The following is a 135,549-nucleotide window of genomic DNA, read 5'->3' as shown; positions in this document are numbered from 1 at the left end:
TATTACTTTCCAAACAAAAAGCTGTCAATACTTTTAAAGAATGAAAAAAAAAAACACTTAATTAATTATATAAAAATTAACAAATTTGCTTTAAATTTTCATTCACTCTCAAATCTGCTTCCAAAATACACTTTTGAAGCAAACAACCAGAAATCAAAAGAATAAAGGAAACTTAGCGTTTGAAGAAGGTAACGGAGGAGTTTCTTTGTCTTGCCAATGAGAAGTGAGAGATTTTGGTTGAATTCAAATGATATTTGGAGTGTTTAGGATTGTTGGATGAGTTGATTTTTCAACTGGAGTTGGAGGTGAAAGAAACACAAGAGGAGGAATCAGGTGAAGAGAAGCAGTGAGGAAGAGGAGGTTGGCTGCATCGTATATAATTTTTTTTTTTTTTTTTTAAATTGCTAATGGGTGGGTCAGGTTAGTTAGTTTTCGGTGCAACCTAACACTTAACCTGCCAAATTTTAATGCCAACCCGACCAATTTATGTCAAGATCCGACTCAGTCAGATTTTTAGTCGAGTCACCCGATGCCCACCCTAGGTGTGTAGAGGTGGCAGCAGTAGGGGCCCCCACCCTACCCCCTAGGCAAAGCCTAACTCTTCCTTTCTCCATCGCGCCACAAGAATGCTCATACATGGTGCCTCGCCTAAAGCAGATTTCACCCTTTACAACCACCATTTTCATTTTCCATTCCTTCTCATTTATTTATTTTATAAAATTTGTGTTGTATATTTGAGGTTGCAGGTTTATGTTTGGGGCAGTTTATTAAAAAGACATTTGGAGTTAAAATTTAATTAAAAGACTATATAGTTTATAAATGTTAACTAAATAGCTTTATTTTTTATTAAACTTAATTATATTATGATTAATGAATAATTGTGTAATCTTTTAAAAATTATAATATGTCTCCAAAGAGTCAAAATTCTTACAAAGAAACCCAAAAACCTTCTTCTTCTTCCTCCCACCGCGTTAACGCATTCCTCCGCCATTAACATGTTGTCCAACACCGATTCTCCTCCTCCTCCTGAAATTTCGTCCAGGTATGTGTATCTCCCTTTCGATTTCATGTTTCGATTTACAAAGATCTGGGTTATGGTTTTGATTTAGCATGGATTAGGTTTGGGTTATGATTTTGATTTAGTTGTTTAGGTTGTTGGGCTGTGTTTGATGTAATGTAGGTTGAAAGGAGTGAAATTTGTTGAAAATTTGTTCTGGGTATTTATTCTGGGTATGATGGATCGATTGTAGGTGGAGATGACTAAAAATGTGTTTTGGGTATGATAGATCGCTTAGGCGATCTGACGTATCGTTTAAGCGATGTGGTAGGTCTAGTAATGCAGCAGATAGATCGCTTAAGCGATCAGGTATGTGGCATAAGATCGCTTAAGCGATCTGCTGAAAGTCTAGTGTAGGAGCAGATTATTTAAGTAATCAGTCAATGGCATAAGATCGCTTAAGCGATCATGGTTATTTATACTGGATTGCTTAAGCGATATACTTGATCGCTTAAGCGATCGAGTATAAATAATCATGATCGCTTAAGCGATACACCAGACCATATAAGTGACTGTGCAGATTCTTTTTAAAATATTTTAACCCTTAGTACAACATTTAAGAATATTTGTTTCTTGCATTACAAGTAGTTGGCTATTATTACACATGGGACAAGTTGTTTTGGGTGTTGAATATTTTGGTGAGTGGGTGGAGGAAGAAAGTAGGTGGAAGTGGATTGGGAAGAGCAAAGAAGTTATACCAATTGCTGTGAGCACAGAGGTTAGTTTTGATGAGTTGATTGATGAAATAATTAGAAGAGGTGATTTGAGTTGCTCGCGTAATGATATAGTTGTGAAGTATGTTTTAAGCAGAGTTCCTGAACATTATAAGNAAGTAATTAGGTTCGATTCGAAGAAGGATGAAATTATTGATGTTTTAAATTTTATTGTTACCTTTAATAAATTATCCTTTATATTGTGTATTCTTATTACATGGTCTAAATATTTGTTGGTGATTTTAGTTTGGAATTAGGCTGTCAACTTGAGGAACAAGTATGGAATTAATACGTGTTGGTAATTTTAATTTGTCAAAATTCAGGAGAAAAGGTGCAAATGTATATATTGCCCACGATCGCTTAAGCGACTAAGTATATCGCTTAAGTGACAAAGTGTTTTCGTAGAAAGATCGCTTAAGCGATACAGACATTGCTTAAGCGATGCACGATCGCTTAATCGACCATGGGAAAAAAGGCAATATTCACTTCAGCGATATCACGGATCGCTTAAGCGATCATGCATCTGGGCAGATTTGCTTCTGCCAATCACATGATCGCTTAAGCGATTTTTGTGCAAATGGTTTTTAAATTTAACAGATACACCCCACCTACCCACGGTGCCAGATTCTTGCCACCGGAGCTGGAATCTGATCGGGAAAGGGCGTTATGATGCACAGTGGTCGGATCGGCTGATTGGGCCTCTATATGGCCTTTTCCGGCCAGATCGACCATTGATGTGGCCGGAAAAGGCCAGACGATCCGCCAGAACTGGCCGTAGACGAACGAAAAATTCCAGAGCTTGCCGTCTACGATGGCCAAATATATGGCCGTCGTTGTCGGTCAACGATGGCCAACATTTGGCCGTCAAAGTCGGACATTTCATTGAAAGTCCATGACGGGAAGATGTGGCCTTTTCCGGCCACATCCACGGTGGATCTGGCCGGAAAAGGTCACAACTGGCCATTACCGGCCATTTTCGGTCGTTCGTTGCTGTCGGCGGTAGCCAGAATCTGGGAAGTTGGGTGGGTGGAGGTGTTTTTGTTAATTTTTAAACTTTTTCTTGGTATTAATGAAATTAATTCACTTAATGGGTCGAAAATTAATTAAAAATATGTTGATGATTCGAGGAGCATTTCCAGAAATCCGAATCAAGATGTTAAGTTGCTAGTATCTTGAGCATGATGTTGGTTTCGAGAGATGGAGTAGAGCTTACTTTCCTGGAAGAAGTTTGATGTCATGACCACGAACATAGCTGAGTCCATAATTCGAAGTTGTTAATAGAAGAGAGTTTCCAATAGTTGCACTTTTGTGTGCAATCCAAGGACACTGTCGCGGTGGTTCCATGAGCGTCGTACGGTCAGATAATTTTACTACAACCCTTGTTCCGTCAGCTGAAAAATTATTGCGAGAACATATGGAACTGTCAAATGCACTGTTTGCCTATCCTCTTAATGCTCAAGAGTTTACTGTGCGCGGCTATGGTCCGGATGCCCTAGTTAACCTTGTTACAAAACTTGCAGCTGTAAAGTGCTTGACATTCAACGTTTACCTTGTCCTCATGCACTAGCAGCACTGAAACACCAACGGAAGCCGGATTTTGGTTCAAGAATTTACATGGAACTTTGCTCCCCTTTCTATATGACGATCACTACATGCTAGCATATTCAGAAACGATATATCCGGTGCCTCAAGACAGTGGGTAGTGCCGCCAGAGGTGGCTGACATTATCCTCCAGCCGCCATTCAAGAAGACACCAAAGGAGAAAAGGGTTAAGCGTATTCCATCAGCCTTTGAGGTTCCCGGAAGATGAATAAGTGCTCAATTTGCAAGCAACCTGGCCACAAGAGAAGCAGTTGCCAAAGTTTGAATTTAATTAAAAGGCTATCAAGGTTTAAAGTTTTAACTAAATAGTCATATTATTGATTAAGGGTAATTAAACTTGATTAGTGCTTAATTAGAATTAAAGAAGTATTATGTAATCTTTTAAAAATTATACTATATTCCCAAAAACCTGAAATTCTTGCAAACAAACCCAAACACCTTCTTCTTCCTCCCGCCATTAACGCCTCTCCACCTTGGTTGATGTTTCTTCTTAGCTTCGTCTACATCTTCTGCTTCCTCCTTCGTCTACATCTTCTTCTTCCTCTTTCGTCTACATCTTCTTCTTCCTCATTCCTCTGTATCTTCTTGTTCCTCCGCCATTAATACTTTCTTCTTCCTCCACCATTAACATCTTCTCCGCCAAAGATCCCCCTTGTCCTCCTCCTGACATTTCGTGTAAGTATGTGTATCTCCTCTTTACATTTTACATTTAGATTTACAAAGATTTAACAATGGATGGCGTTTGGGTTATGATTTTGATTTAGTTGTTTAGGTTGTTGGGTTTTGTTTGACGTAATGGAAGTTGAAAGGATTGAAATTTGTTAAAAATTTGTTCTGGGTATGATGGATCGATTGTAGGTGGAGAAGACTGAAAATGTGTTCTGGGTATGATGGATCGCTTAAGCGATCTGGTAGGTCTGGTAATGTTGCAGATAAGTCGCTTAAGCGATCATGGTTATTTATACTCGATCGCTTAAGTGATCAAGTGTATCGCTTAAGCGATCCAGTATAAATAACCATGATCGCTTAAGCGATACAGCAGACTATATAAGTGACTGTGAAGATTCTTTTTAAAATATTTGAACCCTTAGTACAGCATTTAAAATTTTTTTTTCTTGCATTACAGGTAGTTGGCTATTATCACACATGGGACAAGTTGTTTTGGGTGTTGAATATTTTGGTGAGTGGGTGAAGGAAGAAAGTAGATGGAAGTGGATTGGGAACAGCAAAGAAGTTATACCAATTGCTGTGAGCACAGAGGTTAGTTTTGATGGGTTGATTGATGAAATAATTAGAAGAGGTAATTTGAGTTGCTCGCGTAGTGATATAGTTGTGGAGTATCTTTTAAGCAGAGTTCCTAAACATTATAAGGTACCTCCTGATATATTAAAGTCAGACGAAAGTGTGAAGTTATATATGATTGATGTGGTTGATAATGGTTTGAGGTCGATTTTAAGGGTTTCTTTTGTAGAAAAGCCGTTGGAAGTTGGTTCAAAGGAAGGGGATAACGAGGAAGTAGGCAGAGATTTGCCTGGTTTTAATTTGAACTACGAGGCAATTAATTTGTTAGTTGAAAAATCAAAAGTAAACGGTGAATGGGGTGGTGAGGAGGACACTATAGAAGAGGTTAGTGATAGGGGGGCAGAATGAAAATGTTGAGGAGGAGGACCCCGTACATGTTCCCACAGATGTAAGGATTCCTTTAAATATAGATTATGCAGAAGGTGTAGATTGTGAGGAAGAGAACACTATGGTCGTTTACGCAAGTTTAGAGGGGGCAATTGGAGGTAGTAGTGAATCAGCTCATGTTTTTACGAATGGATCGAAGTTGCGCATAGCGTATTTATTTGATAACAAAGAGGAAGTGGTGAGGAAGCTAAAACTTGTTGTCGTGAAAGGTAATTTTGAGTTCATCACCAAAAAGTCAAATTCATTGGTTGTGATGGTTGCATGTCGTGACTAAAAGTGCAAGTGGCAGGTTTATTATAGAAAGTTGGCGGAGTCGGAAAAATTTATTCTTAGCACATATACCCGTGAGCACACATGTGGTTTGGGACATATTTCAGGTGAGCATTGACAAGCATCCGCTGATGTTACTGGACAATTTGTCAAAAGTTCGTTCGTTGAAGGGAAAGGTCCATCTCCTAAAGACATTAAGAGACTTGTGCGCACAGAGTTGGGATGTGCTATTAGTTACTGGAAATGCTGGAAAGGGAGACAACATGCACAAGATTTTGTGAGGGGCAAGCCGGAGCACGAGTACACAGTATTAGAAGCGTACCGTTATATGCTTGAGTTGACAAACCAAGGTAGCAAGACGGCTTTGAAGTGGGACAGGAATATGATGTTTAAATATTTTTTTGTTGATTATGGTTCTGCTATAAGGGGTTTTGTAAACATGAGAAAGGTGTTAGCTATTGATGGTTGCTTTCTGACGGGAAAGTATAGAGGTACATTGTTGGTGGCCACTGCACAGGACAACAAGAATCACACATATCATGTTGCATGGTGTGTGGTTGACTCTAAGAATGACGAGTCGTGGACTTGGTTTTTTCAGCAGTTATGTACGATAGTGTCTGACAGTGACGAGTTATGCATAATATCCGATAGGCACAACTCTATAAAGAAGGGGATTGCCACTATTTACCGTCAAGCACATCACGGATTCTGTATGAGGCACCTTAGTGAGAACATAAAACAAAAGTTTAAGTGTGTTGGCCTCTTTCAGACATACTACATAGCAACAAAAGCTTATCGGGTTGATGAGTTCGAGGAGCACTTCCAGCAAATCAGAATCAAGGATGTTAGAGTTGTTAAGTATCTTGAGCATGATGTTGGTTTTGAGAGATAAAGTAGAGCTTACTTTCCTCGAAGAAGGTTTGATGTCATGACCACGAACATAGCTGAGTCCATAAATTCGAAGTTGTTAATAGAAAGAGAGTTTCCAATAATTACACTTTTTGATGCAATCCAGAGGACATTGTCGCGGTGGTTCCATGAGTGTCGTACGGAGTCAGATAATTTTACTATAACCCTTGTTCCGTCAGCTAAAGAATTATTGCGAGAACATATGGAACTATCAAATGCACTGTTTGCCTATCCTCTTAATGCTTAAGAGTTCACTATGCACGGCTATGGTCCGGATGCCCTAGTTAACCTTGTTACAAAAACTTGCAGTTGTAAAGTGCTTGACATTCAACGTTTACCTTGTCATCATGCACTAACAGCACTGAAACACCAACGGAAGCCGGATTTTGGTTTAAGAATTTACATGGAACTTTGCTCCCCTCTCTATATGACAGATCACTACATGCTAGCTTATTCAGAAACGATATATCCGGTGCCTCCAGAAGAGCAGTGGATAGTGCCGCCAGAGGTGGATGACATTATCATCCAGCCGCCATTTAAGAAGACACCAAAGGGGAGAAAAAGAGTTAAGTGTATTCCATCACCCTTTGAGGTTCCCAGGAAGATGAATAAGTGCTCAATTTGCAAGCAAGCTGACCACAAGAGAAGCAGTTGCCAGAAGTAATCACATGCAGATCCAGATAATTAGGTTCAAAGAAGGATGAAATTCAGGGAGTTGCGAAGGGCAACCGTTGATGAGTTATTTTTTTCAATTATTGATGTTTTAAATTTTATTGTTACCTTTAATAAATTATTCTTTATATTGTGTATTCTTATTACATGGTCTAAATATTTGTTGGTGATTTTAGTTTGGAATTAGGTTGTCAAATTGAGGAAAAAATATGGAATTAATACGTGTTGATAATTTTAGTTTGTCAAAATTCAGGAGAAAAGGTGCAAAAGTATATATTGCCCATGATCGCTTAAGAGACTAAGTGTATCGCTTAAGCGACAAAGTGTTTTCATAACCGAATCGCTTAAGCGATATCATGGATCGCTTAAGCGATCGTGCACCTGGACAGATTGATTCTGCCCATCAAATGATCGCTTAAGTGGTCCATGATCGCTTAAGTGGTCTATGATCGCTTAATCGACCATGGGGAAAAGACAAGATTTGCTTAAGCAATATCATGGATCGCTTAAGCGATCATGCACCTAGGCAGATTTGCTTCTGCCCATCACATGATCGCTTAAGCGATCGTAGAATCACTTAAGCGATCGTAGCGATTCTTGTGCAAATTATTTTAAAATTTAATAGATACACCCCCACCTACCCACGGTGCCAGATTCTGGCCACCACCGCCAGAATCTTACCGGGAAAGGGCGTTACGATGCACAGTGGTCGGATCTGGCCAATAGGGCCTCTATATGGCCTTTTCTGGCCAGATCGTGGTCGATCTGGCTGGAAAAGGCCAGACGATACCGCCAGATCTGGCCGTAGACGAACGAAAAAGTCCAGATCTAGCCGTCTGCGATGGCCAAATATATGGCCGTCGTTGTCGGTCAACGATGGCCAACATTTATCTAGCCGTCTACGATGACCAAATATATGGTCGTCGTTGACCGTCAATGTCGGCCATTTCTTTGAAAGTCAATGACGGCCAGATGTGGCCTATTCCGGCCAGATCCACCGTGAATCTGGTCAGAAAAGGTCACAACTGACCATTATTGGCCATTTTCGGTCGTTTGTTACTGTCGACAGTAGCTGAAATCTGGGAAGTTGGGTAGGTGGGGGTGTTTTTGTTAATTATTAAACTTTTTCTTTGGTATTAATGAAATTAATTCACTTAATGGGTCTAAAATTAATTAAAAATATACTAATATTTCCTAGATAATTAAACAAACAAATATAAAAATATACTGAACGAATCGTAAACTCCATATGTTTAGCATAGCCATAAACATTCTACATCTTATATGTTTCATACTGACGTAAAAGAACTATATGTTTAATATAAATATAATAACGGTCAAGGTCCACTGAACGAATCGTAAACCCTATATGTTTCATACTGACGTAAAAGAACTATATGTTTAATATAAATATAATAACGGTCATGGTCCACTGAATGAATCGTAAACTCCATATGTTTAGTATAGCGTGGATCGCTTAACTGATGCTCTGAAATACAATAAATAATATCCGAATACATAGGATCGCTTAAGCGATTCTTTGCTTTTACTCTAGTCGCTTAATCGATCCATCTGTATCGCTTAAGCGATTCTTTGCTTTTACTTCTGGTCGCTTAAGCGATCCATTTGTATTGCTTAAGAGATTTTCGTCAAAAACTCTTGGTCGCTTAAGCGATTTCACTTAAGTGATCCTTTCTGGGGCAGAATGAATCTGCCCAGATCTATGATCGCTTAAGCGATCCATTTATATCGCTTAAGAGATTTTCGTAAAAGACTATTAGTTGCTTAAGCGATTTAAGATCGCTTAAGCGATCTTTTATGAGGTAGAATGACATCTGCCCAGACTATGATCGCTTAAGCTACCTTATGTATCGCTTAAGTGATTCTTTCTAAAAGACTCTTGGTCGCTTAAGCGATTTAAGCGATCTTTTCCGAGGTAGAATGACATCTGCCCAGATGGGTAATCACTTAAGCGATCATATGTATCGCTTAAGCGATGCTTTGTAATAGACTCTTGGTCGCTTAAGTGATTTGAGATCGCTTAGGCGATCGTTTCTGGAAAAGTCTTGGTCGTTTAAGAGATATATGTGGTCAGTCATATACGTAATTGTTTGGTACTATGGCTGTCTTTAAGTTAATTAATTTTGAAATGTCTTTGATTGGGAATCATTTGTACATCACTCATTTCCCTCCCAAATCCGAAAAGAATTTGTATCGCAAAATTAAGTAATTTATATCAATCTAATTCATCACAAATCAAAATATAAGAGACATCAATGTAACCAGTTTATCGAAACACAAAATAAAAAATAGGCTTGGGATGCAGCAAATATCGAAATATTTGGACAAGCTAACCATTACCCCCAGCTGTGGTGAATCAAATAATCACATTAGTACATCACATGTTGTACTGATACACAAAATGGAACAAAACGCTAAAAAACCATTATCCGACTTGGGTGCAGCAAATGATCACACCATACATAGTAAATTGAAACTACTAATGAATTATCTTATATAGACAAACAAAAATATCTCCCAAATGTCAGATCCAATTCTTTACAATGATCACACCATACAAAGTAAATTATTTACAATTTCCTATACACTGCCTTTAATTTACTTTTTAATGCCAAAGAGTTTAATGTCACTAACACCTTTGCACAATCCCTTTATTGTAGATGCCTCCTCTTGCCAACCAGCCTTTGAGAAGTTTTCGAATTCTGTTTGCCAGCAACCTGCCAAGAACCTGCAAAAAATATCTGGCACACACCTGCAGACACGTCAGCTTTTGTAAATTAAAAAAAACACATAAAAAAGTTACAGAGTGGGTAGGTAAAAAGTTCACTCAGTCCGTTTCTTTCTGTAAAGCTCCATATAAGCATGACACCTGCAATATCAGCACCACAACCCAAGTATGAACATCAACATCACATAAAGTACAAAATTTAGCGTCCAACTTTCATACCTTTTAATTGGGTTCTGGTCACTCAAAACGGATCCATCTGCCCATGGAAGCAGTCGACAGCCCAGCGCTCCCGACAGTCTCTCATTTTTTCATCCTTCAAGCTGTCCATCGGGCTGTTGGTCATGTCGAACTGAATAAATTTCAGGGCATATGCCCCATATTCAGCGCTACAATAGGAAGAAGACATTAGCATTATAATAAACTTATAGAACAATTGTATTATGTAAGTTAGTTTTATACAAAATTTACCTTGACTCATTTATTGGGCAGGTAGAGTGCTTAATTGGCCACTTTCCGGTTAGTACCTGATCACTCAAGTGCCCAAACATCCTGTTGTCACGTAACAGTCGCGGGAACAACCTGGACAGTGGCTCTAACTTGACCTCCAACTGCTTGTCTAGACAAATAGTTGGGTTGTAGTCAAGGATCTTCAACAACCCCTCCTCTAGATGCGCAACGACTGCTATCCAGTGCATTTGTTTGACGAGGATGAGGTAGTACACTCTTTTAACAAAGGCCCAACCATGGCCATATTTGGGTCGATCCCCCCTTACGTATCGCATAATCTTGTCATCAAACTGGAAATCATTAGGATGTAGTCCAACTGTTGTGTGGCCAATCATTTTCGCTTCAGTCCTTTTGCTACACCACTAGTAATTGCATTTTTAATTAAAGTGCGATATGCTGAAACAAGCGTTTGCCCAAACGTCATATCGGTGATAGCACAGCCGGGATACAACAGATCACCATCACTAGTCTGTCGTAGCCTCATCAATGCCAATATCTCATGATGTGCTGCATCAAATAAAAACAACAAGATAAGTATGGAAAACACAAGCAAAAATAAGGAAAATTAAGTGAAAATAACTCACCGAGTCCTCAAGCCACATGCCCATCATCAACAACTTCTCAAACCATTCCCGGGGATAATCCCTTGTCTTACACTTTATATGGCCATTACTTCCTGATCCATTGTAATAGGCATAAAAGAGATTTTTTCTTTTCCTCTATTGGCCTATACAAATTGACATTTGAGTCCAATTTCCCTTGCTTACTTCCTCTCCCTTCCTCCATTTTTACATCCCTGCTTCCTTCGCCTCCCACCTCGCCCTCCTCCATTATCACTGCCTTACTTCCACCACCAACCTCCTTAACCTCCTCCATTTCTGGTTCTTCCTCCATTTGTTTCTTCATTTTCTTCTTCTTTACCTATGTCACTACCATGTAAGGCGATTTCACAAACTTGCTCTTTCAGCTCTCTCTTTTCAAGCCAGTTTGCACTTTAACCGCCTTTAATTCTCCACCAACTTCCTCCTCCATTGTACCAACTTCGCCCTCTATTGTACCAACTTTCTCTCCCAGCTTATCCACTTTCTCCTCCACCCTTTTCATGCACTCTTCCATTTTGTCAAACCTTGCGTAAACAACTGTTGTAAAACTCTCAAACAGGTCGTTTATGAGGTCAACAACCTCATTCTCCCCACGCTGATGTCTCGGCAAAGCGGTACTTGTTGTACCGGTTTGCTGAGGCATACGAACCTCTTCCTCCCTCTTCTCCTCCTCATCCTCGGGCCTCCCACCCATTGGAGCTTCGTAATTCTCAGCATCAACGACATTTTCAAGCAATGGCCCTGCAACTGCCGTGCCCTGCAACTGCCGTCACATGCGTGACCCCTTTTAGGTCCCGCATCAGACGGTATATCCATTCATCCCTTTCATCCTCCATTGCTTTGAAAGATGTGACATAGTCCTCTTCCGTTTAGCAGTGAGAAAGGGACGGACGACTTCTTGCAATAAGAAATAAAAATCAATCAGATTGAAGCACAATCAAAAAGCAACTGCATATTTAAAAGCTTAATCCTTCAATCTTACCCCAATCGCTTGAATCTCAATCTCTAATTGGCCATAATCCCAATGGTTACACTTCCCGACATGCCACCGCAACATCTTAGGAAATTCCTGTTGCACATCCAAACTGTTGCTCCTCCCATAGCCTCGTACATCCAAGCCTACATTATAAAAAAATAGTCCATGTCATTATTCAAACACATATATTATAAAAAATATAACAGAGAGCTATTAATATTTACCTGCATTGCCCATGGGAAGCCAAACAAATTATACGTGCTTGGTTTAGCCTTTCCGCCCCATTCGGCATGCTTTAACGCCATGTCTGGTTTTTTCAGGCTCTTGATGGTTCGCTCAAATGATATCCGTCCCCACGGATAAGAATTAAAGAACTCCAAGTCGCTTGCAAACAACAACCAATCTTTCTCAATAGCTTTTGTTGACTCACCAGACAATAAAATAAAATGTAAAAACAATAGCAAGCACACTTTTATCTTCTCTCCTCTAAAACATGTCCTGTAATAGACTTTGCCCCTTGCAAAACCTTATTACGAAACCTTATGACTCCTGAACTCGTCCTTATTGCGTCTGCCTCTGCCTTATTTGGCACTTCCCCGCATCCTAAGCCCGTCACCAATGCATACTCCATCATACCAAACCGTAGTGGCTTTCCGTCCACCACGAACCACATTTCATTTCTTTTGTTGCATTTTACTGAGTGCATCAATATGTAATGCACTCCCTGCCCCCAAAATGACTTTTTCCAATTTGTTCCGATTCTTAAAAGCTGACCGAAATAAGTGCGACCGAAATCTCTTTCACCATGCCTCATTCCAGCAAAAATGACCCTTATTCTGTCAAAAACCTCCCAACTCGACCTCACCGTCACCCTTGCAGGGAAGTAGGGTACCTTCTCACTTATAGGCTCCAACTCATACTCTCTACAGTTTACGGTCTACACAATCTGCACAATCGATATAAATAAAATGTCAGCAACAAAAATAAACCAAAACAACTAATAAACAAGATATCAGCAACAAAAAATTACCATTGTAGTCTGTTAAGCGCTTTCGGATCGCTTAAGAGATCTTGACTCTGCCTCGTGCAAGATCGCTTAAGCGATTTCAAATCGCTTAAGCGACCAAGAGTTAACTGAGAATCTCTTAAGCGATACAAAAGATCGCTTATTATATATGTGATTCTGCCCAGACCTAAGATCGCTTAAGCGACCAAGAGTGTAACCAAGAGTAAACACTCATGATCGCTTAAGCGATCTTAGGTCTGCGCAGAATCATCTGCCCAGATCTCATAATCATCTGCACAGAGTGTGATCATAAGTAAAACAGAATAATCGCTTAAGCGAAAGTACAAGCAATATTCCCAAACAACGTACCCTATCTTCGCTGGCCTCCTCCTCGTCGCCTGAATCCTCGGACGACTCCTCTTGGCCTGAATTCTCGTTGGAATCCTCCTCTTAGCCTGAATTCTCGCCTGACTCCTCGTCTTCAGAACTGTTTGCCTGTTCTTCCCTTTGTTCTTGTGTCGCCGGTGTCTCCTCTACGTGTGGACCACCTTCACTGGTCGGATGATCCACCGGAGCAGCCATTGAACTACTTGCACCATTGGAATCTAGGATTCGAAGTGGCGTTGGGTTTTCCTCCTCATTGGCAGTGTCAGCCATGGTTTTGGATTGAATTTGGTGTCAAAGTTTACAGTTTCGATTGGAAATGTGGACTGTATCGCCGGAAATGGCACAGATTTCATTTACGATTAAGGAAATCGATTTTAGGGTTCAACAAATCGATTGGAAATCGCGACTATATCGCCGGAAATCGCGACTGTATTCGATTTAGGGTTCAAGAAATTGATTTAGGGTACAAATTTGCAAGCGTTCGATCAGAAAAAATCGCATCTCTCTTTGGTTCAAGATATCGCTTTTTGCCGTAATGAATTTCGATTAAGCAAGGTGAATAGTGGGGCTTGTTTTGAGAAATTTCAAATTTTAAAAACTTTCATTATTTCTTATTCGGCCCACATATGTTTTAATATTTTCATTTTAACCTCTTTTTCTTGTTTAATTAATCCTAACTATGCCACGTCATCTTCTCTAAATTAAAAAAAATTTGAAAAACAGTTTCAAAGCCATTTTCTTAAATCGAAACTTGGGATGACCGAACAGCTAAATTTTCTCGAGAGTGGATGCAACAACCAGCAAAAGAACAATAATTGTTAATATGATCCACTATCCATAGTCCTTATTGAAATTCAAACACGCAAAAGCAAAAAAAAAAACTTTCCGATGATAAGAAATAAGAAAAGCAAAATATATCAAGGCAAAAAACAAATCCCACAAGCAAACAAACAACATTATCAGATCGGTTGGCAAAGGAATGCAGGAAAGATTACTCATGGTTTTGGTTGAATTTGTGAAGAAAGCAGAAGTGGATTATGGCAATGGAGCTGTGTGTTGTTTACCTAAAACTCGAGCCCTAGGGTTCCTGAGCGATGTTGACCTCGCACTTGGTGGAGCAGGCGTCGATCTCTTCGACGCAGTGCGAGTCAGGGTCGGAGAATGGCATCGAAGCAGCCGGCGAGAGAGAAGAAGGAGAGGAACAAGAAGAAGAAAAGGAGTGTCGGAGAACGGCGTCGAAGCAGACGACGAGAGAGAAAAAGAAGAAGAAGTAGGTTGAATTCAGTATTTAGGTTAAGGAAAGGCGAGGATCAAACAAGAGGAAGGTTTCTGGAGTCGAGGGAGAGCGATGGGAGAAAAGAAATAGCCCTGACTCGTTTTCTGTTTTTCCAATCCCATTGGATTGAAAACACTTTTGTCTCTTCTTTCACCTCCCTTCTTCAAAACCAAATCTCTCTTCTGCAGTTCTTCTCTCCCATCGCTCTCCCTCCACTCCAAATACCTCCTTTCCCGCTCCTCTGCCACCTCAGCGAAAGTTTCCAAATTCGTCAAGCTCTTCGCCATCGACCTCAACGGCCAGAAATGNGCGACCAAAATCTCTTTCACCATGCCTCATTCTAGCTAAAATGGCCCTTATTCTGTCAAAAACCTCCCAGCTCGACCTCACCATCACCCTTGCAGGGAAGTAGGGTACTTCTCACTTATAGGCTCCAACTCGTACTCTCTACAGTTTACGGTCTGCACAATCTGCACAATCGATATAAATAAAATATCAGCAACAAAAATAAACCAAAACCACTATAGTCGCTTAAGCGATCTCGGATCGTTTAAGAGATCTTTAATCTGCCTCATGCAAGATCGCTTAAGCGACCAAGAGTTAACTGAGAATCTCTTAAGCGATACAACAGATCGCTTATTATATCTGTGATTTTGCCATACCTAAGATCGCTTAAGCGACCAAGAGTAAACACTCATGATCGCTTAAGCGATCTTAGGTCTGGGCAGAATCATCTGCCCAGATCTCAAATCGCTTAAGCGATCCTTTTTATCGCTTAAGCGATCATGACTACGATCACAAGTAAAACAGAATAATCGCTTAAGCGATACAAATGATCGCTTAAGCGAAAGTACAAGCAATATTCCCAAACTACGTACCCTATCTTCGTCGGCCTCCTCCTCGTCGCCTGGATCCTCCGACGACTCCTCCTGGCCTGAATTCTCGTCGGAATCCTCCTCCTGGCCTGAATTCTCGCCTGACTCCTCGTCTTCAGACCCGTTTGCTGGTTCTTCCCTCTGTTCTTGTGCCGCCAGTGTCTCATCTGCGTGTGGACCACCTTCACTAGTCGGATGATCCATCGGAGCAGCCATTGAACTGCTTGCGCCACCAGAATCTAGGATTCGAAGTGGCGTTGGGCTTCCCTCCTCATTGTCAGTGTCACTCATGGTTTTGGATTGAATTTGGTGTGAAAGTTTGCAGTTTCGATCGGAAATGTGGACTGTATCGTCGGAAATGGCACAGATTTCGTTTAGGGTTAAGGAAACCAATTTTAGGGTTCAACAAATCGATCGAAAATCGCGACTATATCGCCGAAAATAGCGACTGTATTCGGTTTAGGGTTCAAGAAATTGATTTAGGGTGCAAATTTGCAGGTGTTTGATCGGGAAAAATCGCGTCTCCCTTTCGTTCAAGAAATTGCTTTTTGAACTAATGAATTTCGATTAAGCGAGGTGAATAGTTAGTGGGGCTTGTTTTGCGAAATTTCAAATTTTAAAAACTTTCATTATTTCTGATTCGGCCCACATATGTTTTAATCTTTTCATTTTAACTCATTTTCTGTGTTTAATTAATCCTAACTATGCCACGTCATCTTCTCTAAATTAAAAAAAAAAATGATGAACAGTTTCAAAGCCATTTTCTTAAATCGAAACTTGGGATGATCGGGCAGCTAAATTTTCTCATTCAGTATATGATTGCTTCAGGAACGGTAAGATATCCATGCAAAAATATAAATTATTTTCTCGTACAAACCTGATCTGGATTTCAGGACGTCAACATGTGAAAACGTTTAAAGATATATCTAATTTATTTATTAAGAATTTTATTGATAGATATATTTAACATTAAAAATTAGATCAATTATATGTTGTTATAATGTTCATATAACACATATAACAATATAAAATTGATCATAATATTAATACTTAATCAAACCCAATTATTCTCTTTTTCTAGCAATCACCCCCAGCAATATTTTTGTACTAACAATGTTCATCTTAAGAAATTATATATAAGTTGATATTATTTAAGAAATAATAATAATTTAGTCTTCCCAAAATAATTAAATTCTTGGTGTTTTTGCCCCTGGTGATATTATTTTGCAATTATTTATTTATTTATTTATTTCTGGTATTAGGATTTTGGCTTTGGACACAACCCTTACCATTTTATAGTTTATACATCAGTGCAAGAGAGAGCAAAATGTATTGCTCATGGCAACACAGCCAAACTTGCCCTGAGACTCAAAGCTAGCTCAGATTTGTGGCACGATTGCTTCCGATGAGAAGCGCCACGAAAGTGCTTATAGCAAGATTGTCGGGAAGCTCTTCGAGCTCGATCCTACCGAAGCAATGGTGGCATTTGCTGACATGTTGAAAATTAGAATGATCATGCCAGGAGATTCAATGTACAACAGTCGGGATGAGCACCTGTTCGATCATGTTTTGAACGTTTTAATGCGAATTGGAGTGTACACAATCACGGATATATCAATGTTTGGAACATTTGTGGGTGTTTGGAATGTCGAGAAACTTGAGGGGCTTGCAAGTGACGGAAAAATTGCTCGGGATTATGTTGTGGATTGCCTGAAAGGTTGAGAAAATAGGAGGAAATAGCCCTAGCTCGTGCTAAACAAACACCTGCAATTCCATTCAGCTGGGTTTTCAATAAAGAAGTGTAGCTAAATTAATAGTTGAGGTTGTTGATTATAATTACTACATTAGGTAAGGTAAAAGAAAATAAGCATTTTACAACACTTCAACTATATCCGGCTTCAGATGAATGTAACTTAGATCCCCTAATAAGGTTACATGTACTGTCTAATAAATTACACACAGAAAGATTGTAATCTTACAATATGAGTTTACAGAAAAATTTATATATATATATATATATATATATATATATATATATATATTAGACAAGAACCCGTTGAATCTGATTAGCTATACCTTACAAGGTTTATTGTATATCAAATTCATCAGTGAGGCTGTCTTGTTCCAAATCCATGGCCCCGGCAGAGGTTGAATTATTTAAATTAATAGAGGGTTGGGCAAGACATAGCATTTGGCCTCTACTAAACTAGTTGAAAAATCATGGCAGCCTGGAGATCTTCTCCCGGATTCGGCGTCGGACGGATTCGTAGAACAAGTTAAAGAATTGAGAGAGAGAGAGAGAGAGAGGAAAGGAAATTCCTGATGATTACTTGGTTGCTATAATTGGAAATATGATCACAGAAGAAGCCCTTCCAAGTTCCAACATATCAGTCAAGAATCAGTAACACAGAAAATTATTGTGATGAAACTTTGAACAATATAATTGAAACATAAAACATAACGACTACAACCTTGAGAAAAATAAATTAAATTGACAAATATCATTAAAATAAAACATCAGTTTCACTCGATAAACTTGAAAAGATAACTATAAAATATTGTTATGCCTAAAAATCAAGACTGACGCAGGTTTACGTTAGTTAGCACCAATCATAGTTCAGGAAGGCATAATGTCGGCCAGGCGCTACCACGTCGTCCAAGGACAGAAGGATTAAGGCTGTCATCAATTTGGCAGGTAAAGCTCTAGCTAGTGAGTGGCTGGGAGTCACCCACCTACCCAAGCCCTGTGCAATTTAAGGGTATCTTCCGTGCAACCAGCCAATGGGAAGCATGGTAGGAGCTATACAACACCTGCCCATTAGCAGACCCATAATCATTACCTAGAAACCTCTTACTATAAATAGAGAGCTCCCTTCTCATTTTTAGGATTCTGATTCTAATAACAAAAACACTCACTCTCCCTCTCTGTATTTCTATTTCTCTTATCACTACTTGCGACCTGATTGTAATCCTTTATTTATAAAAAAGATAGTGGACGTAGGATTTGCTTTGAGCATCCGAACCACTTTAAAAATCATCTCCCATTTATTTATTTCATTTACCATTCACATGTAATTTCTAAGTCCGCTTAGCACTTTGAACGTGCGAATAGTTGATGTCCAAAATCAAGCATCAACAGTTAGTCGCTAGAAGGAGGGCTTGATTTAGTATCCGCTCTTCATCAGAAATCTCTGATCAATCGATTCTGTTCCCTAGCAAATGGCCTGTGGTTTCAAAACCCAGCGAGCTAGCCCCAGCAACAAGGAGGTCCCCCAGGTATAGGATGACACTTCTCTCGAAGTGCCCTTGATTCAGCATAGTACTGTGACAGACATTCCTTCGAGCTCATAGCTCGACCCAACTGTGATGGATTACTTGGAGAGGTTCAATAATACTCTCCAAATAGTTTACTGAAGGTTTGGTAAACCGTTTGGATTAGGTTATACCACCCGAGTTCGACAAGGTGGTGCCACTGTCAAAAACGCTTGTAGGTCGCGCTAAAGTGTCGAAACGGGCGAAGGCCCATGTCGCGTGCACTACAGCGTGTAAAGGTGAGGGAAAGCAAGTGGCAGATAATGGGCCGAAGGGCTCTAAGGGACCAGCAAATACTGATCGTGAAGCAAGTAGAATACTTGTGGATTTGTGACTTAGCAATATGTCGCATCATGAACCGTCCCACGTCATATCGTATGGGCACCCCCACAAGAGTGCAAGGCAGAGAAACTCCCAGCACTCGTGGGTCAGTTCTAACCATCAAGGAGGTCGAAATAACTCCCCGAACCATTCATTGCCTCACACGGCTCTAGTCAACGTGTGTCAAGATATGCCGGAGCCTCCAGCTGAGGCAAGGAAGAGTCCGATCTGTGGCCTTTCCTCAACTATAATCGTGAGGGTCAAACCCACGTTGCGGAAAGTGATCATCAGGTAGCTCCACTGCCTCAGATTAAAGAGTTACAACGAGCTCTGGATCAGCTTAGAGCTCAGCAAAATGAGCGTGGGTAGGTCGCTAAGGCGTCTCCTTTTTCTCTAGCAGTGTTAGCTGCTCCTCTCCTGTCAAGGTTTAGAATGCCTAATATGCGAGCATTCAATGGGAATTCTGATCCGCAGGATCACCTTTTTGAGTTTAATGACCTCATGGAGCTTCACCAAGTTTCCAACTTGGCCAAATGTCGCTGTTTGGTAGTGACCTTGACTGCCTACACCAAGGCTGGTTTAGATCGCTTTCGCCAGGATCTATTAACTCGTGGCAGTAGATGAGCTCGTTATTCTTGAGACACTTCCAAGCGAATAAGAAGTTCTCAATGTCGTTGAGCTATCTTATCAACATACGGTAGGAGAGAATGAATCGCTCTAATCCTACATTGACAGGTTTCACAAGAAGCTACACAAGATGGCTAACACACCTGAAGAATCTGTTCAGACTCTCATTATTGCAAGAGTTTGCCCTCAGATCGACCTGTAGAAAAAGCTGTAATCTGAGGATGACATTTGCCTCACCTGTTTCTACGACCTTACAGAGAAATACCTCCGAATAGAGAATTTTGTGGCCGCTCTTAATCGCCACGACCCTCATCCTTTGACCAGTGCTCTTGACTAAGGGGAGGGTAGTAGAAGAGCTGATCGCAGATGGGCTAATAACGATCATCAAAAGGGGAAAAAGTAGTTGTTTGAGCCCAAGAAATCCTATGCCCAAGTTCCTCATTGTGATCGTGACAAGAATCAGCATACTCCTCTTAACGCATCAGTATCAACTATTCTGGATAAGTCAGAAGAGGCCAGCCTGCTCGGAGAGCCGACGCCCATGAACAATCCCCCTTCTACAAGAAATATTATCGTTATTATCAAGATAATGGGTACCACACTGATGAGTTTCGGGCTCTCAAGTAAGCAATTGAAGACTTTATCGAGCAAGGGTACTTCAAGGAGTATGTTGATGGTCTGACTCCCGTTCGAGAGAATGATCAAAAGGAACAAGGGAAGAAACATCGTGGTTGTAAGGGTTTCTACTTCATGGGGATCATCTTTGGAGGATCGCACCTTGCGGGAAATTCTTGAGGTGCCTAGGAAAGGTATACCCAGGAACCTTGCCATGACCTCGTGAGTGTGATGAGCACGGCATCACGACCTGCTAAGGTTCGCAGAGAAGAAGATATTATCTTCTAAGAGAAAGACGAGTTGTGATTATATCATCCCCATAAGGATGTACTCGTCATTGCATCTAAAATAGGTCGGTACAAAGTCCACAGGATGTTGGTGGACAATGGCAGTGCTGTGAACATCCTATTTCAGTGAGCTTTTGAGGAGATGCAATTGGATGAGGCAGATCTAAAGCTTGCCTCTATCCCTATCTATGGTTTTACAGCGGATCATCTGATTCCCAAGGGAATGATTGCACTTCTCGTCACTTTGGGTGAGACCAATGAAGTGACCAAGATGATGAAATTCTTAGTGGTAGACTGTATGTCCACTTTTAATAGCATTATGGGATGACCTCTACTATGAAGTTTCAAGGCCGTCATCTCCATCTAAAGATGAAGTTTCTCACTCCAACGGGGTGTGGGGAAATGAAAGGGTCTCAAAGTAAATCTCGTGACTACTATGTGAGAGCAGTGCACATGGGATGCAAAAGGAAAGGGAAGCCAGTGGGCATTCCTGAGCAGGCAATGGCGATCAACAAGATCGAACCACAACTAGGTCTAGTGGAAGATTTCATAGATCCTCGTGTTTAGGAGGAGTATTCCCACAGTGGGTCGGTTGAGTCTCTGTCTGAGGTATCTATCGACCAGAATGAGCTGACATGAGTGTTGAGAATCAAAAGTAATCTCAGCCCTCAACTCGCCATAGATTTAACGAGCTTCCTTAGACAGAATATCGATGTTTTTGTATGGATTCATGCTGATATGATCGGGATCAACTCGAGTATAATATGTCATGTGCTCAACATCGATAGCGCGGTCAAGCCAGTTTGCCAAAAGAGAAGAGCCATGGATCCGGAGTGCTATGTTGCTTTTAAGGTTGACGTGGATAAGCTCCTCTCAAACAGGTTTATTCTGGAAGCTTATTACTTGAGTTGGGTCGCCAATCTGGTTTTCGTGAAGAAACTCAATGGCAAGTGGCGAACTTGTGTTGATTTCTCTGATCTCAACAAATCTTGTCCGAATGACAATTTTCCTTTGCCTAGGATTGATCAGCTCGTCGACGCCACCTTTGGGCATGAGTTGTTGAGCTTCATGGATGCCTACTTGGGGTATAATCAGATCCCAATGTATGAGCCTAGCAAGGAGTATAGCTCGTTCATCACAGATCGGGGACTATACTGTTATAAGGTCATACCCTTTGGTCTGAAGAACGCTGGGGCAACCTACCAGCGTTGGTTAACCGTATGTTTTCTAAGCAGATCGAGAAATTGATGTCGATGACATGCTGGTTAAGTCGCAAGCCGCTTCAGATCACATAACACATCTCGCTGAGATGTTTGACGTACTCCAAAGGTACATAATGAAGCTTAATCCTCTAAAGTGTTTGTTTGGAGTATCTTCAATGAAATTCTTGGGGTATATGGTTAACCACTGAGGGATTGAGATCAACCCCGAAAAAATCTGAACTCTCCTAGATATTAGAAATAAAAGTTGGAGGTATGTGTTCTTTATTATTAGAAATAATCGATGCTCTAAATTTGCAAGCAAGACCTACCATCTTGTCGGATTAGACTTGAAATATTGTTTTGAGTGAACAAATTTAATGAAATAATTAATAAAATCATCATCATTATTTTAAATTGTGTTTGTTGTGATTATTTATATCTTATTGGTTAAATCCCAATATATGTATTGTTTGCTTGCTACAGATTTTTATTTTTTATTTTATATTAATTGTTCATTTTAGGAGAGAGTTTCACATAACTATAAAAATTAAAAATAATCACACAATTAAAATATTACTATTCCGTTATGGTATTTTTAGTAATATATTTATAACTAGACATGGGGCCCACACATTACGTGGGTATGTTTATTCAATGTTTTTGAAATGGATTGTAAACAACTTTATTCTGAAAAATTAAACTAATTAGATTAAGACATAATAAGTGTAAAATTATACAAATTTTAAAGTAAATATAAATTGTATATATATACAAAGTTGTGTTAAGATAAAATTAATAATTGTACTTGTATAATTATTAATATATCATCACCTTGTACAATTGATATTACTTTTGCAGACATGTCTTTGATATTTGATGTTAGTATTTTGTAGTGAATCATGTATGATATTTAATGTCATCTGAATATTATCAAAATCAACTATTTAAACTCAAAATTTATATTGATCTTCTGCAATTTCTGTAACTTATATTTATTTTCAAGTTGTGTTGCGCAGGTATGTTTATTATATATTTTTTTATATTATTATTGGTTTTTTTGTGTTTTAAATATATATTTTCTATATTGAAGTTCATTTTATATTGAATTGATAATTAAAAATCAATAAATAAAATATCCACAAATTGAACTCAAAGTTTATATCATCATGATTCTTCTCAAATATGTTACCATTTGACATTTGCTACCAAAGTTTAAAACTTTGTCGAGAAAAGCAAAAAAAATTTGCAGGATAATCCACTGGGTATTATTGATAAGTCTATAAATTAATTAAAAAAAGAGAAACCTTGTTGAAAAATGTGAACTTTTAAGTAAGAGACTTATAGAGCCAAATGAAAAAATTGATTTTGATTGTCGAGAAGAGAAAATGAATTATTATTATTTTAGAAATAAAAAAAATTAAGAATTTTGAGAAGAGAACTCACATAGAAATCAACAACAACTCCAATAATATAATCTGAAGGCAACTTAATTGAAGCATTGAAGAAGTCATGAAGATAAAGGTCTTATGACACAAATCCATTTTCTGCAATTAGAATTGACCACCACCTATAGTAAAAAAAGCATTTGATTATAACATCCTAAAGAAAGATGATAATTGTAAAACCCACAAATCAAACAACAAAATCAATCCAAAAATCAACAAAAAGAGATAGAGCAAATATAATTAAAACTACATATCAATATTTGTTTTCCTTTGTCATCACTAATATTGAATTTGTTTTATGTGTATGATGATAAAATGAATGGTTCGGCAGCAGATCTATAGTTATCCTAATTCATCATATAATATATCAAATTAAATCTTTATCTTTCTAGTTTCCAAAGATTTAAACCGCTCATCAATTGGATTTTTATTGAGTAAGTTATGACTAATTTACTACTAACTATTCAGTGAAAATCAAGAAACAGGGAAAACCGAAATGTGTATGATGATAAAAAGAATGGTTTCACAGTAGAGATACAATTATCAAAATTAAGCATATAATATATCAAATTAATCTCTGTTTGTGTAGTTTCTAAAGGTTCAAACCTCTCATCAATTAAATTTTTATTGAGCAAGTTATGGTCCATTTACTATTGACTATTCAGTAGAAACCGAAATGTGTGTGATGATAAAAGGAATGGTTTGGCATGGGGCTAAAGTTATCCAAAGTAAACATATAATATATCAAATTAAATCTCTATATATCTAGTTTCTAAATATTCAAACCTCTTATCAATTGAATTTTTATTGAGAAAGTTATGGTCAATTTACTACTGACTACTCATTGGAAACTGAAATATGTGTGATGATAAAAGGAATTGTTTGACAGTGGGGCTACAGTTATTCAAATTAAGCATATAATATATTAAATTAGAGCCCTATCTATCTAGTTTCTAAATATTCAAACATCTTATCAATTGGAGTTTTATCGAGCAAGTTATAATCAATTTACTACTAATTATTCAATGGAAACCTAAATGTGTATGATTATAAAATGAATAGTTTACTAAAGCTACATGGTTTAGCATCAAACATCAGTTCATATTTGTTAAATAAATGAAATTAGTTATATTCAGCAACAAACTCTTTTCATGATATATGTATGTAATATAAAAGATATCATCAAAAAGAGATAGAACAATTAAAATTAAAACTACTTATCAATATTTGTTTTCCTTTAAGGATAATAAAAATGGTTCGACATATTATAAATGGTTTACTAAAGCTACATGGTTCGACAACAAATATCAGATGATATTTGTGATACAAATAAAATTTGTTATATTCAGCAACAACCTATTTTCGATATATGTATGTAACATAAAAAAATATCAACAAAAAGAGATAGAACAAATACAATTAAAACTACATATCAATATTTGTTTTACTTTGTCATCACTATAATTTAATTGGTTTTATATTTGTGATGATAAAATGAATGGTTCCTCGCAGGTCTATAGTTATCCAAATTCTTCATTTAATATAGGAAATTAAAGCTCTATCTTTCTAGTTTTCAAATATTCAAACCGCTCATTAATTGAATTTTTAGTGAGTAAGTTATGACCAATTTACTACTGATTGTTCAGTGGAAATCAAGAAACAGGAGAAAACAAAATATGTGTGATGATAAATGGTTTGGAAGTGGGGCTACATTTATCCAAATCAAGTGTATAATATATCAAATTAAAGCCCTATTTGTCTAGTTTCTAAAGATTCAAACCTCTCATCAATTAGAGTTTTATTGAGCAAGTTATGGTCAACTTACTACTGATTGTTTAGTGCAAATTGAAACGTGTGATGATAAAATGAATGGTTCGGCAGTGGGGCTACAATTATCCAAATTAAGCGTGTAATACACCAACTTAAAGGCCTGTATGTCTAGTTTCTAAAGATTTGAACCTTTCATGAAATGAAGTTTTATTGAGCAAGTTATGGTTAATATACTACTAATTGTTTAGTGAAAACTGAAATGTGTATGATGATAAAAGAAATATTCGGAAGTGGGGCTACAGTTATCCAAATTAAGTTTATAATAAATCAAATTAAATCTCTATCTATCTAGTTTTCAATTATTCAAACTGCTCATTAATTGGATTTTTATTGAGAAAGTTATGGTCAAATTCTCAGTGGAAACTGAAATGTGTGTGATGATAAAATAAATTATTTGACAGTTAGGTTACAGTTATCCAAATTAAGCGTATAATTTATCAAATTAAATCTCTGTTTATCTAGTTTCTAAATATTCAAACCTTTTCTCAATTGGATTTTTATTGAGCAAGTTATGGTCAATTTACTACTAACTGTTCAGTGGAAGTCGAAATGTGTATGATGATGAAAATAATGGTTCGGTAGTGGGGCTATAGTTATCCAAATTAAGCGTATGATATATCAAATTAAAGTCCTCTCTATCTAGTTTCTAAAGATTCAATCCTCTCATGAATTGGATTTTTATTGAGCAAGTTATGATAAATTTACTATTGATAGTTTAGTGGAAACCGAAATACGTGTGATGATAAAATGAATGGTTTGCTTACCCAAATTTAAAGGATAATCATATTAGGACTAATAAAAAATATTTCAAATAACACCTATTACTTGGAAAACGGAATCAGCCAAAATTAATTCATTTAACATATATACTCGCACATCAACAGGACATAAACAATAAATCATTCATATAACAAATTAAAATACACGAATGGTTTTACAGAAAACATATTCAACACAATTGAATTGTTCTACTAATATAGTTATGACACATACTCACAGTTCGGCTGAAAATAGGATCATCCTCGATTTGATCTTAGTAAAGTACATAAAATTTCCTTGAAAACAAACATAACAAAATTTAATCAATCTTCATGTTAAAATTTGTTAAGGATTCACTCGTATAATAACTGTTACCTGAAAATGAAATCAACAAAAGTTAATTAATCTTTATATTAAAATTGTTAAGGAATACACTTATCATTCGGCAAGACTAACACAATTAATCATTCAAATAGATTGATCGAACAAAAATAATCATTCAATCAAATAATAACCGTTAAAATAGTTGGGAGATATACTTACAATTTCCTATTAAAATAGTTAGAAGATATACTTATAGTTTAGAAGAAAGAATCAAAATAACAACTCGTTTGACAATGTCAATCGGACATCCTGATTTATTCCATGCCAATTCATGAATCTTTGACCTATAAACGACAACAAAAACATAAATAAATAAAAAATCATCGATAAATAAAATCATGAAGAACAGAGGTATTATTGACACAAACTAACATGACCTTTAAACAATTAACAAAAAACTAGGCATATTGTTGAAACCAACTAACATATTTCGATAATACACAACTGAACATACGCCCCTTTTATAATCTCTTATTTAGACATTTCGAATGCCAACACAATTAAATACGAATTGAATACGAAAAACTGTTTGCAATGTCAATACAATGGACCTATATAATTATTAATAAACATGTATGCTTTTACTACCAATGCAATGCACCTATGTAATAAAATCTTTATGTCTATTTATTTAGACTTTGGAATACCAATGTAGCAATTAATATTGTCTACATTATCACCAATAAAATTCAACCACATGGCAATCACAAATCTAAGGTGTCCTTATGGTTAGACCTTTAGAATGTCAATGCAATGCACCTACATAATTAGTATTATTATTAATTATTAATACAACAATGCAATACACCTATGTAATCCAATCTTTATGCTTATTTATTTAGACTTTGGAATACCAATGTAACAATTAATATTGTCTACATCATCACGAATAAAATTCAACTACATGACAATCACAATTATAAGGTGTCATTATGGTTAGACCTTAAGAATGATAATGCAGTGCACCTATATAATTAGAATTGTTCCAATTTTTTAATTAATTAATAATTATAAATGGAGTAACAAATATCAATTAAATGTGTCAAGATAGAGTAATTTGATTGACTTGTCAATCCAATGTGTCAAAATTGAGCAATTCTAGAGTTTCAAAAAATGTACCACATGACGAACAGCCTGCATGGGTATTCATGGCGAACAACCATATGTGGATTCATGAATCTTAGAGCTAAAAATATGTCATTAAACCACACATCCAACGTGGTAAGAGAGAGCAATTCTAGAGCTCTAAAATTAAAAAAAAAAAAAATTAGAGCTAAAAATCAAATAGGTTTGCTTTTACCTTTGGATTTAGAATACCAATTCAGCAATTAATATATCTCTACAACATCACCAATAAAATTCAATCACATAACAACCACAAATCCTATGTGTCAAAATAGAACAATTCTACGAGTTCCAAAATATGTCACATGGCAAACAACTTGCATGGGTATTCAACTTCATATATATATATCTATATCTTCTTCACCGTATTTCATATTTTAAAAACATTATATTATTTGATAATTTATTTTTACCAATACCAATGAAATCATCGAGTTAAAAAAAAAAAAAAAATTGTTAATATCCGATTCATGAAATCTTTTTTTTTCTTATTTATAAATACTCGATATGAATTTTTTTTTTTTTTTTTAAAACAGAAGCAATTGAACAAATTCAGAATTTTTTTTTTCAAGAGGGCTGTAAAATATTTCAAGTATATATATATATATATATTAAACAATTATCATTGTCGAAGATAAAAAAATGTATTAATAAAAAATTAATTAATTAGTATTACCAGTTTTATCTTTTGAAATGAATATTTCATTTTGAAAAGGAAAAGAATAAAGATATATTACCTGTAAATAAATATAAGTCAGTTTCTCTCTTAGAAACTCTTATCTTGATTTTAAAAAATTCAAGGGCGAAAGTAGAAATTTCGTTTTTTTTTTTTTTTTTGGTGTGTGTGCGCTGACAGGATTTTGGGAACACAGCGAAATTTGCCCTGTGACATGGAGACTCAAAGCTAGCTCATATCTATGGCACCATGAAACCGCTTATAGTAGCGAATCAATGGTGGCGTTTGCGAATGATTATGTCAGAACATTCGATGTATGATCATCAGGACGAGCACTTGTTCAACCATATTTTTGCATGTTTTAATACGAATCGGATTATATAAATGTTTTGGAACATTTTGTGGGTGCTTTGTAATGTTGAGAAACTTTAGGGGCTTAGTGGTGATCGAGAATTACTCAGGACTACGGTGGGGGTTTTTAAATAGAGAAGTGTAGCTAAATTAAGAGTTTATTTTTACCCCCATTCTTTCATGAAATGACAAGTTTCTCCTCTTAACTTTAAAAGCCCACGAATAAAACCCCGAAAGGCCTCGGAATAAAACCGTGAGGTCTCGTAAATCCAAAACAGACAATAGCTATTTACATTAACATAATTGCCTTATTCCTGAATTAGGACATTGGGCTTTCAAATTTGACCAAATTGGGTTCATGAACTTAACCCTATAATTGATTTCTTGAGTGCCCACAAGTTATTTTCCAGCATTAAACAACTCAAAAGTTGGAGAGCCGTAAGATTTTATTTTAGGATTTAAAATAAATTACAATACGGTTTCTCAGTAATCTCAAAAGAAGAAATCTTGAAATTAGGGTTAGTAAAATTCAATTCATTGAAAAGATTATTTAGCCTTCACTTAAATCCACAAACGATTTTTTATTTTCTCAGGAAAACAGACAGATTATGAATCGGAAAAGAAAGATGGGCGAAAAAATAAAATTGTAGCGACTTGTTCGAGGCCATAATCAAAACGAGATATAATTTGATAGGCACGGAGAATCGCTGATTAATATTGCCAACCTTCAATGCAAATCACGCCATTGTTTAATGTGACGCCCTTGCTCTGCAAATTGGCTTTCAATTAGAACACAATTTCGACTACAAAAACATTAAAACCCTAATTATTGTTGAAGAAGGAAGAAGAAGAAGAAGAAGAGAACCTTGAACGATTTGGAGAACTCAGAGTACGGGGGTTTATATAGAAGATGAAGAGGAAACTGGAAACCCTAGTTCTTGTCAAATGACAATAATACCCCTCCGTGTTGGGCTCTGTTTATGCTATGATAAGCCCATGTTTTTTTTTTTTTTTTAAGTTTGTAAATGAAAATTTTCATGTAAATTTTATTTTATTGAGAGTTTTATTTATTTTTAATGATTTTTTTAATATCAAAATATTTTGATTTAGATTAAGTTTTAAAAAAAAAATTATGTAACTTATAAATTTAGGGTTTCTTTGATCGTGATTCAGAAATAATTTTTAAAAACTAAAATATAATGCAAATTTTTGAATTGTTTTTTAATATGTTTGATATAATATTTAAAAATTGTTTTAAGATTGAGAACTATAAAAGACTATAATAACGACTTATAATCGTTTTCTGATTTTACTAATTTTACGCTTGTTTTTTGGATTGTATAATTTGTATCGAAAGAAAATGGCAGCGCGCTCTTAGAAATTTGCAGTTCAAACATAAACATAAACAATAACAAGAACTCAATTTCATATACTCTGAACGATAAGAACTGTCCTTTTGCAATGAAAAACATTTTGTGAACTCGACTTTGAAACTGGGATCCTACTGAAATTGTATAATGTTTGGGAAGCTGGAAAGGCGAACAAGAAACTTAACTACTCGACTAATTACGAACGGTTAATTATAAGCAACTGTATGCAGAATTCAATAGTTCAATAAACAATGTTCATCTGATTATGAACTTTCATCTAAATGTGGCAGTGAACATTAAAATCCTATTCACAGTCCATGTTTTCTGTTCTGGGTAATAAAAACTGCCAGAAACAAACACATGATTATTGAACAGGTGAAATCCGGCGCAACGATTGTTCTACAATACTCAAGCATTCAAAAGTATCGAGACTTACAACTTGCTAGAAACAATTGGTGCACTCGATTTCAACTGTTCAGGATTCACTACACTACGGTACACATTTCACACTCCCAAATAAAAGCATTCTGCTTAAATTCAACAAGAGAAGACTTGTTTGAGCTTTCGATTTTTCAGCAATACAATAACACAATATTCTTGATCTGCACTCGCCCAATCTCATTCATGCGAAAAATCCAAATTTATACAACCATTGACTCCAAATTACCAAATTTCATTCAAACCAAATCTATCAATTACCAGCAAGATTTGTACCGAATCAAACGAGAATGTGAAACAAAAGGTTCAAATCATGAAAATCATACCTCTGTGTCAAACAAAAAGAAAATGGCAACAAAGCGCAATGAATTATGAACACAAACTAGCTATATACTTCACATGCAACTGCTCAAAGAACAAAAGCAACAATACTAAATGCAAAACATAGAATATGCTAGAAGGAAGAAGTGAAGAACTTCATGATGAGTTATCTTCGAATTGTTGTTTTTATTATCATTACTATTGCTAATAGTGAAAGACTCTTAGCAGTATTAGACTATACATAATCCTTCGAAGGGCAACGAAGAAGACCTAATGAAACTACAATTTAACAACAGAAGCTCAATTCAAGAATTCGATACTCAAAAATGCATTCAAGTATCTTTCATCTTTGTATTGATTAAATTAACCTACATCAATGTTTCAGAATTCTAGAGCCCCATCCAATAATTTAGTTCTTGCCAGGCTACAAATGGAAAACAATTATGTTCAAGAGACTGCATAAATAATAACTAAGCCTTCACCTCAACTTGTCTAGGTCCCTGTTCTGGTTTCAGAAAAACAAGCCCCTCCTTCCTATAAGCATCCAAATAATCTTTGTTCTTGTTCTGATACAACGGATTTGATGTCAAGACCCGCAATTCCTTGTTCCCAAAAATCTCCAAAACCTCAGGCAATCCATCACCACATCCCTTGGACATACCCACATCGATCCTTATAGCTTTACCATCACAAATATCATTAATCCCCAAATCCTGAATTGTATGCCCCATAATCATCCTCTTCGCACCAGGAATCGTTGCTAGAGCATGTTCAAGCAACGAACAATCACATTTCTTATAATCATCTGAAAACTTCCTCAACCACACCACAGCATCCCTCCCCTTACAATACCATGGCGCCCGACTCCCACTTAACCCATTAATCCAATCCCTTACTTCTTCATTAATCCTCTCCAATCCATACTCCACATGCTCCTTCAACAACCCGCCATGGACGAAAACTGACTCCCCAACCACCAAAATTGTAACATTCTTGCTCAAAAACCGCTCTGCAATGGGTCCACTCGGCCTCAACGCCGCCATCCTACTCCTAATGCCATTCCAATACTTTGCATCCACACCCTTAAAAAATAAAGGCACCCCATCAAACAAATCCCTAGGCTTATCCAAACCAACACACAAAGACTTCATTTTGTTACCGGCACCATACCAAAACCCCCAATTCTCAAATTCTTTCAAACCCTTTTCAGTCACAAACCTAAAATCAAATTCAACATTCATAATCTCATGATTTCCATGCAAGGTCAAAACTTTACCTCCATTTTTCTCAGCTTCCCTCTTCAGCTTCTCCAGCAAATAAAGAATTTTTATCTCTTCACCCCCTCTGTCAAGCACATCGCCCACTTGAACCACCGTTGTGGACCCACCTGTCCAGCGATCAGAGCCGTCGATCAAACCAGCCAATCTGAAAGCTTGCCTTGATTTTTCCAGGTCTCCGTGGAGATCACCGATGGCAATCAGACGATCCGGAGACGGGTAGTGGGCGGCCATTGGTGGTGGCGTTTCAGGGGCATTTTGAGGAAGTGTGTTTGGGAGAAATAGGCCGTCGGTTACAGTGAAATCAACGAAAGTGTCAACGAATGAAGAGAGAAATGAAGGTAAGTTTTCGCATGTTATGCTGTTTTTGTTTCTGTTTTCTTGGTTTTTCATTTCAATTCTGCTTTTGTTTTTGTTTTTCTGATTGAAACTCAGAGAATACTGTGTGCTTTGTAGAAGAAGTTCTGATTTTTAAGGTCTGGTAATGGTGGTTGGCTGAGTTTGTCCATTGACATCGGCTATGATCCAATGACGATTTTGGTTTTGGGCATGACGTACGAGATGCCGTTCTGAAGTAGGTGATACAAACAAGAAGTCGTTTGTTTTGAATTATCATGTACGACACTCCGGTTGGGTCGTAGGATTTTTTTTTGGGATAAATATCTGATGAATCACTGATATTTGCTATATAAACTCCCACTTTTACAGTTTTGAAAATATTACAGATACACCCTATTCGCTGTGTCAAAGACAATTGCATTGTAGTGGCTGTTGTCGAGGGGATTTGGTTATGGTGTGTGTTGGAGTGGAGTTGTTAATCACGAGGTTGATGTCGAAGAATTGAATGTTTAGTGAGTACTATCATGATATAATTACAATGAGACGATCAGATTCTTATATATAAAATATTATTTGAGTCTAATAAATAAATTTAACAGCATTTAAACATAGTCTTGTATGATTTTCTATATTATAATGACTTACACATATTCATGCTCATCTACCTCCACCATGGCATATGGTACATGAATTAGCCCAATTACTTTCTCATAATTAGAGGGGAAAAACATTTTTGCACCAAACCTCAAGGATGACAATGTAATTAACTCATTTTCAACCTTTCTTCGAGGTTTCAATAAATATCAATTTGACGCTTACAATAATGTCCAGAGACCAATATTACCATTCACTCTGCTCTTCCCTGCAAGTGAAACCAGATATATGCACGAAACAATATATGTACTCTATAAGTCTCGAGCACTTTCTCAGATAAAATCAAAAAGTCATCTACAACGAGGAGAAATAACAAGACTGATGAGCACCTACCATTCTCTTTCAAATTTAGCATCTACTATACATGGATTTATCGGTTCTGCCAACTGCCAAGTACACGATAGAGCAACTTAGACCGGTGACTTCGGAGATACATAAACGATACAGACTCTTTCAAAACTTGAAATACCAGAAGTGAGCATTGATACAATATTCAGGAAGTAAGGGAATGTACAATCACAACTCCGCAGAAGGCTCTGTGAGTTACTGGAACAAAAGATCGCTGCAAGACGATCCTCTATAACGCATCTAGTTTAATCTAGCAGACAATGATATGAGCACCATTAGTATTTACTTAGACAATGCAGGACATAAGAATCCTTCAGATTTTGTCAAAATTGGAACAAAATTTTTAATATTCAAACAAATTTTTTGTCCCATTAATGAATCAGGGAACAAAAAAAAAAAATGTGCTTCACTCACTTAGACGTTTCCCTATAAACCATACAGCTAATTACAAAGGACATTTGGGTCTTCTCATCGTGTACTGCTATAGAGAAGTATTTGACCGCGACGAAAGTCGTAGACCTTAATGACATAACCACAACCTAAAGACAGCTTCTTCAGCCCATGATGTGCATACTTACACTTAATCCACTTCCTTCAACACCAGGACTCGGAAGAGAACACATCTTGAACTAGACATTTATGACAGAGAGTTGAACCCCCATTCAAATGTGTATTATCTGCAACTCTGCAGCCAAATCAGAAAAAAACATGAGCCAGAAGCAAGAACAAAAAAATTTACATACTCAAGTTTTTCTTCTTTTTCTTTCAAAATTTAAGTGTGTTGTTGAAAGAATAGGGAGAGAATAGATCAGCCAACCAGCTGAAAGGAAGAGAGAGAGATTCAACTTATGCTGTACCACTGTTGGACCTTACTGAACTCATTAAGGACAAGGTAAATGTTTTCAAAGGTCGTGTAGGTCTCATCTCTCACCTAATATATCAAAAAAAGAAGATTGTCTTGTCAGTTGGCATATCAACTGGCAAACATGCACATAGGAGAAAGCCAAGAGTGCAAACAAAAACTCAAAAGCACCTTAGCTCCTGTGATAACAATTTTTCCAGACGCAAAAATAAGGAGCACAATTTTTGGTTGTTTCATGCGATCTATAAGACCCAGAAAGAGTTCTGGTTCATACTGCATCACAAAAGACAACATAAGTCCTCACCCTTAAAAACAAGAGCAAGCAACATAGAGCGACAAGTAAACTATCATCAATCATTTTTCAGAACGTAGAAGAGAAACTAGCATGAAACGAGTATTTTCATACCAAAAGAAATCAGACAAACTATATAAAGAAGATAGACGGATACAAATCTAACAGTAGGGGAATCAGGTATCAACCGACAGTTTAAAAGTGAACCTAAAAAAGCTGTACTTAACCAATTGCAGAGAGGTGAATGAAATCTAATGAAAGATATTATATCAAATACACTATAAAAGGCACCATGGGAGTATGCAAGACCTTCCAGTCTGATAGCAAATTTAACATCACAGGAGCCAACAATATTTTGAATCTTGAAGTCTTGCATCACGATAATGAAGAAAAACATATAATAAGCTTCCAAAAGGACACAAAAGCTTAGAAGCCACAAGCATGCACATGTTTGCTTTAAAAGAAAGGAAGTGTACATACCTTGAATTTTGCATGAAATCCAAGCTTCTGAATGATTCGAGCATACTAAAAGTATAAAAATGATGTCATATTAATTTAACTCCACAAGTATGTCTTCACCAATAAGAAAAAAATCAGCCAGGTTTTCATTGTTGATGAATCAATGATCATTTCTAAATTGAAGGAAAGGATTCTTTTTTTTTTTTTTTTTCTATTTTTTTCCTTTGAAAACTCAGTAATTTGTTTTTTAACAAGACTATTACCACACCAAACACTATATTCTAGATTACAGTATCAAGCTATAAGCATTTCACAAGGAAACACAAACCTTTCTTGCTGCTAGTTTTGACTGTTGTTCACTCTTCACTCCAGTGCGAACCTGAAACAAGAGAGGAAACTCTTACAGTGAAAGGGAAAGCAAGTAAAGTACATCATTTCCAGCATAGATGGCCTATTTGACAGCTACTTTTCCTTGCAAAGCAGACATCCCTCAGCGTGTACTGAGTTCAGATATGGTCTACTGACAGACATAATAACAAGGGAATTGAATCTCTAACTTCTTGATTGGAAACAAAGGTCATATCAATCAAACCCACCCCTCAGGAGTTATATTTGATGACTATAATTAATTTGAATGGGAGAATGAAAACACGAGCCAAAGAGATGACGAACGAATCAAGCTACAACTTCTTTCAACAATATCATCCATAACACCAGCAAAGCTAAGCTTATTAGTGGTGTTGTGATGGCGATAACAATAATAATTTATGAGGGAATGAGGGAACTAACCATATTTCCAGAAGCAAAAATCAAAGCTGTAGTTTTTGGTTCTCAGATCCTCATAATGACAACAGCAAAACGCTGTAGTTCCATTTCAAAGAAAGATTAGTGATCAAATAGAACAAGTCTACAAGACTTAGAATTAGGCACAAGGTCGTGATGATTATAAATGATGTTTGAGCAACCAAGACAATCCACAAACACAGATAAAGAGAGAAGAAAGAGAAGTTTGGTCGTAATCTGTAGGCCCCACAGTTGGGAATGTAATCAAACTCCACATTTCACACAATGCGCAACGATTTCTGGAATTACCTTAGGGTTGTATTCTGCATTACGAGCTTGTAGGGCAATTTGCTTAAGATCCAATTTGCAATCCAAGTTGACAGTTGATACAATGTTCCTAAAATACAGAGATCCATGGGAATAATGGTAAGAGTTCCTAATTAGAATGAATAATCAAACTTTTGGCTAATTTATTTCCAAAATAATATACAAAAAAGGTCAAAATCCCATTTTAGTTGAAACTATATTAAATTATAGCAAGAGTTCCGGTCCACATTGCGATAACACCTTCTATAAAAGGGAGACACAATGTTGCATATAGAAGTAATACCAAATTAAGATGCATTGATCTAGAAAATGACAATTATAATCAGCAGTCATAAAATCATCTGCTCATTTTCAAAAAGTTACCACAGTAGTAGGTACTAATACACACATCAATCAATTACATCACAAATAAAGCCAAGTCTTTAAACCTTTTCTTTTTTCTCATAATATGGCCAATACCTTTACATTATTTAATAAGATTTTGATATTAAAATTACTCTATGACAATATAAGCATTTACAAAAATATCTACTCAGCAGAGTGAATGAATTTCCCTCCATTTTGTACTATAAATACACACGGATATCGGATATATAAAGGTTCTAAAAATTTCAACTGTATTTCAATAGAATTGACATGTGAATAACTTGTTTGATATAATATTTAAAAACTGTTTTCCTAGTTAAAATTTGAGGAAACAAACATTTCTTTCCTTTTCAATTTAATTTTGAAAACACTTCAACCAAAAACGTTTTTCAAAAGCAAAAACTTGTATTCAGTGTTGTGTATTCTCTCACTCAAGAACTAAGAGAATCAATCATGGAATTCTGTATTCTAAATTATCCTACATGCCCATCTAAACCATCAACATAAACTCCTTAATCCATTCTCCAAATCACCTGACAAAAAAAAAAAAAAAAAAATACCCACACATACATACTAAAGACATGTAAAATACCTAAATCAATATAAATAAATAAACAAACAATCTACATAAATAAATAAACTTACTGAAGAGTGGTGTAGAATTAACAAACTAACTCGCTGTGAAAACTTTCAGTGTTTTTATATAATTTTTGTGTACAGAGTATAAGACTTTATAATATTGCTATGAGTAATTGACGCCTACTAAAACAATATACAAAATTCAAAAACAAAGTCTGTTACGTAAATTAAGGCATAAAATAGAACCGAAAATAAAGGTCTAGGATTGTTGCTATTTCTTCTCCGCTTGTTGAGGTTTGGCCTGATTTGCAGTTACTGCATTATCTTCTACGTGATCTTCGGATCTCAATTCAATACACCCCCTCAATCGAATGGGCAACTCCTGCACATGAATGTTGGCTCTGAGATGATTAAACCGTGCAGCAGCTAGAGGTTTAGTCAACAAATCTGCGAGCTGATCACGCGTAGACAAGAAAGAAACTTGAAGTTTCTGCTGCACAACTTGATCTCGTACGAAATGGAAGTCAATTTCAATATGTTTCATACGAGCATGAAACATTGGATTGGAAGATAGATAAGTTGCTCCAATATTATCGCACCAAAGAGTTGGACAAAGTTGGAGAGGCATGTTGAGTTCGTTCAAAAGTGATTGAAGCCACTGTAATTCAGCAGCAGTGTTGGCTAGTAACTTATACTCTGATTCAGTGCTGCTGCATGCTACAGTTTGTTGCTGTTTGCAGCTCCAGCTAATTAAATTAGAACCATGAAAAATACAATATGCCCCTACACTTCGTCTATCATCATTGTCACCGGCCCAATCGGTGTCACTAAAGGCTTGTAAAGTATGAGCAAACTGATTTGTAATATGTAAACCATAGTTGACGGTATGTTTGAGATAACGAAGTATTCTTTTCACTGCCTGCCAGTGAACATCTTTGGGCTAATGCATGAACTTGCTCACCATATGAACTACAAACGCAATAATTGGCCTTGTAAAACCAAGATAGTGTAAGGCACCAATAGTACTTCGATATAAGTATGGGTCGTCGAAATCAACTCCCTCAAATTTGGTTAGCTTGCAGCTTGTTGACATTGGCATGCTGCAAGGTTTCACCTTATCTAACTTGAGTCTTTGTAATAAGTCAATAACATATTTCCTCTTAGTCAAAAAAAGAGTACCACCATCACGTAGAGTTTCAACTCTGAGAAAGTAGGATAACGAGCCCAAATCTTTGATAGGAAAGGCACGTCCAAGATAAGAAATTAATTTGGTGACTTCCGTAACGTGAGAGCCTGTGACGCTTATATCGTCAACATAGCTGAGTATGAGCAACTGGAAATTTTCAGTCTGTAGAATGTAAAGAGAAGGATCAGATTTAGAGCCAACAAAACCATATTGAAGCAAGTGGTCTGTCAATCGAGAAAACCAAGAACGGGGAGCTTGACGAAGGCCATACAGACTTTTCTTTAAGTGGCATATATGCGTGGGAAAATCCGGATGAATATACCCTTGAGGTTGGCACATATAGACTTCATCATGTAGCAGCCCATGAAGAAAGGCATTCTGGATATCCAGTTGCCAAATACACCTATTCTTTGAGTGACCTATAGATAATACCAACCGAATGGTTCCTTGTTTGACGATGGGACTAAAGGTTTCGAGGAAATCAACACCATGTTGTTGATGATAACCTTTAGCGACCAGTCGTGCCTTGTACCTCTCTACAGTTCCATCGGCGTGAGTCTTGATAGGTAAACCCATTTATTTCCAACAAGATTGATATCGAAACGAGCTGGCACAAGATCCGAAGTCTTATTTTGTAAGAGAGCATTAAATTCCATGTTCATTGCTTCCCTCCACTTTTGGTTCTTTGAAGCTTCAGTAAAGGAGGTTGGTTCAACCTCGGTGTGGCAGTATTCAACAAAAAGTGCTTGAGGCAGTGGGTATTTGATGAACCAAACATATGGTTGCTTCGGTTTGAGGGAGTTTGTCTGTGATCTGATAGTCATCTTTCTTGTTATGGTGGAAGGAATAGGTGCATCTGTAATAGAGGAATGAGCTGCATGCATTGCTGGAGGTGGCACAGCATTTGACACTTCAGTTGTAGGAGCAGCAGCTGGCATAATATCAGATTCAGGCGGAGAGACAGGATTAGCACTAGTAACATCACCTGCAGGTAGAGTGAGAGAATTTGAGACACTTGGATGTAGATTGGATGGTAAGGTGATAGTGGCTGACTCAGGTACTATGGATGCAGAAGTGTTAGATTTGCAAGGAAAAAAAGCTTCATCAAATATAACATGTCGGGACACAAAGATTTTGCCAGTAGATAAATCGAGACACTTATACCCTTGATGTGAGAGACTGTAGCCAATAAAAATACATGTTTTAGATCTGTACTCAAATTTATGTTTGTTATAAGGGCGTAAATTAGGCCAACAAGCACAACCGAAAACACGCATAAAGTTATAATTTGGCTTTTGATTGTAAGCTTTTTCAAAGGGAGAGCAATTATTCAAAATTTTACTAGGAAGACGATTAATTATATACACATCGGTTAGAAACACATCCTCCCAATATGGTTTTGGCAGATTAGCATAGGCTAATAAGACTAGACCCATTTCAACAATTTGGCGATGTCGTCTTTCAATGGATCCCATTTGCTCATAAGTGTATGAGCAAGCAGACGATGTTGAATACCACATTTGGAAAAATATGTATTTAGTCTACGATATCACCCCCCCCCCCCCCCCCCCCCCAAATTAGTTTGAATAGGCTTAATTTTGGTGTTAAAGTGGCATTCGACATACGTCTGAAAGTTTAAGAAAACACTTTCAACATCAGATTTTTGCTTAAGAGGAAATAACAAAATAAATTTTGTAAAAGCATCCAAACAAAAAAAATAATAACGAGAGTTGTAGCTCGAAATCATGGAACTAGGCCCCCATACATCTTAATAAATCAGTTCTAGGGGCTACATAACATGAGGTACAGAAATTGAAAAAGGTAAGTTATGGCTTTTTGCCATCTCACATTCAGGGCATATTCGGTGCCTTTTAGTGGAAATAAATGAAAGGTGATTAGTGCGGATAACATGATTGACAGTATTGTAGGATGCGTGCCCAAGACGACAATGCCAATCTGAGACTGAGACACGGACACCAACAAGAGCTTTGGGATATAAACGTTAAAGAGGCTGGGAAAAACAGTAGAGACCATCCTTGACGATACCCTTATGCAGGGTGTTCCCTGAGTAATCCTTGATCAAGAAAAAAGAAGCATGAAACTCAAAATAGACAGGATTATCCTTAGTGAATTTCTTGGTAGAAATCAGATTTTTGGTAATTTGAGGAACAACTAATATTTGATCAAGGACAAACGAGTGAGACTGTGTGGATAAGGATGCCTTGCCTAGGTGAGTTATGTGCAAACCTATGCCATCTCCAACTTGAATTTGATTATTTCCAGCATACTCTTCACCACGAACATTAAGATTGTTGTAGTTGTTAGTCAAATGGTGCGTAGCTCCAGTGTCGGCATGCCATTCTTGCTTCGTTGAGTGCTGAGAGAGTTGGTTAGAGGCAATGTTGGCTTGAGGAGTTAGACGAGGAGGTTGTGGAAGAAAGTGACTATCAAATCTCTTGAAGCAGCGAGCCACAGTATGGCCAGGTTTATCATATAGCTGACACCAAAGATTATTGTAGTTGTTATTTGAACGAGAAGCAGTTTGGAAATTACCTTTACCATGGGAAGAGTGTTGGCCACGGCCCCTGCCTCGAAAGATAGAATTGTTGTTGTGGCATGAGATCCAGAAAAAGATTGTTGCTTGGTAGCAACATTGGCCGATGGTATGGCAAACAAGAGAGCTTGTTGATGTTGCTGCACACGTGCATCACAGGTGAGTAGCACAGAGTACACCTCTTCTAGGGTGACATTTTCTTTAATAGAAACTGTTGTAACAAGAGTATCATACTCGGGTCCAAGACCAGCGAGTAGATATGTGATGATTTCATCACATTTAAGGGGTTGTCCTGCCATAGCAAGGTCATCAGACAACGTCTTCACATACATGAAATAGTTTGTAATAGACTAAGTAGTTTTCCGAGCAGTAGCAAGTTACGAACGGACTTGGATGGCCTTGGCTTTTGATTGTGTAGCAAAAGCAGTGTGAAGAGATGTCCAGACTTCATAAGAAGTTGTGCAGTGTGCTACCTGCATGAGTACATCATCAATAAGAGAGGCATTAATACAGCTTAGAATAAGATTATCTTGAGTTTCCCCGATTTCAAAGGATGGGTTGGGTTGCATGTTGCCATCACTGAGAGGAATTTCCTACACAAGCATTTTAATAGTGCCATCAACATAGCCAAACACTTTTTGACCCTTAAGATAGGGAAAGATGGTTGCTTTCCAAGTTGGAAAGTTAGTAAGGGTAAGTTTTGCGATATTAATGCTGGAGGAAGGATTGAAGGTAGGGAGAGTGCTGGGAGTGTTGTCGAAAGTAGAGGAAGAATTGGCGGAAATGGCCATGGTGGCTATGGAGGGGAATGAGAAAGAAAAGAGGAGAGACATGAGCAGAGATGAAGAATTTTAGGAAAGGACGTAAGTCGTTCTGGCTGATACCATGTAGAATTAACAAACCAATTGGCTGTGAAAACTTTCAGTGTTTTTATATAATTTTTGTGTATAGAATAGAAGACTTTATAATATTGCTATGAGTAACTGACGCCTACTAAAACAATATACAAAATTCAAAAACAAAGTCTGTTATGTAAATCAAGGCATAAAACAGAACCGAAAATAAAGGTCCAGGATTGTTGCTATTTCTTCATTGCTTGTTGAGGTTTGGCCTGATTTGCAGTAACTGCATTATCTTCTACGTGATCTTCGGATCTCAATTCAATAAGTGGGAACAATCCCAGATGGGTGCTTGGAAAGATCCACTAGCTGGCTCCCTTCCAATCCATCTTGTTCACCCATCTCTCTCTGCGTTCTTCACTAGAAAATTACATCAAGCCCCCAAAAACACAAACTTCTTCACTTTCATCCAGGTCTCTCCTATTCTATTGATACAAATGGGCTTGAATTTCTTCACCAAAAACTTTGATTCTTAACAAAAATCTGATTTTTCACAGAATGCAGATATCAAAAATTAATTATTTGGAACTGCTTGAGATCATAAAGCATAGGGGCACCAAAGAAGGTAACCGGTAAACCACCCGGGTGAACCCTAGAGCGCTTCTTGATGGATGATCATCAACAGCGTAAACATATGCATCGATGAATATACAATATGTTAAAAACCTTCAATAAAATGTTGTCATTCTATAATTTGAAGAATAAATATTTTTATTTTATCTTCAATTGTCATATTATTAATTATTTATTATGCATTTTTACCATATAATTTGAATTTTAGTATATGATTAAGAGTATCAAAGATGTTTCAAGGAATGAACACTTAAAACACCAAGGACTATTATAACAATATTCAAACTCCTAGGGACTTTAATCTTCAATTTTAATACGACACGTCGTCCGGTTTCTAGTTATAACTACGTCTAGGCGTTCTTCATTCTCTAGTTGGTTCGTACGTCAAGTCGTTTCCTATACCATTTAATTTAAAAACATTACACAGGTTTCAGGTTAAAGCCCTCAACCCTCCTTCCTCTCTTCGGAGTTTTCCAGCGAAACAAAGAAACAATCAATCAAAGAGAACTCAAAAGTTGAGAAGATGAATCACGTGACAGCAATGGAGGAACAAATAGTTTCAGAGAGAATGAGAAAGAAACTTGAAGAAGTAAATGCAGCTGCTCAAAGCCATCTTTTTCCTGTTCAAGACCATATCAATTTTACCCTCCAGGTCTCCTCTCTCTTTTTGAATTTATGCCCTTTTGAGCCTTTTAATTTTTTTTTTCATCTGGGTTTCATGTGATTTTTAGGGGGTATGTAGCAAAATCTGAAATTTGGTTTCTGTAATTTTTGTTCTATATTTATTTGTGTTGGCTTGTGTTCTTTGTATTTGTGAAAATTTCAGCCTTATGATTGGCTTTGTTGTGTTTCTGATGTAGGGTTTATGTGATTTTTTATGGTTATGTAGCAAAATTTGAAATTTATTTCTCCAATTGCTGTTTTCTATATGCTTGTGTTGGCTTGTGTTCTGTATTTGTGAAAATTTTGGCCTTTTGATTTTCTTTTCAATTGGTTGATTGTGTTTTCTGATGTAGGGTTTATGTGATTTAATGGGTATGTAGCAAAATTTGAGATTTATTTATGCAATTGTTGTTCTATATGTGGTTGTGTTGGCCTGTGTGCCCTGTATTTGTTAAATTTTTGTCCATTAGATTGCTTTATGGATTGTTGGTTGTCTTTCTCATGCGGGATTTATATGATCTCTTATGGTTGGGTAGAAAAAATTAAAATTTTGTACTTTTGTATATATGTTTGGCTTTGTTGTGTTCTTTATATTTATAAAAATTTTAGTTTTTTGATTGTTTTATGGATTGTTTGATTACTTGTTTCATGTGGGTTGGTTTTTTTTGTGTTCTTGTTGATCTTTAGAGTTGTCTATGGACAGAGTTTGTCTCTACAGATGAAAAACCAAGCAATATATTTGTACTTTATTTTGTATAAATTTGACAGAAACAGTTTTTTTTTTTTTTTTTTTTGGGTTGAGTGGATGACTAAAGATTACATGCAGTGTAAATATATCTCCTCTTTACAACTTTTGCTGAATCGAGTGGAGAATCCGTGATTTTGTATAAGTTGTGATCTTCAATTGCAACTGTGACCTTTTTTTCTTGCACGTGTGTGTGTGTCTGGAGTGATTTTGCTCAATGTTTGAATGATTATTTTTTTCAGCAAGCATACTTCAAATGTGCATATGATTGCTTTGATAGGAGAAGAAAGCAAGAAGACATTAGCAATTGTGTTGAACATTGCAGTGTTCCAGTTATGAGAGCTCAGCAACACTTTGAGAATGAGATGGCCAGGTTTCAAGTAAGTTTACTTCCTTCCATCGTTTGTTGAGCTGTTGTATAGTTCAAGGTGAAGTTTTCTACCATTTTAATTGTTATGTTTTTCCCCTTTCTCCACTTGGTGTATTCATATGTTTCATAACATTATCAAATTAAATGTTTGGTAGAGAAAACACAGAAATAAGTTGCATCTACTGATAGTTAGTTTCTTGATACACCTCATAGGGGTGAATCAATTTCTTAAGTCGACATTCAAACAGCTAGAATCTGCTTTTATGTAGTCTTTGGGATGATATCTAAAGTGTATCAATTTTGAAATTCTCTTTTCTTTTTTCATCGAATGAACGGTGGAAACTACTAAATAAAACGAGTCTTAGTGAACTCTCTTCAAGTCAACTAATTGTGATCCTTAATACAAGGCATGGGACATTCGATTTGTTGTAAGGGAGAATATTATGACTCTATAGTTCATATCTCAATGTAAATTATTGTTTCGTGAATGAAAACTAAGTTTTCTGGTCTATTGAGGCATGTATGCGTGGGGCTTGCTCACTTAGTCTTTCTCCCTTCTAATTTTGCTATTTCTTGCTGTTCCTAGCCTAAACAACTTGTTTTTCAGTCTTTTTATATAATTTTTTAGTTTTTGAATCCTGATATTTATCTGCTCGTAAGTTCTTTTAACTCTAGCAAACCTTACTTCAAAACACCTCTTTTTATTCCTGACCAACTCAAATACTCAAAAGGCTTATGCTTGCCATTTTTCAAAAAAAAAAAAAATCGTCTTAGATCGACTAACAGCAACTTGGTTTCTTAAATTTTAGCCTTATCAGAAATTCTTGGCCTGTTATGATTCTTAGAACGATATTGAAAAGCCGCTGATATAGTTAAGGTTCAAGGAGCCCATATGGATTCATATACTGTGCTGCACAACTTTATAACCGTTCCAGATTTGTTTGTATGATTTTACTGAAAGGCTTTGGGTTGATGGGATTAATTAGGATTAAAATTTTAACTCACCACAGGGTTGTTGAGTTTATAATAATCAAGTATTTGATCTCCATTCCATCGCATATCATTCAATTTTTAATTTTTTTTTTTAATTAATGAATTTCTGTTATTAATTCTTTTCATACTCGATGCAGGAGCGATTGAATAGGTCTCTAATGGTTTGCCAAGACAAGTTTGAGTCAGCAAAGCTCCAAAAGATTGGTACTGAGGCCGTAAATGATTTAGAGTCGTGCGTTAACCATTCAATAGACGAAAACCTCAAGACGCTGCCGCATCTCGTTGGAAAATTGAAGACTCAATTCTCCATCAAGGATTAAGCCAAATGAGTAACACAACAATGTTATGAATGCTTTTTCTGGTTAATCTCATATTCTTAGTCAAGCAATGACATTTTTTTTTTTTTTTAAAGACGTCCGAATTTTATTATGCAATGCCTTCGGTGAAAGAGATGGAATTATTATTTATATGCTCAAAATTTGTCTTGCCAATTGATGTTAATTGAGAATTTAGGCCTTGAGATTGGCCTCTTGATAATAATCCAAAACGATGCATTTGAAATTTTTCATTTTCATAGATAAAAATAAATATAAGAATAAATAATTTAAAGTTATTTTTATTTGTAAATTTTGCATATAGCTCAAAATTTGTTTGCTTGCGAGCTCTTTTTTTATTTTTTAAATTGGTACCAAATTAAGAAAATTGGTACCAAATTAAGAAATTAATGTCTTATCAGATCTACTTGTTGTGGAATAAAAAGAAAGTTGATTGATAGAGTAAAGTGATAGGGGAAATTTGCAATATATCAAAATTTGTACGGGACTATAGGATGAAAGTTTTTTATAGGGTTAATTACCAATCACCCCTCACGTTTCAGAAAATGACAGTTAGATGCTGAGTTTGGGGTCATGAATTCTAATATCATCCTTGATGTTTTGAAAATTATGCACAAACTACCCTTACGAGTTACGACTCACGATGTTATATTTCTCAATGGTCAAGTAATTGAGATTTTTCCATTTTTTGTTTTCGGAGAAGGCATTGAGTTATATTATGCAAGGCCTTTAAATGTCGAAAAAAGTGGAATTATTATTTATTCATGCTCAAAATTTGTCTTACCAATCGATCACACATAATGGTCCTTATGAAATTTTGCAATTCTTTTTACAGAAATGAAAAGTTGCTAAGTTATTTAAGTCTCTTAAACTACTTTTCCCAAAACTAATTAGAAACTAAGTATAAATTAATGTCTTAAGGGGTATAGTTGTGAGCAGTATTTTAAAACTTGGCCCAACCTGGCTATTGAATCGAGCCTTCACTAGGTTGGGTTATAAATTTTCATATTAATTCAAAACTCTATAATTAGAATATCAATCCGTGAACAATTGAAGGCTGAAATGTTAGAGCTTTTGAAAATGAATGGCCGATGAGTACAATGGTGGTAACGACGGTGATTTCCGATGAGTGAATCGACTGGAAATTACAAAACTATGTCACTAGAAAAAGCCCACTGTTGCCAGCGATTGGGGGGGCGAACGGGGAGGGGTGAGATAAGTTTTGGTCAATGGGCTGAGGGGAGTGTTTTTTTGGTGATGGGGAGTTGTCGTCACAAAAAACAAGCTTTATTTGCTGACACCGATAATGATGTTTGGGGTATTTTTGTAAGATTTTAAACTTTTAGACATCGATTTAGTTTGTCGCTTACAATGGTTAAATTGATCAACCCAGGGCCTGACCACTTTGTCAGGTTTCACCTCGGGTGGGGTTTTAAAACATTAGTTGTGAGATATCCTTCAAATGGGAGGGTCTATGTATATAAGGAAAACATGAAGGACGTATCAAAGGTTTTTATGGGATAGCATAAAATTATCATGTATACATCGGATTTTAATAATAATTTGATGGTCAAATAAAAATACCTTAAAGAATTAAATTTATTTATAAAATTTGAAGTTCTTTGAATATATGCAAATTGAAAGAAGGAAGTTTTAAGGACGAGTTTTTTTATACTACTTGAATGCATAACGTTAATTATTCGTATATCTTTATCTAATCATCGTTGGATCAGAATCTGTCTACAACAGTAATTAATAGGCCGATGTAATGTTACTTTTTCCGGTAATGTAGCAAAAATCTTATATAATAACAAGGGAAATATGAAATATCTCCAAACCTTGGGGGACTAAATGTATTTTACCAAAACAACCCAAACCGGTTTTCTTTCCCCTGAACTAAACCGGTTTTTTCTGTTAAGCTGATTTACACTTTCTCTCTCAAGTCACAACAACACACTCGCAAGATTTGATTTGCTTCACTGATTTTCTTCGTCTTCTGATTCGGTGAGTTCAAGCTTTGATTAATTCAATGCTTTCTTCTGATGGGCCTCGATCAAATAATTTGTTCGATGGTCGAAATTTACTCCAATTTTTGTGCTTTTTCATGATCATTTCTGGTTCTTTTTTGGCTTTGTTTTGTTAGGGATTTGCTAATTTGAATGTTTCTCTGATGAAGATCACTTTTTATATTTCGTTTTAGTTTTACTTAGTAATGTTTTCTGAATCTGGGTATTTTTCTAATTAGTTTTAAGAGGGGGGAAAACGCATGTAAAATGGAAGTTTGATGAGCATGAATGACTCTATTATGAATCAATTTTCTTGTGATTAAATGGAAAAAAAGTTACATTTTGTTTATATGATCATTATTGTGATGTAAAATGAAGTTTGATGAACATGGATTACCCTGTTACATTTTGACTCTTTGTGTTGATTCTCGTTAGCACCGTTAGGATGTTTTGTTGAACGTCATGCGTCTTGATTTTGTTTCTTGTTGTATTGTGGTTGAAATCTGGTTTTATCTTGCATAGGTTTTGTGAGAAAGCGGGGATGGCGACTACAGCTTGTTTTATTATTGTGAGCAGGAATGAAATTCCTATATATGAAGCTGAAGTTGGATCTGCTGTTAAAGTATGACATTCTCCATTACTGTTTTATATTTCTCATGTTTATAATTATTGCTGCATAGGTTTAGTTATTAATAGAGTTGTATTGTTTTAGTTCCTTCTTTTCAAAATCTAGTTTTATGTAAATATGGGTTTGTTTCTGGTTCCATGTAAATGATTTGCTGATTACATCCGAAGAAAGCACCTTGTCCTTTTTCTATTTAAAAATTTTTGTAACTAGGAAATTCCTTGTCGGGTTTGAAACTGTAGACTACTATCGAACCCGACCCTATAACTTTGGTAGTTAGGAAATTGGTGGGATATAATATCTTTGGAAGGTGTCACCAAGGGGAATTTTGAATCTCCTACCTCTTGGTTGGAAATTCAAGGGTTATTCGATTCAATCATCACTTGGGGTTCCATTGAAAACATTGTTTGTTATTGGATTTTATCTTAATATTCATTGGATTTCGATGGGAACATCATAATATTTTGTATTTCTCTAAAAATGAGCATCATAACATGACATTTATTGTCTAAGAGAAAGCCATGGTTTAAGTGATGCTTTTTGGTGCCATAATCGAGTTGTACTCTTCTAAATTTCAGCGCCAAGCTTCTGTCTTTGAGGACAAGGTTTTACATTCTTTCATTAGTGATCTGTAATTATATATACATATCTAGTTGTACATTCATTCCTTGCTTGCAAGTTGTTCCAAAGCCGATATCCTGATCCCATCAACTTCATGACAGAGAGAAGATGCTGCACAGCTTCACCAATTCATATTACATGCAGCTCTGGATATTGTGCAGGACCTTGCATGGACTACTAGTGCCATGTGAGTTCTACTTCTCCAAAAATATCCAAGTATTATCACAAATGTCTTCCTGGACCTGATTGTGTTTTCACTCTCGAATCTCATACATTTTATTTTCACATTTTTCTCTCAGGTTCTTGAAAGCAATTGACAGATTTAATGATTTGGTGGTTTCAGTCTATGTTACGGCTGGTCATATCCTTTCTTATAGTTGGACTAAGTATATAGATAAGATGAGATTTCTATTGTTAAATTATAGTTTTCTTTTACAAATCGTTTGTGGTAACAGCAAATTACTCAAAATTGATTAAAATTTTAAAATGTTTGAGACTGCTTAGTTGGTGAATTTTTTTTTTTTTACTAATATGTAAAGTGAAGTACAGGTTTCAAGTTCTTATTTCTGTCCCAATTGTGCATCTTTGATTCTGAAACAACATTAAAAGTACAACTCTTTCCCTGAAATTTATATAAATTAAGATCTTTTAGACCGTGCAAATGGTTGTGGAAATTGTTGTATTGTTGAAGTATTGCAGGCTTTCGGCAGTAATGTCACGTTACACTCGTAGTTTTCTGTTTGCAAACTAGTTTTGAGTTGATATTTTCTTTGACTTTCCACACATACACGATTGATGCTACTTCACGACTCTCGCAATGATGATGGAATCAAGAGCTTTTTCCAAGAGGTGCATGAGCTTTACATAAAGGTAAAATTATCGATTTCCAGCTTCGCCTCTGAAGTTTCTTCCATTTATATTTTTGAGCATTGTTGTGAATTATATTGGTCATTTAGAGATTACAATGGTTCTAGTTCTATAGTGCTTGAAAATGAACTTCAACAGAATATCGCTCCCTTTCTCTTTCTCGAAAGAGACTGTTTGTTGATTAATGTGGTTTCTAAATCTTGCAGATCCTTCTTAATCCATTATACTTGCCCGGTTCACGGATTACATCATCTCATTTTGATACAAAAGTTCGTGCACTTGCGAGAAAGTATCTGTAATTTGTAGTCACTTCTCTTTGTCTTTGTACTTGATATTTCTTGTTATGGGATGGTGAAAGATATACACGGGGGCTGAGCCCTTCCGGTCAAAACCAGTGTCCGGATTCAGAGTCCGGAAGAGATTCAGACAGTGAAAATTTTTATTTCCTGTGTTATTTGTGTAGATGCATTATTTGGCATTTATTGTAACTAATGGATGTAGGTTTTTTTCTGGGTTGGATTACAATTTGCCATTTTATTAGAAATGTGACAACCAATATTAAAAGTTTAATATATATTTTTTCTCATATTTTCATAATTTCAACACAATCAATAAATTGAATCTTGATTGCATATCATATAAAATTAATTAAAAAAATAATAATGTACAAAATTGTAACACTGTGTACTAAAAATTGGGTGTGTAGAGTTATTTTTGTTGGTGTAAATAACTCAACCCTCCAAACAATTTAAAGTAAGAAAATTCTCTTAATTTTTTTTTCTCCTTAAATTTTCATTTGCCAAGAGTTTGGGGTTTTTAAAGAAACTTGATCTGGGTATTTATCAAACAAGAGAAAAGAATAATTATAATAATATATTTTTATTTAAATTATTGGGTTTTTGTTAAATCATCGATAGTTTAAAATTTTTAATATTTTCAATCTTTTATAAATAATTAAATATATATATAATGTCATTCCCAAACAAGGAAAATGATAGAGTTACCGAAAATTACACACCGAATCTATGCACCGAATGGCGTAACAAAATCCTGACCGTTGATTAATATTAACTTATAATGAATCAACGGTCAAGATTGCGATACGTCATTTGGTGCACGATAGAGTTACCGAAAATTACACACCGAATGACGTAACAAAATCTTGACCGTTGATTAATATTAACTTATAATGAATCAGCGGTCAAGATTGCGACACATCATTCGGTGCACGAATTCGGTGCGCATCCTTCGATAACTGTAGCATTACTCAACAAACAATAAGGGCACAATCGTAGTTTCCAGGCCATAGATAGTCCATGAGCATTGGGGTTGGCAGTGCTAATTTTTTAAACCGAGGGGCTGTCGAGAAATTCTCCAAGAACTGAATTATAAGCTTAATCCTAGTTGAAATCGAAATCAGAATCCTTTAGAACTAGAATTTGGATTCCTACTCGTATAAGAACTTGTAATCAAAATCAAAAGAACCCCACTTTAATTTGAATTAAATTAAGTTTCCTCTTTCCAGAGTGATTTCCATTCCAATTTCGGACTCCTGTAATTTTTATATATAGACACCATAATGTTTCTGACCATTCTATCAAACTTTCAAGTTACTTTCTCCTTCTTCATCATGAAGCCTTCAACTGCTTCTGCTTCTAAACCCTCTTTCTTATGTGCTTCTGCTTCTGATTTTGAACTTTCATACTCAAGTGCGTTTGCTTCAGCTGATAATCTCTCTGATATTTTTTCAAACCTTCAGGTGGACAATACTTCAGGTTTTTCTTTTTCTTCTTCTTCTTTAGCTGCACGTCCATTGTATTCGGATAGCATCTGGGTCGCTGATAGTTTCAATAATGGCGGATGTGGCTGCTATTTTAATCCTGGAGGTTGCTCTTCTTCTTCCTCTTCAATCAACAACTTCCCAGCTGCGAGTTGTTTTTTTCCCCAAACGCCATTGATCCTGACATCCGGCCAGGAGCGTCGAGCAAATCCTTTTCGGAATTCGGGTAATAATGTTATAGATCGTGGAGTTGATGATATTCTTCTGATGGCGAAAGATGAACACGGCTCGAAGTTTCTCTGTCAAGTTTTATTTTTCCAGAAGGATTCCTGGATAGTTTCCAGGGTGTTTGAGATGGTTCTGAAGTTCACTCTAGAGGTGGTGACCAGCCAACATGGACGTTTTGTATTCGGAAAGTTGATTGAATCCTGTAACGACGATCAACTCGGACTGATTACATTCAGGATAGCTTCGGATGATCACTTGTTTATTAATGCATCTAGGGATATAAACGGTTCTTCCAGTATTAAGAAACTGATCCGAGTGCTCGGTAAAAGCAGAACGAATTTCCTGGAAGAAATTATGACCACTTTGGGAAGAAATTTTGAGCTCTTGATGGTTGATAAAACAGGATCTTCTGTAATCTTGCTGAGTCTAGACAACAATTATTTCAAAAAGAATGATATTGTATATCAAGCAGCTTTAGAACATTGTCTCACTGTGGCGAATCATGAAAAAGGATGTATCTCAATGAACAAGTTCATCGATGAGATGAGAAGCCCGCGCAGAAAACAAATCCTTCTTTTGATTTCCATGAATGCAGCATGCGTGGCAAAGAATCCGTTTGGGAACTATGTTTTGCAGCATGTTTTAGACCTCGAGGATCCGGAACTGATTGAAAAAGTTTTCTCGGCGCTTAGAGGCCGGTTCATTGATCTATCCATGAGAAAAGGTGGAAGCCATGTGGTAGAGAGATGCCTCAAGTATGATAACTTTATGCATTATGTAGTTGAAGAGTTTCTGGGGAGCAACCGAATTGTGGAAGTTGCCAATCACAGTTTTGGGAACTATGTGGTACAAACAGCTTTGAGAGAAACAATGAGGGTGAACAGAAGCCTCCATGAGAGACTTGTGATGAAGCTCAAAGAACATCGCGGCGATCTCCTCCAATTTCGACACGGAAAACATGTTTATAATATGATTTTGTAGCTAGAGTGAATGTGTAGAAGTTATATTTTGAAGGAAACTTTATGTATCTTTTATGGAATTCAATATCGAGTTTTTGTTTAATTGTTTGTTAAATATGATCATGAAAATGGATCATAAATCTTATAAAATTCTGAAATTTCCAACTTTAGCAATAGTTATTTATAGCTCGTAAGATTCCGAAGTTAACCACTTCTACGTGATTAAGTGGTGCAATAAAAACTCTTGGATATATTATTCAAAAGGTTTGAGTTCAATTCCCCCTGTTGCTAATAGGAGTGACCACTGAAGTTTACTTAATCGTTAACTACAGGGTATAAGAGAATAGTTACCAAACAAAAGTTTCCGAAGTCAAGAAAAGTTATTCAAAGTCGACTAAAACACGAAGATAAACACTTAAATATGGGATCACAGTTCTATATATATGAATTATTTGGGGAGAACAAATCCCCACAACCTTATAGATTAATACCTAGTTATTTAATAAAATTATGCGAATCAAAATAGGGATTTGGTCCATTTTATAGAGATGTTCAGATAGAACAAGATGTAAACAAGGACATTCATTAACTAAACCTTATATTGTATCCCGCAAGTATCCCGCAATCTTCTACTTGCTACAAAGACCCAAGGGAAGGGGACAAAATGGGATCACCCATATAGCACCATATCATGAGCCATTTTCGGATTCATTGGAAGATAAATTTGCAGCCAAAAGATCAATGACACTGAATTGGGATGGTATGTGAACCCACTTGTATATGGATTATCCAAAATTTATGAAAGAAATAGTGAAGAGAGACTACCAAGCTTCACTGATGAGAAAAAAAATGGTATTACCAATAATCTGGAGCAACCCGTCCATGTTGCTCCAAAAGGATGCATCTCTATGAACAAGTTCATCGATGAGATGGGATGAACAATCCAAATTTGCAAGTTCATCGATATGAAAACAAATCCTAAAACATGTTGCAAAACATAGTTCTCAAATATGAACAATAATCAAAATTTGTAGTAGCGAGGTTAATAAAGACTTGACTATTTATGAACAATCCAGAAAAAGGTACTTGATAAGGGAAAAAGTGTAATTGGTTCTTACATGGTAATTAAACTTTTAAATTGTTCAGCTTATTACATTTACACCAGGGAACGTAAGAACAAGCCTGTAATGGCCTCATTGATTCAAGTCTCTTGCTTGTTTTTCTGAGCTTCAAACTTATCTATAGCAGTCTGAAGTTCATCTGTGCCCCCAACAGCTCTCATGGTGTAGAAATACACCCCAAAGACAAAAGCCGTCAAGCCTCCAGCAACTACCACATTCTTGGTCTTAGGTGCAAGGCTGTTGAATCCTGAAAACCTGGCCATCTCAAAAGAAATAATTTGCTGTAAAGTAGTTACGCCTCAAAGCTGCACACCATCCAATAAAAGTGGTTATACGAAAGTCAATTTTATAAACACTCTATAACAACACGATGGATGTTGCACAAGTTAGAGAAATGTTATATTCCCAAAACACAATTTTTTCAACATATGAAAAACCTTATGATTTCTGGTTGTGGCAGCCATAAAAAATCATAGAGACATTAACCGTTCTGAAACTTTCTCCATATTCATAACATTAATAACAAAGGCAAAAAGATCCATAATCATTCTTTGAGAAAAAAAGGCAAAGAAGGCACTTAATGAATAATTATCAAACCCAGAAATAACTATTTATAACAGCACAATGGGATTCTTCCTCAGGACGGTGGATTAACCAATCAATGAACAATGTAAGAAATAAAGTCCCTTTTGTACAGTTTTCAACTTTTCGTTTCTGATCTTAACTAAACTAAGATGATACTGGCAAACAATTTCAAGGATAGAAATAGCTCCAGATACAACATCATCTACTCCTCAACAAGAGTATATATAGAAAACAGTTTTCTTCAAACCGTTACCAGAAACAATAATCAAAAAGTTCTTGATGAAAACTTATACCAATGTTTTCTATGCTGATTATCCATAGCTAAAAAATTATTAATAACATTATAACCAAATCTTTCCTCATGACACCGGGGTTAACTCCCACCTAAGAAATAAAGCCCCTTTTGTTCTGTTTCCACCTTTTCACCGTTGATCTTAGATTGTACCGTCCAACTATTCAATAATAAAAACAGTTTCAGAGATGACATACATCTACTTCTCCACAAGGGTATTTACAGAAAACGGGATTACCTCCAACCGTTACCGGAAACAATCATCTAAAAGCACATTTTCTCAATCCAAATTATAGATGTCCGCTTAGGTGAGTGTTAATTACTCCTTTAATTTCCTCCCCCATTTTCTATAACAAACATAAACACTGCATATAAATATGAGATTCAACAGGCAAATTCAACAGTCTAAAAGTAAATCTCTGGAATTACTTAATAAGAGACACATTAACATTAATTCTTAACACATAATATATCAACAAAACAAACACAAATTAACCCTTTCCTATCCAAAAAAAACAAATCCCAGATGAAATCTTAACCAAAACAAACAAAATCCTAAAAGAGTACCTAAAAAACATGAAATTGCAGTGAAAAACAAAACCCAAAAAATTGAAATAATGGACCACAAAACTTAACAAAACAAACACAACAAATCATAAAATTAAAAAAAATTACAAAGTATTATGAATTAGAACAAGAAAGAGAGTAGAAAAGAACCTCGTGTTTTGAAATTGAAGAAGAGAATGAGTTTCTTAGAACCCTCAAAACCCCGGAGTACAGAGAAGGAGAAACTGAATATTGGTGTTTCAACTTTGAATTGGGCTCAAAATGGGCCGGGCCGGGCTGAGATGAACTGGGCTTTTTTGAGAAAGCGTAAGCCCATTATTTTATTGGGTTCTAGATCTTCAAATTTCAAAATCAAAGATGATTAAAGCAACAAAATCATAGGGGTGTTTTGTTTTGTTTTGTTTTTGAACTTTGAATATCAATTTTGTACTGTAAAAAAAAAATATATATATAATAAATAAAAAAAATGAGAAAATTTAGGAGGTGTTTAATATGTTTATTTTTAGGGTTATATTACAGCGTAACATATTTTTTTCTTGTACAAGATTTCATTGTAGCACGTAACCTTTGTGTGCATGTACAATATTGTAGTAATAAGTAACTATATCTTCATAATTTGAAATTTATCGACCAATATAATATAATATATATATATATATTATATATATATATATATATATATATAGGGATTTGGTCCATTTTATAGAGATGTTCAGATAGAACAAGATGAACAAGGATTCATACTAACTTCTTGTATCCCAAGTATCCCCAATCTTCTACTTGCTACAAAGACAAGGGAAGGGGACAAATGGGATCACCCATAAGCACCTATCATGAGCCATTTTCGGATTCATTGGAGATAAATTTGCAGCCAAAAGATCAATGACACTGAATTGGGATGGTATGTGAACCCACTTGTTATGGATTATCCAAAATTTATGAAAGAAATAGTGAGAGATAGACTACCAAGCTTCACTGATGAGAGAAAAAAATGGTATACCAATAATCTGGAGCAACCCCTCGATGTTGTCCAAAAGGATGCACTCTATGAACAAGTTCATCGATGAGATGGATGAACAATCCAAATTTGCAAGTTCATCGATATGAAAACAAATCCTAAAACATGTTGCAAAACATAGTTCTCAAATATGAACAATAATCAAATTTGTAGTAGCGAGGTTAATAAGACTTGACTTTTATGAACAATCCAGAAAAGGACTTGATAAGGGAAAAAGTGTAATTGGTTCTTACATGGTAATTACCTTTTAAATGTTCAGTTATACATTTACACCAGGGAACGTAAGAACAAGCTGTAATGGCTCATGATTCAAGTCTCTTGCTTGTTTTTCTGAGCTTCAAACTTATCTATAGCAGCTGAAGTTCATCTGTGCCCCCAACAGCTCTCATGGTGTAGAAATACACCCAAAGACAAAAGCGTCAAGCCTCCAGCAACTACCACATTCTTGGTTTAGGTGCAAGGCTGTTGAATCCTGAAAACCTGGCCATCTCAAAAGAAATAATTTGCTGTAAAGTAGTTACGCCTCAAAGCTGCACACCATCCAATAAAGTGGTTATACGAAAGTCAATTTTATAAACACTTTACAACAACACATAGATGTTGCACAAGTTAGAGAAATGTTATATTCCCAAACACCAATTTTTTCAACATATGAAAAACCTATGATTTCTGGTTGTGGTAGCCAAAAAAATCACAGAGACATTAACCGTTCTGAAAGTTCTCCATATCATAACATTAATAACAAAGGCAAAAAGATCCATATCATTCTTTGAGAAAAAAAGGCAAAGAAGGCACTTAATGAATAATTATCAAACCCAGAAATAACTATTTATAACCACAAGGGATTCTTCCTCAGGAGGTGGATTAACCAATCAATGAACATGTAAGAAAAAAGTCCCTTTTGTACAGTTTTAACTTTTGTTTCTGATCTTAACAAACTAAGATGAAAAACAACACAAATTAACCCTTTCCTATCCAAAAAAACAAATCCCAGATGAAATCTTAACCAAAACAAACAAAATCTAAAAGAGTATCTAAAAAACATGAAATTGCAGTGAAAAACAAAAACCAAAAATTGAAATGATGGACCACAAAACTAACAAAACAAAACCAACAAACATAAAATTAAAAAAAAATTACAAAATTATGAATTAGAACACGAAAGAGAGTAGAAAGAACCTCGTGTTTTGAAATGAAGAAGAGAATGAGTTTCTTAGAACCTCAGAACCCGAAGTACAGAGAAGGAGAAACTGAATATTTGGTGTTTCAACTTTGAATTGGCTCAAAAGGGCCGGTCTGGGCTGCACGATGCAAAACTGGCTTTTTTGAGAAAGCATAAGCCCATTATTTTATTGGGTTTTAGATCTTCAAATTTCAAAATCAAAGATGATTAAAGCAAGGAAATCATAGGGGTGTTTTGTTTTGTTTTGTTTTTGAACTTTGAATATCAATTTTGTAGTGTTAAAAGAAAAAAAAATAAATAAAAATTAGGAGGTGTTTAATATGTTTATTTTTGGGGTTATATTATAGCATAACATATATATATATATATATATCATAACAATTTACAATGATAGATCCAATCAGTTTGTTTTCTCTTATAATTTGTAATATAACTATCTATAACTGATTTTTTTACTAGAACAAAGAGATTAAACTTTATGTGTATTTTCTTTTAGCGATAAGTAATGATGCTTTGATAATGTAAAACTTATCCACTGATATTCTCCTAAACCGATGTTTTCTTTGGTAAAAGTGTTTAGGATGTAACATGAATCAAAATACAATAAATCATCCCGAAAAAAGTATAACATGGATCGAAATATATATGTTAAATAATTACTTAACCTAGAATTTTATTAATTAATTAAACTATTTTTTGATAATGTAATATTTTATTGAGGATTGATCTAACAAAATATTACATTTCAAATACATCTTCTATAACTTAGACTTAACATATGGACCAAACCCTAAATAGAATAATTCACAACGATCGTCTTCAACACAGTTTACATTGAAGACATTATGCAATCACTTGATCACAAAAATTATTTTAACTAGTTCGTAACGATCCAATACATCTTATAATTTAGATTTAACAAATGGGTTAAACCCTATATAGAATTTAGCTGTTGAGAGCTCTTCAGGAAGAAGCAAAACGAGCCTTGCGACGACTTCTGCAGCATCATTTGCAGAATGAGTGCCTTGACCACGAGTCATAGACGTCTGTGTGAAGCCAGGACAGTAATAATTTACACTGATTCCCTTTTTTTCGTAACGCTTTGCCAAAACCCTAGAGTATGCATTTAGGGCAAGCTTTGAGACTGCATAATCTGTCCATAGTTTTGGCCAGCCTTGGCTCTCCCATGTCCCATTCTTCACAGTTTGGAGAAATAATTTGGCAATTTGGTCAATTTGATCCTCTGAGAGGTCTTCTTGTTGAAGAATTTGCTTTATGTTAGGGTTTCTCACTTTCTGCATGTATGATGAATAACTATTAGCTTAATGAAAGATAATATATATAATTGAACTTGATAATATAGTTTCTTTTTCTTAAAAAAAAATTTCAAAGATAAAATAAAATAATGTATGTGGCATTTGTTAATTATTGTTTTAAAGGTAAATCGTCAAGTATGGTGCAAATATCCTGATTTTTCAAAAATCAGTGTCTGTGTTTCTGACAGTATGAATGTATTAAAAGACAAAATTTTAGAGAAATTTTTTACATTAGAAATCCGAAATAATTTCAGATTTTTAAAATCTCAAGACGTTTATAGGAGGGAATGATTTTTGTTTTCGAATCCAACCTTTTTTTTTTTTTTTTTTTTAAAGGGTTCTAAGAAAACTAATGTGTTTTAAACTCAAAAAGTTTAGAAGAATAAAATTTAGAAAACAACACAAAATCAAACTTTTTCTTTAATATCAAATGACCTATCCTCCAATCTTGGGAGACCACGTATTTAATATCTTGTTTTCATTATTAAATTCACAAAAACAAATCTTAAAAACATTTTCTTCCTTCACTAAACAAATAAACCCACAAAGATAATTCAGTATTAATGAATTACTTACACTTAATGAGCCAAGTCTTGAGCTAAGTTGAGTATTCGAGCTTTGGAAGGAGATAGACGAAGAAGGGCAAGAGGGATTCAGTGAGAAGCTTGGCCCATAGAAATTAGTTTTCATACATCTCTGCATGCTCCACTGAGTTTTCCAATGTCATGAATGATACTGCTGCATTATTCACCTTCAAAACATTCACACTAAATTATTAATAATCACATAAATTAAAGTATTTGTCCTTTTTTCTTTTAAGTGCTCATTAAAAAAAAAAAAATCAACTTGTTTGTTTTCAAACAATTAAGTAGCAGAAAGCTAACTTTCCAGTTCATGACCCTTTTTCAATTTGTATATATTCAAGATTCCTTACAATACTATAGGAATTAATTATAAATGCTTTAATTTTATAATTAATTAATTGAAGAGACCATTGAATTCAACCAAGCATTTTGAAGAGTTTCACTTAGTTTATGAAGTTTTCTTCCCTCAGAGTCTAAAACTATACCTTAACGCAATCTTATTTTAATTCTATGGCGGAAGAAAGAATTTATAATTGAATTAAAAACCTAGCTACAGGGAATTGCATATGAACCTAGCACATGAGACACAGATCCTATTAATATTTAAAAGTTGGGAGATTTTGAACCTTAATCTTTCTAATTAATAATTAATTCAAAGTTTTATTATGTCCAATTTAAATTTCTGACAATGCTTAATCATGAGCTCAGCTAGATTATTGTTCCTTTTTTTTTTTTTTTTAATGATTGAGGGTATCCAGATTATTACGCGACTGGGTAAACCTCTAGTAATCATGTTTATGCAATAGAGGTAAAATGAACTCAAGACATTTTAAGTAATATACTCAAAAGTCCATGTTCGACCATTCGATTATTCAGGAGTAGTTAGCTAGATTATTATTAATGATACCAAATATATAACTATATTATGAAAATTGTAAACAAAAAAAAAAAAAAAAAAAATTATAATACTTTCATAGCATACGTATATGTGCAAAAGTAAGAATATAAAAAACTGAAGTGAGACAAATATATCATATTATTCGTGACGATGAATCTGTTTACAAAACTCATGCATGCTATATAATTTTCTCTATCATCGAATTGGTATTTTAAAGACTATTTACATACACAATAAGTTCTTAGTAGATATAGGTAAAAGTATATAAGGCATCGTTGTCCTGTCTTAAACTTGTATAATTGATGGTTAAGTAACCAAAGCTAAAAACTTAATAGAGTTAGTAAGTAGGCTCAATGTTAATAGCTCGAACCATGTGAATTTAAGATTATGTTAAGTTACCACTTTAACTTAAAAGCATAAACTAATAGGTAAATGCTCAACATTAATATTTAAATTGAGAAGTCTACTTTTTTTAAGAATTTTATGAACAGACTATTATATGTAGATAAATATACAAATGACATGATATGTTTATCTTATCTAAATTTTATATAATATACTGATAATGAGATATAGTTTTCTTGATGAGGCATAAAGATTCTATAGATAACTATGTGGAAAACTTACAAGAATATCCAGGACTCCAAACTTGTTTTTGAACCATAAAACGAAGGTTCTGATAGAAGAAGAGTCAGAAACATCCAGTTGACAGAAGCTCACATGGAGAAGCCCTTGCCTTCTCAGTAAATCAACTGCTTTTTCTCCTCTCTCCACATCTCTGGCTGTTAAAATTACAGTCAATCCCAGCTCTGCAAGTCTCTTCACCACAGCAAATCCGATCCCTTTGTTCGCTCCGGTTACTATGGCTACTGTCTCCTTTGACCACCATCTGAAGAGAAAGGAAGAAAGAAAGAAAGAAAATAAGTGCTTTCGTAGAAAGGACTTTTAGGTGGTTTCTTTTGAATAAATTTTTCATCTTTAAATAAATATTATTTCAAGTTCATTTCTTTGGTTTATACAATTTCTTTTGGTAATTGTAAATAAATACTATATTGTAATATAGAGAAGTAAAAGAACCTTTTTTTTTTTTTTTTTTTTTTTTTAAACTTATATGGAAGCACTTTTGAGAAGGGTAAAAACAATTCTGAAATACTGTCTTGATACATGAAGAGAAAGAAGATTAAGAGTGGTATGTGGTAGTAAACTAAAAGCACTTCTTGTAAGTGTTTTTTTCAAGATAATAATAATAATAATATAGCACTTCTTGGTAGAGTTGAAAGCACTTTTCATAGTAGTAGTAGCAATTTTAATATTAAAAAAAGAGGGAAAAAATGTTTTTGCCAATTGCCAAAGATGGAAGCACTTTCGAGAATGGTGAAAGTATTTCTAAACCATTTTAATACATCAACAGAAAGTAGAGTATATTAAGTATATAGTTAACTAAAATCACTTCTACGGTAGGTGTTTTTTGTTCTAGAAAATAACACAAAACACTTTCCTTAATAATATTGGCTGAATGCTTTAAAAACAAAAGAGATATAGAAGAGCTTTTCTTTTGGGTTGAAAGCACTTTTGATTGAACTACAAGCACTTCTATATTAATGCATCCACATGAGAGATAAAGGACAAAGAGGAGAGAGTAGTTATTTTCTTAGAAGAAGAAAAATAACAAGAAGAAGAAGAAGAGATAAAGCACTTCTAATACGAGTGTTTTTCGAGAAAACAAAATTAAACATCAAATGCTTTTCTTATTATGTAGAAAAAACTTTCATTACCATATATAGAAGAGCTATAATTTCTTTGGTTGGGATTAGAAACACTTCTAAATCAATGCATACACAACAGACATAAAAGAAGGAGATAAAAAGCACTTCTAATACAAGTGTTTCTCGAGAAAATTAATAAAATTAGAAAATGTTTTCATTGATTTAACATAAATAGATCATAGAAGAGCTTTAATTTCTTGGGCTGAAAGCACTTTTGATTGCTTTAGAAGCACTTCTAAATCAAATGCATCCACACAAGAGACATAAAAGAAGAAGAAGAAGGGTTAGAGAGTAGTAATCATTACTTTGTTAAGGAGAGGGAAGAAGAAAAAGAAGAAGGATAGATGCCGACTTCTACTTGATCTTCTGCTTTCATTATAATTTACTGAAACAAGGAGCTGAATATGAAACTTCAATTGAATCGATGAGAGATTTTGAACCAGAGATTTGATAAGAAATATTTATACACAGAGAGAGAGAGAGAGAGAGAGAGAGAGAAAGAGAGGGCTAGTGTGAAATTAAATAAAGAGAGAACACATGCAGCTGATTTGAGAATTGAGAAAAATTATATATAAATTAAGCCAACCAGCATGGACTGAGTGAAACAGACGCCTAACCCCATACTTTGTGAATTTTAATTTCTTCAATCAAATATTATATGTTTCAAGCATATAATATACCATTTACATTAGATGTATATGTAAAGGAGAAAACAATTTAAAAAAGTGATACATATTCATGGTATCCCTATAATATTATGTTTTTTTACAAAGATTATTATCTCTTCATATATGTACCTTTTTTTTTTTTTTTTTTTTTTTTTTTTTTTTGTTGTTGTTTTGATTTAAGGATGGATGGTGGAAGTAAAGAATATCATACCATATTTTTATTTATATATTTATTTATGTTCTAATCCTCTCTTAAAACAAACCATAAATGAGGTTTTATATAATAATAGAAATTAATAATATATATTCTTACAATATGGTCCTAACATAAATCTAGATAAGGTAATATTTAACTTATGATTTATAACAAGTAAAAACTTTAAAATTCTTTTAATATTACTCCTTCCTTTAACTTTAAATTTAAAATAAATAGATTCGACCAAATCTCAAGGAAGCACAAGATCACCCTCGTCGATTCATCATCGATAAAACAAAACCTAGATATTAAGTTCCATTTGACAACTCATTTCATTTTTTTTAATAAATTTTTTAATCAATAATTTATATTGTACTTACAAGTAGGGGACCTCATCTTATAGAGCTAATTAACTAATGTTAAAACAAATAAATTAATAAGCAATTAATTAACTAAACAGTGTTTATGCTTTGCATGCTTGGAATCCACAGGGAATTAAAGTGCTTTTGTCATGCTTAAAAAGCCAAAATGGACTAAGCCATATTAGGATTTTTAGATAGGGGACCTCTTCATTCCACAATTTTTAATTTAATTTCTTGTTGAATAGTCTTAATGAAAGATTTGATTAATTTAGACATGCGACTAATATATATATATATATATATTTTTATTGTTTTTGTACATTTATGAAAGTAGAATATTGGATGGTCAGTCCTGCAGTAATGAATTAATTTAAACATGCCATGTTAATGTGGTACAAAGTTAAAACAAAATTAATCATTTTTGTATATTGTAAATGTTATGCTTTATATTAATATTTGCAATATTTCGGTGTCACAATCATACCATTTTGCTTTAAAAAATTATTTTAACAATTCCTGGTTTGCTCTCACAAGGTTTGAGGTTTGATTCCATTATGAGCATCTAGACGATCAATGATTATCATTTCATGCTTTTAAAAAATTATAGGATTCAACGGAGGCCTAATTTCAAAGTCGGGCTTGTGAAGCAGGTGTCGGGGAATTTTTGGATTCTCCAAATATATATATATATGGAGAGAAAAAGCTCATTGGACTAAAATAATATTTTATAATTCAAATAAATCTTGATAAATTAATATCATAAGGTCCTAATTATATAGAAAAGAAAATCTTAAAAAAATCATAGACACAAATTTGTAAGAAGGTGACAGAGCAATTAAGTCTTTGGAATAGTGGGGTTAGTTGTTTTATGGCTAGGGATGCTACACTTGTAAACAAAACAAATAATAATTTATTTGACTTTAAGCTCTTTGTTTCCTTAAAATATAAAATTAAAATTCAACAGTGAAAGTTGATGTCATATGATGAGTTGCATGTGAACTCTATATTGATCAAGAAATAAATATTAATATAAACTTTCAATAAGAATTTCCATATTCGAAGACCAACCAATTACTTCCAAAAATGGCATGCATGCCCCACTTAGTTTAATTTAATATATAGAACTTATAGAAGTAAAAAATTTCCCTCTTGTGGATGTCCAATATTCTTTTTAAAAAAAAATAATAATAATAATTCAAATGTCGATTCCTAACTATCAAATTTTCCATTCTTTTTGTAAAATAATTTGCTGAAATTTCACATCAATGATCATAAAAGATTAATACAAAATAAGTTGCATGTGGAAAGCACATATCTAAAAGTATCAGGCAATTCAAAGTCAATAATCAAATTTTAGATAACTAAATTGCATATTAGAAGTTCTAGAAAATTTTGAAGATAAGTACTTTATTATATTAATGAATTTCAAAATAAGCTTGAATGATTTATGCTTGAGGATTACAATTTATATTTTATTCTGAAAAGGGTTATTATTGATTGGAGGATACTTTTCTAAAAAACTGAAAAAAAAAAAAAAATGACACAAATTTCAAATGTATCGATAAATTTTCAACTCTCGCATTTCATGGCTCCGGTTGCATTTTCTCACATTCTTCTTTGATTGATTGGAAAAGAACGGTTGAGATATATGTTTCTCCAAAGCTTGGAAAACACAACCTGAAATCATTCAAACTTGTAAAATTAACGAGATGCTGTATGTATCATCAATATTTTCTTTATTTTTTAAAATTTGTAAACCAAACCCTTTTCCATCCTAATGAAAGGAATTAATTAACTCGATTCCAAGAAATCCAACAAAACCGAAGCAACTAAGAGAGTCTGAACGGTACAATAAATCAATATATGCATGTACTCAATGGCAGATGTAGTACTAGTTGAGGGTGGGCCATGATTTAGAAAAAAAAAATTATTAATATGTATAATTTCTAAATTTTGGTCTACTTCTAGATCCACCCTGTACGTCAAGTAATTATTTGACCTAAAAACACCGATGATAAATTCAAATGGATCTAATTGGACGAAATCTCGAATTTGGAGAAATTTTTAAAGAATAATGAGTGGTAAGTGAAAGATTCAAACACGGAACCTAACCCAAAATTTGGGTGATTGAGATTGATTTGATTAATTGAGAATAACCCTAATATCACGTCAAGAAAACAAGACTCCAATATCAATATTCAAATCTAACATATCATGTTAATATTCAACTTAAAAACTATATTTAGGATAAATGAGAGAGTGAAAATTAATATGTGAATCGATGATATAGTATCTCGTGGTATTTAAATTTTTGAGTTCACACTTATTAAATTACTTATTTGCATGACAAATGTAATTGAGATTTGGCTCAAGAGGGCACTAATGGTTGAAGAATATATAATGAAGTAAAAGGGGTCCATCATGTTTGAAATCTTGTTGTAAATTTGTGTGGAAAAAACTCATGACCACAAAGCTTAATTAAACAATCAACTATTCAAGGAAAGGATGTTTACCAAACTATTAGCTTTCACAAACTTACTCTTCCTTGGACCACATTTGTTATGAAGACAAAAAGTCAAAGCGCATGAATGGATTTGTTTAACTAATTTCTTTTACTTTTCTGGTTAGATGCAACTAAGAATTAGTTTTAACATTGCATTATGGTCAATCATGTCAATTTAAATAAGCACAAACACAAAGTAGCATCACTGACCCACCCATGGATAGCCTAGCAGTAAGGGCAAACCAAAGGGGTTATGTATGACTACAACCCATAGTCAGGTTCAATTCCTTACCAGGCGCAAGGAGACTACTGGTTACAGCGATGGGTTGTTATGAAATAACTTGCCCTAAGGACATCTCAGTTATTAAAAAAAAAAAAAAAATAGCATTATTGTTAGGTTATTTATTATAACCATATGCTCAATGGCGGAATTAAAAATTTTAAAAATAATATACTTCAAAATTTTATATTCAGTTTTTTTCAAGTTCAATTATTGGATTGCGTAATTAAATTTGTATGTAATGGGTCGTATTTATAATCTAAATTTCATTAATGTGTTTTTGGGTTTAATTATTGGATTGAGTAAAATTTTATTAAGTAATGTTTTTGAAGTTGAATTATTTAAGGGGATAATTAGGAATTATAAAAAGCTTTAGGGTCTAACAGTAATGTTTTTTTTCTTGAAAGCTTCGAGAGGCCACTAGCCAGCCCTGGGCTCACGTTGGCTCTACCCTTGCTTAAGATGTTCAATGCAGAAGTCATAGAACAGAGAAGTCGTCAATCCCTAAAACAGATTTGTTGAGACAAGTGATAACTTAACGTGGTATTAAAACAATAGGGCCAACCTAAGGAATTAAATGACTCACTGCAATGCATTGCTGCAGCAGCTGCTGCAACAGAAGATAAGCCAACTTAATATATTTACAAAAGAGAAAGTCTTCAATAAAAGATCATTTGGCGACTGCAAGGCATGCATGCATGTTAACATGACTTGTACTCATCAAACGAGTGTAAACCCATTTGTCCTACTGAAGATAGAAAAAAGAATGGTATATGCATACACTGAAATTAAGGCCAAGTACAATTTTTTTTTTTTTTTCCTTCTAATGTTATGCTAATTAAAAGTAGAGGTGGAAAAGTGGCCCAACCCGATTTGGGCCTGGGCAATTTGAGGGCTAGGTTGGGCCGGGCCTACCAGCAAGTGTGAGCCCGGTTAGGCCCGCCTCTTTTTCAATGGGGCCAACCCAGGCTGGCTTGGTAACCCTAGCCTGGTGGGTTTTTGTGCGGGTCGGGCCGGGCTGGCCCACCAAAAAAATTAATGTCTAATGTTTGTCTTTTTTAAAAGGGCCAACCTATCGAGTTCGACGGGTTTTTAAAAAAAAATCAACCCATCAGGCCGTTGGGCCTGCCTAGGCAAGCCTAGCCCGCTCAGCTAGGCATACCTGGACCGAGCCCAGGTTTAGTCAGGTCGGGTTAGGGCTGACCTGCCTAACCCGACCCATTTTTTCACCTCTAATTAAAAGCACTCACCAACAAGCCTTCCTTGATAGCTATTTGCTTTGCAGTTTCCACAACTTCATCACTATGTATCTGTCAAATTATTTTACTACTAGTCAGTACAAACGGAATAAAAATATGACCATTAATATAAAAATATGCATGTATGGATGGCATGTAAAATATGCATGTATGGATATATGTGGCTTCACTAATGAGCATGAAGCCCACTAGAGAGATGGGCCAAGCCTATTTAGCAAAAGATTTGAGTTATTGGCACCCCGCACCCCACTAACTGACTAAAGAAATCCCATTTCTTAAGAAACTCCATTTCAAAGTTTTAATATTTAATTTTTTTTTTCCTATGACACCCCATAAATTTCATGAATGTCCTTCATTCCATTTTTTTGTTTTTAGTAATTGAGGTATCCCGACACAATTGCCAGCTGAGTCTGCCTAATCCTTAGGGTCACGAAACGTCCTATAAACCTAATAGATCAAGGTAATTGCACAAACACGGTAGGTGTCTATCTTGCAACTCGAACACAAGACCCCTGACCCCTATATATATATAAAATAATGATTGGGGTATATATATACCCCCACCATTGTTATTCTTTAAATAGAATTTTAGATAATTAAACTGAAATTTCATTTAAAAAAAATCAAAACTAAATTTTTTTTTTTACAAATAATCCCAAAAACATAACAAGTAAAAACAACACAAAAAATATATAGATTAAAATACCTATTAATACTTTGAAGGAAAAAAATAACAATAAATTTATATGTGAAGCAATTAAAAACTTACAATTTTGTATTTTTTGTAACATGATATATTATATTGTAAATCTTCTTCCTCCATTAAACTTTTTCTTGGTTCCAAAAATTATTTGAATAGCACAAAAATAATTAGGGTATATGACATAATAGTGGGATGCCAATTTTTTTTTTGTAAAGAATAGGACATTGAAATTAATTTTAATAATTTAAAATAATGATAAATTTGTCATTATAAAATTTATTGATAAGTGAGGTTTCTTTAGTCCATTAATAAGGTGTCAATAGCTCAGCTCTTAATAATAATACGAGAGGATCAAAACCAAGATAGATAACCAAATAAATGGACTTACTGAAAGATCTAAATTCATATACGGGCAATGAAAAAAATAAATTACGATGATTTCATTAAAAAAAAAAAATTAATCATTAAAAGGTTTCATTACAATTTAATAAATTATGATGATTTCATTAAAATAAATAATTCTTTAGTTTTAATACCATCTTAAGTAATGACTTTATTAAAAAAAAAAAAAAAAAAAAAGAAGAAGATAAAAATCTAACATTAATATAATATTTAACCTGAATGACTTCGTCAAGAACACCTTGATCCAAATTCTTGGGTATAAAACCTGGTCCAATCACTTGAATTTTGTGAAGACCTGCATGCTTATTGACAAAATCAATATTTTTGGTGCTTGATTTTGACATCAACGAGTCGCACGTGTAAAGTGTTAAACTAAATGCGATGAAGTAAATGGAAGATGATTTTTAAAGTGGTTCGGATGTTTAAAGAAAATCCTACGCCCACTGTTGTTTTTATATTTATGAGGTTACAAGAGGTCGCATACAATGAATAGCGAGTAGAGATACAAGTGACTAATTATTTAGAGAGAATATCAAGTCAATCTCTTTCTCGCAAGTTGTCTGTGTTTTGAGGGTAAAAGGTTACAATTAGAATGTGAGTTTCTTATTAGAATCCCAAAAATAAGAGGAGGAGTCCTTTATTTATAGTGGAAGATTTCAGGGTAATGATTACAAGTCTACAAGTGGGCAGGTGTAGTACAATTCCTACTGCACTTCCCATTGGCTGATTATGCGGTAGATATCCTCAAATCACATAGGGCTTGGACATATGGGTGACTCCCATCCACTTATAGACAAAGCCTAAGTCTGCCAAGTTGATGACAACTATACTCTTTCTGTCTTTTGATGACGTGGCAGCTCATGGACGACACAAAGCCTTCTTGAACTCTGATTGGCGCTGGCTGACATAAGCTCGCGTTAGCCCTGATTTTTTAGGCATAACAGAAGCTCCCCAGTTCTTGAGAACTTCATAATTATGTCGTGACTTGACTCATTTCGAAGAGCACCTGCTCAAACTATCAATTGAGAACAACCGAAATAAGGTCGATGACTTCACCCGACTAGCGAATAGAATAGAGGTTACGACATGGATCTTCGAGAGTTACACAAGTGACTTGAGGTGATCATCCCAAAAGGTTCAGCGACCTATGTCGGATCCCAACCAGTGCTATGTGTTTTGAACTCTATTCCTCATCCGCGACCTAAAAGTACTTAGAATATTTTGCTATCGAAAGCTGGAGATCACTTCACTCCGAGATTGATATATGAGGAAGAGTGTTTTTTCGAACAACCTCTTTAGATGTTTATCCGTTGCGCTTAACAGTTGTCTTGGCCAATAAAGTAAGTTCTATCTGACAGATGTGTCTTTACGTAATAAGTGTCAGCCATGAGCATTAAATGCAAGTCATGCTGAAACGACGTTCTCTTTTAAAGCATTAAATGTGGATGAGGGCGCATTTAATGTGTGGAGGAGATAACCACGCCGACGTTTTGTGTCTCCAACAAAGGGAAACATGGATTAATCTCCACGAAGCTTGAAGGTTACTCTTCACGAGGATTGATGACACGTGGTCGCATCCAATAGCTAGGAATGTGTCACACCCGCGGCCCCACACAAGAGTTCCTCGCGGTGCCCACACAGGTACGTGACTCACAAAGTATTGTCCCCTCCCTTAAGGGATTTCTTTCGCCTCCCTCACCACTCGAACTTCTCCCTTAAGGGATTTCTTTCGCCTCCCTCACCACTCGAACTTCTTTCGCCTCCCCCACCACTCAAACCCAAGACCAATGGGCTATAGCTAGCCTGATGGTACTCACCATGCTCCCCAATTGACTATAGCCCCTTGGTCTTGGGTTCGAGTGGTGGGGAAGGCGAAAGAAATCCCTTAAAGGGGGGGGGGGGGGAACAGTACTTTGTGAGTCACGTACCTGTGTGGGCACCACAAGGAACTCCTATGTGGGGCCGTGGGCGTGACAGAATGGGTCTCGCCCAAACGTCGCTTGCAAAGGAAGCCAAACGTTGCCTTTTTCCCTATAAAACCCTAAGCTCGTTCCTCATTTTTCACAGAACTTACGTTTTCAGAGAGAAAAACAGCATTTTCATACTCAAGAAATCAGTTCATCCTCTTCCCAATTGATGCGCACTCGTCACTACGACAGAATGTTCACTCCCAGTAATCCAGAGGTAAAGAAAATTTCTTCTCCTTTTCTCTTTGTCATTTCCGTTAAGAAAAACTCAGTTTTTCACAATAATGGTGGGAGTAGATTTCTGCTAGGATTACACAATGCACATTTGCAGGCAGTGTTCAAGATGGAACACTTTTAAGAGCTAAAAAATGGGGTACAGATCTTTGGGAAATCATCCTTAAGATTTTTTAGGGATTTTAGGGTTAAAAGGGAGAAACTAGGGTTTCACTTTATTCTTATAAGTCGTTGTATGAGACAATGTGTACGGAGATAGAGTCATCTTTGCATGTCACACATTTTCAGACTTTAAGAGCAATTGACGTTCCTGAGGTAAAAACAGTTGAAGGGACAAGCTCTAGCCACCGGGCACCTTGGCGGGTCCTGGACAGGTGGTACTAATAGCAGCCACTGTGGACAAAATGCAAAAGGTAGTAGATCAGTTTGCGATCAACTTAAACGTACCAGCAGAGGTCGCACACTGCTCAGGACTCTCTAGAGGGAATGGCTACGATCTCAGAAGCAATTTTCAAATGTGGGGTGATGATACCCTTTCACCCCTTCATCAGGTTAATCCTTGACCATTTCGAGGTTGCACCGTTCTAGTTAACACCCAATGCATATATGATAGCGGTCGCTATGTATATCGCATATGGCGAGCATAGACTCAGCGAGCTGACAGTTGTGGAGCTTGGCTGTGCCTACTATTTGAAGAGGAGTAAAGATAAGGATTCATATTACCTCTCGAAACAATCAACGATCGAGGGGGGGACATTTGGTTACCTTAGCAGCATTGGGGCTTACGAGACCAAATATTTCTTCTTCAAATATGATGGTGTTTGTAAATTTAGAGAGTCAAGTAGGTTTTCCCTTTAATTTCCAAACTGTTTATCCCTTGTCTTTATCCTTTCCTTAATAAGTAAGGCTAACACACCTTTTGCTTTCTTGCAAGAAACAAGATGACCAGGTTATCAGCTCTAGTAGACTTTAGCCGTATCGAGGCATTTGGTCTACTGCCTAACTAAAGCCATGACGCAAAGTTGCTCGTGACCACTGCCAACATATGGAAATATGGTTTCTTTAGCCCCGAAGCATCCTTAGAAGTTCCAACTCGTAAGTACCTTCCCATGCAAGAGAACTTTATCTTTATTATTAAAAAAACTTCCTTTGCTAACGCACTTTCGTGTCACGTAGCAACCATGCCAACAAGGGTTTCGAAGACATCGAGGATAATTAGGGGATTTAGATTCCCTCGGATCGACCCGACTGAACCAGTTAGACTGACCTTCAGCAATGTCCCCACGGGAGGGATATAGATCAGTGCCGAAAGGCAACCAACCATGGAGTGACGTGAAGAAGCTCTCTAGCCTGTGGCCGCTCATGCCGCGAAGAAGAAGACCATGGGCCAAAAGACCAGGAAGAGAAAGCAACTGCCCACTGAGTAGGAGTCAGAGTTTGAACCCGAGGACCTTAGGGTGTGCCAGAGAGAACTCGGCCCTACCATGTTTTTCACTCGGGGATGTCCTAGAGGGACAACCTTAGCACTCCGACCGCCCCTAAGAGTTTGTGTAGGGGAGAGGGAGCGACCATGGCTGCTTAGAGGAGAACAGGCAAACAACGGGTCGAAGAGGTGCCTGCCTCCTTGAGGCTGGACCTGTTTGTGTTGGATTCACTAGGGAAACTGCCAGAACACTTGCAGCCGGTGGTATATGTTAGTGATTTTGTCATCTTATGATCCATTGTGCACACATTTCTAAAGGTAACCACCTTCACAAGTGTGAGCACTTTTGCCTATATGTGTTCACAACGTTTCTGGCAGATATTTTTCCTCAAATCACACTTCACATATTTGTTTTCACTTTTGGACAAAATTATTCCTTGATTGATTTTCTGTCTTACTCTTTATACTTTTCTCTTGTTTATTCGCTGTGTAAGAAAATAATATTTCTTTTGTTTGTGGTCCCAAAATGTCTTGTACAAAAAGAAAGACATAAAAGTTAAAGTTTAACTTTTTTGTCCCCCAACCTTTAACGTGTTGATCACTTTATATTCTCCCGTTTTGTTTTTGTTTAATAAGAAACCTGATTACATTGTTTTGCCTCTCTGAATATTCTCTGCAATTCTTGTTTTTGTTAAGGTTTCTTACTATGCTTTGGTAGGCTTAGAATTACCCTCATCCTTTTGTAAGATCTTTTAAATGTTGGTTTCTTTGTGACGAGAGCTTGAGTGCAAGCTATTGTCTTGTCTTCATCGTTAAACCTTGAGAGGAACTCTTCTTTAATATGACATTGCTGTGTACGTGAACCTTGTTGTGATGGCTTGAAGTTCAACCAAAGAAGATAGAATCGTTGTGTAGAAAACAGGGAGTGTTTTACTACTATGGTTATCTTGCTTTGTATTTGAACTCATAAGTTTTTCATAGTAAATTTGCTTCCTCTGGACATGGTCCCATGGATGTAGGCTTGATGCCGAACCATGTAAAAATGAGCGTGTTCTTTACTTGGTTTTATGTATGTTTTAATTTAGTTATTCTCAACTCATTGGCACTAAATTGAACAAGCAACCCATTCCACATAAGTTTTAATCACTTGGTAAACCCCTTCAAAACTTTCAATTGGTATCAGAGCGGGTTATGAAAAATTATTTCAGTTGATCCTTGCTTGTTTGTAAATTCCTTTCTCATGTCTGGTTGAGTAGATCAGTTCGTTTTTAGTCTGTATGATCACCTCTTTTTGTGTGACCATATTTTATGTTCTATCACTATGAGTTTCTTTGCTGAAGGTGGATCTACTCATAGATCATCATTGTTGAAGGGAACTAGTTTTTCCTTCTGGAGACCTAGGATGACAACCTTCTTAAAATCAATTGATGAAAGGGCTTGGAATGCTTGTGTCGTTGGTTGGAAAGAACCACAAGTTGTTGGTGCATAAGGTAGTAGTAGGGGAAAGCTCCTTGATCAATGGACTAAAGTGGAGTTGGAAGAGTCTAATTTCAACTCTAAAGCTCTTTATGCACTCTTTAACACTGTCAGTATTGGTCAAATGAAAAACATAGCCAACTGTGAAACAGCTAAAGATGCATGGGACAGACTCCAAGTTAATAATGAAGGAACTGACACTATCAAAAAGACCAAACGTAAGAGATTGATTACTGATTATGAAAATCTTTTTATGCATGATGATGAGTCTATCACTGATTTTCATGGTAGGTTATGTGACATCACGAATGAATGCTTTACTTTAGGTAAAATCTATACTGATGCTGAACTTGTCAAGAAAGTTTTGTGTTTTCTACCTATGAAGTTCATGTCCAAAGCAACCTTTATCGAAGAATGCCAAAATTTGGACGAGATACAGTTGGATGAACTCATTGGGTCACTTCAGACTTTTGAACTCAACCTGAAACGATGGGAGAAGAAACCGGGAAAGGGTCTCGCTCTAAAGCATGATGTAACATCTGAACCTTCTGTGTGTGTTGTCTCTAGTGATGGTGAGGAAGATGAGTGTGCCTTGCTCACAAAGAATTTTGCTAAATTCTTGAAAAAGAATATGAGAAAACCTAGGTTGAACAAAAAAGGTAAACAACCTTTTGTGAAGAAGCCTTTTGACCAAGTTTGTCAAGGTGCCTTCTCAAAACGATTTTCCAAAAATAATGACAAGAAAAACAAATGCATCAGGTGTTATGAATGTGAAGGGTATGGACACATTCAGTCAGAGTGTGTGAACACTCTAAAGAAAAGGGGGAAAGCCAGGGCTGCCACACTAAGTAAAAGTGATGACAGTGAGAGTGGAGGTGATGACATTAATGAGGATGAGAATTTCCTGGCTTTTACTGCTAACCAAGAGGATAGTAGGAGTGTGTCCTCGGATGACTCAAGTGATGTTTATAAGGAGCAGCAAGAGACTTATGATAAGATGTATGAGTCATGGGTGAAAGCCATAAAAAAGATCAAATCCCTTGAATATGAAAATTGCACCTTAACAGAAGATAAAAAAAGTGTTGAATGATAAATTGACAGCTGTGTTTATTGATTTATCTAATAAGGAACTTCTATTAAATCAAGCTTTAAATGAACTAACGGAGGCCAAGACAATTGTTGAAAGATTGAATGCAGGTTCTTTTAAACTTGATGAAGTTCTTGTCCAAGAGAAGTCTTTTGGTGACAAAACTGGTTTGGGTTTTTCCCCTGGAGTAAGCTCTTCCAAACCTGGTGTGACCACTTTCATTAAGGCGAACACTTCGAAACCAGTTGTGACCACCACTGTCAACACAGTCTTAGACCAGAATGTTCTCGCTGATTCTTTCCATAAGGGAAAAAGGTTTACTCCTGTTTGTCATTTTTGTCAAAAGAAAGGTCACATTAGACCAAAGTGTTTCAAGCTCATTACATATTTGAAAAGATGCATTGGAAATCATGTTTTTCCCTCTAAAAAAACCCCGCATCAAAACAATTTTTTTAAACACAACAAAATATGGAGACCTAAGTCTAGTACCAAAAATTTGGTCGCTCACACATCATTGCTTGCATTTCAAAATGACCAATGGTACTTTGACAACGGGTGTTCAAGGCACACAATAGATAACAAAAGTTTGTTGACCGAACTTGAATTTGTTGAGGCTGGTCATGTGACCTACGGTGATGGCAAAAGAGGTAAAATCCTTGATAAAGGATCTATTATTATTCATGGTTTCCCTGTTCTATGTTGAAGGTCTTAAAGTTAATCTCATAAGCATAAGTCAAATATGTGATAAAGGCTGTGTTGTGAAATTTTCAAAAAATTTGTGTCAAGTTTTAAATAATGATGGAACCTCAGTTCTTGAAGGAAAAAGATCAAATGATAATTGCTATCTTTTGACTAACAAAGTTTCATGTGTAAGTTCTAGCACTGATGATGTTGATGTTTGGCATAAAAAACTTGGACATATAAATTTCTGAGATCTTGTGAAACTCTCTGAAAATGATGCTGTGAAAGTACTACCAATTTTAGAGTTCCCAAAAGGTAAAGTTTGTGGCCTATGCCAACAAGGTAAGCAAACTAAGCTTCCTCACAAATCCTTATCTTGACTAAGTACCTCACGTGTTTTAGAACTTCTCTATATGGATTTAATGAGACCTATGCAAACTGAAAGTTTGGGAGGTAAGAGATATGTCTTTGTGTGTGTTGATGACTTTTCTAGATTCTTTTGGGTTGATTTTCTAAGGGAAAAGTCTGATACAGTTGAAATCTTTCAAACCTTGATCAAAAGACTTCAAGTTGAACAATGTTATTATGTGAAGAAAGTTGTGAGGATAAGAAGTGATCATGGAAGAGAGTTCGAGAACACTGATTTTTCCAGTTTTTGTGATTCGCAAGGTATATGGCATGAGTTTTCTGCCCCAAAAACACTGCAACAGAATGGAGTTATGGAGAGAAAGAATAGAGCTCTTCAAGAAATGGCAAGAGTCATGTTAAATGACAAAAAATTACCAACAAGATTGTGGGCTAAGGCAATCAACATTGCAAACAGAGTTTTTCTAAGGAAAGGTATCTCTCAAACTCCATATGAACTATGGAAAGGTAAGAAGCCTAATCTGTCATATTTCCATGTTTTTGGGTGCAAGTGCTATGTGTTGATGACAGGATATTCGCAAGTGTATGAAATCGTGCAAATAATAAAGCTCGAGTAAACGAGTGTCAAATCCTAATAGAACTACCTACCAAGTACCAAACTAGTCTATTTTGTTGCTATTTGATGAAACAGAATTTTAAGAATGAATTTAATGAAAAAGAAAACAAACTAAAAACTAAACAAAAGCAAAAGTTTATTAATACTTTGGTAAACAGATCAATATGACTAAACCTAGGGCACAAATTTCACACCAATTTAATCCTACGCATTGACAATTATTGCTAACCTAACTAAGCTTATTCTAAAGGTCAAATTCCTTGATATTCCACTAACTTTCTCTCGAACAATTAGCAAATTAACCCTTAAGCAACAACCCAAAATATCTCTAAGTTGGATTTAGGAGTTAAGAGATCATTGAGTTCTATGGAATTTACCAGAGCCTCATAGATCGCGATAACCTATCTCTAGCGTTCGCTCAATCTATGGTTTTATTTCCTTAGACAAATCAGGTTTCATCTCTCGATCTCAACCCAACCCATGATATCATTCAACTCTCGGATCCTTAAGAATTGCAAGCATTACACACAATAATAAAACTTAGAATTAATGCTCAACAAGAATTAACAACAATAAAGTCAACACATATTCATAAATTAGGCTACATCTTTAGCCCTAGAAAAAGGATTTAGTTCATAATTGCAGTAATAAAAACAACCATTATATTCAATAACATGAGTTCAAAAAAGAAAAATAGAAAACTTCTCTAATTGGTGAACGAGAACTGCAAGAATTCTAATCTCCAAAATAGTAGCCGTCCTTTCTCCTTCTCTAATCCCCCTAAATACTAATTAAAGACTCTTATTTATAGTGCTAGGGTTTTGAGGTTGCTTAGGAAAAAATTAAATGCCTTCACCCATTCAAATTTGGACTAGGAGAATGCAATAACCCAAACAGGCCCGTGACCCATCGTTGTGGCAATAAAAAATGATCGCTGAGGCGATCATTCTTTCTGTCCCATGAGTCCGTGATCTTAAGAATTTGGTAAAGTCATCAACACAAACTTTGTATCTCTATGAATAAGCTTTCTAACGCCACAAGAATCATCGAATTCGGATTTCTACAGCTCAAGTTATAATTGAAACATCAAAGCATACTCATCTTGAAGGATTTCCAGATTTTACGTTGTATCTTCGACGCATCACAACTTTCTCGTTTCAACTCCGATTCTTGCACCGTTTGTTCCTACTTGTCACGAATTCCATCGATATCATTTTTTTCCTTCAAATATTGGTTTGAACCTGAAAATACTTAAAAATACACCTGTGATCCCGTAAAAGGTATTTATGAAATAATTAATTCAAATTCCACAATTTAAACACATTTTTCCACAAATAATCTAATTAAATCACTAACAAAATATATACTTTCAAGCTCTTATCAATTCAATGATAAAGATCACCTAGGAAAATTTGACTCTAGAAGTGATGAAGGTGTTTTTCTCGGATATTCTGCAAATAGTAGGGCATATAGGGTTTTCAATATGAGAACTCAACACATTATTGAATCATTTAATGTTGTTTTCTCTGATTCTGAAGATTTTTCGCAATTTTCCCATAAAGAAGATATTGATGACTTAATCTTGACTCCCGGTATGACCACTGATCATGATGATGTGTCCATTTCAAATTCTCATAAAGATGTGACCACATCAAAATCCGAAGTTCACACATCTGCAGCTAAAAAAGGATCTCTCCCAGAGAGACAAGGACTCAAATTAATTGCTGATCTTTCTAATGAAATCACTCAACAAAAGACACTCAAATCTAGAGAACCTCCTTCCTGGATTAAAAAGGCTCATCCACCATCAACAATGGTTGGAAATTTTGAAGAGGTAATGGTCACTAGACGTAAAAAATTGAGTGAAATTAATAACCTGTATTATGTTTCCCTTTCAAAGCCCAAAAATGCAAAAGAGGCCCTTGAAGATCACTGTTGGATTACAACTGTGCATGAGGAGTTGGAACAGTTTAAGAGAAATGATGTGTGGAAATTGTTTCCAAGACCTGAAGGGATTAATGTCATTGGAACAAAGTGGATTTTCAAAAATAAATAAGATGAGTTTGGAAAAATTGTGCAAAATAAAGCAAGACTTGTTGTACAAGGGTATACATAAGTTGAAGGAGTTGATTTCGATGAGACCTTTGCACCTGTTTCCAGACTTGAATCCATAAGATTAAGGCTTGGAGTGGCCTGCTGTATGAAGTTGAAACTTTATCAAATGGACGTGAAGAGTGCCTTTTTAAATGGAATGCTAATGGAAGAAGTTTACGTTGAGCAACCAGTAGGATTACAGGATCCTCATATGCCTAATCATGTGTTCAAACTTAAGAAAGCACTTTACGGGTTAAAGCAAGCACGAAGAGCATGGTATGACAGGCTTACCTCATTCTTTCTTGATCATAACTTCATTAGAGGTAATGCCGACAAAACCTTGTTCATAAAACATGAAGGAGGTAAATTTTTGTATGCTCAAATTTATGTAGACGATATTGTTTTTGGTTCTACCTTTCATACTCAACTTGAAAAATTTATTACTTTAATGAAAGATGAATTTGAGATGAGTATGGTGGGAGAAATTAGCATGTTCCTCGGTCTTCAAATCAAACAAATTGATTGTGACATGTTTGTCTCCCAATCTAAGTATACTAAAAACATGCTCAAAAGATTCAATCTCGAATCTGCCAAGCATGCTAACACACCAATGAGCTCCTCTCTTAAACTTTCCAAGGATGATAATGGTAAAAAGGTTGATCATAAGTTGTTTAGAAGCATGATAGGGAGTTTGTTGTATTTGACAGTAAGTAGGCCTGATTTGTGCTTTAGTGTAGGTATGTGTGCTAGGTTTCAATCTAATCCTAGTAAGCTTCATCTTAAAGCTGTTAAGAGAATCATGAAATATGTTGCTGGAACATTAGATTTTGGACTTTGGTTTTCTTGTGATTCTAATCCTACTCTTGTGGGTTTTAGTGATGCTGATTGGGCAGGGTGCTTGGATGATAGGAAAAGCACATTCGGAGGATGTTTCTTTCTCAGCAACAACTTGATCACCTGGTGTAGTAAGAAACAAAACTCAATCTCACTCTCCATAGTCGAAGATAAATATATTGCTGCAGGGAGTTGCTGCACACAGGTTCTTTGGTTAAAACAAATGCTATGCATAACTGTCTTTTGTGATAACACTAGTGCAATAAAAATTTCTAAAAATCATGTTCAACACTCCAAAACCAAACACATTGACATTAGGCATGATTTTATAAGAGACTTAGTTGATGAGAAAGTGATCACTCTTGCACATGTTAACACAAACTCTCAACTTGCTGACTTGTTTACTAAAGCTTTAGACTTGCAAACTTTTGTAAATTTGAGGATGTCCATTGGACTTATTCAAATTTAATAGTGTCTCTGTCTTTTCTAATAAATGCCAAGAGATAAATTTCCTTTTTTAGTTGTTACAAGTATTCTTTTAATTCGTGTTGATGATTGAGAACTTTTTCAGTCTTGTGGTAGCATGCTGCTAAAATATGTCCACCCTGTGCTTTCTTATCTAAAAGCCTGTGGTAGCATGTCTTAAAATCTTTCCATGAGTCTGTTTTACTTGACTTTGTCACCATGTGAAAGAGCTACCTTGCTTGTAGTGTGAAAGTCATAATTGAGTAATCTTCTAGGATGTAGAGGCCCCTATGTTCTTAAAAGATCTACCATTTAAAAGGTTACCTCCTTGCAAGTGTGAAAGCTATACTTGGTTGCTTTTGAGAGAATTTCTGCCTATTGCTTATCTATTACAAAGAAAAAGAAGTAAAAAAGAATTTCAATTGTTTAATGAATAAAAAATAATTAAAAAAAAGGGCATGAGGGAAGGGGGAGTTGAATGGAATTTTTGACCAACAAGTCATGCTCCCATTTGAGGACACCACACACACCTATGACAAAGAATCTATGCATTCTTGCTCATCAATTGACAAAAGAAAAGGTTGCACGTGTATGAAAGTAACTTGATTGAGGTCATTTCTCTAGCATCCCCAAGATTGATGATCTTTTCTCTCTTGTAACACTGATTGACTATACTTGCTTCTGTAAATTTTTGTTTATGAAATTGGCCTCATGGTAATTTTTTTGTTTTGTTTTGTGTCTCTTGCCTTTTGCCTTGATCCAATGTCACTCTTTGAGAGTTCTTGTGTGCACATATCTGCAATTTTCTGTCCTTGATTTCTGTCCTAAGTTTTCTTTTAGTGGTTTGTGTATGGTTTGTTGTGTATACTTTGTAACTTATGTTATCACATATGGGACTTTTGTTAGTTGTGCGCTCATGACTGTTGGATGTGCTCACATTGGGTTCAGTTAATAAAAAGGGAAAACACATGTTTTTCTAGGGTTGTGTTTTTCTTTTCTTTTATAAAGTTGTGTTTTGTTCTTTTCAGCCGTCATATCCAAAGTGCGTTTTTTTTCTTCTATTAATTCTTTTCTCCAATCAATCTCTCCTAACTACCTTTTTTCTAAACATCAATGGAACACCAATAGGGATTCATTGACGGCATTAGAAAGACTGTTGAATCCAAGAAAAGAATAAGAATAGGGCAGACATACCCAAGAAAGTGCACACTCTTCTATTTCAAGTGAAAGCACCCCCTCTGCCTCAAAATTGGTGTTAGAATCCTCATCGTCAAACTCTTCTTCATTTGATGATCAACCTCTTAGCAAGAGACTGAAACGCTCAAAAGGGTCCTCTGTTGAATCCCCTGCGAAGAAGAATAAACAAGCTAAGATTGCCAAGGGTAAAAAGAAAGTGAAAGAAGCACCTCAATATGAGGGCTTAAGTAAACAACAAATCTTTGTTTCCGCTTCTGCTGAGTTGAGGTTTAAAGAGTCTGTTATTTTTAAACCCATTGTTTGTGAGTCAAATGTGGAACTCTCTGAGTTCCCTGAAATCATCAAAATCGTGGCTGGTAGAAAATGGAAATCATCTGTGGTGAAACCTGTGCCACCGTGTTAAGGTTTTGTGTAAGAATTTTATGCACATTTTAGGGAAGATATTGACCAAACCCCGTTTCACAAAAACCAAGTCTGGGTAAGGGGTATTTGGTAGACTTTAACCCTGATGTCATTAGGAAACTGTTGAAGCTCCCTATTGTAAAGAATGAAGATGACTTGTCTGTTCTTGTAGAGGAACGTAGGTTTATGGCTAGTGACCTTAGTGGTGGTACTGTTACAGTTTGGCCTGACAGTGGATTCCTTCTTGTCAATGTGCTCACTTCCCTATATAGGACTCTTTTTAAAATCACCATTACCAGCTAGTCTCCATCTAGGCATAACTCATCAATAAGACGTTATAAAGCCTAATTGCTGTATGACATTGTGCAAGGAAAGAAAATCGATCTTGCCTCTGTTATTTACAAATTGATCAAGACTGCTGGTGAGTCCAAAGGAAAATCCTTCATTCTGCCTTTCCCTTCCTTGGTCACAAGAATTGTTGACTCTTATGGGGCTCCAAAAAGAACAAATGACCAGTTCCTCAAAATTAAAAATATCTCTTCTAAAACCCTTAAGTCTGTTGCCCCTGCTATGGATGTCCTTTCATCTTCTCAAGCCCCTTCTATAAAATCCAGTGCTTGGCAGTCCAAAGTATTTGAGTTGTTGCAGGCTCTTGATTAGAAAATGGACTTTTTTTCACACCTTCTTGATGGCTCGAGTTGACTCTCTTGAAATTGTGCTTAAAGAAACTAGAGCTGAACTTTTGAGTAAAGGAACTCAAGTGGTTCCAAAGATGCCCCTGTTGGCTCTACTCCTGCTAAAGAGACTGATGTTCCTGTTGAACCTCAAGCTGATTGTCACACTAGGGGCTATCCTCTATCTTGCCACCTTCAGGCTCAAGGGCTTTCCCTGCGTGTCGGACACGTCCAAGGTATTGTCCGTTATGGGTCCTTCTAGCCACGCCTTCTTCAAACCCTTACGGCTTTGTTTCGTTTCGTGGTCTTTTTTCCACCTTGCAAACGCTTTCCCTATGACTTAAACCTTGGACTTATACCTTTGCCAAGTAACATGAGTACCATTGGGCCATCGTGAGCTGAAGGAGGATAATGCCAAGCTGAAGTAAGATTTTGCGGCCGTAGATGCAGAAGCAAAAGTGGCTCGCATCTAAGCGGATCAGTACCTGACCGAAAGAGACATTACTCTTCGAGCAGCAGGCTTTCAGAAGGGGGAGCTCAAGAAGAGAGATGTAGACAATAAAGGACTCCAATGAATTGTGGCAAGGCTCACCAAAGAGTTAGGTGAGAAAGAAAAGGAGCTGGAGGCAAGTTCTGATCACGTAAATGTGGTAGAGGAGAATCGAGCTCAGCTGTGGGAAAACATAGAAAAGCAGAAGAGGCCGCTGGAGACAGACCTTGAGCTGTTTTATGGGTGAGTCGCTTTATTGACCGAGAAGATGAAACGGTAAAATCTCAAGCTTGAGAGGAAGGATGCTTATTGGGCAATCCAAGCTATTTATAGCTTGTAGGCTAGGAATCCTGAAATGGACATCTCTGACCTCCTTGATGATTACCAGGCCACTCTTGTTTCCATGCTCGAAGCCGAAGAGGTTGAACAGTAAAAGGAACATGAACTTCCCCCAGAAGATGATCAGTCGGATGCAAACATTCCTACAAGTTGAACGGATGATATGGAGGTCGACGATCAGCCAGAGGATCAAGGGGTCGCAGCCAGGGGTTCGGGGAACGAAGACCAGTGATTCCTCCCTTATTTGCTTTAAGTCTTTCTTGCTTTCTTCTTGTAACTCTTGGTCGCTCCCTTGTACATATTCATCAAACATATATAAAAGAACTTTTCTTATTACTTGTGATAATAATTTTATACTTAAACACTTCACAAAACAAATATAACATATCTGATCATCGAACTCGCAGAAAATGATAAATAACAAGATTATTAAACACTTGAGATCAAGACAAAAGTGTTTCTTTGAAAAGAATTGGGACAATCTTATTCATGAAATTTACAACAGTAAGAACTTTACAAGTAAAAATGATTAGAACCATAGGCGAGTTCGAAATTACTAATAATAAGGGTGAAGATCTTAAACATTCTAGGCTCGCGGTACTTCGGAACCATTAAGCCTTTTGAGATGATACGTCCCAAGTCATATTACCTTGGTGATGCGATATGGACCTTCCCAGTTTGGTCTCAATACCCCCGCACTTGGTTCCCTTGTGCCCAAAAAGTCATCTTTCAAAACTAGTTTGGCAACCCAGAAATCTCTTCTCTTGACTTTAGAGTCGAAAAATCTCTTTGTTTGCTGCTAGTAGGAAGTTATCCTTAATCGAGCCTTGTCGTAGTTTTCTTCAACTAAGTCCAGACTTGCACGTAAGAGTGTCTCGTTGTCTGTTTCATTGAAAAATTCCCTCCAAAGTGAACTAGTTCCTACTTCCACTAGAACCATCGCCTTGTAGCCATATGCCAGTAAGAAGGGCGTTTCTGAAGTAAAGGTTCTCGGAGTTGTTCTATATACCCATAGAACTTCTGGAAGGTCATCGACCTAATTACCCTTGGTTGCGAAGCTTGGTCTTCAATATGTGCTTAATAGTCTTGTTGACAGCTTCAACCTGACCATTGGCTTGCGGTCTTGCTATTGAGGCAAATTTTTTATAAATCCCCAACTCATCGCAAATCTGCTTGAATTCCTCATTGTCGAACTCCTTCCCATTATCAGAGATGAGTGTATGAGGAATCCCATAGAAGCACACTATATTCTTAAAGACGAAGTGTTTAAGCTTTTTTGTAGTGATCGCCGCCAAATGTTTTTCTTCGACCCACTTAGTGAAATAATCCATTGCGACTACTGCGTACTTAACGCCCCCTTTACGGTTGACATGGGCCCGATAAGATCAATTCTCCACATAGAGAATGGCCAAGGACTGGTTATTGTCGTTAGTTGGTAGGAAGGAGCTCACAGGATGTTCGCAAACCTTTGGCACTTGTCACACTTCTTCACGAAGTTGAAAGTATCCTCGTGAAGTAGGGGTGATGAGAATGCAAAATGTCATATTTACCCCTCCTTAATGTCTCATCTTTTATACTTATTTGCTGCTTAAATGTACTCATTATTATTCTATTTTGATTTAGGATGCAAATGGAGGCGTTAAATGTAAAACGGAAAAAATTAGGTGAATTCGGACAGTTTCGATATTGCTTCGTAATCTAGGCATAACTCTCTCATCCGAGCTCCGATTGAGATTATTCAAAATTTTGTGGAACCCTACGAAAGAGATCTACAACTTTCATGTTTTGAGTTTGGAGAGATACTCATTGCATCAAGGTTGTAATTGGGCTTGAAGTTAACACACCTGCACTACTGACGTTCTGGTACATTCTGCCTTGTCATGCAAGTCAATTAGGCAATTTATTATTGGAAGTTTTGAAGACCTGTTGCACACAAGTTAAAGCTGGAAACACCACTTTCTTATTTTATATTAGGACTTTATTTTATTTTTTCAATTAATCAGATTAGGATAAATGTTATTTTAGGATAATTAGAATATTTTTAGGAGATTGAGTAGAATTCAAAGACTTGAATTGGATATTCTTAAAAAGGGGGAGAGAGATCAGATTAGGGGATTACACACGCCTCTGTTTCTCTCTTCTAGAATTTTTCTCTTTTGAGTTTTGATTATGGCTATGAGCGGCTAAAACTTTTAGAACTTGGTCGAAGGAAACAGAGGCCTCGGAATCAATAAAACTGTGAGATCTAATCTGTTTTTCCTAGTGGTCAATATATGTTTTGAGTATTGGATGTTGTTCTATGCCTATTTTCATGATTGTTTCATTTAATTACTAGAAGGCCTACTAGTTTATTATTTGTTGCAATCTACTGTTAAGTTAGATATCAAATCCATAATTGTTTGATCCTTCTAACTTGTGAGTAATTAGGGTTTAAGAATTTGCTACGTCAGGAATTGTTAAATCTTAAGGAGAACATTCGATTGAATTAAATACAACCACTTGTGTTTGTGTTGTTCATCTTCATCGATCTCTCTAGTTCTTAAGGCTGCCACTAGATTAAACCTTTAGCGCTTGTCTTGGGTTGTTTAGTAGTAAGATTAATTAGATCGCTTGTTTCCTAATTAACTACAACTAAGGAGAGATAGGGAAATAGTTCCAACGGTGAATATTCAAGGTATGAATTGATTTATTTTTGCATCGATGATCAGTTGTAAAATTTCGATGGTGGATGTTGACTTAGACCAAGGTTTGTCATTATGATTGATAATTTATTTGAATTGTTTTTTTTTTTTCCTGAATTGTTTCTGTTTTTACTCAAAAAACCCCCCCCCCCCCTCCCCCAGCCTTGTTCATGTAACATAAAACTCGGCTAGACACTCTCAGTGGGAATGATCCTTATTCACACTACTACATGTGTTTTTAGGTTTTAATCTTGGTTACCTACGACAGCACACCAAGGGGCTAATAATATCCCTGATGGACAATCTTATTGGTGAGAGATCATGCAGTAGTGTGATTACTACAAATCCCTTTATATACCTCTCTCATGATGTAATCTGCTTCATCGTTAGTTACACATCAGAGAGGGGAGTGCTAAACCCTCTCTTATACAACTGATCCCCGATAAGTGTGTAACGAGTAACTCTAGTTCGCAAGAGTCTCGCCTTAGTCTTACCACGGCAGAGTCCCAACTTGGATATATTGAACTATCGGAGTCATCCAGAAAGTTGATTCGGTTGCAACTATGGGATGTTCAGGTGAGTTGATGCTGGGAACCTCAATGTACCAAACTGGAATAATATCTGAAGCATCAGAATCCAATGATGAGGCTATTTTTGCCAAAGCATACGTGACAGAGTTACTGTCTCTTGGGATTTGCTTGATCGTATAATGCTTGAAAGGCACGAGTACGACCTTGGCTTTCTTCAGATAGCTGATCATGTTTTCTTCTTTGGCTTGATATTCTCCTAAAATCTTATTGACAACCAATTGGGAGTCGCTATTGATGTCGATTGTGTCTAACCCCGTATCTCTTGCTAGTCACAGGCCAGCAAGCAGTGCTTCATATTCAGCCTCATTATTCGTAGCTTTAAACCCGAACTTGAGGATTCCATGAATACGGGTCCCTTCAGGATTGAGGAGCAGAAGATCAACTCCTGCTCTTCTTCTGTTCGAAGACCTATCAATATAGAGGCTTCAGGTTGATAAGTTCCGAACAGTTTCTTGGACAACCCCGCTGGCTAATTGTTCAGGTTCCCGTTCTGGCTAGTAAGAGAACTCCAAAATAAAATCAGCAACATCCTACCCTTTGACTATTGTTTTCAGTCTACAATGCAGATCAAACTAACTTAGTTCCATAGCCCACTTGAGCAACTTACCTGAAGTCTCTGGCTTCTAAAGAACTTGTTTGAGTGGGTAGTTGGTCAAAACATGGATGGTGTGAGCATGGAAATAAGGTCGCAACTTTCTGGAAGCGATCAACAGGGTATAGGCCAATTGTTCCATCTCCAGATACCGCATTTCGACGTCCAGTAGTCGTTTGCTCATATAATATACCGGCACTGAACTCTGCTCTCTTCTCGAATGAGAGCTGTGCTGATCGCATACTAAGAGATGGACATGTAGAGAAATAAGATTTCCTCGAGAAGAAGCTTGAACAGAAGAGGTGGCTTTCCTAAATGCTCTTTTATACTCTGGAAGACGTGTCACATTTCAAAGTCCATTCAAACTTCTTGTTGGCCCTTAGTGATCGAAGAACGATAAGCAATGATCTGTTACTCTTGATATGAAGCGACTGAGAGCCGCTATTCTCCCATTCAAGCTCTGAATTTTCTTACAATTGGCGGGACTTTTCATATCTAGGAGAGCTTAGATCTTTCGGGGTTGATTTCAATTCCTCGGTGGTTAACCATATACCCCAAGAATTTCCCTGAGGATACTCCAAATGAACACTTGAGAGGATTAAGCTTCATTCTATATCTTCGGAGTACGTTGAACATCTCTATGAGATTGGCTATGTGATCTAAAGCGACACGCAACTTGACAAGCATGTCATCAACATAGACTTTCATTGTTTTCCCGATCTGCTCGTAAAACATGCGGTTAACTAGACGTTGGTAAGTTGCCCCATCATTTTTCAAACTGAAGGGTATGACCTTATAACAGTATAGTCCTCAATCTGTAATGAACGAAGTATGCTCTTCGCCGGGCGTGTACATCGGGATCTGATTATACCTTGAATAGGCATCTATGAAGCTTAATAACTCTTACCCAGAGATGGCATCGACGAGCTGATCGATTTTGCGCAGAGGGAAACTGTCCTTCATACAAGCTTTGTTGAGATCAAAGAAATCAACGCAAGTTCACCACTTGTCGTTGGGTTTCTTCACTAAAACACGATTGGCGACCTAACTCAAGTAATGAGCCCCCTAAATGAACCCGTTTGAGAGGAGCTTATCCACCTCAACTTTTAAAGCAGCATAACGCTCTGGGTCTGTGGCTCTTCTCTTTTGGCGAACTGGCTTGATCACGTTGTCGATGTTAAGTGTATGACATATTAAATTCGGGCTGATCTCGACCATGTCAGCATGAGTCCATGCAAAAACATCAGTATTCTGTTTGAGGAATCTCATTAGGTTGGCAGCGAGCTGAGAGCTAAGATTGCTTCCGATCCTCAACACTCGAATCAGTTCATTTTGGTCAACCGATACCTCAGATAGAGTCTCAATAGGTCCACTATAGGAATACTCCTCCTGAGTACGAGGATCTATACTATCTTCCATTATACTCGACTGTGGTTCGATCCTGCTGATCGCCATAGCCTGCTCGGGAATGCTTACTACCTCTATTTCCCTTTGTATGCCCTCTGTACTGCCCTTACATAGCAATTGCGGGATTCACTCTAGGATTTTTTGACTTCTCCACACTCCATCAGGGTGGGAAACTTCATTTTCAAATGATAGATGGAGGTGACGGCTTTGAAGTTTCATAGTAGAGGTCATCCCAAAATGCCATTGAAAGTGGACGGATAGTCTGCTGCTAAAAACTCCGTCATTTTGGTTACCTCATGGGTATCACCCAAGGTGATAGGAAATGCAATCGTTCCCTTGGGAATCAGGTGGTCCCCTGTAAAACCATAGAGAGGGATAGAGGCATGCTTCATATCTGCCTCATCCAGTTGCATTTCCTCAAAAGCTCGGTAAAATAGGATATTCACAGTGGATTTCACACCAATCTATTTTAGGCGCGATAACGAGTGCATCCTCATGGGAGTGATGCAATCGCATTGCATTTTTCTCTGAGAAGGTAATCTCTTCTTTTCTACGCACTTTAGCAGGTCACAGCGCCATGCTCATCACACTGACAAGGTCATGACGAGCTTCCCCAGTGTACCTTTCTTAAGCACCTCAAGAATTCCCCCCCAGGTGCAGTCCTCCAAATATGATCCCAATGAGATGGAGACCTTTGCGACCATGGCACTTCTTGCCTTCGTCCCCTTGATCTTTTTCCCGAACGGGAGTTAGACCATCAACATACTCCTTGAAGTAAGAGCCCAACACTTGTCGGTATGGTGCCCATTATCCCAATGATAACGATAATATTTCTTACTTTTTCTTACTGCATGGGGATTATTCATAGGCTCTGACTCCTCGAGTACACTAACTTCTTTTGACTTGTCTAGAATAGTTGACACCGATGCATTCAATGGAGTATACTGATTCTTGTCGCGATCGCGACGGAGAACCTGGGCATAAGATTTCTTGGGCTCAAACCGCTGCGAACTTCCTATTAGCCTGGAAGTGTCTCAAGAATAACGAACTCATCTACTGCCACGAATTGATATATCTTGGCAGGAGCAATCTAAACCAGCGCTTGGCATGGGTAGTCAGAGTGGCCAAGCTGGAAACTTGGTGAAGTTCCATGAGGTCGTTAAACTCAATGATCTTGCGGATTAGAATTCTCGTCGACATGTTAGGCATTTTAAACCTTGACGGGAGATGAGCAGTTAAAACTTCTGGAGAAAAGGGGGACGCTTCAGCGGTTTGCCCACACTCATTCTGCTGAGCTTTAATCTAATCTTGAGCTCGTTGTAACTCCTCAATCTAAGGAAGCGGAGCTATTTGTGGATCATTTTTTGCAACATGGGTTCGACCCTCAGGATTACGGTTGAGGAAAGACCGTAGGTCGGATTCTTCCTCAATTTAGCCAGAGCCTTTGGCATGCTTTGACACATGTTAGCTGGAGCCATATGTAGGCATTGAATGGCCAGGTGAGCTATCCTGACCTCCACGGTGGTTAGAACTGACCCGTGTATGGTGGGCATTTCCCTCACGATGACGAAGAGAATCTCTATGGCTTGCACCATTTCAGGGCTGCGCATGCGATGTGGCATGGGACGGCTCATGATGCGACATATCGCCAAGTCATAAAGCTACAGGTATTCTTCCTGCTTCACGACCAACATTCGTTGGTCCCTTAGAGCCCTTTGTCCTATTATTCGCCACCTGTTTTCCCTTGTCTTTACATGTTGTAGTGTGCGCAGCATGGGTTTTTGCCTGTTTTCACGCTTTAGCGCGACCTATAAGCGTCTTTGGCGACGGCACTGCCTTATCAGAATCTGACGGTATGACCCGATCTAAACAGTCTAGCCTTCGGTTGACCATTTTAAGAGTATTGTTGAACCTCTCCAAGTAACTCCTCATAGCTGGATCGAGCTATAAGCTTGATTTTGACACCAATGATTCGCATGTGTAAAGTGTTAAGCTGGCTTAGAAATTACACGTGAATGGAAAATGCAATGAAGTAAATCAAAAATTATTTTTAAAGTGGTTCAAAAGCTTAAAACAAATCCTACGTCCACTGTTCTTTTTATATTTAAGAGGTTACAGGAGCTCGCATAAAGCGGATATCTAGCAGAGATACAAGTGACTGATTATTCAAAGAGAATATCAAGTCAATCTCTTTCTCGCAAGTTGTCTGTGTTTTGAGAGTAAAAGGTTAAAATCATAATGTGGGTTTCTTATCAGAATCCCGAAAATGAGAGGGGGAACCCTCTATTTATAGTGAAAGGTTTCAGGGTAATGATTACAAGTCTGCAAGTGGGCAGGTATAGTACAATTCCTACCGCGCTTCCCATTGGCTAATTACACGGTAGATATTCTCAAATCGTGTAGGGCTTGGACAGGTGGGTGACTCCCATCCACTCGTAGACAAAGCCTGAGTTTTCCAAGTCGATGACAGTTATACTCTTTATGTCTTATGACGACGTGGCAACTCCTAGACGGCACAAAGTCTTCCTAAACTCTGATTCGCACTGGCTGATGTAAGCTCACATCAACTTTGATTTTTTAGGCAAAACAATAATTAATTAAACATAAATCACTACATAAATTTCTATGACCTTTAAAGAAAGAGAGCACCCTAAAAAATTAATGTCAAGAGAAATTATGTCTGATCTTATTCTCACCAGGCTTTCCACCTGAAAGTATGTTGCTTTGCAAGCGCTCTACTCCAATAACCTGTTCATGAGAGAATAAGTTTAAAATGAGAATTAATTACTCTTCCTTTCAGGCCACCAATATTATGAAAAAATAAATAAATTAATGACAATCTCTCCTATGGCTGTTTTCAATGTTCTGAAACCCGAACCGCTTGACTTGTCCAACTAGTTGGATTGGTCAGTCAGACTGGTCGATTAGACCGGTGACGTTAGCATGTCTAGCAGGTTTGAAATCCAGCAAATAAACCCTTACAAAATTACCTATCCATCCCTATAGGTTTGAAATCCAAAAAATACACTTTTGCAATCTCAATAGGAAACCGTGAAGCAGCCAGGTGATGGCAACGATAATCAGCAACCAATTGGAGTTTGGGATGATAAGGGTTTTGATGTGAGATGAAGGGATGCTGATGGTGGTGTCAATTGGGGTGGTTGGCGTCATGATCTGTTGGAATCAGGAAGGAAGCTGTCGGTTTTCGTGAAGCAAATAGGTGGCGACGACAAAGATCGATGGCCAATCAGACTTCGAGATGATGGGATTTTTGATGTAGAAATGAAAGTGATGCTAATGGTCATGCTAGGTGGGGTGGTTAACATTGGAATCTGTCGAAATCAGGGAGGAAGTCGCCAAAATCGCTAATTTTTGGTAACCCGGTTTTGTCATTGGGCCGGTTGGATTGGCGGTTCGCTACTGTTTTGCTGGTCCAATCGAGGATCAAAATGGGTTAGCTACTACAATTGATTTTCTAGTATGACCTGCCCAGCTAAGCTCTTGGTTCTCGGTTGTAAGGCTTTGTCTATAGTCTCGCAAGAAAGAGAAAAAATATGTTTGTGGTCTAACTAAAAGTTGGAATTCTTTTTGTCCTCCACGTGTTCAACTATCAAGCTTATGCCTTTTACTTTTTCATTTCACGTGTCTTCACGGTGGATGTGTGCTTGCACACTTATGTCAGACATATGCATGTTGCATTTCATTTCGCATTTTACTTCATGTGTGCACACACCTTTCTACTGTGCTAACATCGCATGTCTGGCTCATTTTTTCATAAGTTGCATTTTTATCTTTATCAGTTGAGATATTTTCTTTGTATCTTTTGTGTTGTCATGAGGACCATTTACAGGTGTCCCAATATCCTTTAGTGGTCCAAGGAAAATCAGCCTTTTCCCATTTTTGGTTGTGGTCCCAAAAGATAGATGAAATCTTTTCCATTTTTGGACCAATATATGTCAGCCATTGTTTGCTGACTTGGCAAGAATTAGGGAGCACAAAATTGGTATATCTTCTTCATTCATGCTCATTTGTGAACTAACCTTTATGTTTGTTTTTGCCTTGTGCTCTAAAACTTTCAGAGAGTTTTTTCCTTAAAGGTTCCCCATATGTTATTGTGCTAAACACTTATCATCCTTCATGTTTGTTGAGGTGAAAGGAAGTTCATCTCCTTCCTTGTTTGTTTTTTGTTTTTTTGAACCCGAATATCTATTTTGTTGGTGCTCTGAACTTTTCTGAGAGTTGTTCTTTGTTAGGTTCTTTTGTATGGGTTGGTGCTAGAAACTTTCTTGTTTATCTTCCTTGTTGTATGGCGGCTGGAACATGGTTCCTTTGTTGATACTGGTGTATGGCGTCGGTGCTTGAAGCTTGGTGGTGTACAAGTTGTTCTCAGGTGTGTTCCCGACGAGAGGAAGCTCCAAGGAGTTGCTACACGTTAAGGATTCATAGTGTGGTGCTAAGTGTAAAGTTGAACAGGGAGTTACTGTAACTTAGATCAGCTTTGAACTATATCCTGTAATGTGTTTTTAACTTAGTGGATTGCTTCGGTCTGGACAAGGTCCCATGGATGTAGGCTAAAAGTGGATTTAGCCGAACTATGTAAATGAATGTGTTCTTTACTTTCCACAGTTGTGTTTGATGTGGTTAAAAATTGGAAATCTCTTAAACAACTTGGTACTACTTCCGCTACACTTTAAAATGGGTAATTTAACACCGAAGTGTGTTAGTCAATCCTCAACAATATTTACATTTCATTGGCACACCTAATCATATATTCATATTATAGTATATTTTCATAATTTCATCACAGAATTAATAAAGTAACGCTTAGTTGAATAAAAAAATATAATAAAAGAATTTTTTTTAATGATAATTAAAAAAAATGAGTTTTAAAAATTTTAATTATTTGCTCTAATGAAAAATAAAACTTTTTGGTCTTTGGGAATTCATATATCCCCCCGAGCTGTTCGCGAACAGCTCGATGTTCGTTCAATAACTGTTCAATTCGACTCGATAACAAACAGTTTGCAAACAGTTCGATGTTCATTAGATAATATGTTCGATTCAAGTTCGAACATAGGATGTTCGTTCGATTATGTTCGCGAACATACAATATTCAACTGATCCATCCGTTCGTGAACAATATGTTTGATTATTCGTTCGTTTATGTTCGAAAAACATGGCATACATTATTATATATATTTATATTTTTTTCTTTTTTATATTATGTTTGGTTTAGTTTGGATGAATTTTTTTTACTGGTAATCAATAATAAAATATTATAATGCTTTTGTTTTTCTTATGTACTGTATATAATATGTTTGGATTTTTTTTTTTCAAATGTCATCAATAATTAAATATACAAGTATGTAACATTTTAATTAAAAAATAATAAATTATTATGATACATAGCATGACAAATTTAATAACATAATAGCTTAATTAAACCTAAATTAATCACACATTTGTATTGATCATATATTATAATAGACCCTCATACCACTATGAATTTATGAGTGTTGATACAAAATATATATGTAGACAGTAATGATAATATATATATGATAACCTATAACTTTGATAATTTAAAAACATATTAAACATATTTAATCTATGATTAATATATGTATGATAATAATTTTGTATATACATAATTACACATTATATATATATATATAGAGATATATACTATAGACTATATTTATTTATTTATTTATACACACACAAATTAATACCACATATGTATTAATCATATATTACAATAGACCCTCATTCCACTATGAATTTATGGGTGTTGATACAAAATATATATGTAGATATTTAAAATATTTATGATAATTTATGTAATGATAATATATTAATATATATATGATAACCTATAATTTTGGTAATTTAATAACATATTTAATCTATGATTAATATATGTATGATAATAATTTTGTATATACACAATTACACATTATATATATATATATATATAACAAATTAATTACACATATGTATTGATCATCTATTACAATAGACACTCATTCCACTATGAATTTATGGGTGTTGATAAAAAATATATGTGTAGACAATAATGATAATATATATATATATATATATATATATATAACCTACAATTTTGATAATTCCTTTTGTTTTGTCATGTTTGATATGGAACCAAATTTTTTTTGAACCATTTATTGTTTTGTTCAATTTATTTTGAAGTTTTATTATTTATGAAGGCTATTTATTTTAAATTACTAAGTTTTTATTGATTCATTTAAAATATAAATATAGATAGAGAGTTGATTTATTTTCAAATGATGAATTAAATGAGTATGAATTATAAATTGTTGTATATTTGTTTTTTAGAGCATGAATTGGAAAGTTGGTGTATGTTTTTTTATACGAACAGGTATTTACAAGTTATTTGAACGAGTTATTCGAACAGATATTTACAAGTTATTCGAATGAGTTAATCGAACGATCACGAACTACTCATTTGGTTAATTGAATAAACTCGAATAGTCATTCTGTATTCATTCAAGTTTGAACACGATTTCGAATACCCTTTTGTGGTTATCGAACGAGTTTCGAATGGGGGTGTTCATTCGTGTTCAGTTCGTTTGCAGGCCTAGGGTCAACCCTCTTCATATCCATTTTTATCGTATAATAATAATAATAATAATAATAATAATAATAATAATAATAATAATAATAATCATAATCATAATCATGATGATGATGATGATGATGATGATAATTTTATTGACCAGTTGAGTTTTCATAAAGGAATAATATTTTATTCGATTAAGCTACTAAAACGAGTTCCTTTTGTAGTAAAAATACCATTCTTTGTTAATAACAGGAGATCATGGATGTTTTAACGATAATTACTCAGAGTACGATAATAATACCCTTTTATAAGGATAATAGAACTTAAAATTAATAACTAAGGGAAATGCCAAGTTCCAACACTAAAACTAAAAAAAAAAAAAAAAAAAAAAAAATATGTTTGTTAGGGCAAAAAAATGTCCTTGGCCTCAATAGGCCCAAAGACGAAAACACCTTCAATAGGGCTAAGAGCCATGGCCTAATTCTGATTGGGCCCACCATAAAATCCACGTATTAGGTTTACTCATTACACCTACCAGGTCGCTCACTGCTTAAACCCAATCAATACAGCCCCGATTTGCTTAGGCCTCATCGTCAGTTCATTTGGGCCTAGACCTATTGATCTAAGATCACCTACTGGACCTAGCGTTTACTTAAACCCTAAGGTGGCCTACTTCCTATTTCGATATTATTCAGATTCTTTCGAAGAGATCCATCACTGTCTTAATTTGTCTAAGATCCATATCTTAGATCGAATAGGACTCCCTCTCCTACTAAGGCAAGGGAATCAAAGGCTTTCCTATTCACTAAACTTCAACTGCCAAGGACTCATAGTCCTACTAGGACTCGAAGATCCTACAACTACTATATAAATAGAGGTCAACCCTCTTACAAGGCATTTAGTGTTACACCTTCAAGCCCCCTAGTCCTCATCCTTGAGAGCTTTACATCACCGCCGTAGTTCTAGTCTTTGACTAAACTTTCAGTAACCCTCTCTTTCCCTTGCCCTCACTAAATTAGCCTCATTCAGCCTTGCTGACTTGAGCATCGGAGTACCTATGGCAAACACCACCCTGGTGTTTTCCGTTCGCTTTACACTTGTTTCTTTGTGTGTGCAGGTGCAGCGGATTGCTAGTGGCCTCAACCTGACGGGATCATACCCCCTATTTCATAACCGTAGATTTTATCGTCTATAGTTTGACGCCTACCATGGGGCCTTTGGCAATCATTCATCTCTCAAACCTCGTTTCACAAGGAAACTCCTTATGGCTGAAAACTTAGACAACACCAACCCTAGTCTCGAGGCTAGGCTCGAAGCTCTTACTGCTCTTATGCAACAACACTCAAACAAAGTCGCAACACTAGAAGCCAAGAACGCCGCCATCCGAGTTGAAAACCAGACTCTCAAAGAAAAGATAAGTCAATTTTATAATCTTGAGTTTTAACCTTATTAGGTACAGCCCAATCACTTTCGCACATCGGTTTCGTCCATGCAACCTCTGCAAACCCTATATCACATTGTAACGCCCCGCTTGAGGTACGTACTTAAGATTTACTGTATTAGTTAAAAGTTTACTGTTTCAGTATCAATTGAGTTTGTATGTTGAGTTGGTTGAATGGTTGTCTTGAAATAGGTTGGGTTTTGGTGAAGTTTGGAAATCCAATCTTTGCCGGGGCGAAGAAGAATCTTCGCCACGGCGAGGAGGAGTTACACCCACGGGTAGGTTCTGCCTTGTTTCGTTGAGGCGACAGAAAGTTCTTCGCCGCGGCGACGGGCCTAATAAAAAGTTTCTTGAGTTTTCTAGAGAATTCTTCCTTTGGGGCATAATGACCATTTTACCCCTAATTAGTAGGAATAGTGGGGAGTAAAATATAAGGAAATTAAGTAGAGAATGTGTTGATAATAAGGGTGTAATTGCAAAGAATCAAAGGATAAGGATGGAATTTCCAAGGAGGAGCAAGGGCAAAATGGGAAATGATGCTTATAATATGAGCTAAAAAGAGTTAAAGTGTAGAGAAACCCTTTATTCATTCATTTCCACCGCCATATCCATTCTCTAATTTCTCTCAATCTTCCATTCAATTTTCCTAAGATTTCTAAGGGATTTAAGAGAGCTTTTGAGTAATTTTGAGTAGAGATTTCATCTAAAGCATCCTAAGGTAAGGATTCTTGCTTTAGATTTGAGTTTTGCTTATGGTTATATTGAAGTCTTATATTTTTATTATTGTTCTTGTTGTTGTTTTAAGTTGAAGAGAGAAGACAAGACAACAAAGGAAAGGAAAAGTGCTAAAGAAGTCACTTTTTCACAAGGTAAGTAAATCCAACCAATTTGAGTTTTGAATAAGCTTTTGAGTAGAGATTTAGAGATTGAGTAGAGATGTATGCTTGTATAAGTATGTTATGTTGTTGAGAATTGAGTTGAGATGAATATGTATTATGAGAAGTGTTTTTGATGTGTGATGAGAAATGGAATTTGAGATGAAGTTTGAGAGATGTTGTGTGAACCTATTTGGAAGTGCTTTTCTTGGCAGGGATTATAAGTATATGAGGTAGTTTTTCCCCATTTTGGATGGCTAGAGAATGAAGTATAGTAGTAATTTTAGTAGAGTGTATTTATGCACATGAGTTGCTCGATGAAATGCCTAGGTGAAATCTGCCCTGTCACTGCCGTGACTTTCTAAGTAATTTTTAGGCATCTTACAGGTTGAACTGGGTTGAGACGAAAACATATAAGTTATAGCCCTGTTTCTAACTTTAAAACGAGACCAAAACCGTAGCAATTCGAGGTGTATAACGCAAGTTATGGCCTTTTTAGTATGACCTGTGCAGAATGACTGTTTTGAGGAAATCTTGTATTTGGCATTTCATAAGTGCATTAGTGAGCATGAGCTATCTATACACATTGTTTTATACACTCAAGAAGTAGTTTGAGATATAGTAGAGAGGAGAATAGAGTAGGTTGTGCGATGGGGAACCCGTGAGTAATGGGTAGAGTATTCCCGCATGTACGCCGCATTGAGAGAGCGGTATGAGTATGAGATAGAGAAGTGGTGTAGCCCGTGAGAGTGCATGCGGATGAGGGCTATACCCGAGTACCCGAGAGAGAGATTATACACTCACGTGGCCAAGGGTTCTGAATCCATGCATAACCGAGTCCGATCGGCTAGTATGAGTAGAAGTCACGTAGAGTGGGAGCGAGTCCCAGCCGTGTCTCTGGTAAGATGATGTCGTGACTACTAAAGAGAGTTAGTAAAAAGAGTTATTAGAAAGAGAGAGTAAATGAGGATTGTAAGGAAAGTATTAGAGAGAGTAAGAGTTACGGGGATAGATGCGTAGAGGATTTACTTACTGAGCATTAGTTGTGCTCACCCCGTTGTTTTTCATGTTTTGCAGGATCTAGGTGAGGACACAGTCGGATGGGCTTCGGCAAGCGAAGGGAAATGGCTACACTGTCCACCTTGTTTTGTTGTTTTGTACATGACACAACTTTTTGTATTTAAAGAATGTATATATCTAATAAAAGAAAAAAAAAAAAATTTGGGCCCAACCTTTTATATTACTTTATATGTATTTTATTATGAACATGTTTTATGAGTATTTGAGTAGAATGGAGTTATTACACACATATTGACCATTTCAGATCCTCAGTCATGCCAGCTCCATTCGTCAAATAGTAGATGGCTCAGCCCAGAATCTAGTCGAACCCAGACAGCAAACAAGGCCGCTCTCGGCCGATCCACTCAAGGCACAAGATCAAGGCACCCAAGTAACCCCAAGACTACCGCAACAAGAACCACCTATTCTAAGCCTCTTGCCTCATATCCAATCAACCATTCCTAACCAAATTCCACTTAGCTCAACTCACTCTCATGGGTTGAGTGGACTCTCACACCTTCAACCCACCCCGCTCAAGTCCATCCATCCTCATGGACTGAGTGACACCCAAATAACCCCACTCACTATCCATGTTGGCCGAAACGTCAAATCAATCACACTTGAAACTGTTCAACCTCGAGGAATGAATGGAGATCCAAGTTATCAAGCGACACATGATGGAACGATTCACCAATCTGCTCCACATGACTCGACTCATCCCAAAATGCTGAGTGCAAGTCATATGCTAAACCAAGCGGACCTAATGGCCTCTGCCTCACTCTTAGAGTAGATATTGGCCAAAAGGTTGGCCAACATGGAAGCAATGATGAGGGAGCATACTTATAGTGCCGATCCTAACTAAGAAAAGCCAACCCCAAAACTATGTTGATTGCCCCTTTGTAGATGCAATTGTTTTAGCCGAGATGTCACACAAGTTCATCATCCCCACACATGAAACCTTATGATGGCACAACCGACCTGGATGACCACATAGCCTCATACAAGTAGCGGATGTTTGCCGTCTCGATACCCCGAGCACTGAGGGAAGTCTGCATGTGTAAAAGCTTTGGCTCCAACCACTCTAGACCAACCCTTCAATGGTACACCAATCTTTCAAACAACTCAATTAGCTCATTCGCCTAGCTCACCAACACCTTTATTGAGCAATTTGCTAGTAGCAAGAAATTTGAAAAACTGTCAGCTGACCTATACAAAGTCTACCATAAGAGGGGAGAGCCACTAAGAGAATATGTCAATAGGTTCAACAAAGAAAAAATCTTTATTCTATCTTGGAATCTCGAGACAATAATGAATGCTTTCAGAAAAGGTCTCTTTCCAGATGAGAAACTATACAAAGACCTCACGAAACTTGGCTGCACCATGATGGAAGACGCCCTAGCTAGAGCCATAATCCAAATCAGATGGGAAGAAGATGAGGCAAACCAAATGAGGCACAACATATATGATGACCGTCACCAAAGGTGGAGTGAAAGAAGACCAGAACCCAGGTCATATAAGCCCCGCAATCAACCCTCACCCCACAGTTCAAGTAGAAACAAGGAACCATATGACTGCCAACCGACCAGAACCATAAACAGGTCATTTGGATCAAATCAATTCAAGATTCCAAAGTAAAACCTCAATGTTGAACTAGCTTAAGTCGTGGCGATCACGAAAAGGATGGGACCTATCGTAAAATGGCTAGCAAAGCTTAACCTTGATGTGAAAAGGGACACATGTAAGTAGTGCAAATTTCACAGCGACCATGGTCATAACACCACCGATTGCATCGCCCTGAGATTAAAAATGGCAACCCTATTGATAAGGAGGCATCTCTGGGATCTGTTGACAGACAGTAAGCCAGAGAAGCTCGAAAAAACCATTTCCTCTTCCTCAGGAATCGATACCAAAAGGGTTTTACTCCATTATCTCTAGAGGATCAGAAATCAGTGGGATGAGTTACTCATCAACCAAGCGGCACGCCCGAGCCAACTATCACCTAGAAGTCTGGTCCATCCATCCACCTCCATGGATATAGACCAACCAGATCATCCAGTTTGAAGATGATGAGCTAGCCACCTTAGCCACCCCTCATCACAATGCTCCAGTAATCTCCTTTTAGATTATCAACATTTTAGTCAAGAGAGTATTTGTAGATGGGGGATCCTCAGCCAACATCGTCTTCCTTGAAGCAGTGAAAGCCATAGGACTAGATAAGTCAAACATCAACAAACGGCCAACCATCATGGTCGGGTTTAGTTCTTAACAAAAGTACACCATCGGAGAAATCGTCTTACCTATTTATGCTAGCGGAATCAACAAACAAACAATCTTCCTAGTACTTGATTGCCCATCCCCCTACAGCGTCATCTTGGGTCGACCTTGGATCCATGACAAGCGAGTTGTCTCGTCCACCTTCCATCAAACCATAAGGTTTCCAGCTAAGTAGGGAGTAAGAGAAATCAAGGGCGATCCCAAGGCCTCGAGAAACTGCTACAAGAATGCTTTCAAAGGCAAAAGCCACACTTCATATCAATTGTAGAGACATCCAACCCATTTGATCGAGCTAGATTAACCATCTATGGAAGAGTTGAATGAAGTGCAGAGACACCTGAACCACCCCAACCGTAAGAGCCAGATAGGCTCTCGTCTCAAGCTTGAGATAACAGAGTGACTCATAGACCTCCTCAAGTAGAATCAGGACTGTTTTGCTTGGTCCCATGCAGACATGACAAGCATTAGCCCCGAGGCCATCGTTGACCACCCCCTAGTAAAGCAGAAGCAAGAAAGTTGGCTCCAAAATGTAACTAGGTCATTAATGAGGAAGCTGACAAGCTGTTGAATAATGGATCGATCAGAGAAGTCCATTATTCGGATTGGCTTGCCAATATGGTGGTTGTGAAGAAAAAGAATGAAAAGTAGAGGGTCTGCATAGACTTCACAGATCTAAAAAGGGCATGTCCCAAGGATTCCTTCCCACTCCCTCACATCTAAACAGGGTGAGTGACTGCCTTGAGCTGTTTCATCTCCTGATCTACTAACAAGTGTCACCCCTTTTTCCTCGCGCTCAGGAAATCCAAGAAGTTTGAGTGGACCCCCGCCTGCGAAAAAGCCCTACTATAGCTGAAAAGGTACTTGACATGTCCTCTACTCCTTTCCAAGCCTATGGTTGGGAAAAGCTCTACACCTACTTGACAGTTTCAGAAACAGCCATTTAGTAGTATTGGTCCGAGAAGACCATGTGAATAGCTACCAGTCTACTATGTAAGTAAATCACTCCTTGATGCCAAGACTCGGTATAGTCAGCTGGAGAAGTTGACACTCGCCCTTATCCATGCATCCAAGAAGCTCAAACTTTATTACCAGTGTCACTCCATAGTTGTCCTCACCTTCTTCCTACTCAAGAAGATACTTCACAAGCTAGAGTTATCAAGCTGACTCACTTGCCAACCTCTGCTCAGCCCTCCAAGGCTGTTCCCAATCATCCATCCCACTATTGTTCCTCCAATAGCAGGTTGATTGGAAAGAATATCCAACGAGTGAGTCGCCTAACTCAAAAGAGCCCACAAAAATAATAAATGTTGAGCCAACCGACTTATGGATGACCCCTATAATTAGATACTTGGAACATGATGAGCTCCCAGTTGACAAAAATGAAGCACGCCGCCTAAGAGCCAAATCTGCAAGATTTACCATTTATGAGGGCCAGCTCCTTAAGAAATTATTCTCTAGCCTTTACCTCAAATGTATAAATCTAGAAGAAGCCAAATATGTTCTCATCGAACTCTATGAAGGTGAATGCGGGAACTATGCAGAGGGACGCAGCCTTGCCCACTAGGTGATCACCACTGGTTATTATTGGCCCACCATGCGCTCTAACTCAGCGTCCTATGTGAAAAAATGCGATATCTATCAAAGGTTAACCAATGTATTACACCTCTTGCCTGAGTGACTCAACTCCATCCTCATACCTTGGCCATTCATGAAGTGGGGGATGGACACAATTGGAAAATTCCTGACCACACCCGGACAACGGGTTCACATGTTGGCTATCACCGACTATTTTACTAAGTAGATTGAAGCTGAGACACTAGCTCAAGTCAGAGACAGGGAGGTAAAAACCTTCATCTGGAAACATGTCATATATCGATTTGGAATACCAAAGGAAATAGACACTAACAACGAGTCCTAGTTCATCAACTTAGGCTTCAAAGACTTCTGTGACATGTGGGGGATCAAGCTCAGCTTCTCTACCCCTTACAACCCCTAGTCGAATAGCCAGGCTGAATCATCCAGCAAAACAATCATGCAAACTTTAAAAAAGTGCCTCCAGAAAGCTAAGAGTGCATGGGCAGATGAACAACTAAGGGTACTTTGGTCTTATCGAACAATAGCTCGCTCATCCACTAGCGAAACTCTTTTCTCCCTCACGTATGGATCCAAGGTAATCATCCCCACTGAAGTATCAATCCCTTCCATAAGACTCTAATAGTTAGATGAAGAAGCCAACAGTGGAAACCTTTGCCACAACTTGGACACAGTCGATGAGCTCCGTGAACAAGCCAACATTCGCAACGCCATATAACAATAGTGGGCCGCTCGACACTATAACCGTAATGTTAAAGTGAGAACTTTCAAAGAAGCTGACTAGGTCCTCTGCAAAGTATTTCAAAACACTAAGGAGATCAACTCTGGCAAGTTTAGCCCTCTATGGGAGTGGCCCTACAAGATCACCAAGGAAGTAGGAAAGGGCACCTACAGACTTCAATCCCCCGAAGGCAAGGACATCAACAATAGTTGGAATGCAATCCACCTCAAAAGCTACTACTTCTAGTAAGATTTGTCTCAGCATCGTTCTTTATTTTTGTTTTTGTTTTCAAAAAGGATGAATGGGTCTGTCCACCTCCTTCACCTTTAGTTGGCCTCATGGACTGGATTCAATAAAGGAACTATACAGCGATACAATTGCATTCACCTTCTGTTTACATCGACTCGATCACGCTGCCGCCTAATTCACCTCCAGTCGGCCTCACGACCTAGTTTAATTAAAGAATCAATTAAGTTTCACCGTCAGTCAGCCTCATGGCCTAGATTCAATGAAAAACTCAACTACAAACTTTCACCTTCAGTTGGCCCCATGGCTTGAGACAATAAAGTATAATCAATAAAATTTCACCTTTGATCGGCCCATATCGACTTGATACATATGCTTTCACCTTTAAACCAAACTAACTCAGTCACCAGATCACAACAGTTTGACTTACACCTTAAGTCGACTCAGACCGACTTAGTAATTCATACAGGCTAACACCTTCAATTGGCCTAGGCTAACTCAATGATTCATAGGCTTGCCTTTAGTCGGCTCAAACCGACCCAGTAGTTCATACAGTTTCACACCTTCAATCGAGTCAGACTATCTTAGCAATTCATAGACTTACACCTTCAGTCGGCTAATACTGACATAGTCCTATAAAATCACCTCCAAATGGCACTATAGACTCGGCTACTTGGTTTCAGCTACATCATAAACATAATCAGTCAACTCAGGCCGACTGAACCAATGTGCAAACTCTGTCAGATATACAGACTCAGCTACAATGGTTCACCTAGATAAGTTACATCTATAAGGAGTTACCTAGGAAAGAGGGTCTACGCCCCCCCCCCCCCCCCCCCCCCCCCCCNCCAATTCGCTCTTATATTATAACTAGACATGGGGCATGTGCGTTGTACAAGTATGTTTATTCAACGTTTTTGAAATAGATTGTAAACAAATTTATTCTAACAAAATAAACTAATTAGATTAAGACATAATAAGTGTTAAATTGTACAAATTTTAAAGTAAATATAAGTTGTGTATATATGCAAAGTTATGTTAAGAGAAAAGTAATAATTGTACCGATATAATTATTAATATCAATTAGGGGGCGTTTGGATCATATAATGTTTTATTATAGGGGGATATTATATTAACGGAATAAAAGATCAGCTTGAAGATTACTGGGAATGTTTAGAAAATGTGTTTGGTTGGTTCGAATATAGTGGTGAATAACATGTTTAGTTGGAAGGATAAATGGGTGGGTATGTTATATAGATTACTAAATTGCCCTCCTTTTTAAATATTAATTTAACAGTATTTTTTATTATTATTTTTTGAATAACTTCTATTAACCCCCTACTTTTCAGATTGAGCAAAAACACCCTAGCAGCCAAAAATATTTTAAACTTAACAAAAACACCCCTACACATCCCAAGCCACTGCTGCCAGCCAACCACCATTGCTGGTAGTGTCACAAATCTGGCCATGAAACACCGATCATTTCACGGCCAAAGACCTAGCTGTTTCATGGCCAAATCAATCGTCGTTTCACGGCCACATGCTTGGTCGTGAAACAGCCAAATCTGGCTTTTTTCGACCATGGATCTATAATCCATGGTCGGAAAAAGCCTCACCGACGAACGGCCAGCCATATACGGCCTGTTGTATGCCACCGTTGATGGCCACCGGAGGTTGCCGGTGATGACTAGTTCTTGGTATAAAGGCATTTCTGTGAATAATGATAATAACAAAAGCAATGTCGTCCGAAAAAATTAAAAAGCGAGGACAAAAGTGTCTGCATGAGTGATTGGGTGTTTTTGTAAATATTAGCAAATATAAGGTTAATTTGGACCAAATGCTCAACTATTTAGGGGCAATATGGGAAAAAAATTGTAATACCAATGTAAGTTTTAATAACAACCCCAAAACACCCCCCCCCCCCCCCCCCCCCCCCCTTAAGGGATTTCTTTCGCCTCACCCATGGCTCGAACCCATGCCCAAGGGGCTATAGGCAAATGGGAAGCACCATGAGTACCATCAGGCTAGAGCGTGACAATAAAAAGGCGCCTTTTTTATATAATGGCCCACACAGGTGGCCGGCCATGATCACACAGCATGGCAGGATATCTCTCCCCCCCTTAAGGAGATTTCTTTCGCCTCCCCCACCACTCGAACCCAAGACCAAGGGGCTATAGTTATTTGGGAAGCATGGTGAGTACCATCACCTTTTTATTGTCACACCCGCGGCCCCACACAGGAGTTCCTCGCGGTGCCCACACAGGTACGTGACTCACTAGGTACTGTCCCCCCCCCCCTCTTAAGGGATTTCTTTCGCCTCCCCCACCACTCGAACCTAAGACCAAGGGGCTATAGTCATTTGGGAAGCATGGTGAGTACCATCAGGCCTCCAAATGACTATAGCCCCTTGGTCTTAGGTTCGAGTGGTGGGGGAGGCGAAAGAAATCCCTTAAGGGGGGGGGGGGGACAGTACTTTGTGAGTCACGTACCTGTGTGGGCACCGCGAGGAACTCTTGTGTGGGGCCGCGGGCGTGACATGGAAGTTGCATCCGAGTAAGTCGACGTAGTGGCTAAGATACTGAAAGTCAGTGTCTCTCTCTCCTCATCCAAGGTCACTGTCTTGGATAACCCAACCACTGTCACAACAGGCTCCCTAGGTAGAGTCACTACCACATCCTTCATCCTCCTCTCCTCCCTAGTCGTAGAGTCTTTTTTCCTCTTTTTGCGACGTTGCGCGATGGATTTGCTCGTACTTACGATGGTTAACTTCTTCATAAGTCCTTCTACATTCATAAATTCCTCAACAAATAGTGGGTTGAGGCTCGACTTACCAAACAAAACATGATTGCAGTAATGAATGAGCAACATGCTCCATGTCTACTTCAACGAGGGGAAAAAGATACCTCACTGAATCGCGCCAACTCCAACCCACAAGTGACTCGCCCTCAAATTGGCCTCCTCCAAAACCACTCGTCAATCTCCCAACTCATTGGGAATGGCAGGAACCTTTCTAGTTGGCACGTCTAAGCTGTCCCTACTCTGTCATGCCCAATTGAAGTCAGGATCTGCAAAAGAAAAACAAAATAAGACTTTAGTAATCAAAGCATAAAGTCAAGAATAAGTTTCTCACTAGTCGCTCGCTAGGTATATGGGATCTCGCCCTGGCCCCTCTCTCCGAAAATTGCTTCGCCCCTCAAGAAGAAAAAGCGTTACTTCCAGTTTTTGTCACTTTACTAAAGATCAGTCACAAGATGGGTCCGGTCGTGTCTGAGAGTGACAACATATCTACCATTTTCCTTGTCACTCTCCTTTAGGAAATAAGAGTACAATAGTTCATGCAACCCAAACATCACTTGATTATGTACACAGAAGACCTCTAAAGCCATCAACAACCTCTATCCATTGGCATGATTTGAGTCAGTGTGATCATGAAGTGGTTTAACACCTCCCAAACGAGGCAGGGTATCAGAAGTCTTAGCTTGTCATGGAACCACTTCTCATAGACACTCACCCAACCTTTTGCCTCCCAATCGATCCTCTTATACGACTTGGGTACCCTAATCTTGACGGAGTCAGGAATGAGGTATATTGTCCTGATCTGCCATATATTGTTCTCCTTCAGCAAAGGTGGATAGTTCATATTTAGTATCCTGTTGCCGGGTTGACTCGGCTCGTCCTTGGAACCACGACTAGTAAAGGGCAAATCTTCGGAACCAACAGATTCATTGGAGTCTTCCCTACTTGTCCCTTGCCCATCTGATTTATCTTCACTAAAAGTGGCACCACTCAGCCTGAGAGCAACCACACTCACTCCCCTCAGTATACCAACGGGAATGTCTCCACCTTTTGGCATTACCACCATGGTTAGGGCACCCTTGTACTCATTGTCACCCTCAATACTTGCCCTACTCGACTCACTCAACTCTGACTATGACATTGAAGTTCAACAATCTACAACGTTTATCCCATTCAACCCAGGCGACCGATTGGTTCTCCAATGCTAAGCCTTATCACCAACTTCAAAAGCAACCACTCGTCCTGGGCGACCAACTACCTAACATTCCAACTTGTTGGTTTTAGTGTTAACTCTCACACACAATCAAATCGGTCAAGACAACTGAGTGACCGCACCCCAATACTTTCTTACTCACAACTTGGTTCCCTCCACTCAGTCTGACAGACTAGATGGCTTAGGTACCTTAGCTCAAAATCAAAAAATTTCAATCTGTAGTCGTCACTCAATCACCTCACACGACTCATATTTAAGAAAACTGAGATGAGCCGAACAAGAATACCCCATAACTTGACTTTATCTTCTCTCTTTTCCAAAAATCTAGGCACTTTGAAAAATCAACCCAGCACACTTCACACTCATAAAAAACAACCAAAATTCTAGCAAATCACTCCAAATCTCTCCTAAAATCAAACACAAATGCAACTTCTTCAAATCAAACACATAAACCACAAAAAAACACTCCAAAATCAGAAACTCACAAGCAAATCGAAACCCCAAAATTGTTTTCCTATACTAAAACCTCCTTCAAATACCTAAAAATATCGGCCTATGGACTATTCATAAAACAATAGTGAACTTGAAATTGGAAAACAAGAGTCAGAAGAAGCAATTTACCATGAATATGCGTCGAAAAAGCTCCTGAAGTGCCAAAGTTCCTCTGAAAAGATCTCGAGAAAAAGTATTCTCTCTAAACCCTTTTTCTATGTAAAATGAAGAGGAAGAGTTCGAAAAGGCATGATAAGTGCCTAACAAAAGGTGTCTATTGGGCATTTATTACAAGTCCTGTCAAGTAGGGCCATGTGGCAAGCCCAGGGAATTTTACCTTTCAAATTCCTACCCAAAATAAGTGACAATCCTAAACCTACACTTGTTGTCAATCAGAAGTGTGACTTTCCACACCTCTTAGTGTCACCAATTGCTTTACCTGCCCGATCGAGTAGTCACAATGGAAGAAGTTCATCCTTACTCCTAACAAGCAAACTTGGTACCACACACTGAGAAAAGGTCCCTCAAAGGGTTTCACCATTCGTCTCACTCAGTTCGATACACCTTGTGAAGACACTTTCACGGGATGTTCATTACATCCTCTCACTCGGTTCAATGCACCAAGTAAGGACACCTTCATGGGTCTCACATCCATTCCCTTGGTTCGATGCATTGAGTGAAACACCTTCAAGGAACCACCATGCTCCCACTCCATTCGATGCACCAAGTGAGAATGCCTCTAGGTGTCTCATGCCCTTCCTCGGTTCGATGCACCGAGTGAGGTTTCTACTTCTCCCATTTTCCCACTCAGCTTGATTTACCGAGCGAGAACCAATTCATAGTACGCCTTACATTCAGCCACTCGGTCTAGCACACCAAGTGAGCCACTTACATATAGGGGGTTTCACTCAAGACCCAATTCCATGAACCCAAAAACTGGCGTCTACATTGGCACTCGCCCCATCGGACAGGAAGACCGACTGAGTACACCTTCACGCAACAACAACTACTCTTTTAGTTAAGAACTCCTTAACTTAGAGAGTGGGGGGCAAACTGTTAAGGCCAAAAAATGTCCTCAGCCTTAATAAGCCTAAAGAAGAAAACATGTTTAACAAAGCTCAGAACCATGGCCCTATTGCGATTGAGCCCACCACAGAATCCAAGTATTACGTTCGCTCATTACACCTACTAGGTCGCTCATTGCTTAAGCCTAATCAATACGGCCCCGATTTGCTTAGGCCTCACCATCAATTCATCTAGGCCCAAACCCATTGATCCAAGATCACCTACTAGACCTAAGGTTTACTTAAACCCCAAGATCGCCTACTTCTTATTTCGGTATTATTCGGATTCTTCTGAAGAGATCCATCACTGTCTTAATTTGTCTAAGATCCGTATCTTGGATCAAATAAGACTTCCTCTCCTACTAAGGCAAGGGAATCAAAGGCTTTCCTATTCACTAAACTTCAATCGCCAAGGACTCATAGTCCTACTAGGACTTGAAGATCCTACAGCTACTATATAAACAAAGGCCAACCCTCTTACAAGGCATTCAATATTATACCTTCAAGCCCCCCAGTTCTCACCCTTGAGAGCTTTACATCACCGCCGTAGTTCTTGTCTCCGACTAAACTTCCAGTAACCCTTTCTTTCCCTTACCATTACTAAATTAGCCTCATTTAGCCTTGTTGACTTGAGCATCGGAGTGCCTATGGCAAACACCACTCCAGTGTTTTTCCGTTCGCTTCACGCTTAGTTCTTTGTGTGTGTAGGTGTAGCGGATTGCTAGTGGCCTCAACCTCATGAGATCATACCCCTTATTCCGTAACCGTAGATTTTACTGTCTACGATGTTTAAGTTTAAATAATTCATAGATAAAATTAGAGTTGTTGAAATTTTGTATGAAAAATAAGGCCTCCACTTTATTTCCATCTAAGCTTAGATCAAAAGCATATATATATTTGAGATTAATTTTGTTAAAATCATGATTATACATCGTTAGATTTATCTCATAGAATTAAAAGGATATATTTTACAATTCAAATACAATGATATATATGCATAGTTTTGATAAATTAATATCAGGATATTCTGACTTTAGTAGATATAAATACTTGTTGAAAGAAAGGTAATAGGATAATTTACTCTTGTAAATGTAACCAAAATCTAACAGAGTTAGGGCAAAGGGATATTATTAATAAAATTTTCAAGCTTTGAGGATCCATTTGATAAGGAAAAGGGCATTGGTGATATAGTTTTCAAATTTTGAAGGTTTAAAAAATGAAAAAGTTGTCATCCAAATGTAAATTTAGAAACCTTAAGGATGGTCTATGATATTCTCCCAATCTTTAACATATAGAGTTTTACCGCCAATCCGCCATCTCCACTAATCACAATTGAAAATCAATTTAATTATAATTAACTCAACATGTAATTATTTTTCTAAACATTCTAGTTTTTTATTTCACTCTCTTGGTTCGTGTATATTGCAAGGCCGAGTGTTTGGCAATGGGAGTTTCACTGTTCTACCATTGGTCCTCGGAGAATTATCTATTGGTGGTGGTGGACGTCGTGGAGGCAGAGAGGGTTATTGGAATGATTTGATCATAGTTTTACATGAAGCATTGTTGTTGGAAGTGAGCTTTTTAATGGTTTTTTCTGGTAATGGTTTGAAGGAAACTGTTTTCTGTGTAAACACTTGTTGAGGAGTTGAAGATGTTTTCTGGAGCTATATTTGTTATTGAAATTGTGTTGGTATAATTTTTGTGTAGTTTAAGATTGAAAATGGAAAGGCGAAAACGATACAAAAGGGACTTCATTTCTTACATTGGCTAGGGATGAGCTAATGCACCAAAGAAGCCTATGTGATTTCACATATAGTGTTTTAGATAGTGAGGCCAGAGTTATGAAAGTTTTTCACATATACAAGTAGTTATCTTGCCTCTGGGTATGATTATCATTCATTAAGTGCATTCTTTGATGTTTTTCTTAGTGAATGATTATGGATCTTATGCCTTTGTCATTGAGGCTATGAATATGAAGAAACATTTAAATTGCTTGATCTCTCTATGATTTTTGAGTTCTATTCACCATTAAAAAATATGTATTTGAGGATTACTATAACTGTTAATCTTGGTTTTTCTTTGTTTTGCATATGTTGAAGAAAAAAACATTTCTCTGACTTGCTATTGTGTTGTGTGCGGAATCTTTGGTGTCATTACAGAATGTTTATAAAATTGACTTTTTCATAAGCTACTTTTCTTGTATGGTGTGCAACTTTGAGGCACAACCACTTTGCAGCGAACTATACTTTAGAGATTATCGAGTTTTTGGGGCACAACGGTCTTACATACTAAGGCCAGGGCTTGTCTACTTGGGCGTCACCTTGTATGATGGGCGCTCAATTGAAATTCTTTATGGTGGTGGGTAAAAAATGGCCTTCTGTGTGCTTGCACCCACAGTAAACCCAAATTCGAGTTCTTGGTGACATTTCTCACCACAATAGATGGTACATGTTCGAAAAAAAAAAAGGACCAAGAATGTGTTAGTTGCTGAGGGCTTGATGGCTTATATATGGTGTGTTTTTCTACACCACAACAGCTATTAAGGGCACAGATACACTTCAGATTGCTATAGATAAGTTTGAAGTGCATAAAATCAAGCAAGAGACATGAATCAATCAATCTATTATAGGCTTGATCTTATGTTCCCTTGGTTGAAAATGTAATAAGCCAAACAAGATAAAATGTCAATTACTAAGTAAGAACCAAATTATAGTATTTCTTTCTATTCAAATAACTTGTTTGTACAACTTTATCCTTCTCTACTATATATTATAGTCTTTAGAATCAAGCATTAGTTAACAATTGATCCCGAATACTGAGAGTGAGAATGTAATAAACATGTTTATGTTCAAACTGGAGGATATCACCGAGATATTCATTGAGTTTCATCACAAGTCTCTCATAAAAGCCTCCATTCACTCATTATTTCTCTCAATGTTGCTTGTATCACATAGTTCCCAAAATAGTGATTGGCTACTTCCACAATTTGGTTGCTCCCTAAAAACTCTTCAACTACATAGTGCATAAAGTTCTGATAGTTGAGGCATTTCTCCACCACATGACTCCCTCCTTTTCTCATGGATAGATTAATGAAGTGGCCTCTCAGTGCCAAGTAAATTTTCTTGATCACTTTCGGATCCTGGAGGCCTAAAATAGGTTGCAAAACATAGTTCCCAGATGGATTCTTTGCCAAGTATGCAACATTCGTTGAAATCAAATAAAGGATGTGTTTTCCATGCTGGCCTTTTGTTTGATTTATGAACTTTTTCATGAAGCTAAATCCTTTTTCATTATTTGCTAGAGTGAGACATTGTTTTAAAGTTGCTTCATATATAAATCATTCTTCTTACTACAATTGTTGTCTAGACTCAACACGATAACAAAACATCCTGCTTTGCTCACCATAAAGGACTCGGCAAATCTTCCCAGAGTGAACATAATTTGCTCTAGGAATTTTGTTCTAGTCCTACAAAGCATTATGATCAGTTTCTTAATGGACGATGAACCGAAATAATCAACCGAAACAGAATGATACAAGTCATCTTTTGAAGTAAACTTGAATGTAGTCACTCAGCGCTAATCTTCATTACAGGATACAATCAACTTTTCGACACGAAACGTCCATGTTCGTTAGTCATCACCTCCAAAGTGAACTCTGGAACCATCTCAAACTCCTTGGAAATAATCTTGGAATCCTCTTGGAAAGATAAAACTTCCAAGAGAAACCTTGAGTTTGAGCCATGTTCATCTTTAGCCATTAGAAGAGTATTATTATGATCACCCCATTTCTGAAAAGGGTTTGATTGATTTTTCGGGATAGATGTCAAGATTAATGGTGGTTTAGAGTCGGGATCAGAATCAGAATCACTTGTAGTTCCAGGATTAAGAGAGTTCATGTATGGCAGAAGAAAATGTCTCTCGTGAGTGAATCTATCAACGGCCCAATCAACGGCCTAGATGCTTTCTAAACTGATGAAACTTTGGCTAGTGTTGGATTTTGTTCTTAAGGCCTTGGAAGAAGGTTACAGACCGCTAAACAAGAAGAAGAAGAAACACTATAAGTGTCATGAACTCCATTATGATCCACTTGAAGGTTTGCATTTTGCAAAAGAACAAGAAGTTAAGTTCAAAGATACAAAAGTGTGAGTATGTCTTGAATTGGTGGCAGATGGAGCTGTATAGGACAGTTGGAGTTATAAACTTCAGGCAGCTGGAGCAGTGTAAGAAAGTTGGAGCTATGAACTTTAGACAACTGGAGTTATGAACTTCAGGTAGTTGGAGGCAGAGCTAGACTCTTGGATGCAAATTAAGACTTTTAGAACTCATAATGGTCTAGAATTCTGTAATAACTTGTTTAATCAATTTTGCAATAGGGAAGGTATAGTGCAACATCATACTATATGGAAGACTCTAGAGCAGAGTGGTGTTGCAGAATTGATAAATAGAACACTTTTGCTTAGAGGCTCTATAAAGGTGGGTTTAGTCTATAGAGGAAATCATGATGCAGGTCGAGTTGTTATGGCTTATGCAGAAGCGGTACCAAGTAAAGAAGCTTTGGAATGGTCAATTGCCATATAAGAAGAGAATCTAGCAGGTATGATAACCAAAGCAATTACAGTAGTTAAGTTCAATCTTTGCTTGGACATTATTGGATAGTGCAGATGAGCTACAGTATCAAAGAGAGGAAACAGAGGCTAATATGTAATGTTTGATGGAATTCAAGCCAAGGTGGAGAATTGTGAACATGTCTTGAATTGGTGGCAGTTGGAACGGTATAGGACAACTGAAGCTATAAACTTCAAGCAACTGGAGCGATGCAAGGCAATTGGAGCGGTGCAGGACAATTGGAGCTGTAAACTTTAGGTAGTTAGAACGGTGTAGGAAAGTTGGAGTTGTGAACTTGAGGCAGCTAAAGACAAAGCTAGACTTTTGGATATTGTCAGTAGTACTTTGTGAAAACACATGGAAGTCTTGAAAGGTAGCTAGACTTCAATTGGGGCAATGCTGGAATCTTTACCGAATAGAGACTTTCTTCTCTTCTATTTAAGGGCAACATAAGTTGCGGAGAATAAGAGAGAGTTAGAGTAATTTTGAGAGAAAAATCAAAACACAAAAGTCTCATATTTGTATCCGCAAAAGAGAGAGTGTAATCAGAGAGAAAAAGTTTGTATTTTCCAAACTACATAGTGATCCCTTGTCTCTGTCGTGGTTTTTCTCTAAAGGGTTTCCACGTAAATGCCCTATGTTAGTTATTATATTCTTGCAGCATTAATTTTTGGCATTATTGACTACAAGAAGTAGAAGCAAAAGCAACATAAGCACTTTAAGTGGTTTAAGAAGCAAAATAAAAAGCAGTTGAATTCTTCATAATGGAACAGACAAAAGTAAGAAACAGTTAAAGAACTAAAATCCCCATTTGAATTGTGGTATATACATTGTGCGGGGACATAAAATAGTGAGTTGGGAAGCCTAATGAGTGGATAATACAATTATATACAAAATTAGCTTCTACTTTTAAAAACTTGCATGAGGAAAACTGTTTGTATGTCATGCAGCACATAACCACTCGCTTAATGACGCAACAATAACCCAATATAATTTTTGGATACCTTAGAACCTTAAATCGTACCAAATCATGCCAGACGAGAGATTAGCACCCTCGTACCAGCTTTTTGAATACCAAGGATTGTTCATATTAAAAATCACATAAACCGATGCCACCATTACCAAGGCTGCGTATGTATCTCCCAACACAAAACCTACTCTTACTCAAGCCTATACTCGCTAGGTGTCCACAATTTCCACCCTAGCCTATACTCGTTGGGTATCCACAAATTCCATACCCACTGGGAATCCATAAATTCCACCCCAACCTATACCCTCTAGGTATCCATAAATTCCACCCCAGCCTATACCTACTGGATATTCACAAATTCCACCCCATCCTATACCCACATGGTATTCACAATTTCCACTCGTTCAATTAATGCAACCACCATAACCACCACTCTAGTACCTAGAGACCTACATCGTAAATCTCAATTCTCAATTCTCAGTCCCTAATATAGACAAACAAACTAGCTGCTTAGCTAGGCCAATACTCGCCTAGGGCGCCATCCTAGACCAATAGCCGCCCAAATGATCTCAATCCCACTCAAGCCAATATCCGCTCAAATGATCTCAATCCCACTCAAGACAATACCTGCCTAGTGAAATAATCATCCCACTCAGCTAATACCGTGTAAACCCCACGTTATTATTCCGATGCCCTAAGGTATGAAATTTACCTTTTCAAGTAATTTTCTTTTTTTGAATGGAAGGGTAAAATGGTCAATTTACATGTATTTCGAGATGTGGCCATTATAAAGTGTAAGGGGTGATGTCATTGAAGAGAAATGAGGGTATAATGGTCATAAAATTGATTGATATGGTTAAATGGCTAAAGGAGCAAGAAGATCAAAGAACAATTGCTATGGCTGGAGGTTTGTCATTTACTTTCGCATATATTCCATGGAGATTTTATATAGAAATTGATTGTATTATCAATGAATATTGGAATATGAATCTGTTTTGCAATTATGACTCAACAAATGCTTGAGAAGGTTGTTTACAATTTTCTAAGCAATTTCAATTTGGTATTAGCTAGTTTATATTCAATTAGTTTAAATGGGAAGATTTAACTTATGGTTTTCCTTTTTTGCTAGAATTTTTTGTAGATGATATGTCGATGTTAATAATGATGACGATCATCTGTCAGGTGGTGTGTGAATTGTGAATTTTAATTGAGGATGAAATGATAAATTGAATACCATTGGGTGAAGATCATTTTTTGTTAGAATGTTGAAGTGTTGACTTGAAAGTTGAAACAACTATTATGTGATTTTTCTTCATTCATTTGTTATTTTGATTTGTAATTTATTGTATTATTGATGTAATGATGTTTGATGATGCTTTGCTAGGGACTTTTTATTCTGGAATTTATGATTTGGAGCCAAAATTTGGAAATTAGCATTCTGTGAATAGTAATTTTGCTGAAGTCACCGGTTGAACCAGCTGGTTCAACCGATTAAACTGGTTGACCCGGGACCTAACCACCTTGTCGGGTTTTGTCCCGGGTCGGTTTTTAAAACATTGGTCAAAGTCTTTACTCGATTATTTACTAGTTCAAGTGTAAAAAAAAAAAAAAAAAAAAAAATTCCTTTGTTTATTTAATTAATTAGGAATATTGATTTTTTATGTTAATTGGTAAAAATGAAAAACATTATAAATTTAGTAAATTATTGAATAATAGTGATGAGTTATAGATGACATTATAAATAAATAAATATTAAGGTCATTTAACTTTTAATAATTTCTTAGCATTACTCCTAACTTTTTAGGTAGGGTTAACTATTTTTTTTTTTGACTAATTAAAAAATAATAAAAAATTTATAAAGTTAAATATTTAAGGGTATTTTTGTCTTATCAGTAAAATATTAACGGAAAACATAACATAACCTAACAAAGGGTGAGAATGTGTCATTTTGAAACTTAAAGAGTGGAAAAGTATCATTTCGTCAAACCTTGGGTGGGAAAATATCGTTCTCCCTTTGTATTTCAATGGTATTTGTTTCCAAACTCATTTGTTCACGAGATACGGCAATCAACCCGCCCAATGTAATAAATTCATACTCCCGCTTTGTTNCCACATTTTGAAGAAGACGAAGAAATTGAAGAAGAGTTTGATTGATTTTTTGAGACGAAGAAATTTATTAAAGCCCTAGATAAACCTTCCCAATTCTCTTCAAATCTTTTCCCCTTCTTCTCCAAGAAAACTTAAAATCTTGTTAATGGGCTGGGCTGCACCTCTCCAGGCCCATGTATTTCCCTCTGTATGTTTTTTTTGCAAATCACATTAAGTTTTCATTAATTACACTATCACCCAAAAGGTCTTAAAGTTTCTCATATACATCCCTGCATTTTCGAAAAATAAAAAAAATAAAAAAAAAAACTATTTTCATGAAGGTTTGTTGATTTCATATTTATATGATCCAACAAGCAAAGCATGTTGTGGAAGAGCTCTTGGCAGCAAACAAGGCACGTTGTGAAAGGTAGCTTAACCATGTTTTGTAAGGTTGCAAGAGTAATTTACATGTTGTAAAAAGTTTGGTTTTAATGTGTATACCATAAACACATTGTTGAATAATGGATTTGGCAACTTCAATACTTTGCATATTGTCACAAAATTGTATTATGCGTGTTTTGATAACTGAGTTATCTTCATCTCTATAACAAAGCAAAATAACATTGCGAATTAAAAACATAAACTTAACGAAAAAAAAAAACATATTGATTTGCTAATTTGAGTTGTCATTAGGTTGATATTGAGTTGTCTTGTGATGGGGGCAGTTTGTGGAATTTGCACTATGATGGTGGAGACGAGGTAACCAGGCAGCCCATCAGGTTGTAACTGACGCCGTAGGCCGCCGGTGTGGCCTAGCTTCATGGTATAGTAGGCTTCATGGAGCAGTAGGCTGCAACGTTTGGCTATGCGGCAGTCACTTAACCCATCTCCTCCATTGGTACAACCATTTCGGTTTTAGATTTCAGATTTAGACCTTGTTTGTTTTCACCACTTATAACCGAAATCTGGCACTGTGGGTGGGTGGGGCTGTTTTTGTCATTTTACAAAATTTTATATATTGGGGTGTTTAGTTAAATTAGCAAACCTAGGGGGTTTTTTTGTTAAATTTTAAATTTTACCTCGTAATAATCACTCTATTCAACTATCCAATATTATTTCCAAAATTCTATCCAAAATAACAAATCAAACGAACCCTAAGTGTTTGCGTTGTTTTTTATTTTTATTTTTTCACTTATTTTTAGAAATTTACATCTGATTTGGAAAAGTTAAAACGTATTATTTATATTTGAACATGGAAATAATGGTATTAAAGACCTAAATTGAATTACCAATTCGCTCTTATATTATAACTAGACATGGGGCCTGCGCGTTGCGCGGGTATGTTTATTCAATGTTTTTGAAATAGATTGTAAACAAATTTATTCTAACAAAATAAACTAATTAGATTAAGACATAATAAGTGTTAAATTGTACAAATTTTAAAGTAAATATAAATTGTATATATATACAAAGTTGTGTTAAGATAAAATTAATAATTGTACCGGTATAATTATTAATATCAATTAGGGGGGGTTTGGATCATATAATATTTTACTATAGGGGGATATTATATTAACGGAATAAAAGATCACCTTGAAGATTACTGGGAATGTTTAGAAAATGTGTTTGGTTGGTTCGAATATATTGGTGAATAACATGTTTGGTTGAAAGGACAAATGGGTGGATATATTATATAGATTACTAAATTGCCCTCCTTTTTAAATATTAATTTAACAGTATTTTTTATTATTATTTTTCGAATAATTTTTTTTAACCCCCTACTTTTCATATTGAGCAAAAACACCCTAGCAGCCAAAAACGTTTTAAACTTAACAAAAACACCCCTACCCATCCCAAGCAATTGTTGGTAGCCAACCACCATCGCTGGCAGTGACTGGTCGTTTCACGGCCAGATTAGTCGCTGTTTCACGGCCATATGCTTGGTCCTGAAACAGCCAGATCTGGCTTTTTTCAACCATGGATCTGTGATCCATGGTCGGAAAAAGAACAGATCCATGGTCGGAAAAAGCCTCACCAACGAACGGCCGGCCATATACGGCCGGTCATATGCCATTATGGCGACTTATGGCAACCTCCGGTGGCGATCAACGGTGGTTGCCAGTTGTGACTAGTTCTGGGTATAAAGACATTTCTGTGAATAATGATAATAACAAGGGCAATGTCATCCGAAAAATTTAAAAAGCGAGGACAAAAGTGTTTGCATGAATGATTGGGTGTTTTGTAAATATTAGCAAATATAAGGTTAATTTGGACCAAATGCTCAACTATTTAGGGGCAATATAGGAAAAAAATTGTAATACCAGGGTAAGTTTTAATAACAGCCCCCCTAGGTATTAAGATTACCAGAAATTTACCCCCTAAATGCTACTGATTGTCATAATATATTCTGGAAATAATTTTTTACAAACCAACCAAACATTGTCATCTGCTCAATTTAAAAAATATTACCCTATTTAACTAATATCAACCCGATCCAGACGGCCCCTTATAGGTAGATGTTATTAAATCATTCATCCAACTTAAGAAGATCACTTAAATATTATATAGCCAAATTATATTTCCAGGATCATCACCTTGTACAATTGATATTATTTTTTTAGACATGTCTTTGATATTTGATGTCAGTATTTTGTAGTGAATCGTGTATGATATTTAATATCACTTGAATATTATCAAGATCAACTATTTAAACTCAAAATTTATATTGACCTTCCGCAACTTCTGTAACTTATATTCATTTTCAAGTTACGTTGCACGAGTATGTTTATTATATTTTTTTTACATTATTATTGGTTTTTTTGTGTTTTAAATATATATTTTCTATATTGAAGTTCATTTTATATTGAATTGATAATTAATAAATTAATAAATAAAATATCCACAAATTAAACTCAAAGTTTATATCATAATGGTTCTTCTCAAATATGTTACCATTTGACATTTGCTACCAAAGTTCTAAACTTTGTCAAGAAAAGCAAAAAAACTTACAGGATAACCTACTGGGTATTATTGATAAGTCTATAAATTAATCAAAAAAAGAGAAACCTTGTTGAAAAATGTGACATTTTAAGCAAAAGACTTGCAGAGCCAAAAGAAAAAAAAAAATTGATTTTGATTGTTGAGAAGAGAAAATGAAATATTATTATTATTATTATTATTATTTTAGAAATAAAAAAATTAAGAATGTTGAGAAGAGAACTCACATAGAAAGCAGCAACAACTCTAACAGTATAATCTGAAGGCAACTTAATTGAAGCATTGAAGAAGTCATGAAGATAAAGGTCCTGTGACACAAATCCATTTGCTACAATTAGAATTGATCACCACTTATAGCAAAAAAAGCATTTGATGATAGCATCCTAAAGAAAGACAATAATTGTAAAACCCACAAATCAATCCAAAAATCAAAAAAAAAAAAGATTGAACAAATATAATTAAAACTACTTATCAAAATTTGTTTTCCTTTGTCACCACTAAAATTGAATTTGTTTTATGTGTATAATGATAAAATGAATGGTTCGGCAGTAGGTCTATAGTTATCCTAATTCATCCTATAATATATCAAATTAAAGCCCTATCTTTCTAGTTTCCAAAAATTCAAACTGCTCATCAATTGTATTTTTATTGAGCAAGTTATGGCTAATTTACTACTGATTGATCAGTGAAAATCGAGAAACAGAGAAAACCAAAATGTGTGTGATGATAAAAGAAATGGTTGGACAGTAGGGCTACAGTTATTAAAATTAAGTATATAATATATCAAATTAAAGCCTGTCTGTCTAGCTTCTAAAGGTTCAAACCTCTCATCAATTGGATTTTTATTGAGCAAGTTGTGGTCAATTTACTATTGATTGTTTAGTGGAAACCGAAATGTATATGATAATAAAAAATGGTTCAGCAGTGGATCTAAAGTTATCCAAATTAAGCGTATAATATAAAATTAAAACCCTATCTGTCTAGTTTCTAAATATTCAAACCTCTCATCAATTGGATTTTTATTGAGAAAGTTATGGTCAATTTACTACTGAATGTTCAATGGAAACCAAAATGTGTATGATGATAAAATGAATTATTTGACAGTGGAGCTACAGATATCCAAATTAAGCGTATAATATATCAAATTCAAGCCCTGTCTATCTAGTTTCTAAAGATTCAAACTTCTCATCAATTGGAGTTTTATTGAGTAAGTTCTTGTCAATTTACTACTAATTGTTCAGTGAAAACCTAAATGCGTATGATAATAAAATGATTGATTTACTAAAGCTACATGGTTTAGCATCAAACATCAGTTGATATTTGTTAAATAAATGAAATTAGTTATATTCAACAACAAACTCTTTTCATGATATATGTGTGTAACATAAAAGATATCATCAAAAAGAGATAGAACAATTACAATTAAAACTACATATCAATATTTGTTTTCCTTTAAGGATAATAATAATGGTTCGGTATTTTATAAATGGTTTACTAAAGCTACATGGTTCAGCTACAAACATCAGATCATAAAAAAATATCAACAAAAAGAGATAGAACATACAATTAAAACTACATATCAATATTTGTTTTCCTTTGTCATCACTAAAATTCAATTGGTTTTATGTGTATGATGATAAAATGAATGGTTCGGTCGCAGGTCTACAGTTATCCAAATTCTTCATATAACATATCGCTCTATCTTTCTAGTTTCCAAAGATTCAAACCGCTCATCAATTGGATTTTTATTGATTAAGTTATGATCAATTTATCAGTGGAAATCGAGAAACAGGGAAAACCAAAATGTGTGTGATAATAAAAGAAATGGTTTGAAAGTGGGGCTACATTTATCTAAATTAAGTGTATAATATATCAAATTAAAGCCCTATCTGTCTAGTTTCTAAATATTCAAACTTCTCATCAATTGGAGTTTTATTGATCAACTTACTACTGGCTGTTCAGTGAAAACTGAAATGTGTAATGATAAAAGGAATGGTTTGGCAGTGGGGCTATAGTTATCCAAATTAAGCGTGTAATATACCTAATTAAATGCTTGTATGTATAGTATCTAAAAATTTGAACGTCTCATCAATTGGAGTTTTATTGAGCAAGTTATGGTCAATTTACTGCTGACTGTTCAGTGGAAGCTAAAATGTGTGGGATGATAAAAGAAATGGTTCAAAAATGGGACTAAAGTTATCTAAATTAAGCATATAATATATCAAATTAAAGCCCTATCTGTCTAGTTTTCAAATATTCAAACCGCTTATCAATTGGATTTGTATTGTGCAAGTTATGGCTAATTTACTACTGACTGTTCAATAGAAATCGAGAAACAGGAGAAACCGAAATGTGTGTGATGATAAAATGAATGGTTCGGCAATGAGGCTAAAGTTATCCAAATTAAGCGTACAATATATCAAATTAAATCTTCGTTTATCTAGTTTCTAAAGATTCAAACCTCTCATCAATTGGATTTTCATTGAGCAAGTTATGGTCAATTTACTACTAATTATTCAATGGAAGCCGAAATGTGTGATGATGAAAGGAATGGTTCGGCAGTGGGGGCTACAGTTATCCAAATTAAGCGTATAACATGTCAAATTAAATCCCTATCTATCTAGTTTCTAAAGATTCAATCCTCTCATCAATTAGATTTTTATTGAGCAAGTTATGATCAATTCACTATTGATTATTCAATGGAAACTGAAATACGTGTGATGATAAAATGAATAGCTTACTTAACCCAAACTTAAGGGATTATCATATTAGAACTGATAAGAAATATTTCAAATAACACATATCAATTGGAAAGCGAAATCAGCCAAAATTAATTCATTTAACATATATACTCACACATCAATAGGACATAAACAATAGATCATTCATATAAAAAATTAAAATACATGAATGTTTTTACAGAAAACATTTCAATATAATTGAACTGTTTATACTAATATAGATATGACACATACTCACAGTTCGGTTGACAATAGGATCATCCTCGATTTGATCTTAGTAAAGCACATGAACATTTCCTTGAAAATAAACATAACAAAATTTAATCGATCTTCATGTTAAGATTTGTTAAGGAACAATTATTCATTCGTATAACAACTGTTACATGAAAACGGAAGCAACAAAAGTTAATTAATCTTCATATTAAAATTTTTAAGGAATACATTTAACGTTCAGCAGGACTAACATAATTAATCATTCAAATAGATTGACCGAACAAAAACAATCATTCAATCAAATAATAACTGTTAAAATAGTTAGGAAATATACTTACAATTTCGTATTAAAATAGTTAGCAGAGATGCTTACAGTTCAGAAGAACAAATCAAAATAACGACTCATTTGACAATGTCAATCGGACATCCTGCCTTTATTCTATGTCAATTCATGAATCTTTGACTTGTAAACAACAACAAAAACATAAATAAATAAAAAATCATCGATTAATAAAATCATGAAGAACAGACATATTATTGACACAAATTAACATGACCTATAAACAATTAACAAAAATACCAAATGTATTGTTGACACCAACTAACATATTGCGATAATACATAACTGAATATACGTCCCTTTTATAACCCCTTATTTAGACCTTTCGAATGCCAATATAATTAAATACAAATTGAATACGAATAAAGGTTGCAATGTCAATACAATGTACTTATATAATTATTAATAAACAAATATGTTTTTTACTACCAATGCAATGCACCTATGTAATCCAATCTTTATGTCTATTTATTTAGACTTTGGAATACCATTACAACAATTAATATTGTCTACAACATCACCAATAAAATTCAATCACATGGCAATCACAAATCCAAGATGTCCTTATGGTTAGACCTTTAAAATGTCAATGTAATGCACCTATATAATTAGTATTATTATTAATTATTAATACAACAATGCAATGCACCAATGCAATCTAATCTTTATGTCTATTTATTTAGACTTTGGAATACTAATACAACAATTAATATTGTCTACATCATCACTAATAAAATTTAATCACATGACAATCACAAATATAAAGTATCATTATAGTTAGACATTTAGAATGTCAATGCAATGCACCTATATAACTAGAATTGTTCCAATTTTTTTAATTAATTAATAATTATAGATGGAGCAATAAATATCAATCCAACGTTTCAAGGTAGAACAACTTGACTAGCTTGTCAATCTAATGTATCAAAATGGAGCAATTCTAGAGCTTCCAAAATACGTTAAATGGTGAACAACCCGCATAGGTATTTAGCGTATAGATATAATACTATAATAATATATATATAGGATATATTATATATATAATATATATATTAAATTCTCAGATCTTTTACATAAATTCTGAAATAACTTACATAAATAATAATTAATCAAAACATTACATCTTTGGTAAATATGCAAAGTCGTAGGTGATCGGTTGTCGTTGACGTCGAAGAGATTCCCAAAAAATGATACCAAAACGATGTTTCGAGACAAAGTACACAATTATGTAATTTTCATTGGCCTAAAATTCATATTTTAGCCACAATATGAGGACAGAGAAACGTTGACCGATACTTTCATCTCGTAACCTAGCAAAAATATGTCTGATTTTGCGGTTACACTAATAGAGACGATTCCCAAACTATGCATCTAAATTTCAGTTTCTGAAAACTCGGAAATGGTGACTCAATTAACCCGAATCTAATGCATATTAGTTAAGTTTTTACATTCTATGTCTATATCAATATATACTTTTTTGACTTATGTAGATGGATTTCTTCTCTAAAATTCCATATAAGAACTTGATATCGATTCAAATTACTCCCACCACTTCCCTTCATTATTTAATATTGATAATTGAAAATTACTTGTGGAATCATAAACCAAAAAGTATAATTTTTTATTTTTTTAATTAATTTTTCAGAAATTAAAAAAACACCACTAACAATTTTTTGTGGCAAAAGGAAAAAAATTATTACAAACACCCCTGTAGTTAATAAAAATTTTGTTAAACTTAATTGGTAAAGGGCATAATGGTGTTTCTCTTTGGGTTGTACTCTTTTCCCTTTTCCATTATTTCCTCTCTTATTTTCTCATGATATTTTCTCCCTTCATATCTCTTAATTAAACAATAAATTTATCTACTAACAACACCGCCACAATAAATCATGGTGTTGAATGAAAGACACTCAAATGGAGGTGGCCATAAGGATGAACGGTTCGGAGTACCCTGCATTTTTTTAAGAAACCAATCCAGAATCGAAACTGATTGGTTCCTAAGATTTGAAACAAGAATCGAAACCGGCCAATTCCAATTCCTTAAAACTTGGAATCGGAACCTGAAACAGTTCGTGTTTCAGGTACCTAGGTTATTCATTACCCCCCTAATTTTTAAAAATGACAAAGACACCCCCATAGTTTACAAAAATTATAATTTAGTCCCATTTCTATACAAATACTCGGACCTCAGTTCTGATTCTGGTTCCCGGTTCCAGCACAGCAGGAATCGGTACCGAACCAGGGAATTCTTTATTCCAATTTTTCAGAATCAGAACTAGACCCTACTGGGGTTGGTTTCGATTATGGTTCTACCATTTACTCATGCTCACCTCTACGTGGCCATGGTAAACAGGCAATTGACTTCAAAAAAACGATTCAGTGGCCACATGTTGTTTAAATTAGTTGATCTATGAAATATATATTGGTTTGAAACTCATGCAAGCACCAAATTTTCATATCTATATCTAGTTTTCAAATTAAACAAAAGGAAGAGGAAGAAGATAAAGGAGGGGGAGGGGGTGGGGATGGGGATGGGAAGAAGAGAAAGGAGGGTGATGGGGATGGGGAGGGAAATGGGAAAGAGAGATTTTTAGGTCAAGCTGGGTTGAGTTTGTGAAGGGATAGGAAAATGTTAATAATTTATGTAAAGAGAATTTTGAACATCATGAGTCCACGAGACAACAGAATAATGGAAGAAATAAAATGTCAAAAACGAATACTACAAATTACGAATTTACTTTTAAGAAAGCCTTGTACTTAATTATTTTCTTTTTTAATTTTAATGAATTAATTAGTAGTTTTTAGGTTTTATAATAAAAGGTCAAAATTATGTAATATCGGATTCGTAATGTTGTTTTGAATTTTTGGCTTAGTACATTTGTTCCATCTAGTCACAAGTACTATTGAACCATACTTATTTTCTTATGATAATTATCTAGATAGATTTTATAATTGTTGATTTAGTATTAACTTATAATTTTTTATAATAATGATGAATAAATATTTTATAATTGTTGATTTAGTATTAACTTATAATTAATGGGGAATGATTCCCTAAAATAAAGTAATTTAACAGTAACCCATAATTAAGATCAATCAATATAATGACTCCAAAAATAAAATGATTATACAATATAATGACATAATTATAAACTATAATTACATTAATAAATTAATGTGAGGATAAACTAATAATATATATATATATATATATATATGACAAAACTCATGTCTTAAGGCTAGACCTGGCAAAGGGGTGGGTATGGGCCGGGTAATGATGGGTACAAGTACTAGACTGCAGGTCGAAAATTTGAATGGGCAAGGGAATGAGTAATGTTATGCTTACAACTGAATCATATAATCAAACAATAAACAAAGCACAGAGTAGTCATTTTACATAAATTTTGTATAGTTTTTGTCTGATTGTATGACTCAGTTATAAGCAAAACATTATTGTAAGCGAATGAACAATACTATGCTTACAACTAAGTCATATAATCAGGCAAAAAATAAAGAACAAAGTAGTCATTTTACATAAATTTTGTATAGGTTTTTTCTGGTTGTATGATTCAATTGTAAGCAAACCATTATTGTAAGGAAATGAGGAATGTTATGCTTACAACTGAATCATACAACCAGGCAAAAAACAAAGGACCAAATAGTCATTTTACATAAATTATGTGTAGTTTTTGTCTGGTTGTATGACTCAGTTGTAAGCAAAATATTATTGTAAGAGAATGAGCAATGTTATGCTTACAACGGAGTCATACAACTTAATCATACAACTAGGTAAAAAACAAAGGACAAAGTAGTCATTTTACATAAATATTGTGTAGTTTTTGTCTTGTTGTATGACTCAGTTGTAAGTAAAATATTATTGTAAGGGAATGACCAATGTTATGCTTACAACTGAGTCATACAATCAAGCAAAAAACAAAGGATAAAGTAGTCATTTTACATAAATTTTGTACAAGTTTTGTCTAGTTGTATGACTTAGTTGTAAGTAAAACATTGTACGGATACGGGTGCATCTGTGGTCACCCTTTACCCTAGTTAGTAAAAACGCGTATTATACGCGATTATACGGACAGTCGTATAATTCGCGTATAAAACGCCCGTATACGTATTTTCTAAAATCTACCGAATTATACGCGTATTTTAAGCCCTCCCGAATTATTCGCGAATTATTGAAAAAAAAAAAACAAAAAAGGTCACCCCCAAAACGACGTCGTTTTGTGGGTTTTTTTACTAAAAATTAAAGCAGATCTCAGTCTTCAGTTCTTCACTTCTTCTTCGTTCTTCCTTACTTCAGCTCTTCTTCAGCTCTTCTTCCTCAAATCTTCACGTTTTCAGCTTTTCTTCATCTCTTATTCTCTTTCCAAATGTGAGCGTATAAATAACTCCGGCCTTCACATTCACACTCTGAGAAATTGAAGCTTCGTTGCCTAGCCTTACCGCATGAACACCACGAGGCACCGCGAAGTAAAACCCACCATGACATTTCAGTTACATATTCAAGCTGAAACTGAAATCATTAATGACTTACCGTCAAGATATTTAGTACTAGCTGAAGTAGCTGCAGGAGCACCATCGGAGAGAGAGAAAATGAGAGCAATTAAGCAAAAAGAGAGAACCCAATTAGCCATTGTTTCGATGTGGTAGAAGCAGCTAGAAATGGGTTTAATTATATATAGAATGAAAAAGTCCACAAGTGGGAAAAAAAGAGAAGATAAGAAAGATTAAAAAAATTCTTGATATTTGTGTTCGATCCCACTTGACTCTTCATTGGTTGCCGTGATTTGCTCTCAATTTAAGTTCAAAATGAGGAAGATTATATTAATCTAGAATCACATTTCTCGGAACATGTTGACAATTATGGCATAGTAATATTAAAGTTAAGAATATTATCAATCTATAGTTGATACTATAGTTGAATCTTGACTAAATATTGTGTTTGAGTCTGGAGACTATAATTTAAATATCAATTATATATTATGTATTTGTGTTATTGGTTAATTGAATACTTTGCATTTGAAATGTTATGTTGATTTTAACCAGGTAGTCCATAAAAGTGTTAAAACTAAGATTGATATTGCCGTATTTTTCAAAACGTATTATTGACAATACACCGTATTAAACCCGTATATACCCGTACCGTATTTTTTCCGTATCCGAATTTTATGGCCGAATTTTTATAAACGTATTTTTCACCGTTTGCCGTATTATACCCGTAAAATTCCCGTACCGTTTTTTTGCCGTACCCGTATTTACTAACTAGGCCCTTTACCCAAATCTAATCAAAATTATCTATTTTTAATATTAAATTTATATGTGCAACTATAATAACATATCTTCATGCATATTTAATAGCCCATTATTTTCAAACATCGTTAATTGGTTAATTAAAACACTAAATTTGTCCAATTTCAATAGTCCTTTTTTTCTTTTTGAATTTATGGGTCCTTTTTTTTCATATAAGATTTTTAAATACAAGTTGTTTACAATTAAATCAATGATATCTCAATAGCTGTTACAAAATTAATATAATTTAATACTATGTATTCTTAATAATTTTATGAATATACAAAGAGTCATTATGTGTTTCAATATTTAAGCAATGTATTTTTAATTAAGGAATCAAACTGTAGCCACTTCCTAATCCTTTTGTTATGAGCTTAAATTTATTTCCACCGTCATTTTACGTATTTAAATCATGGGTTAATTTTATATGCTCCTATGTTTAAGTAAATTATAAAATATCTCTAAAATTATTGAGATTAGCATATGCTCATCTGAGTGGATCAACTCTACACTAAATATATTTTTATCTATCAGTTATCGATAATAAACCAATTTTATCCCTTCAAGTTGATAATCACAAGAAGAAAAATATTAGAATAATTATTGGATAACGTTTAATAAAATTTAATAATATTTTTCAAAACAATCCTTGTGTTAAATTGTATTACAAAAATTATTGCATAAACTTAGAAAAATGTGGCACATCTGTCATGTCAAGATTTCTCGAAGCCGATAATAGAAAACTTGAAAGTAAATTAATGAGTTTGATAACAAATTATTGATAATTTTTTATTAAAAAAAAATTATCTTGTGCGGGTATCCACAAGTATCATCTGGCCCACTGGTAAAAATAACAGGCGATCAGATACGGATAATTTTTCCACAGGTCTTAACTATGTTAACCCATACTCGTAAAAATTACTTGGATACCCGCAGACCTACGAGTATGTCCCTGATTCAATGGTAATAAGAGATGCTGAATTGACAAAATTAAATGGTAATGAGCAATTTAAGGAAAAAGAGAATTAATTTCTGTTTTAACTTCATCAATAAAAGCGAATAATAGGCCTTCTAACATATGCCTTTTAGGTCATGTCCCATTTAGGAAAAACTGCAAATAATACACAAGAGTTAACCCTTACATGCATCTCAATACTGATAAGCAGCGCATAACATGCCTTATAATATAGAGCCCGTATTTAAAAACTTAAAGCAGATCTACAATGGGCCGAATTAGAGCCTAAACCCGACAAATCTGCCCAATGGGATAATGTCTCTAATAAACGTTTTATCTGCTCGCCTTTTACTCCAAGTTAATCCACTACTGCCTAAATAACTTCTTCATAATTCACATTCAAGGCACCACGACATCTTCACACGATCAAGAGGTTGAGGCTATATAAATCCTCCAAGGGTAAGACTTGTAAAACACTAATTTTTCTCTTCCGTATTGGACTTAACCATTAGTGGGATCACGCCCAAAAACCCATCAATGTCTCCTAATGGTACTGAATATCGTTAAGGTGATTGCAATGTATGTTTCCGCAATTTCCTAAATGGTATCTTTTACCATATCAAATAATATATCAATATTTTGTTTGTTAAGATATGGGTGTAGATGGCAAGATTTGAGCGGGTGTACATAGGGTCTAATGGTGCTACATAGTACAGAATCACTAAGTTGTAATTAAGAGTTAACCCTCCGTAACCATTTTGATTATCCAATACTCTCTTGCATTTATTTCTTTGATTGAAAAGAGATGAAGAAATGGTTTGTTTGGTCTCAAGATATTCTGAGCATGTTGTTGGTGCAATTGTTTGTAACAGGAATGCAAATGCTTTCAAAAATCATATTGAATCAAGGGACTTTCATTTTTGCTTTAATGACTTATCGACATGTCGTTGCTGCTTTTTCCGTTGCTCCTTTTGCTATCTTCTTGGAAAGGTTTCTTTTTCTTCCCTTCTTCTTCAAAAAAATTCATCACAATTCAGCTTTTGAATCATTTGATTATTGCAGGGGTATCATATCAAAACTTAATCTTTCTGTTTGGTTCTGGCTCTTCATCAATGCCTTAACTGGGTAAGTCTTATTCTTCTTTTACCTTTTTTAGTCATCGTTGATTTTAGGTGCGTAAAAGCAGTAGGTGCTATAGGATGCCACTTTTGATCTTTATTAACCATATAAATTGGACTTTGCATCTCATTTAAGTTTTAATAAATAAAATTAACTATATTTATACATTCATTTATTTTCTTGTCACCAAATCAACCATAATTTATACATTCATTTATTTTCTTGTCACCAAATCAACCATAATTTATACATTCATTTATATTCTTGCCACCAAATCAACCATAATTTATGCAACCATAAATACTTAAGCAGGTGGACAAAGTTTGTGGGCTAAACTTATGCAACCATAATTTGTGTGTGTGACCATAATTTGTGGGGATAAAAAATGAATGACTATGATTTCATTAGAGTTGGTTAATGACATCATGATTTGGTGACCAGAATTAAAATAAAAAAATCAAATGGGTATATATAGTTTTCTAAACAAGTAAAAACTAATAGTCAAAAGATCAAAAATCTTTTCTTTCTACAATACCCAAGAAAAACAAAATTGAATTTGATTCATTCAGTTACGACTTAATGCTAAATTCCTTTTAAGGGTTCATTTCACAAAATTTTGTATCAAGTTTAAAGGTATCTTGAACTTAGGAAATAAAAGTCTTACTTAATGTTAATTTCTTTTTTCTAATTTAATTATTTTAATGATCCATTTTACAGGATAACAGCTGCAATGGGACTATATTATTATGGTCTCCGAGACACTACAGCTACGTATGCAATCAACTACCTTAACTTACTACCAGTGATCACCTTTGTTTTGTCAACAATTTTAAGGTACATTACATTATTTTGACATAATTAATTAACAAGAGAATAAACATATTTTTTGTTTTGCAGAATAGAGAAATTGAGATTGAATTCTAAGGAAGGGAAATTTAAAATATTGGGAGCAATTTTATGTGCGGGAGGAGCAGTGACCAGTAGTGTTTATAAGGGAAAATCATTTGATATTTTTCATAACAACCTAAACACTAAACTCACAGAAAATGTGATACCTAAAGCTCACTGGACTAGAGGCTCTTTACTACTAGTGGGGAGTTGCTTATCTTATGCTTCTTGGTATATGGTTCAGGTAATTTAACATTCCATATGTATTATTTTATTACCTTCTTTTAGTGTTTTTAAGACTTCTTCTGAAGCAGGTGAAACTGCTCAAAGTATTTCCATTCAAATATTCGGCAACAATGTTCACATGTATCATAGCAGCCTTGCAAGCCTTGGTAATAGGATTATGCTTACACACCGATATGCCTTCATGGAGATTAGCTTGGGATCTTGAATTGATTACTATATTCTACTCCGTAAGTTTCCTCTGCTTTCAAAAATGTCATTTTAATGATTTTCAAAGATTCCAAAAGGGTTTCATCAAATTTTGCAGGGAACATTGGCCACAGCAGCAACCTTTTGTTTAGTTTCAAGGGCAATTGCAAAGAGAGGTCCAACTTATCCTCCTATGTTCAACCCATTGTCACTCATTTTTGTAGCTGTTTTAGATGCTCTCCTACTTGGTCAAGATATCACACTTGGAATGTATGTATGGTAATACTGTAATATTTTAGCATTAGAAGATATCCTTTCTCTGTTTTCTAATATTGATTTATGATTTCAGCTTGTTGGGCTCCTTCTTAATAATTGCTGGGTTGTACTCCTTTTTGTGGGCAAAATCAAAGGAGTTCACTCAAAAAAATGCACAAGGAGAAGAAGCTCTACCGACAACACTTGATAAGGCCATCGTAATTTCTGACGTTCAACAAGATTCTACCAATCACTAACTCATTGTAAGTTACCAATAGAGCATATAATAGTTTATCTTATTTTTCCAGTGAAATGTAATCCCATTACTTATTGGATCCAAACATTCTTTTATTGTATTACTCAAACCCGGCCCATTAAAAGTTTCCCCCATTTTTTTTTTTTTTTAATTAAACTACTATGATGAACTATTATAAATAATTTTACACAATAATATTAAACTATACTTCTAAAACATAAATATTAAAATGTATAAAACTTCATAATCATATAATTTGACACATTGTTATTATTATTTTTGATGGTACGTAAAATATAAGAAAATTAAATACTAAAGTCTTATTCTCAAATTTCCATGTCTTGTATAAAATATAATTAATTCTTCTGCTAAAGTTTCATCAATAAAAGTGTATACAAATATTAATAAAATGTGATACCATCACATTTTACAATTAAACTATATAAATTTAAAAAAATGAAAAAGATAATCAAAATATTATTTATTATTTATAATAAATTTTTAAATACTTTAGCACTAAAATATATTTAATTAAAAAATCAAATATTTTTTAAGACTAAGTCCGAATACGACCCATTTTAAAACGACTTATTAACGAATTGACCATTGATGACCCAAACCAATAAGAGTAATATTACACATACAACATTTTCATATAACATTATGTGGTAAAAGATGATTGGATGAAAGTTTAATTTAAATTTAAAATCATTCAATCTTATTTTATTATATAATATTATAGAAAAATATGTATGTATAATCCTTACCAAGCTAATAAAAACCAAACCTATACCTACTTTTAATAAATGCAGGTCATGTGCAATTTGCCTGCGCTACTCCATGTGTAATGCCCTTCCAATTCCATCATCAGGGTAGGAAACAAAATGTTTTAAGGGTATGAAAAATTGATCCTGACCTCCCTCCGCATTTGGAGAATTATTCAATAGCTCCCCTCATTGGCCTTAATTAATAAATTTCTTCTATTTGGTTTATTTTATTTAATTCTATGAGATTAGTTAATATCAAACTCATCCATTTAATTTTGAAAGTGTTAAAAACACCCTTGCCATATATCAAGGTTCCATTCAATTTTAAAATTAAGGAGAGGTGAAATGTTGTAACCTGGATAGTAGAAAAATCTTAAGTTGAATAAGTCTTGAAGAGTTCTATAGTGCTCAACTTTTTTTCTTTTTTCCTAGTCTTTAGTTTATTCCTGATTTCTTGTATTTATGGATGATATTTCCTAGTTTATAGGAAGGAGTTAGTAATTATTGTTTATATAAACCGAGACTTTGATAATAAAAGGCACTAAACGATTATGTTAAAAACACTTCTTCTATCGAAGAATTAATTCTTGTTGCTAAGTATTCTATTGAGTTCTAACGATAATTACATTAATATAATTTTTATATTTTTAAGAAAAGATTAACTACATTGCAAAATGACAATTTTGGCCCTAATCTTTAACTGTTGACTACAAGAAATGGAGGTTATGGATGGTCAACTACTAAACATGAAATGTGATAGACATCACTATAGTTCAAATATTTATGTGGTGTAAAAAATAATTTTAAAGCTCAAGGCCTAAAGGTAATTTCATAATAACCCTTTATACAGTGACACCACTGTTGATGTCGGCTATGACAACCCCAAAGGCGAAAATGTGAAAAAAAAATTAGAATTTAATATTATTTTATGCAATGTTAGGTGAAATACCTATTTCGGCCCCTTCAAAATTTTGCCAACAATTTTATAAATATGAATATTTTAGGAATTTCGAGTGAATGCATCTACATTTTCTCTTTTAAATAAAAATAATGACGGGATAACTTTAATGGGAGATGACCACTAGCCACCCCTATAGTTTCATTAATTAACAATATACACTTGTTATATTACTCCTTTACATGTAAATTATGACAGGTTTTAATTAAAGTAAATTATTTTTTATTTCATTTAACGAAAAAAAAAAGGCTATGTTATTGGGTAATTCAATCAACCCTAGAATCATCATCTAATATCCATGTGGGCTTGGGTAAAGTTATATTGCATGTGGACCAAAAAGAAAAAAAAAAACACTTCATATATAAACTAAGTTTCTAATTATGCCTTATTTTATTATAAAGTTTTAATTAGAACCAATAAGGTATACAAAAATAAATAAATAAATACCTACAAGTACTAAATGTTGGTGTCAAAGTTTGACTAGAAACATCTTTTTCTTTTCAACAATTTATAATTAAATATTTAATATGTGGAAAAGGAAACCGGCGTCACAAAACCATTTGTAAATAAAACTAACGACGCCCATATAATATTTTTAGGGATATTACAATATCCCTCATGAGGTTTCCTTATTTTATTATAAAGTTTTAATTAGTAGCAATAAGGTATGCAAAAATAAATAAATAAATACCTACAAGTACTAAATGTTGGTGTCAAAGTTTGACTAGAAACATCTTTTCTTTTCAACAATTTATAATTAAATATTTAATATGTGGAAAAGGAACCGGCGTCACAAAACCATTTGTAAATAAAACTAACGACGCCCATATAATATTTATAGGGATATTACAATATCCCGTTATCCCTTATGAGGTTTAAATAAACACCCTTAATGTTTCATAAATATGTAAATCATCCCCTTTCATTTAAGAGTCAATGAGTCACGGAAGTGCTATATGGGTGTGTTTGTTGAGTGGTATCCCATCGCATTGGACTAACAGATAAAGTTGGTTAATTTAGTGTGTTGAATAACAAACAAGTATCACGGTTGTGCTACCAACAAACTAATCTTTGCAAAGAACTACAACCTTTTTTTTTTTTTTTTATCTTTTTTTATGGTTGGGATGTCTGGGCTAGCTTGCGCATACCTCAATTAATTCTTAGGATCTATTGAACACCCTACAAGCTCGTAAGCCATAACGTAGTAGGTGACCTTAAGATGGTTCGAACTCAGCAAGTTAATGAAGTGAGCAAACCTTCTTAGTTGTTAGGTTAACCCCTTGGTGTTTGAACTACAACTTATTAATTAAATGACAAAAGATGTATATTTATAAAGATTTCGGATTAGAAATTACCCCAAACCTCAAGGGTTGAATTGTAATTTTACTTATATAAAGATATTACTATATAGATGATGCAATGCAATTAAACCACGCATTTGCTCTACTTTTTGAGGCTATAATATAAAACCTAAAGGCACTTTAATCTCTTTTAAAATATAAAGTTGGATCTTGTGTTTCTTTTTCTCTTGGCCGAGATTGCTTTGTCCATAAACCATTTGCGTTGTTAATAACAAGTTGTAGTTATCACTAGTTTGTTGCTATTTCTGTTTTGTTATTTTATATTTTAGAATATAGAGAGCATGATCTCTCACGTCCAATGCCAATTTTATTCATATAATCAAAGAGAAAATTAAAGTCACTATGATTAATTATCTTATATAGTCATAACAAATTCTGATCTCAAAATGTTAAGCTCATATTTACAAAACATAAATAACCATAAAATTATGAGTTAATTTAAATGCCTTCACTAAAAAAAAATTAAAACAAAATATGTTAAACTACTAAGTCTATAATGATTTAGGATGTTTTAATCAGATGTTAAATGCTAGACTATAGAGTCTAGTATAATATACTCGAACATTTTATGCACTGTTTTAAAACTCGGCCCTGCCCAGCCGGTTTAACCGGGACCTAGAAGCTTCACCGTGTCGGGTTTATATTATTCCTATTCACCCAAAGTCCTAGAATTTGAGATGATGATCGACAAATAATTGAAGGTCGGGATGTTGGTGCTTTTGAAGAGAAAGTGCCAATGAATGTAATGGTGGAGACAGATTTTATTTCCAATGAGTAAATCGACTGAAAATCGAAAAACACCAACAACGGCAACAATTGGCTTTTGCTGATGATTGGCGAGGCTAATTAGGGTGGGTGAGGTGGGTTTTGGTCGGGAGGAAGAGGGAAGTATTTTCGGGGTGATGGGGAGGGTCGTTGACGCTAACGTAGGTAAGATATGACCTAGAATGCCAATGCTGGCGTTGGTGAGATTTGGCCGAAATCGAATCGATTTCGGCCACATCTTGGGTAGATTTTTAGGGAAATGAGCTCAAGGGACGATTGGGGTTCCATTTGGGGTATCGCCGTCGCCAACCAGTCATCGACTGATTTGCATTTGGGGTGTGTTTGCTAAATTTCAAATCTATAGGGACTTAACAATGTTTAAGGGTGTATTTGCTCAATTTTAAAATTTGTTGTCAGCCGGTTTGACCAGCGATCAAACCAATTAAATCGATCAACCTAAGACCTGGCAACTTTGCTGGGTTTCATCTCAGGTTGGGTTTTAAAACATTGGTTTTATGTTACAAAACAAACTCTTTGTTCTTTCATTAAAGGTAGAAATGATAAGTCACAGGGTTTAACTATTACATAGGTCTTTTAAATAAAACTTTGACATTTTGGGAATTAAGCTACATTTGTCCAAGCCTTAAGTCTTAATTCATGAAAATAATTTTATCAATAATGCTATATATATAAAGTTGAGATCTCAAATTCATATATAAACCCATATAGTAATTGATTTAGCAACATCTCCTTAATCATAGGATGATGAGATAAGTGAATTAATTTGTCAACTTAATTGTCACAT

At 35.8% G+C, this 135,549-nt stretch overlaps 8 protein-coding genes, 1 non-coding gene and 1 pseudogene across 10 annotated transcripts; 5 read left to right on the top strand and 5 right to left on the bottom strand.

Moving 5' to 3' along the window:
- Nucleotides 1-28,867: 28,867 nt before the first annotated feature.
- On the bottom strand, nucleotides 28,868-28,993 carry LOC116120872. The gene has a single exon (XR_004126612.1). It is a non-coding gene; the product is annotated as a small nucleolar RNA snoR86 (small nucleolar RNA).
- Nucleotides 28,994-30,380: 1,387 nt separating this feature from the next.
- LOC116120847 (shewanella-like protein phosphatase 2) lies at nucleotides 30,381-32,130 on the bottom strand. The gene has a single exon (XM_031406817.1). The coding sequence runs from the start codon at nucleotides 32,021-32,023 to the stop codon at nucleotides 30,824-30,826; it is 1,200 nt and encodes a 399-aa protein (XP_031262677.1). The 5' UTR covers nucleotides 32,024-32,130; the 3' UTR covers nucleotides 30,381-30,823.
- A 924-nt stretch (nucleotides 32,131-33,054) lies between these two features.
- On the bottom strand, nucleotides 33,055-41,620 carry LOC116120859 (annotated as a pseudogene).
- A 673-nt stretch (nucleotides 41,621-42,293) lies between these two features.
- Nucleotides 42,294-45,033, top strand: LOC116120866 (protein FAM136A-like). The gene is made up of 3 exons (XM_031406836.1): nucleotides 42,294-42,503; nucleotides 43,502-43,639; nucleotides 44,760-45,033. Exons 1-3 carry the CDS (start codon nucleotides 42,375-42,377, stop codon nucleotides 44,940-44,942), a joined length of 450 nt encoding a protein of 149 aa, XP_031262696.1. The 5' UTR covers nucleotides 42,294-42,374; the 3' UTR covers nucleotides 44,943-45,033.
- Nucleotides 45,034-46,851: 1,818 nt separating this feature from the next.
- Nucleotides 46,852-49,643, top strand: LOC116120857 (trafficking protein particle complex subunit 2). 2 transcript variants are annotated; one of them, XM_031406827.1, is made up of 7 exons: nucleotides 46,852-46,961; nucleotides 47,486-47,585; nucleotides 48,167-48,193; nucleotides 48,311-48,396; nucleotides 48,509-48,570; nucleotides 48,994-49,079; nucleotides 49,283-49,643. In XM_031406827.1, exons 2-7 carry the CDS (start codon nucleotides 47,505-47,507, stop codon nucleotides 49,373-49,375), a joined length of 435 nt encoding a protein of 144 aa, XP_031262687.1. In that variant the 5' UTR covers nucleotides 46,852-46,961; nucleotides 47,486-47,504; the 3' UTR covers nucleotides 49,376-49,643. The 2 variants fall into 2 exon arrangements, with proteins under 2 accessions (XP_031262687.1, XP_031262688.1); XM_031406828.1 differs by lacking the exon at nucleotides 48,167-48,193.
- A 1,063-nt stretch (nucleotides 49,644-50,706) lies between these two features.
- On the top strand, nucleotides 50,707-52,065 carry LOC116120821 (pumilio homolog 12-like). Its single transcript, XM_031406793.1, has one exon. The coding sequence runs from the start codon at nucleotides 50,707-50,709 to the stop codon at nucleotides 52,063-52,065; it is 1,359 nt and encodes a 452-aa protein (XP_031262653.1).
- A 1,020-nt stretch (nucleotides 52,066-53,085) lies between these two features.
- LOC116120860 lies at nucleotides 53,086-54,847 on the bottom strand. Its single transcript, XM_031406831.1, has 2 exons — nucleotides 54,759-54,847; nucleotides 53,086-53,469 (listed from the first exon to the last, which is right to left on the bottom strand). Exon 2 carries the CDS (start codon nucleotides 53,425-53,427, stop codon nucleotides 53,245-53,247), a length of 183 nt encoding a protein of 60 aa, XP_031262691.1. The 5' UTR covers nucleotides 53,428-53,469; nucleotides 54,759-54,847; the 3' UTR covers nucleotides 53,086-53,244.
- A 2,708-nt stretch (nucleotides 54,848-57,555) lies between these two features.
- Nucleotides 57,556-61,864, bottom strand: LOC116120867 ((+)-neomenthol dehydrogenase). Its single transcript, XM_031406837.1, is given in 5 exon segments — nucleotides 57,556-58,104; nucleotides 58,702-58,759; nucleotides 58,761-58,876; nucleotides 60,235-60,496; nucleotides 61,679-61,864. Coding segments are annotated over 5 exon segments (900 nt in total). The 5' UTR covers nucleotides 61,750-61,864; the 3' UTR covers nucleotides 57,556-57,711.
- A 15,953-nt stretch (nucleotides 61,865-77,817) lies between these two features.
- Nucleotides 77,818-80,589, top strand: LOC116120820 (uncharacterized mitochondrial protein AtMg00810-like). Its single transcript, XM_031406792.1, has 2 exons — nucleotides 77,818-78,655; nucleotides 80,249-80,589. Exons 1-2 carry the CDS (start codon nucleotides 77,818-77,820, stop codon nucleotides 80,587-80,589), a joined length of 1,179 nt encoding a protein of 392 aa, XP_031262652.1.
- Nucleotides 80,590-128,748: 48,159 nt separating this feature from the next.
- On the top strand, nucleotides 128,749-130,855 carry LOC116120851 (WAT1-related protein At5g07050-like; the record flags this gene model as incomplete). The annotated part of the gene is made up of 7 exons (XM_031406822.1): nucleotides 128,749-128,933; nucleotides 129,006-129,068; nucleotides 129,780-129,896; nucleotides 129,960-130,194; nucleotides 130,265-130,423; nucleotides 130,501-130,652; nucleotides 130,732-130,855. Coding segments are annotated over exons 1-7 (1,035 nt in total), but the record flags the coding sequence as incomplete, so codon positions are not given.
- Between the last annotated feature and the right edge of the window lie 4,694 nt (nucleotides 130,856-135,549).

The sequence above is a fragment of the Pistacia vera genome, unplaced genomic scaffold, assembly GCF_008641045.1.
Source record: "Pistacia vera cultivar Batoury unplaced genomic scaffold, PisVer_v2 Contig949, whole genome shotgun sequence".
NCBI lineage: Eukaryota > Viridiplantae > Streptophyta > Magnoliopsida > Sapindales > Anacardiaceae > Pistacia > Pistacia vera.
The sequence above is the reverse complement of the archived record's forward strand: the minus strand, read 5'-3'. Positions and strand labels throughout refer to the sequence as shown.

Excerpts from the sequence above, each read along its gene's own strand:
- LOC116120857 (XM_031406827.1), top strand. The coding sequence starts at position 47,505 with ATGGCGACTACAGCTTGTTTTATTATTGTGAGCAGGAATGAAATTCCT. Across the intron at positions 48,397-48,508 it reads GCATGGACTACTAGTGCCAT|GTTCTTGAAAGCAATTGACA; the intron begins GTGAGTTCTACT and ends TTTTTCTCTCAG. Across the intron at positions 48,571-48,993 it reads AGTCTATGTTACGGCTGGTC|ATACACGATTGATGCTACTT; the intron begins ATATCCTTTCTT and ends GACTTTCCACAC.
- LOC116120866 (XM_031406836.1), top strand. The coding sequence starts at position 42,375 with ATGAATCACGTGACAGCAATGGAGGAACAAATAGTTTCAGAGAGAATG. Across the intron at positions 42,504-43,501 it reads ATATCAATTTTACCCTCCAG|CAAGCATACTTCAAATGTGC; the intron begins GTCTCCTCTCTC and ends TATTTTTTTCAG. Across the intron at positions 43,640-44,759 it reads ATGAGATGGCCAGGTTTCAA|GAGCGATTGAATAGGTCTCT; the intron begins GTAAGTTTACTT and ends TACTCGATGCAG.
- LOC116120860 (XM_031406831.1), bottom strand. The coding sequence starts at position 53,427 with ATGGCCAGGTTTTCAGGATTCAACAGCCTTGCACCTAAGACCAAGAAT.
- LOC116120821 (XM_031406793.1), top strand. The coding sequence starts at position 50,707 with ATGAAGCCTTCAACTGCTTCTGCTTCTAAACCCTCTTTCTTATGTGCT.
- LOC116120847 (XM_031406817.1), bottom strand. The coding sequence starts at position 32,023 with ATGAAAAACCAAGAAAACAGAAACAAAAACAGCATAACATGCGAAAAC.
- LOC116120820 (XM_031406792.1), top strand. The coding sequence starts at position 77,818 with ATGGACGTGAAGAGTGCCTTTTTAAATGGAATGCTAATGGAAGAAGTT. Across the intron at positions 78,656-80,248 it reads CAACTTGATCACCTGGTGTA|AATCCTCATCGTCAAACTCT; the intron begins GTAAGAAACAAA and ends AATTGGTGTTAG.